The sequence below is a fragment of the Emys orbicularis genome, chromosome 8, assembly GCF_028017835.1.
Source record: "Emys orbicularis isolate rEmyOrb1 chromosome 8, rEmyOrb1.hap1, whole genome shotgun sequence".
NCBI classification, from domain to species: Eukaryota; Metazoa; Chordata; order Testudines; family Emydidae; genus Emys; species Emys orbicularis.
The window spans coordinates 56,576,972-56,685,766 of NC_088690.1; the positions used below are offsets into that span (position 1 = coordinate 56,576,972).

Consider the following 108,795-nt stretch of genomic DNA (forward strand, 5'->3'; position numbering starts at 1 on the left):
ACGGGGTGGGGCACGAGATAGGAAATCTGAGACGCAAAGAAGAGCCATTGAAGCCCCGCCCCGTCACGCGCATGAGGAACCTCGCTCGCGCGCGCGGTTAGTTTGGAGGGAAGAGCAGAGCACAAGAGGCGGAGTCATGCTAACGCTCGGTGGTCACGAGCCAGGTCCCCTATTGGCTGGGTGTCCCGCGCCGGCCGCCCATTGGCTGTAGTTCCGGCTCGGCGGGTAACGGCCCGGGGCCGCCAGGCGCGTGGCTGTCTGAAGCAATGGCCTCGAGTGGCCCCGAGGAAGGGGTGGCCGAGATAGAACCGGCCTCCGGTGAGAGCTCCCGCTCATGGCCTGCCGGGCCCTCGTCCGGCGCTGGGCCTTGCCGGCGGCCGCTTCTTTCCAGCCAGGGCGAAGAAGAGGGGGAGGCCGACCCATTGCCAGCCCAGTACCCGTCCCACCTGGGGGCCGTGCCAGGGCGGGACAAGGTGGCCTTGTACTGCGACAGGCTGCTGCGGGGCTGCAAGGTGAGCGGGGCCCGTACCCTTGAGCGCAGCACTGGCCGGGGCAGGTGGGGAGTTCCCTGGAGCCGCCTGCGAGGGGAGGGGTTCCTTTCTGGGGTGGGGCTGGGGGCTCTACAGGGCATCCGAAGAGGCGAGGCGCGCTCAGCCCCACGCGGGCCCGCCCTCTGACGGTAAACAGCTCCAGCCAACGAGAAGATCCACAGAAGGGACCGTGCGATCATGCCCTCCGGACGCTGCCCCCGGGAGGCGGAGTAAAGAATGTAATGGGAGGGGAGAGCAATCGGAACGAAGGGAAGGGAGGAGAAAATGGCAGATGGAAAGGGGAGGGGCTGGGAAGAAAAATAAAAATCCAAGAAGGGGCATCTGTAAGGTTAGAGAACACCCTTGCAGAGTGCCATGGTGTTTACTGGGCCTGTTAGTTCCAGGATCTGAGAGAGACAAGATGGGGGACCTTTTATTGAACCAGCTTCTGTTGGTGAGAGAGACACGCTTTCCAGCTTACACAGGTCCTGCAGAGGAGCTTGGTGTAGCTTGAGAGCTTGTATCTCTTGCCAACAGAATTTGGTCCAATAAAAGATAGTATGGCACCCACCTTCTCTCTTATGTTATTTAGTAGCTGTGTCAAGTCTACTTCACAATGGTGTTAGTGCAAGAAATTGGCATTTTTTTCTCTGTAAAATAAAATAAATTGCCAACCTCTGGGAAAAGTTGCACACCTCACAGATATGAAATAACCTCGCCACCCTAAACTATGTCATGTGTCACTCAACTGGCATTTATTAAATAAAAGGATGGTGGTTCATAGTATGTACAGAGTCTTAATCTTCCCATGTATTGTCATTTGATAAGCTTCAATATTCTAAAGCTTAACTTGACAGAATTAATTGAAAAGCTATTCAATGATTCCCCACTGTGCTGTTTTGAGATAGTGTTACCTCCTTTCTTAGGCTAGGTCCACACTACCCGCCTGATTCGGCAGGTAGAGATCGATCTTCTGGGATCGATTTATCGCGTCTCATCTGGACGCAATAAATCGATCCCAGAAGCGCTCCCCTGTCGCCTGCAGAACTCCTGCTCGCCAAGAGGAGGAAGCGCTGTCGACGGGGGAGCTTGCCTGTGCCGCGTGGACCTGCAGTAAATAAACTTAGTTCGATCTAGGAAACATTGACTTCAGCTACGCTATTCTCGTAGCTGAAGTTGCGTTTCCTAGATCGATCCCCCGCCCCAGTGTGGACCAAGCCTTAGTTATAATGGCTGTCTCTGATAAGCTGGAAAGCTATTTAAAATCCATCCTCTTTCCCTGAAGAGTAGCAGCGTAATAAAATTTAGGAATTTGGTTATTATTTGTCAGTACAGTCTCTCACAGCACTCTGATTTAAAGTAATTGTGTATTGTTAAATTTTAACATTGTCCATTAACTTTTTTTAAAGTATTTCCCCCCTCCCCTCTGGGGTTCACGCCTTTTTTTGCTTTTTTCTCTTTCCTGTAAGAGAGTGTACTCCCTCCCCCCCCCCATTATTTTCTTTCCTTCTCCCTCCTCCCCATTATATCCTTCTTCTCTGCTGCCCTTAGAGCAGTGGTTCCCAAACTTTAACAGCCCGCAAACCTGTTTCACTAAATTGTGAAATCTCATGAACCCCCTCCTAAAAAAGACTATTTCCAGGGATTTAAGTTTAAATTTCCTCAGTGTGATGGATGTGCTTGCTTTACTCTGCCTAGCTCTTGGAAGTCCGGAACCACTGCCGGCTCCCCCACTGATGGGGGCAGGGCTCGGGCTGCCAGCCCCAACTGCCCGGCCCCGCTCTTCCTGGGGCTTGGGCTGTCTGCCCTGCAATTGGGTCCCACCTGCTGCCTCCAATGCCCGGGGTCCTCTGCCCACCCTTAGGGAAATTTTTCTGGCAAACCCCCTCTAACATTCTGCAAACCCCACTTTGGGAACCACTGCCTTAGAGTGATGTATCATGTTTTATGGATTAATGTGAAGTTTTATATGAATTTATTTTTAATTAAAAGTGCAGTGCCTTTAAGATAGAAAAAATTCTCATCTCTTTGTTCATGTAATAGGCAGAAGATGCCAATAAAGCAATGAGTAAATATCTTCTGGAGAAATTGAAGGTGAAAGAAAAATGGCTTGGAGTCTGGAAGACCAATCCAGAGCTTTTCTTCATCAATTCTGAAGATGTCCTTATACCTTTTGTTGGAATACTTGTTGAAGTAATTTTCCTTTTTATTTTTTCATTCTAGTTACCGTACATACTCGTTCATAAGCCAAATTTTTTTTTTAGTAAAAAAGGGAAGCACCAGAGAAGGGGGTCGGCTTATGAACGGGTATAGAGAGGGAGAGGTGGGACACAGCCCTTCCCCCCAACAGAGGGAGCAAGGAGAGGCAGTACAGCCAGTAGAGACAGAAGGGAAGAGGTGGGGCCAGATTCTCTCTGCTTCTGGCCACGCTGCTCCCCCCGCAGCCTCCAAAGCAGCTGCAGCTCCAGGGCTGGCAGACTGCAGCCATGCCGCTCGGCCCCGCCCAGCCTGCCGAAGCAGGCTGTGGCTGTGCCGCCCGGCCCAGCCCACTGGAACATCATGTGGCCGCATTGCCCGGTCTGGCCCACTGGAGCAGGCTGGGGTCGCGCTCCCCAGCCTGCAGGAGCAGCTCTAGCCAGGTCAAAGACATCCTCCCCTGGCCCTCCCCAGATAAGGGATGGGATGGGGAGAGGGTGAGGGTCCCAGACTAGGGGTGGGGTCATGTGGGGTGGGGTCACAGGGGTTACTCCCCCGACTCCCAGCTTCTCCCCCCTCCCCAAAGAATTTCCCCACCAGTTGCTGTCCTGGCCCATCAGGGTAAGCAGCTGGCGTGCCGGGACACACTGTTTACCTCCGTGCCTGCGGACGCTCGAGGTAAACAAACCATTTCCGCCCCCCCAGCGACTTACCCTGATGGCCCGGGAGCCAAAGTTTGCTGACCCCTGAATTATAGGGTTGGCTTATGAACAGGTTATAATTTTTTTTCCATTTTTACTTATCAATCTTGGGAGGGTCGGCTTATAAACAAACTGGCTTATGATTGAGTATATACGGTAGTTGTCATTAAAATAAAGCATTTAGGTTTTTAAAGTTTAATGGAAAAATAAGCAAGGCTCACAGCATCTTGCACACTAATCATCATTGAGTTTTTTCAAATGTTTCTAGGAAGTTCTCAAACACCTGTGTTTTCAGATCTTCATACAGTGATGGGTATTTAACTATTCTTCTTTGAGTGCTTGTTCATGTCCATTCCAGTCAGGTGTGTGCGCATGCACAGAAGATTTTTCCCATAGCAGCATCTGTCGAGTCGGTCTGGGCACCCCCTGCAGTCACGCCTTCATCGCACTCAATATAGGGCCCTGCCAACCCTTCAGTTCCTTCTTACCGCCAGTGACGGTTGGCTAGAACTTCCTGTAGCCCTTGCTTAGCAAGCGCATTCTGCAGTTCTCTGTATATAGTTACCTTATTTATTATTAATTAGAGTTGTTGGGGGTCCCTCCCATTCTGACTCCCCAGAGCCGTAGTATGCTGCAGTCCCCGGGGTTTAAAAACTGTGTGGCCTGGGTGAAGCGTATGCCGAAGAGCGATCCACACTCCTCGTGTTTACGGTGCCTAGGGGAGGGTCACCAAAAGGATCGTTGTAAGATCTGCTGCGAGTTCGGCCCTAGAACTCTTAAAGAAAGGGAACAGCGGCTTAAGGTGATCCTCATGGAGGCAGCTGTACGCCCTCATTCCGACCCAGGATCAGGGGACCTGGCTCCTAACATGTCATCCTTGACGCAGAGCGCCCCAGCACAGTTGTCAAGCTTGGCTCCGAGAAAAGACTGGTCCTGGGACGCTCGGCCCCGGCATGGCACCTCATGAGGCCCGGCTGAGAGCAGGCACTGATCCCACTCAACGTTGCCTCAGAAGAAAAAGAAGCTGGACAGTTGGTCACCTCCGGCTAAGTCCAGAGAAGTGAGACTCCAGGTGGGCCACAGCTCCGATCCCCCACTGGGGCCGCGTCGACTCCTGCCCAGGCAAGGCAGTTGAGTCCCCCACGGGCACCGGTCCCTAGAGGCCAGCAGCTACAGCTCCCTTAGACGCCAGAAGCTTTCGAAGCTGCTCGGGACCTGTTGTACCTTACGGTGCCGTTCTCGCCCCCGATGAGGGAAGAACCTCCAGTGTTGGCGGCCCCACGCCCTGGCGCAGTCAAGAGGGAAGCCAGCTATGATGTCCAGGCGCTCCCCCTCTCCATGTCCCCCGGCACCGGCCCACTCGAACAGAGAGCCTACCTGCTCCCCGAGCTCTTGACGCTCGAGGCACCAAGGCTCAGCTCCTCCCTGGTCTTCAGTCTTAGAAACCTTGGAAGTCAGAGTCTGACCAATCCAGGAGAAGTAGGAGCCAAAGATCGAGGTCCGGGAGAGACAGGAGAGAGCCCCAGGTGTGGCCACTGCAGTGGCAGAATCCACCACCGTGGCCATTCTGGACCTCCTGGGCCTTTCACCAAGGCTCTGCTGCATCTTCTGTGGCCTCAGCCACCTTCATCCCGCCATAGTCTATGCAGCTTGCCTCAGCGCCAGCCCATATGCCAACACCTCCAGCCGCAGCATCGGCACCGCTGAGCCACCTGACTTCGGTGCCGATTATGGCGCAGGCACTGACAGCTCCAGCACAGATACCAGCGATGGGCCCGCCACCTTCGTCGGCGCAGACAGGGGGAATCAGCACTGGCTCCAACGATGGTTCCCTGGGTCTTACTGATGGCAGCGCCAACACCGGGTTCGAAGTCTACAGCCCCGGTGCCGGCGAGCGCCCCATCAGCACCGATGCTGCCCTGAGTGTCGCGGGATCTCCTGGGGCTGGATGGCAGGGAGCATCTGCTTCTTATAAGTGCTTTCTTCTCATCGTTGCCAGATGAGGCATTGGTGGGTACAGTCGTAGCCTAGTGCTTGAGGACAACAGGGTGCTGCAGAATTGCTGCAAAGGGCTGCTCAAGAGTCTGGGCATTAAGGCCGAGGAGGCTGATCCCATGGTGGACATCCTCACCCCCCTCAGGACCTTCTCGTATTGCCCTACCACTGATTAAGACTATTGTGGACACTACCAGGATCCTGTGGCAGACCCCAGCTTCCTTGCTGCCCACTGCCACGCGCAATGAGAGGCGTTATTTCGTGCCCTCCAGAGGGTACGAACATTTATACTCCCACTCACCCCGACTCTCTTGTTGTGGACGCTGCTAACCCATGTGAGACAGGATTTCCAAGGGCCCTCCCCAAAAAACAGGGAGGCTAAGCGACTAGACCTTGTCTGGAGAAAGGTCTATTCTACTGGGGGTCTGCAGCGCCGTATTTCGAACCAGCAGGCCATCGTCAGCAGGTACTAGTATAACACCTGTGCGGCGATGGCCAAATTTACGGAGCTCCTCCCTTCAGACTCCTAAGCCAAGTTCTCGGCCTTGGTGGAGGAGGGGAAGCTAGTCGCCTGGGCTTCCCTCCAGGCCGCATTGGACAGTGCAGATGCTGCCACTAGGGTCATGGCTACTGGGGTGGCCATGAGAAGGGGCTCCAAGTCTTGGGGCTGCCTTATGAGGTCCAGTAGACTATTCAGAACCTCCCATTTGAGGGTGTGACTTTTTTTCTGAAAAGACAGGCAAGAGGCTATACAGCCTGAAAGACTCACGAGCCACCCTCAAGTCTTTGGATCTGCACACTCCCGCCACACAGCGGAGACACTTCAGACCACAACCTCTGCCGAGATTCCATCACCAGAACTGCCGGGACGGTTCTCAGAGGAGGAACAGGAGGAGACAACAACCGTCTTCAGGCCAGGGCTCTGGCCAACCCAAACTGTCTTCTGGCACTTAACCAGCCTTTTGACGGTGCGGTTGAGGATGGCGCACCAGATCAGAGACTGGATCTACCCCACCATACCTCTCTCTCCTGACTGTCCCCTTTTTACCATGCATGGTCCTGCACTTCGGACCGCTGGGTGCTCCACATGGTAGAGAGGGGATACTCCATCCAATTCTGTACCCTCCCGCCCTTCCACCCTCCTTCCCAGTCCCTCTTCAGGGACCCTTCTCATGAGCAGCTCCTTATCCAGGAGGTGCAGTCGCTCCTATCGCTAGGGGCACTGGAAGAGGTTCCTCAGGAACACGCGGTGAGGGCTTTTATTCCCGGTATTTCCTAATACCGAAAGCCAAAGGCGGCCTCAGGCCTATCCTGGACCTGTGAGAACTCAACAAGTTCATAAAGAAACTCAGGTTCCGCATGGTCTCCTTGGCTTCCATCATTCCCTCACTAGATCCAGTAGACTAGTATGCTGCCCTCGACTTGAAGGACACACATTTTCATATCACAATTACTCAGCCCCACAGGAAGTACATCAGGTTTGTGGTCAACAGTACCCACCACCAATTTACTGTCCTCCTGTTCGGCCTGTCAGCAGCACCTCAAGTCTCCACCAAGTGCATGGCAGTCTTCGCCGCGTTCTTGCGAAGGCACCAAGTACAGGTATTTCTTTACCTCGACGACTGGCTGATCAAAGGCCACTCTAGGACCCAAGTGGAAGCTCAGGTCAGATTCATCGGAGCCACCTTAGACAGCCTGGTCTACTTCTAAACGAAGCAAAATTGACTCTGTCTCCCATCCAGAGGATAGAGTTCATAGGGGCAGCACTGGACTCAACCCAAGCTAGGGCATACCTGCCGGAGGCAAGGTTTCAGGCCCTCAACGATATAATTCGAGGCCTCAGACAGTTCCCCACCACTACAGCGAGGAACTGCCTGAAACTTCTCGAACACATGGCTGCCTGTACCTATGTGGTGCAGCATGCCAGATTCAGGCTTCGACCGCTTCAGTCGTGGCTTGCGTCAGTATATCGGCCAGCCCAGGGCAGTTTGCACAGGATTGTGATCCTGCCTCGCCCAGTCCTCGACTCCCTCTGGTGGTGGATTGATGTTCAGGAGGTGTGCTCGGGTTTCCTTTGCTGCCCCACAGCCGCCTCTGTCACTGGTGATGGATGCATCAGATGGGCTGTGGAGCTCATCTAGGAGACTGCAGAACTCAAGGCCTCTGGTCTCAAGCAGATCTGGGTCTCCACATCAATGTCAGAGAGCTGAGAGTGGTACGCCTAGCATGTCAGACCTTCCGTCCTTACCTAACTGGACAATGTGTATCAATCATGACGGACAATACAACAGCAGTGTTCTATATCAACAAACGGGGGGTGCATGCTCCTCTCCCCTGTGCAAGGAAGCCCTCATGCTTTGGGACTTCTGTGTAGAACATTCAGTACATCTGATGTCGTACCTCCCCGGGGTACAGAACGAGCTGGTAGACCACCTCAGCAGGTCATTTCACAGCCACGAGTGGGCCCTTCGCTCAGACGTCACAATTTCAATCTTCCAGAGGTGGGGTTTTGCCCAGGTAGACCTTTTCGCCACGTGACGCAACAGGAAGTGCCAGCGGTTCTGCTCCTTCCAGAATCACAGCCCAGGCTCCAGCGCGGATGTGTTCCTCCATTGGGGAGGTTCTCTCCTATACGCCTTTCCATCCATACCACTCATTCACAAGGTGCTTCTCAAGATCCTCAGAGATGGAGCTCAGGTCATACTGATAGCATCAGCCTGGCCCCATCAGCACTGGTACACAACTCTCCTAGACATGTCCGTGAGAGCCCCGATTACCTTGCTGCTCTTCCCGGACCTTCTCACGCAAGATCATGGGCGTCTCCAACACACGAACCTCCAGTCGCTTCATCTCATGGCGTGGAAGCTCCATGGTTAAGTCCGTTGGAGCTTTCCTGTTCAGACCAGGTTAGACAGGTCCTCCTGGGCAGTAGGAAACCCTCTATGAGAGCCATATACCCTGCCAAGTGGAAGAGATTTTCAATCTGGTCGGCGCAGCGCCATTCGCCCCCGACGTTCGCTTAAGTGCCACTCATTCTGGACTACCTCCTCCATCTGAAGCAGGAGGGATTCTGGTCTTCAATAAGGCTGCACTTAGCCGCCATCTCGGCCTTCCACCTGGGCGTGCAGGGCCGCTCTGTGTTTGTTAACCCCATGGTCAGCCGATTCCTAAAAGGGATCGACAGACTATACCCTAATGTCTGTCAGCCTGTCCCTGTCTGGGACCTCAACTTGGTCCTCTGTAGGCTCATGGGGCCCCCCTTTGAACCTTTAGCAACATGCTCCCTGCTCTACCTCTCTTACAAGGTGACATTCCTGGTATCGATAATCTTGGCCAGGAGGGTATCTGAGCTCAGGGCCCTAATATCAGACCCTCCCTACACCATGTTTTATAAGGACAAGGTTCAGCTCAAGCCCCATCCTGCTTTCTTCTCGAAGGCTGTGTTGCAGTTTCACATCAACCAGGACATCTTTCTCTTGGTCTTCTACCCTAAGCCTCATTCCAGCGGCAGGGAGCAGAGGCTCCACTCTCTGGATGTCCACAGGGCGCTGGCCTTTTACATCGAGAGAACAAAACCATTCAGGAAATCAGTCCAGTTATTCGTGGCAGTGGTGGACAGGATGAAAGGTCAGCCTGTGTCATCCCAACTCATCTTGTTATGGATAGCGTCTCCATATTCGTGAGTGCTACAACCTAGCAGGTGTTCCTGCACCTCTGATTACTGCACACTCTACCAGGGCACAGGCTTCATCTACAGCGTTCCTGGCCCAGGTCCCTACTCAGGAAATCTGCAGGGCGGCGATGTGGTCCTCCATACACACTTTCTCCATGCACTATGCAATTACCCAGCAGGCCAGAGATGATGCGGCTTTCGGATGAGCAGTACTCCAATCAGTGGACAACTCCGACCCCGCCTCCTGAATTTGGGCTTGGGAGTCACCTGATTAGAATGGACATGAACAAGCACTCGAAGAAGAAGAAAAAACGATTACTCACCTTCTTGTAACTGTTGTTCTTTGAGATGCATTGTTCATGTCCATTCCAGGACCCACCCTCTTTCCCCTCTAGCCAGCAAGAAGGAACTGAAGGGGTGGCGAGTCGGCAGGGCCCTATATTGAGCACCATGAAGGCGTGACTCCAGGGGGCACCCAGACTGACCTGACAGATGCTGCTATGGGAAAAATCATCCGGCCATTGTGCACGTGCGTGCGCACACACCTGATTGGAATGGACATGAACACTACCTCTTGAAGAACAACAGTTACAAGAGGTGAGTAACCGTTTTTTAGGTCCTCCATTTGTGCATGCTTTTGGAACTAGATGCATTCACTAACATTTTCAAGTGCAGAAAAGGACATACTTTGAGCTATTGTGTATGGTAGTCAGATTGTAGAAAATACCATCTTTGTATACTCTGCCATTCTGTATTCCTGAGATTTGTAGAGAAGCTAGTTGGAGTTTGATCAGTTCACATACCTATCATTATTCCATTGTGGCATCTTGGATAGGAATCCTACAGCCAGCTTTTTTGAGAGGTAACTGTTGGTCACTCACCTGCAGCGTGGGATCCTTATGGACAAGCATTGGAAAAGAGGTTATTTACCTTATGGAAAGTGGACTTAGAGATGCTTTGGTCCTCACAGATCTCATGACCTTACCCTTCATCCCCACTGATTTGGAATCCTTATGCCAGGGGAGTCCCACAAAGAAGCTAAAATCTTGGAATGAGATTTTGGTAAACAAGTGAATTAGAGGAAACAATTTTCCTCTTTCCCCAGTTTCATTCTGGAGATGTGTACAGCTCTTGCTGAAACTTAATGAGCTTCTCCTGACTGATGACTACACAAAACCTCATGGGAGTTGAGCTGCTATCTAGCTGTGGAGTAGTGTCTTTGTTCTTCACCCAACTTTATGGACATAATTACTCCACTGCTTGGGGATCCTGGTATGCAATACGATCTCTTAGTGCTTCTTCTGAGACTGGTTCAAGTGCTTGTTATTGCACATTGGTCCTTGAGAACTGGAAAAAAAGAATAACTATATCCTCCAACCTGCAAATTCAAGGAAACAGGATAATGGTAGGGACAGGATTAGACTATCAATTCTTTTTTTAACTAAATTTTTCCTTTCTGTGACATGTGATGTGTAGTCACACAAATTATTTTCTATTTTTTAATGTAGTTTTTTTTAAAAAAAAAAAATACTGAAGTTAAGGTTAAAAATTAAGTATTCCAGAGTCTGAAAATGCCAAAATGAAGGTCGCTTTCACAATCTTAACTTCTGCTCCTGTAAACATTACAGTAGTCTTTAATTATGAGATTACATGCTATATTTTCCCCCCACAGGATTCCTGTGACAGGTTCCTCCCCGGGGTGCCACCTAGAACTGGGGTATCACTGAGCTCTCTGACCCACCAGCTCCCTTTCACACTGTGTTGCCGTGACAAGTTGCAAAGCCCTCCAGGCTTGCACTTTCACCAGTATTCACACAGGTAGGGACACACCCAGCTGCAGTCACATGCAGGCTCTCTAATCACTAGCCTCCCAGCCTAAGACCCCAGAGCAGTACTGTTCGTTCTGCCCTGGTCGAATCTGGCCATTATATATGGGCTTAACCTCAATGTGAAGAGTACCATGCATAGTTGTGGTAATCAAGCTGAGATTTTCCCCAGACACCTTAGTCAAACGCACACTGGTTTGGATTAAAACATAAAATATGTTTATTAACTACAAAAAGATAGATTTTAAGTGATTAGAAGTGATAGCAAACAGATCAAAGAGATTACCTAGTAAATAAACAAAACCTCAAACTGAGCTTAACATACTAGATAAGTAGAATATGAAATTGCAAATTCTCACCCTGAGTGATAAACAGGCTTAAATACTGGCCTCTACAGCTGTCTGTAGTGTTTAGATTAAAAAAATAACTCATAATTTTCAGTTTACCTATTCTGTAGCAACTAATCTCTTAAAATCATACTACTGCTTTAAGGTAAAATTAAAGGAAGATGTCATTTTCACTAATTATTTTTAGTATGGATCAGTTCTACAGGTGGCACTCCCATGAAAGAACTGTGTGTGTGGCAGGATTGCAGGATCATACTAACAAAGAAATAGCCATTTTAAAAACATTTTGTAACTATATGTTTCTTATGTCTTAGGTTACTTGCAAACCATCTCAGAGCACCTCATCTCACTTGAAAGCTTCTATATCTGTTGCTGAACCATTTTCCTCTAATATTGCAAATATTCCAAGAGAGCTTGTTGATAATGTTTTGGAGGAACTGGACCATTGTGTACCTTTGCTGGAAATCTACCCTGTCGAGGGGCAGGATATGGTAGTATTTGATATTGCCCAGGCTTTGGACGTTGTGAGGTATTTAGCTTTTTCCCCTGTATTTTTGCCATTCAGAGATGCTAAAATGTTAACTGAGGAACTGTACCTAAAATAGAAAGATTAGAAAGATTTACTTTGCTTCATTAATAGTGTAAGAGTATTCACAAACAAAAGTCTCAGTTTAAAAAGTGGTAAGGATGAAAACGTATTTTGATGCAGTCCAGTTAATGGCCCCAAAAACCCTTGCAATGTGATTGGATTTACTTAGTCCAGGAGGGAACAGCTTTTGGACCTGAGGTTCAGCAGCTCTATCTGGATTCTGGTGCTTTGCCTTAATACTTTTGCTTTTTTTACTCTAAAAGGTGTTGACCCTTTTATCTTAATGCGCCAACCATATGGTGTTTTCAAGGTTTGCAGTACTGTATCTTGAGTAGAGCCAGTCAGGAATTTTCTGACAAAATGCTTGTTAATGTGTAGAAACAAACTGTTTGCAGAAAAGGATTTCTTTCAATGAGTCATTTTGCCATTTCTTTCTAGCTTCACAATGTAGGGCAGGGGTCAGCAACATTTCAGAAGTGGTGTGCCGAGTCTTCATTTATTCACTCTAATTTAAGGTTTCGCGTGCCAGTAATACATTTTAATGTTTTTAGAAGGTCTCTCTCTATAACTCTATATTATATAACTAAACTATTGTTGTATGTAAAGTAAACAAGGTTTTTAGATGTTTAAGAAGCTTCATTTAAAATTAAATTAAAATGCAGATCTTATCAGTTTAGTGCAGTGGTTCTTAACCTGGGGGTGTGAGACATGGGAGATTTTTTTAGAAGGTAAATCATCGAAAACACAAATTAAGCACGGGCACATAAATACAGGGGGCTGGGTGGCTGGAACCCCAGACCAGCAGCGAGGTGAGCGGGGCCGGCGGCTGGTATCCCAGGCCGCAGCAGGCTGAGCGGGGCCGATGGCCGGACTCTGGCTGGCAAGAGGCTGGCGTCAGGAACCCCAGACCCGCCGGCTCCTGCCTGCCGGCGTCCTAGCTGCTGGCCCCGCTCAGCCTGCTGCCAGCCAGGGTTCCGTTCACCCAGGCCGGCAGCGGGCTGAGCGGGGCTGGAAAAATTGGCTCGCGTGCCGCCTTTGGCATGCATGCTGTAGGTTGCCGACCCCTGGTGTAGTGATTGCCTCTCTAATGCCCCAGTGTTTTGCCTCTGCTCAAAGAACCTGGAGGTTCTCTTGGGACTCATCTCTAAGCAGGAGTTACTTCCATTGTGCATATTTCTTTTTTCTTCCTCTTCTTGGTGCCCCTAGTAGGTTAGGGCAGGTCTACACTTAAAAAGCTGCAGTGGCACAGCTACACCAGTGCAGCTGCACCATTGTAGCGCTTTAGTGAAGATATTATGCTGACGGGAGAAACTCTACTTCCATGAGAGGTGGAAGCTATGTAGACAGGAGAAGTACTCCCGTCAACCTAGCGCTATCTATAACAGGGGTTAGGTTGGTATAACTGCGTTGCTCTGGGGCATGGATTTTTCACACTCCTGAGCGATGTAGTTATACCAATGTAAGTTTGTAGTGTAGACCAGGCCTTAGAGGATTTTTGAGACGAGGAGTGTACGGGAAAGCTATTACTGAGGAGGAAACATGGCAGTGTAGCAGGCTGAGCTATGATCACCACCTACTCACTCCACTCTACAGACATCCGACAGGCAAGCCTTAAGCTGGTTGGAATGGAAATTCTGCAACAGGACCTGGCATTTTGGAAGCAACAAGCCAGAGGCCCCTAGCTTTTTATTTTTCTCATCTGACTGTGGTGAAGTATGGGTTCTAGGAATGTTCCCAAGAGGCGGGTAAGTCAGCAGGGTCAGGAACAACCTGGGAGCATGACTCGCCTACTGCTTTCAGTTTGCCAATGTACCTGGTGTTTTTGGCCCAACTGTCTAGGGTGTTAGACAATTTTTCTTGTGCTTAAGCTCTGACTTCTACAGGCTCTGAAAATGAAAACATCGTTTAAAAAAAAAAAAACCCCATCAACATAGCACTCAAATGTTTCAGATTCTCTGTATTTGGTATCAGTTACCATTATATTAGGGCAGCCTGAGGTTGTGCAGATATGGATTTGTGAAGCATATTCTATAGCCTGCATTTCCCTACACCCTATTACCACTCCTTCTGCTGTCTTTTCCTCAGCGAGTCAGTAGAGTGGCCTGGTCCAGCCTGCTGATGCCCACTAGCCCTTTGTTACCCTGGCTTTCTCAAGTGTGGTGACAGTATGGCCTAGTATAGTTCTTCGTATTACCACTGCATTCTCTTCCCCTGCCCCCAATTTGATTTGATTTTTGTATTTTGCAGGATGCAGAGTGATCTAGGCCATACTGGTAGCCTGTCAGTAGACCTGTTTTCTGTCTGGCCTCCCTTAGCTCAGCGTGGCCTAACTCAGCTTGCCTTTTTACCACTGTTGCTGACTTTTCTTATGAGTGCAGCAGAGCATCCTAGCCCCTACTGCAAGCAGCCTGCCTATACCAATAACAGACCATCAAAATAGCTGGAATCTATAGGGATGTGACTGAGCTTCTCTCTTCCAGTTTCCTTTCACGTGTTCCAAACTGGTCTAGCCTGCCACTTTACTGAGCCTGACAACAATTTTCATTCAAGTGATATTGCTGAGTGGCTAGTTGCTTACACCATTAGCTTGACAGCTTCAATGGACAATCCAAATGGCTGTAATCCTGTGCTAAAATGTTAGCATTAAGAAAGGAGAGTTTTGTTGCGCAGCTTTAAAACCACTTCAGTAAGGCTTTAAGGTCAGAGCATGTTCATCTCAGCTTTCCCTCCCCCTTTATAAACTCTTTCTGTCATTTCTTTTTTAAAGCATTCCTCTGTCTCTTCAAGGAGCAAGTCATAGACTGAGGCAGCAGCAAAAGCTATAGCTGCAGAAACAGCAATCTTTACAACAGTTAAGATGGATAGCCCAGTATATTGGGGGTTGCTGTGTCTTTTGAAAAGGTTAATTCAGGCCTTCAGTAAAATACCTTAGTGTACGTGACCAAAAAAGCACTTCAAACTTCCTGGTCAAGTGGAAACATATTTCAGGATCCTCTCAAACTTCTAGACCTCAGCACATGAAGTGTTTGGCCTGGAAATTGAAGTTTTTGCCTTCTAGAGCATGAATATTCAGGAGAGCTCATGGAACATCCTAGTCAAATCTAGAAATTGTCCACAAATCTGGCAACTTCAAAGGATTTTGAGAACTTGATTCTCATGGTGCTCTTGAAAGGACATATATTGGAGTTCCTTCTAGATAGGCACTTGCTCAAACTATGACACAATCTTCCTGAAGGTTCAGGTCTCAATGTTAGGCTACTTGTAGCATATTCCTTCCAATTCTAGCATTTTTTGCAACACCCTCACATTTCCCAATTCCTTAAAGCTGTCTCTCTGCAGAGATGCTGTTAGGAGACTAGTAGAATAGTTTAATGTTTCAGATAATCTAATTTTTCCTAAACAAATGGGGGAGTTTTCCCCATACTTATTAAAACATTTTACCTGTTCGCAATTACATTGGCCAGGAGAGAGTTAGTTGATAGAGCCATAGGGTTAGAGGGGACCGCAAGGGTAATCAAGTCTAAAGTTTGGGGGGCTTTATCCATCTGGAATCTTTCTGTGCAGTTTTTTTGCAGATGAAATGATTTTCAGGCCTGCAACAGAATTGTGTCCCCTGAAATTATAGTTTCCACTTGAACATTGTAATCTATTTGCTTTCCTTGTATTCTAAGGGCTAGTCTACACTTACCGGGTAGTTCGACGGCTGCGGATCGAAGTTCCGAGTTCGATTTATCGCGTCTGGTGTGGACGCGATAAATCGAACCAGGAAGTGATCCCCGTCGACTGCGGTACTCCAGCTAGACGAGAGGAGTACCGCGAAGTCGACGGGGGAGCCTGCCTGCCGCGTGTGGACCGCGTCTGAACCGCGGTAAGTTCGAAGTAAGGTATGTCGAATTCAGCTACGTTATTCACGTAGCTGAATTTGCGTACCTTACTTCGACTTGGGGGGTAAGTGTAGACCAAGCCTAAGTTCTTTCACCACTAAGAGAATCAGTTACTTGCTTTTAGATGTTGGGATATTCAAATTCTATTTACATAAAACTAATTCTTGAAGAAAATTGGATGCAATTTTAATATTAGATGGATGACCTAAGGAAGATTGCAACAAAAGCATTATAGACACTAGTCCTAGATGGATAAATTAAGGAGTTTGTCAGGCCTACAGTTTGTTCATAAAAGATCCCCCTCCTCCTGTAAAAGTTCAGGCATATGTCCATTTCCTGGACAGAACAGCATAGTGCTTTGAAGTAATTTTGTAGTATAGCTATGTGGACTTAAGTGCATTCCTTTATTGTTTTAAATAGATGTTTTGTCTTTGATATAACTTTTGGGCAGAAGGTCCTGCAGGCTCTCTCTTGGTTTTCTTTCAATAAACCACTTCACATGCTGAGGGAAGACAGAAGAAAAGTAAAACAAAATAAACCTATCCTCAAGCAGTTGTTTTTTCCTTGTGGTTCACTCTTGATGTTTCAAGTTTCCCTCCTGTTTATGTAGATACGTTTTACTGGCTACCTCCCAGTTGTAATGGATTACTGAGCACCAGGTACCCATGATGAAGACAGGTTAAATTTACCTATCTACATGTAACTTTTCCTTCTCTTAAGTGGGCATCTGGTGCTCTGAGAGATCTCTCCCAGGTTGTCACCTAATTTGCATTCATTTCCAGTTGGAGGGGAAATGTCTCAGTTCTTCCTATTTTCTCTTTATGGAATATTCCTGCAGGGAGAGATGGAGAAATCTTGTGATTCCCTCATATTAGGATCTTTCTTTGCTGTAAGCAGTTTCTTCCATTTCCCTGTGTTATAATCGGAATTCATAATTTATCATCTTAGCATGAGCAGTTGATTGGGGAGTTACAGAGAGGCAATCACTTCTCTTATCAGTTCTAATTGCCAGCACTACATTGTGAAGCTAGTGGAGTTTATTTTTTTTAGTCACAAGGCTTGGAAGATGAGGAAGAGTAACCTAGTTGTAACAGATTATGGAGCACCAGGTGCCCATTTCAGAGAAGGAAAAATGAAGGGTAGGTAACTACATTTTTTCTTTTGGACAGCCATAAACAACCATATAGATGAACTTATAGAAGTGCTGTTGAGATTTTACCTAAGGTTGCTGGTGAGGTGAAGAGAGAAATCAAACTGCAGAAATTAAGCAGATTTTTCTTGCGGGGAAATAAGATTTGCGGTGTTGCAGTTTTTTATGAAGTGAAAATGTTTTTCACAACTTGAGATCACCACAGTAAAAAGTTATGAGGTTGATTGCCAAAACATATGGAAGCTTTTTTTTTTTCTGCTTCTCACGCAAGAACAAATGTGGTGGCAGTATCATACAGGGGGGTCCCCGGTATAAGTCTCCCCCTTGTCCGTCATTTCTTGAATCTGTCGCTCACCAATAGGGGAACGTGTTCCGATCCACATAGCTGTTGCTTCACCTTTTGCAGGGCTTTTCTTTGGGTGCTTCCCATGGGGTTCAGGAGGGAGGGAGGAGGAGGAGCGGGAATGGGGTGCGCTCGGAGGAGGGGGCAGAACTGGGCGGGAAGAGGCAGGGCAGGAGTAGAGTGGGGCAGGCAATTTTTTCTTATGGGGAAAAATTAAATTCCCTGGTAACTGTCGTTTCAGTATCCATTGCCCTTTTCAAGAACGTAACCCTGACGTATACTGGGGACCCCCTGTAATGTCAATATCTCTTTTAGGTTTTTCTACGACTTCCTTTGGAGGGACTGGGATGAAGATGAAAGTTGTGAGACCTATGCGGCACTGGTAGAAGAGAGAATTAAACTGTAAGTATATTATCCCAAAAAAGAGATTGAGGGGTGTGTGTGTGTGTGTTTTTTTTTTTTATATATATATATAAATATATATATATATATATAAGAAGCTGTGAGGGATCTCCTCATGGTACATTGGAGCACTATTCACCTTGTCATAGGGTCTCCAACAGTCAGTTGCCACCTCTCACAGGGTCTACTGCATTGGTGCTTTAGCCCTCCAGCTAAGGCACACTTGAGTCCTACCCTTTCTGGGGTATTAAAGTCCAAAAATAAAGGAATGCTATGAACTCAAAAACAGAGTTATCCAAGGAATCTTCAGCAGGATCCTGCCCTTCTATTTAGGGCAGGAATCTCAAACTCAAATCACCACGAGGACCACATCACTGAAACCTTTTCATACAACGATACAAAAGTATAGTCAAAAATGAAAAAAAATGAAGAGTAATATAGTACGCTATTAAAAGTCAATGTATTAACTTTTTTAAAACTGTAATGCGAAGAGGGGTTTTAATAAAATATAAACACCTGTAACTATTCCTTATGTGGTCAGTAACACTGATGATGATCTACACCAGGAGTCTCAAACACGTGGCCTGCAGGCCGTTTCCTGTGGCCCGCCATAGGCGCCGACTCTCTCCTGCACTGTGTAACCCTTTCCACCCCCCCAGTCACAGCGCAAAGTCGAGAGGGAAACTGAGGCTCGCCTAGGAATTATAAAAATGTTACAGAAAATTTCCACTTCATCACAGACACTGTGCAGTGTCCCAACAGAGAGAACCCTGGGCAATGGGGAGGGGACCTCTGGGTGCCCAGCACTCCTAACAGAGAGACCTCATGGTGATGTGGGGGGGACCCCTTGGTGCCCAGCACCCCTAAAAGAGAGATCCCTGGGCGATGATGCCCGGTACCCCAACAGTTTATCACAGGGGTCTCAAGCAGCCCCGCCCCTACCCCACCTCTTCCCCGCCCTCATTCCAACTTCTTCCCCAAAGTCCCCGCCCCAACTTCGCCCCCTCCCTGCTCCTATTCCAACCCCTTCCCCAAATCCCTGCCCCGCCTCCTCCCCCGAGTGCACCGCGTCCCTGCTCCTCCCCCCTCCCTCCTGGAAAGTCCTAAGTGCCGCCAAGGAAGTGCTGGGAGGTAGGCGGAGGAGCAGGGACACAGCGTGCTGGGGGGGGGAGGGGAACGAGGTGGGAGAGGGGAGCTTGGCTGCTGGAGAAGTTGGCGCCTTTGGAGGGCTGCAGGAAATAACATGTGGCCCGCGTGTTTGAGACTCCTGATTTAGGGCATGTCTCCATGCAGCCAGGCCTTTTGGTCAGTCTTACTTGGCCTGGTCATCTCATCCTTTGGGAGGCTCATCCAGACAGCAAGCTGTATCTGACTCTTGGCTGAAACCAGGCTTTCCTTGGCAAAGAAGCAGAGCTCTGCTTTCTTTCCTGATCAGCCCCGCACTGAGCTGGGACTTCTTTTAACTCCCCTCTCCATACCTGACATCTGCTGCAGGTGTAATGACGCGGGGCCAGTTGGGTCCAGAGTCCTTCATTAACCCCCTCCTTGCCAGCATGGGGTCTGTACGCCCTATAACAGAAGTATAACTTTTATTTTATTTTCACAGTTGGTGTGATATTGATAATGGAACTATTCCTGCTCCAATTGGTCAACGTTTTAGAAAAAATCTGGAGAAGTATAAAAACATGCATTTGGAATTGATTCAGTACCAAAGTAATATTAAAGAAGAACCTACAGCAGAAGAAGCTGTTGAATGTTGGAAAAAATACTATGAACTAGTAATGCTATGTGGATTGCTGAAAATATGGGAGGACCTTCGCCTCAGGTAACTTCTATAGCAGTGGTTCTCAAACTTATTTGATTGAGTCCCCTTTCTTTGTGTCTGTAGTCATTTACGGCCCCTGCCACACAAGTACATATACCTCTGGCCAGGTGCCCAGCTCTGAAGGCAGCATTGTGCCAGCAGCAGCGCAGAAGTAAGGGTGGCAATGTTAAAAGTGCCTTTTGTCAATATCACTTTTCACAGCAGACTTAGCTCCCCATTGCCACCCTTACTTCTGTGCTGCTGCTGTTCCAGGGCTGATAGCCAGAGCCCTGCCGCTGCCTCCAGGTGAAGGACTGGTGGGGGGAGGAAAGCCCAGATTACATCCTGGTGAGGGATTGGGGGAGGGAGGTGAGGAGAGCCCTGGGATGGCGGGCCTCCGGCTGTCCTCTTTATCCCCTCCCCTGGCCTCCTGGTTGTGCATGGCCCTGCTGCCCAAGCCCCAGCCGCCTGGGGTTGACAGCTGGAACTCCCAAAAAAAAAAAAAAGTGCTCACCGTGCCTCCCGTGACACATTCCCAGGTGTGCCCCATAGTTTGAGAACCACTGTTCTATAGTTACTAGTTCATACTTGGGGCCCTACAACAAAATCCATTCTAAACATCATAATTTCTTGCTTGTCCTTTCTAAATGTTAATAGAAGTTAACTAGCACTGTAATTAATTATAAACTATGAATTTAAAAGCTTCCTGCCAGTAGTTGAGACGGATATCCTCTCTAGTGGAATTATTACATTAAGGTAAACAACTGATTGCTACTTACTCTCCAGTGGAACTATTAAATCACTAAAATTTAGAAAAATCCCTGTCCTTCCATTTTTCTTTAGTTTATCAGCATACTTCAGTCCTTATCCAGATGCTGTCTGAACTGCAGTATTTCACTGTATAAAAATATGTACTGTAAATCCATATTATATTAAAAACCCTACGTTAAAAGAAGGTTGCAAAGTCAAGCATTCAAAAATTGGTAAATGCCAGTTAGGGTTGCCCACAGGCAACCTTAATTCAGGCCCTGGTGTGCATATGTTCTCTGACAGTCTTTAATTATGTTATCACTTTTTCCCCCACATGGGACCCCTGCCTCATTCAGTGCACAGGATAGATGGTTCACTATTCACTATTTCTATCCTCATCATTATTTACTGCACACTACTCAGTGCAGAATTTGAACAGAATTATTAATTTGCTCATGGTGTTTTCTGTATTTTTCTCATTGAGGTATCTTAGTTCTTTATGAACATTAATTAATTAATCTTCAACATCCCCTGAGAGGCGAGGAGATGATATCCCGAGTTTCCAGATAGAGAACTGAGGTACAAAGCTTAAATTCAAAATTGTTAGAAGTGTCAGTTAATTTTGAGTGCTGAATTTGAGAAGCCTGAAGCTTGGTTTTTAGAGTACGTAGCATTTTATAGCACTTTATATGTTGAAAGTACAGTGCCCATTGACTTCAGTTGCAGTTGTGTGCGCTCAGCACTTAACGCAAATGAACCCACATGTGTCTCAAGCCAGGTACCTAGAAAATGAGGAATGCACAATTAGTGACCACCTGTGAAAAGTTTTCTTTAAGTGACATACGTAGCATCACATAGGAACTCTGTGGCAGTGTCAGGGATAGAATTCAGTTCCCATAATGTTATTCAGCTGCCCTAATGATAAGATCATCTTTTTCTTCCTGTAGTTCTCTGCCTCATTCACTACACATCTTCCAACTTCTGCAACAAATGAGGCAGCAGTCCTACAACAGTCTCACTCAGTACACAACCTTGATTCATTCCTACAGCACAGTTTGTCCTGTGAACTTAATGAGGCAGGAGTTCTGTAGGGAAAAAATATACATGAACACATAATTAAACTCTACCATAACATATGCACAAGGAAGCTGAATTAAGGCTGCACAGGAAAACTTAATTTTAACATTTTCTAACTTCTGAGTGCTTGACTTTCCTACATTACTGTTTATTTATTTATTTAGTCTTTTTTTTATTTTTAAACTTAAATTTCAAAAACAAATTCCATTATGTGGGAACAGATTTACCCCCCACATAGGTCAACAGCATATTTGGGATCTTTTGGTTCATGGCACAGCTCTCTACCACTTGAGCTAACACAGCTGATAGCAATAGAAGGCAGTTTATCTTCTGTGTGGGACTGCCAGTAGATGGGAATTGGAGAGACATACTTTCAGTGGGTTTCACAGCGATTTCCTAGATAGCAAAGTAATGTTGAGACTTGGGAATAATGGGTTTAGTTCCAGGTTCTGCTGGGGAGTGTGGTCTAGTGGCTCCAGCCACTTTTGCTCCTGCTTTTCTTCCCTTCCCCCAACAAGCCTATCCCTGTCTTCGGGTACGTCTACACTACGGGATTAATCCGAATTTATCTAATTCGAATTTAGGAAACCGATTTTATAAATTTGAATGTATTCGGCCACACTAGGCACCATTAATTCGGTGGTGTGCGTCCAAGCTACCGTAGTAGCATCGATTTCCAGAGCATTGCATTGTGGGTAGCCAATAACATTGAATTGCCAATAACATCGAATTGTGGCCACACTAACCTTAATTCGGATTAACAATACCGATTTTGACGCTACTCCTCTCGTCGAGGAGGAGTACAGAAATCGAATTAAAGGGCTCTTTAATTCGAATTAAATGGCTTCGTTGTGTGGACGGGTCAAGCGTTAATTCGAATTAAGGCAGCTAAATCCGAATTAAAGTCGTAGTGTAGACCAGGCCTTCTTCTGTTTCTGTCCTGCCTCCTCCCCCCCACCTCCAATCCCTTCTAATGCTCCTCCTTGCCCTGCATCTCTTGCAGATTTAAATTCTCTTTGTTTTGTAAAATGGAAGTGGTTTATTATACTGAGGGAGGAAAGAATATGAAGCATAGATAATTTGAAGAGTCCCCTTTCTAACCATAACCACACTTTAAGATGTGCCTACATTTTAAGAAATGTGTCGGGTTTTTTTGGTAGGTTTTTGTTTGGACACTCCATATGCACTTTTCATTGGGGATTGGTATAGTAAAGGAATTATGTTGTATCAAAAGATGGAGTCAAACTGTTGATCTAGGCTAGAAGATGCTTTTTGAAAATGGCCTTAAAATATTTTTTGGCCTACCTGTACTGGTCACTCAGACAATCTTTTTGAATGGATTATACTGGGAACAGTGTTTAAATAGAGTTCAATGTTTGTTTTCAAACATGGGTCAAAGCCCAGGACCCTAAAGCCAAATTCATGAAATATATTAATTTATAGGATTCTGGAGATGGCAGCAAAGTGGTGAGTGACTGGTCTAAACAAATTTGGAAATACCAAATGTGCTGCTTTTGCATATCTTGCATTTAACACTGAAAGTTTTGTGATGCTGGAGATGTCTGTTATGTTTGTCACGGATGAAGATGTTGTTTAAATGCATATATCTGTTAAAATCTAATAAATTCAGCATAAAACTTCTTAAAGTCAAACAATTTTACATACCGTCAGAAATGCTTTGTATAAAACTAATTGTAGTATATAGATTTTGGTCTAAATTACAGAGCTCATGGACCTCTGACCCCAAGGATACTGAGGCGTAGGAGAGGACACAGAGATGATGGGAAAGCTGTAACTCATATTGTAGCTAAAACAATTACAGCAGAAATGGTGAGGAAGACTTCCATTATGTTTTATCTGAGTCAGAAGGACTAAGTGTGCTAAACAAAACCAAGGCCAAATGACCTAGGCGATATTAGTACATAGCTGTCTTGAAGGAGATAGTTATTCAGAAGTGACCTCTAAACTTTTACTTCCTGATTTAACTGAAGTGGTCGCATAGAATCCTCTCAGTCCGTGGGATGAGAGAGAATATACATTTCTAATAGGCAATCCATTAGTCTGAAATGGACTAGTGGTTTGACCACACCCATTCAGAAAAGTAGCTCGCTGGTGAGAAGCTTTGTTGTCAAAACTCCCCATATGTAAGCCTAGTAACTGCACAACAAGCTCCGTTTATTTTACCTCTCTTTGCAGAAACAACTTGTTGTCATTCCACTGCAGAGCACTTGCGGAAAACCTTGGCTACTGTGGCTTGCTGGCATTCCTTCCCCCACACTTCCACATTTTCTCTCTCCTTCTCCTTCCAGCAGACATCTAACCATAGAGCTCATTAGACGAGCTGACAGAAGTAGATGTGCAGCAGGGTGTTCATGGGGATGTGTCTTTTCTGGCTTGGAGGGCAGTAGCTCCACTTTGCCATGGCCAGCAATAGTCCTAGAAAAGGGTATCTCACACCAGTTAGTGATAGGCTGTCACAGGCTCATACATTAAGAGACTGTTCTGTGTGTTTTGGAGATGAGGTGTCCATTATTACTTATTGCTCTAGGGACCAGTGGACACCACAGCCATGGAAAAAGGTCATGAAGCTAGACGCTCTGTCTCCACAAGAGGGAACGTCATGTGTGTTTGAATTAGCTAGAAGCCTTCTACCTGTGAAAGTGACTCTTGCTGCTTTATCCAGTCTTACCACCCCAAGTTCTTGCAGCCTGGCTTCATTTAATTCTGGTTCCTCTCAGATGGTTCTTTGTCCCACTCATTCCCCCCTGGGTTTTTGTTCATCCAGAAATTCTGCCATCATGAGATATTTGTCCCTTGAATCTGTCCGTCTTGGCCTTTCCATTGCCTCCTTTTGTTCCACCATAGCTAAGAGATATACTTGGCCTCACCTCCAGGTGTGGACACCACTCCAGAACTGAACTGAGCAAGATACCATTCAGTGGTCTAAAACTCTTTGAAGTTCTGGATAACAGCAGCAAAAGAAGTTGCATATCTGAGTAAGCTTCCTATGCCTCTGGAGAATTAGGAAAGAATTACAGGGGAAGTTATTTTAAAAAAAATACTTCTTGTTCATTCAGGGGGAAAGAATACTTCTCAGGATCTTCATGGGTTTCTGGAGGTAGGCACAGCTTCTCTAGCCTTGCCTTCAGTAAGTAAATGAAGACAGACCTGGTCAGACCCCTTTCCCTCTGGAATCTTCATAGGGTGAGCTTAACAGCATGGAGCCTCCAGGCGAATGATGCTTTGATTCCCTTCTGTGGAGTTCCAGGTGCCTTGTGCTGTTCTGTGTCCCAGGTATGCTCCCATCCCCTAAGTGGGCATCTATTAAGCACCTGTGGGTCTAGAAGGCATATGAAAAAGACCCTTGCAGACAATCTTTGGGATTACCTACTATCTGAGGGAATCCAATACCTGGCTTGGGACCAATACTTGATCCTGTATATTTTCCAGCAAATGGGTCATACTTTGAGGAGAAACACATGGAGACACATGAAATGGGGTGACTTATATACACAAAACTAAAAGACCCAGTAGTTGGAGACACTGAGCTACGGATGGCCTTATGTTCTTTAGCATAGATGTAAGGTTCTGGATTTTTTGGAATCTGTCCAGTGATGGGTAGATTTTTGCCTCAGTAATGTCTATGTCCACTCCCAGAGCTATCCTTGTGGAGGGGATCAGAGAGTTTTTCTTGGTGTTTATCACAAAACCATGTTCTTGAAGCAACTGCTGTATCCAAAGTGTGGCAGCGTAGTCTGCTGCTCTGGTTGGAGCTTTGATTAAAATGTTGTCCAGGAAGGGATACAGGTGAGTGCCCTGAGATTGAAGTCTGGCTATGACCATTACCAGTATAATGTAAAAGATCCTGAGGGCAGAAGAGAGGCTGAATGGTGGTAGAGTTTTGTACAGGGATGACCTGTGTCATAAGCAAATCTGAGTAGGCAGCGGTGGCACAGACATAAGGACATAGAGATGCATCTAGCTGCTAGGTCAGCTGAGGTGAGGAAGTCCCTTTGGGACAGGGATGTCACCATCACAGCAAGAGTTTGCATGCAGAAGCTCATTCTCTTCATCCATTTGAGTCATTTTAGGTCCAGGAATGCTCTGACCCTCCTGTAAGCTTTTGGATGATGAATAGCAAATAGCCTAAGAATCTTTTGAGGGCTACTTTTCTGTTGCTAGGGATGTCTAAGTGAGGTTTCATTTAGCATCAATTCACATTTGATGAGATTGCCTGAGCTGGGGGATTGGATGAAGAAGTGATGGAATGGGGCCCTTTGTTTCAGGGATTAACTGCACTACATCCGTTACCCACTTCTCTGTGGTCAATGGAGACTATTCTCCAGAGAAGTGGGAAACTGCCTCCAAGATTCAGATTTGGGGGGAGATACATTTGCTCATTGTCAAAGTGAGACCTCGGAGGTGTGTTGCTGCCTGATCAGCTGTTCCAGATATAGGATTTTTTGTTCCTTTTTGCCTGCTTTACAGGAGTTGCCACCTGGCTGTGGCCAAGATGGGGTCTCTTGCAGCTCTTTATCTAGTGCCCTTTGGGTATATCATCTTCTGTGTCCTGCTCCTTATGGTCTTCCCCACTTAGTTTTTCTGTGCTTCAGCTGCCCATCTGTAAAAATGGGGATGACAGTACTTCCCTACATCACAGGGTGTTGTGAGGGTAAATGCATTAAAAATGGTGAGGTGCTGATATACTACTAAAATGGGGGAGGGCATATAAGTACCTCAAATATTTGGAGAAAAAAAAGCATCAAAGGAAGTTCGCAGGGTTTCCAAGTTCCCTGCTGTTGACCTGGGAGCCTAGACCTGAGAGCCTCAGCTGGATAGAGCTTGAGCTTCCAGGCCCCAGGGTCAGCTTGCTCCCCATGCTAAGTGGGAGTCTGGAAGCCCTGGGATCTGTGGCCCTTAGGCAGTCCATATAACAGGGTTGCCATGAAGTTGTGGATCCTGACTCCAAAGCGGGCGTGTGAATTGGCAGAAAACCAGGCAAGTTTCCATTGAAACCATGCCTGTATTGTCTCAGAACATATGTTTATTTTGACATGTTTCTGCAAAATATTTGGCTTTTGATGAATTGGCATTTTTGGAAGGAAAAACATTTGGTTGGAAAATTTCCACCTAGCTGTAGTCATATTGGACATCCAGCAGACACTGCATGAACTTGATGGTCATGGTCCTGCAAGAAATCCTCACCTTGTTAAATTGGTGGAAAGACCTTCAGATGTACAACAGAATACCCTTTTTTTCCCCTTTAAGCAGTGTCCCTGTGGGTGCTCCACTTTAGGTGGCGGTGTGTCCCAGCGCCATCGATCAGAGATTTATGGTAGCAGTGTCCACGCAGGTCGCACGTGCTCAGTAGGCGTCTTGCGGTACTCTTGGTGCCGTGTGTAGAACGCACACAACCTGAGCCCTCCAGTTCTTTCTCAACCGTCCTCGGCGGAAGACGGAGCAAAGGGGCAGTGTTAGCACTTCTCCCTAAAACCGTTAAGAAATAGTTTTTAGATAAATATTTATATAAAGTTGTTATAGAGATAGTTAGAGTTAGTCAGTGTTAAATTTTTTTTTTTCTTGTTAATTAGTCAATCATCCCTAGTTAAAATGCCGGGGTCTCCAGGCTTCAGACGATGCGGCTCCTGCTGCGATGCCGTGCCCGTTTCAGACGTACACTCTTTATGCATATGCTGCCTGGGTGAGGGGCATATTCCCCAGTAATGCCCCACTGCAGCAACCCGAAAGCCAGAGCCTGACGGGACAGGGATGTCCGGCTTAAAATGATCTTGATGGAGAAGTCCTTCCAGCCTGAGGCGGACAAGCAGACATCCTCTCTGGGCCCTCCTTAAGATGGAAAAGGAGACCTACCCTCTGAAAAACCAAAAAAGAGGGCTCAAACGTCTCTGCAGAGGTGTCCATGAAAACAGAGGCGGTTTCCTGCAAGATTGCTATCCCCGATGCCATCTTACTCTCCAGTGAGCACCTATGACACTCCAGGCACCTCCGGCACCACCAAGGTCAGAGCAAAAGAAACAGAGTTGAGGCACCGATGAAAACATGCCTCCTCCACAGCACCGAGCTCACCGGTACGGGACTCAGCACTGAGTGGGTCAGGCACCATGCATCCACACCCAGCACCGACAACTCAGTCGGCACTGGTAGACACCACCAAATCGTCACTGATGGCACCGGCCAAACACCACCACCGAGCGGCAGTGACTTTTATCAACGAAAGGGAAAACACCCACGGCGACTTCTCAGAAATCAGCACCAACATAGTCTCCGCTGTACCAGAGAGACTTAGAAATCTCATTTGCACCACATTTACGGATAATCGGTGCCGAGGGCTCCCCCACAGGCTCCAGAGGAGATCACAGCCCACAAGACATAGCACGGTTCTCCAGTGATGAGGAGGAGGAGATGCAGGGACAGTACCTCCTATCTCTACGTCACTCCTCACCTAAGGTCCACTGACCAACGTGGAGCCACATGGGTCCAAGACACCAGATGAACCAACCTTGGTGTGGACCCCCATGGATGTACCCTCCTATGGCTTTCCCAATGCAATGGACGCTTTGGGAACCATGGAGCTCAAAAAGGGTTCAGCTTTCTAGACTGTCCACAGTGCACAGACGCAAACTGCGCTCTAACCCAACATCTCCCACACCACAACCCTTGGAGACACAGGAAGGGGGAGGACACAGAGATGGGCACAGATCATGACATCTTCTGTACACAATTCATCTTCTTCCCCAGATGAGGCGATTATGCCCCCACTGCCAGCCTCGGCAGATGACTTTAAACAGTTTCAAGAGCTGTTCAAGAGTCTTGCAAAGCCACGACATCCCACTAGTGGAGGTAAAGACAAACCAGCACAAGCTGGTACAAATACTGCAACCCGCATCTACCTCTAAAATTGCCAGTGCCATCAATGAGGCCATCTTGGATCCTGTGGAGACCGTCTGGCAGACACCTGCTTCTATCCTGCCCACCTGCAAAAGAGCAGATAGAAAATATTACGTACCATCCAAGGGGGCAGACTTTTCTATTTGCGCACCCACCTCCCAACTCCCTAGTTGTCGAGGCAGTAAATCACCGTAACGAACAGCCACAATTCAAGATTACACCCCATGACAAAACACAAAATACTTGACTTGTTCGGACGCAAAGTATATTCCTCCTGCACCCTTCAGTTTCAAGTGGCCAATTATTGAGCACTACTGGCCAAATACGACAACAACAACTATGGGAAACTTGCCCAGTTCACATCTGAACTCCCAGAGGAAAACCAGACACAATTGCAGGCCATTGTCACTGAGGGCCAGCTCATATCCAAAACAGTCCTTCAGGCAGCATTGGACACAGCTGTAGGAACTCACCAAGCCTCATGGTTTCAGGCTTCAGGGACATAAAAAGAACTCCAGACAAAAGTAGAGGACTTACCTTTCGACCGGGAATAACTCTTCTCTCAGAAGACAGACGAGGTGCTTCATTCAATGAGGGTCTCTTGGGCCACGGTCCGCACCTGGGGGATTTACACCCACCCTGCAAAGAGAAGGAGATACCAACCATATTAGAGCCTAGAGACTCCTTAAACAACAGGCAACAACAACAACAGCGACCATATGATAATGCCAGCCTCAACGATAGGACGAGAACACTTCCAATACAGAGTACTACCATTCGACCTATCCACCATCACACTATTCCGGGAGCTCATTCTACAAATAAACAAATGAAAATCATCCATAAACCTGGTACAACAACTAGACTTTATTGGGGCACACCTCGATGCCATAAAAACCAAGGCATCATTAACCCTTATCAGATTCACAAACATCATCTCAGAGGTAAAAGTCAGTCCTCAAGTTCGGGCTTGCACTGTCCTTCAATTACTAGGACACATGACGGCCATGATGTTCGTGGTATGACATGCAAGATTACATATGTGATGCCTACAAGGTTGGCTGCGCACGGTATACATACCAAGCAAACAACCTACAGAAACGTCTCAAAGTTCCACAAAGTGTCCAGAACTCATTACAATGGTGGACAAGTCCACAAAATGTCTGTATGGGTATTCCTTTCCAACAGGAACCCCCGACAACAGTGATCACCACAGATGCCTCACTGATATGCTGGGGTGCTCACATGTGGTCAACACACCATACAGGGCAAATGGTCTCTGGGAGAGACTTAACTGCACATCAATTTGCTAGAGCTACAAGCAGTCCGCAACGCCTGCAGACATTTCCTACCTCGTATATGGAACAAATCCATTCAAATTATGACCGACAATATCGCCTGCATGTTCTACATCAACAGGCAAGGAGGTGCTTGCTCACATTCTCTGTGCACAGAAGCCATGAGACTTATGTTGTATGCACCAATTCCAAACATCTCAGCGTGTTACCTGCCAGGCTGTCAGAATGCAACAACAGACATGTACTTCTCTCAGGATCACGAATGGGAGATGAATGGAGAAGTCTTGAGTTCAATCTTCAAACGGTGGGGCACTCCCACCATCGATCTGTTCGCATCCCTGATGAATCGCAAATGTGCGATGTTCTGCTCAAGATCAGGACTGGGACTACGGTCACTAGGGGATGCCTTCCTCATCAAATGGGAGGCACAACTCATGTATGCATTTTCACCGATACCAGTGATATACAAGATACAAGCAGACAGGGACAAGGTTATCCTTATAGTTCCGACATGGCCCAGGCGGGCATGGTATCCTTCCTTACCTGTTACACATGGCAATATACACCTCGCGAGTTCTCCCTCGCTGACTGGATATGGTGACTCAACACAACGGTCGCATTCTTCACCCGAACGTGGAGATATTCCACCTACAGGCATGGCTCCTGAATGGTTCCACCACGATGAAATAACCTGATCAGAACAAGTTAAACACATGTTATTAAACAGCAGGAAATTGACTATGAGAAATACCTACCTTCAAAAATGGAGGTTCTCCGCCTGTTGTCAAGGAAGACACCTGACAAGCAATTCAGCACCACTACCATCAATTTTATAATACCTATTGGAGCTGAAAAGCACTGGCTTAACAATGAGCTCCATCAGAGTCCATCTTGCGGCAATTTCAGCATTCCACCGAGAGATCGAACTTTGACGTTCGCACACCCAACTACAAAACGCTTCCTCAAGGGTTTCATAAATGTTTACCCAGATGTTCAGTGACTTACACCAACATGGGACCTCAACCTGGTACTGAAATGCCTCACCAGACCACCATTCGAATCATTAGCCACCAGCTCATTACTCCACTTATCAATGAAAGTAGCCTTCCTGGTCACCCTTACCTCGGCCAGAAGGATGAGCGAGATTGGAGGATCTGCCATGAGTGCCCCTACACAACATTCTTCAAGGACAAGATCACGCTAAGTCTACATCCTAAATTCTTACCGAAAGTAACTTCAGCATTTCACATGAACCAATCTATTCACCTACTGACATTGTACTCTAAGCCTCATGGTACTCCAACAGAAGCCGCCCTACACACTCTAGACATTAGAAGGGCGCTAGTGTTCTACCTTGAAAGAACCAAACCTTTCAGGAAATCCCCTAGACTTTTCATCTTTACTACTGAGTGCTTGAAAGGAGACTTTATATCCACTCAGAGATTATCCAAATGGATTTCCACATGCATTCAAACATGCTACCATATCTGGAATACAGAACTACCAGAGCACATTAGAGCACATTCTACTAGGTCCATTTCATCTTCAGTAGCATTCCTTAATAACGTTCCAATACTAGAGCTCTGTAAGGCGGCCACTTGGGCCTCCGTCCACACATTCGCAAAGCACTATGCAGTCACACAGGACTCCAGGGCTGATGCCATAGTGGGTCTCACAGTACTTACCTCAATGACTCGAACGAACCCAAAGTCCCTGCAGCCCTTAGAGGAGCACCCACAGGGACACTACTCAAAGGAGGAGGAAAGGTTACTCACCTTGTGCAGTAACTGGAGTTATTTGAGATGTGTGTCCCTATGGGTGCTCCACTACCCACACACCTCCCCTCTACTTCGGCGTTCACAGTGAGGACCCTGTGGTAGAGAAGGAACTGGGGGCTCAGGTCATGCGTGTGCTACACGCGGCACCAACAGCACCGCGAAACACCAACTGCGCATGCGTGAGACCATAAATCTCCGATCGGCGGCGCCGGGATGCACTGCCCCCTAAAGTGGAGCACCAACACGGACACACATCTCAAAGAACTGCAGTTTACTGCACAAGGTGAGTAACCTTTCCTTCTGCTCCTCTACATTTGAAGACTGTTCACCAGACTTCCTCACTTAGGGAGGCTCTCTTAGAGCACCTTTAAACTTGGGACCTATGGCCTGCTCAAGAAGCTTGTCTCTACATAAACATCCTAAAGCTCAAAGGCTTCTGTCTGGCATGAATGCACTAGAAACTAATGATATACCTGAGATACATCAATGATATTTTCATCATCTGGACAACAACTTAAACTCCCTCATAGATTTCCACCACAACTTCAACCACCACCACCCATCCCTTAAACTCTCTCTGAAACACTCCCACACTAGCATCAACTTCCTGGACACCCTGATCAGCTTCAACAATGGAACCCTACAGACAACTATATATGAGAAACTCACAGATCACCATACCTACCTTCATAGATCCAATAACCACCCCAAACACACCAAGAAATCTGTTATCTGCAGCCAGGCACTCAGATACCACAGAATATGCTCTGAGGAGAGAGTCTGGGTATACACCTCAATTCACGCAAAACTGCCTTCACCAAACAAGAACACTCCACCAGAGAAGTAGATTGCTTCATGGAACAGGTCATCCAAATACCCTGAGAGAACATGCTTCAATACAGAAATAAACCCTCCTCTAACCACACCCCCATAATTGTCACCTAACACCCAGCGTTGGAACCCACATGGAGGTACCATCAAAACAACCACAAACCATACTTGATGGGGACCCCATCCTGAAAGATATCTTTCCTGAAACTCCTCTTCTGGTCTTCAAACAATCCCCCAACCTCTCCAAGCTCATAATCAGAAGCAAACTCCCCATAGACCAAAACATACCAATTCAAAGTGGCACCAGACCCTGTCACAACAAGAGATGCAAAACCTGCAGACGTATCTCCACTGCTGCAGTGATCAACACCCCCCACACCTTTCAAGATCCATGGGTCCTACACATGCCAATCACATCATGTGGTGTACCTCATCCAATGCACTAAATGCCCCAATAACAAATATGTTGGTGAAGCCAGACAATCACTATGCTTTCAAATGAACTTACACAGGAAAATGATAAAAGACAAAAGACACCATATCACCTGTGGTTGAATGCTTTTCACAAAATGATCACTCTGTATCTGACCTATCAGTCTTCATCCTCAAAGGAAACCTTCACAACACTTTCAAAAGATGAGTTTGGGAGCTTAAATTCATAACTTTGCAAGGCACTAAAAATCATGGATTGAGTAGACACACTGGATTTATAGCTTATTACAACAATCTATAACCCACTAACAATTCCCCCAGCTGGCTTTCCCTCCTGCCTTTCCTTTCCCCTCTATCACTGCAGGGTTGTTCACCTTGCATGGTCCCTTGTATGAACTACTTATGCTAAATAATCTGTTCCACTTGTATTTAGCTGTGACACTGAGTACGTTTCCCAGACCTGAAGTAGAGCTCTAAGTAAGCTTGAAAGCTTGTCTCTCTCAGCAACAGAAGTTGATGCAATAAAAGATATAACCTCACCCGCCTTGTCTGGTATGAAAGGCATTTGTACTGTTACTCCAGGAATCTATGACCATGTGCTGATAGATGCAGAAATAAGGGTAGCAATACTGCAGCCTCCCCTACACTAACCTTGCAACTACTCCACAACTCCTTTTTTTGGGTCACGACCCTTACAATTATAACACCGTGAAATTTCAGATTTAAATCACTGAAATAATTAAATTTGCAATTTTTAAAATCCTATCATCATGAAATTGACCAAAATGGACTGTGAATTTGGTAGGGGCCCTAATTATGAATTGTTCCTTCTACTAATCCCTCCCCTTATCTTTCTCCTCCTCCCCCCTTCATCATTTACTTTTTCTTCCTTTATGCCAATAGTATATTGTAACAGGTAGATGCCATTAAGCATGCCCACTTGGGGTATGGTGTGGCCTTGCAGTCCTGCTGCGCTCTTATTCTGTTGAGGTCATGCAATGATTTACTCAGACTTGGGAACAGAACAAGATACACTCTTTGTGATGTTTTATTAACTTATTTTACAGAGTATAAAAAGCCACATCTCATTAAGCCCCTCAACTCCAACCCTTCTTCTGACCTGGGGGCTAATGCTGACAAGCACCCTCTTCCAAGTTCAGGAGTTCCTAGCACCCATCCCAGAGCTGGGTTATCATGCAAAACAAACTCATGCTTCTCAGATGAGGAGTACCATCCACAGCGCTCCTCTTGGAGCAGGATTATGCTTCAGGCCAGCTGGCCCCTTTTTTACTCCTTTCACGTGTCAGCTTGGAGGTGAACAGGCCATAGTTATCCTCCTGCTAGAGCAGTGGTGGGCAACCTGCAGGCCGTATACAGCCCGTCAGGGTAATCCGCTGACGGGGCGCCAGACACTTTGTTTACATTTGCATGGCCGCCCACAGCTCCTAGTGGCCGCAGTTCGCTGTTCCCCAGCTTATGGGAGCCGCGGGAAGCGGTGCAGGCTGCAGGGACGTGCTGTCCGCTGCTTCCTGCAGCTCCCATTGGCCGGGAATGGCGAACTTGGAGCTGCAGGCGGCCGTGCAAGTGTGAACAAACTGTCTCGCAGCCTGGCAGCGGATTACTCTGGTGGGCCGCGTGGGGCCCACGGGCTGCCCACCACTGTGCTAGAGTCTTTGGGAGCACTTCCCTCCAACTGAGCCTTTTATCAGGCCCAGGTATGTTTTAGCTAGTTAGCTGCCTAGATGGCTTTGCTCTCCTTAAAGAATCCTGTCACAGGTAGATAAGGGGAGGCAGGGTCAGCCACCCTATGACATATATACATCCATCATACACACTCGGGCACTGAGCCATATCACATTCACTTCCTAATATCTCTTTCCCCTCCTCTCGAGCTCTCAAAGACCATCTACCTGGTACCTTTCACATGAGGGTTGAGTTTCCTCTCCCCAGTACTCCATTCTGAGCACCTCCCAGTGAAGAGTTTTGGGTCAAGGGGGAGCAGCAATGGTGGGAGTCTCCTCCGGGACATGGGACCAGGTGCATTCTTCCTTGTTCTCCACATGGGGTGAAGATTTTCTTCTTGCAACAGAACATGGAAGGGGAGCTACTGGTGGGGATCAGCTGCCACAGTTTAGCCAAATGACTCCAAACATGCAGGCTACTCTGTTTTGAGCAACTAATCCCCAAGTCCAGGGGGAAAGAGCAGGAGGGGGCTGGAGATCAGACAGGGTCTCATGGAGGAAAAAGCTTAGCTATGGAAAAGAGGGCAGCTGGCAGGAAAGGAGCAGGTTCATTTTTGTCACTCCCTTCATGCTGCTCTCTGCAGCCAGGCAAGGTCGAGAATGTTCCACAGGGGATTGGGATGGGTAGGAACGTGGGACTCCACATCCAACATGCAATCCTGCTGTTTGAAATCAACTCTGCAAAGGTAAACGACACTGTAAGAAATAACAGTGCAGCAGATTTCAAAAGATTGTCTGTTAATTCAAAAGTTTCATGGCGTTTGTGTGTTTTGTCTTAATAGTTGTTGCTCCCTCTTTCCTGTACAGGTTAAGGATTTTTCTGTTGAGACACTGCTTCAACAACATGATAATTTAAACATGGCTTTGGATAGCTGTTACAGTGGCGATAGTGTGGTCATTTTCCCGGGAGAATATAAGGCTGTAAACCTCTCCATGTTAACTGAGGATATTATTATTCAAGGTCAGCAGTGCATTCTACTTACTTTTAACATTACAAATTGTAACTATATAAAGCAGTCCTTCAGATCAGCAATTACTACAAGTAAATAGGGAGGCAGGGGGGAACCCACTGTGAATTCTAATGGGATTAGTAACACTGAATCTGAAAACGGACAGAATAAAAGTTGTGCTAGTCACCCCGGTGTAAAAATACTGTGCAACTGAATGCAGTATATAAGGAATTTAGCGATATATTAATTCAGTAAGAATTGTTAGGGCTCCATGTTTGTCACAGAAGTCACGGATTCCATGACCTCTGACTTCTGTGGGGGCCAATGTGGCTGACCCCAGGGCCAGCTGCTCAGGTGGCCCCGGGGACAGCCACACTGCTCCCTCCTGGAGCAGCCCCGCAGCCAGCTGCTGCTGGAGTGGCCCTGGGGACAGCCTGAGCAGCAGGCCCCGGATGGCCAGTGCAGCTGCTGCTGGTGGCCCCCGGTGACGGTCCCCAAGTGGCTGGAGTAGCCGCTTCCCCGGGTGGCCCCCAGCAGCCGTCCCCGGTGCAGCCGGTGCTGGAGCTGGCCACTGGCCCCGGCCCCCCCAGCAGCAGCCCCCCCGGGATGACCTCTCCGCATCAGCCGTCCCTTTAAGATTTAGTCAGAGGTATTTATAGTAAAAGTCATGGACACGTCACAGGCCGTGAATTTTTGTGTATTGCCCATGACTAAATCTTAGCCTTATTCATTGTTAAGAAACCAGTAATGTAGTAGTCTTGTTGATGAATGGCAGCATTCCTAGTTAACAAGTGAATATGGAAGTAGTAAATGTGAGGACTAAAATCTTTTTATATCCTTTTTCGACAGGTTAGCAACTAGATTTTTTTTCTTCAGGTTACTCAACCAAGAAACTGAAAATTAAAACCAAAACTCAATAAGTAGCCCTAAAGTATATGTCCCTCTTCACTGAAGCCTTCTGAAAAATTTTCCTTAGCTTGGCCAACACCAATAGTATTGATGCATTTAGTATTGGTATAAGATGACGTCTTGGCCCTAATTTTTAATAGGGTCTAAACTGGCCTGCCAGTCATGCATATACAATTCAGTGCAAGTGCAAAATGTCAGGCACAAATTATTTAACTTCAGTTCTGTCATGTACACCTGCAACTGATTTCAGGTGCAAAATTGAAGCTCTAGATCCTTTTAATTGGAAAAAGAATGAATCTGTTTTTTACATTAACAGATTTTTCCACTCTTTGGTACCCTTAACAGTTTATTTTTAAAGTACTCTCCATCTCATCTTTCAGCACTTGCATGGCTTCCTCTTAAAGTGATGACATTGCATCTAGAAGTACTCTTTTTCATCTGGTAAGCCCTTAGATTAGAAGATATCTCTGAGATCCTAGTCAATCCACAACTTGATAGATTTGCACTAGTGTCACACTTGAATAAAGCAATAATTAATCAATAGCACTCTGTAAAGTTATTTGGCAACAATCCAGGTGCACTTAAACTTCCTCTTGCATCCCAGTTGAGGACAACTCAAGTTCTAAACTCCCATTCAACCTTCCAGATTATTCCCTAGACTGGTTTCTCTTAAATCTAGTCAGGCCTTCCCTTCAGGAGGGTTTATTTAAAATGGATGAGAAACAGAAGATATGCTAGTAAGTATTCCTCTTACGGCTTACCCAAGCTGGCTAGCTCTGTAACTTCGTGTCATGCTTCTGAGCGATTGTCTTCACTGGTCTCCGAAATGGCAGCCTCTGTCCCCAGCCTCTCTGCTTTGCTTGCTTTAGGTGAACAAATGTCTCTGTGATCCTAGGAGTCTTCAGAGCAGATAGGTGTAATGAATGCTCAAGAATGGTGTACGCTGGTAAACATGGGCCATCTTTGCAGTATGAACTCAGATGCTTGTTACCTTTGTCTTCATCAAACTAGCTGTATTGAAATTAAGTCTATTCCTAGATCCTATCTGTCTCATCCGCCAAGACTAAATATGTCCTGTGATATAGCACAGCCAGAGGGCAGCAGGAGAGTGATAGATGGGAGATATGTAAGCCCCAGGATGATGAGAGCCTTATTCCCTGTAGAGGGAAGAGGGGCTGCTACAGATTAATTAGAGCACCTGAAACCAATTAAGCCAATTAGAGTACCTGAAGCCAGTCACCTGATAAACCCCTGCTTCAGTCAGACAGTTGGAGGAGTTGAAGCAGAGTGGTTTGGAGCGAAGAACAGTTTGGAGGAGAGCAGTTTGAAGGAGTTGAAGCAGAGAGCAGTTTGGAGAAGTGCTGTGGTGGGCCAGAAGACCAAGACCCTAGGTAAAGGGAAACCCGGCTTGTACAGAGCAGAGGGACTCTACAGACACAAGGGGTTGGGAGAAACTTGGCCCAAGCGGGGAGAGGGCAGGAAGCCCCACAAGCTGAAGGGCTGGAGAGGGAAGTAGCCCAGGGGAAGGAATCACTAGTTCAAGTGGTTCACCGCTATCCCTAGGGCCCCTGGGCTGGGACCTGGAGTAGAGGGCGGGCCTGGGTCCCTCCCTCTCCACTCCCTTTTTTTGGGGACACTAGTTGGGCAGTTGATACCCCAGTTAAGCGGTGAGAAACAGCGCCCTGAACCCCCACAAGAGGAGAAAGTGCGGGACCCATCATAATAGTGCCGGCAATTTGCCACAGTCCATAATACACGTGTGCACAAACCCTTGGCTCCTGATATGTCTTCAACCATTGAGTCATTCATTCAAAACATCCATGAGAAAGGAAACTAAGGCTATGACTACACTACAGATTATGTTGGCAAAGCTTATGTTGCTTAGGGATGTGAATAAATCATCCCCTTGAGCAACATAAGTTACACTGACATAAGCGCTGGTGTGAACAGCACTATGTCAGCAGAAGAGCTTCTCCCACCGACATAGCTTCTGTCGCTCACGGGCTGGAGTAGTTAAGCCAACAGGAGAGCTCTCCCCCGTTGGCTTAGAGCAGGCTCCATTAGAGGGTTTACAGCAGTGCAGCTGCACCTCTGTAAACTCTTAGTGTAGCCGTGCTCTTAATGTTGGCTGCTTTATACCTGTTCCTGGGTTCCTAGTTTGGATTTTTGATTTTGCTGGATCAGAGCAAGTTCTCGATTACATCAGGCACTTTGCCTTAATGGGCTTGCCTGTTTTATGCCACAGTATAACCAGATTCCATCACCTTCTCTTTCAAGGTCTTTGAGGAGCTACTTATGAGTGTAAATAATGTAACCAACACTAACTAAAACACTTATACTACAGTATCATGTATTCTACCTAAATAGTGAACTCTCTGCTAAAGATCACTAACAGGCAACAGTATCAGACCACTTCAAAACATCCCTTCAACAAATCTTTGCTGATCCCTTAGATATTTTCTTAAGAAAGGCTTTACTGTATAAATAGAACTAATTTTAAATGCAAAATAGGTTAATGTAGCATTATGGTCAGTAAACTCAGAATAGAGAAATAAATTTAAGGTTCTTTGAGGTGGCCTCGGCCTATTCGAACTTGAAATCTATCAGTTAGTTTCTTTAAGGCTACATCAGTGTCCTCTCATAGCAGCAGATGTTCATAGCATGGACTGCAAAAGGCTATGCAGACCCAGCCCTCTCAATTGGCTTTGTTGTTTTCATCCCAAACTATAACTTAGTACATTTGGTAAAATGGTTGTTGCCTTGCACATTTTATTTTTATTTTGGACTTCGAGTTCTAGGATTTTTGATCCCAGCTGATCACACTTCCAAGGATTCTGATAAGAAAGGTGGATTTAAGCAGTGTATGTCATTTCCCTCCTGGTTCCTTGAGGCAGACACATGCATTTGCTGTTTGTTCTGCTTACAGTAAGCCTGTTCCCCAAACTGCTGCACTGTGTGCAGAACCTTCAAATCTCAAGTCTGCACCAGTAAGCAGCAGAGGTTTTATGCCATCCTCATCAAAGAGGCTTTAAAAGCTCAAACCGTGACTCTGATGTTGAATCAGCTGTCCTTTGACTGAATAGAGTAGACCTCTTTTAGTCTCAAAGCCAGGAAAATGAGGAATAAATTCCAAAATAAAGTCAGTTCAAAACAGATCAGGGTCCATGACTGTTATGCCTATGACTTCTACGAGTACTGAAGTCTCGGACGCCAATAACATCAGCTCTGACGTGAACCTTTTTCATATAGAGGCAGATCTTTTAAAGTCATTCATTGGTGCCAGGAGCTCGCAGATATCTAGTGGTGTTGGAAGCAAAATACACTCCAAATATGAATCATATAGGAGCTCTGCTGAATATTCTTTAAATCCTCAGGAATCTCCACTGGTGGAACTTCACAGAACAGGAAGAAGGAAGTTTCATTTCTTTGGGCACATTGCAGAAGTTGACCGTTTGTGTGATACATTTTCTAGAATGGAGCAGTAAGGTGGATTCTAAAAATCTCTTCTGCTGCTGCTTCATGGGTCACTTTCAATTGTTAACAGACAGCACTGCAGCTGCGTATTGCATTAACAAATAGAGTTCTCAGAATTTGTCTCCACAGTGATACTTATTTCTCCATGTCTTCAGAACTTCTGTGTTTTGAGCACCAGGCTTATAGAACTAAGATTGAGGAAAGCAAAATAATGTTTTGCTATTTTCACTTGGCATTTGACCAGCATGCTAAACGTGTATCGTTATTAGGTCCTGGTTCAGTGTAACATGGCACATGCAATGAAACAAGTAGATCTGGAGAGGGAACAAATTTGGATAACTTAAATTCTTCGAATGATTGCTCATGTTAATTCCAAGTAGGTGTGTGCGCGCCACGTGCACAATCGTTGGAAGGTTTTTCCCTATGGTACCCGTCATGTTGGCTGTGGAGCCCCCCGGAGTGGCGCGTTCATGGCGGTCCCTGCCAACCCGCCACCTCTTCAGTTCCTTCTTACCACCAGTGATGGTCATTGGAGCAGCTTTTCTCTTGCGTTCGCAAGTGATTCTCTAGAGTGGATTCTCTTCTCATCTCTATCTGTAAATAGTTTGTAAAGTTGTAGTTAGTTAAGTTTATGTTGGGGGTTACCCCTCCCTCGCAATCCCATCTCTGGGACTGGGGCATGCCTTGGTCTCAGGGCTTCAAGCAGTGCGGGTCTTGCCTCAGGCCCCTGCCCAAGGGACACCCACATGACTCCTGTCTCAAGTGCCTGGGAGAAGGACACCAGTCCAACAGTAAAATTTGCAGGGGCTTTAAGCCTAGGACCAAAAAGGAGCAGGACTTTCAGCTGAAACTCCTTTTGATGAAGTCAGCCCTTTGCCCTCAGCTAGCCCAGATAGTGTCGGACCCGGGGTTGGGCACTTTGGTGTGTAGTGCGCCGGCCTCAGTGCGGAAGGTCATGGCACCGAGAAAGGACTCATTTAAGGAGCCTCTGCACCGCCATTCCCGGCACCGAGAACCAGCTCCAGTATGAGACACCACTCGTAGTCTTCAGTGCCTCACAAAAAGAAGAGAGCGGACAGGGGGCACTCCCCTACTAAGACAGTGGACCAACCTTGGGTCTGTCTATGCTGGCACTATTGACTCTGGCCTCTTGGGGAGATCCGTCGAGTCTGGTCCTGGTGGACTCCCCAGTGCAGGAGGAGCTGGATCTTCCCTTCACGCCAGACACCTTTGAGGCACCAAGGGACCTGATCGCCATGATGGCACAGTCTCCTGCCCCGCCAGCTCGTGCTCCGGCACAGACAGTGGTACCGGCGCTCGTCCGTCATAGGGGCAAGCCTATGATGCAGCACCATTCCCCGGCACCGTCTAGGTCCACACCACCCTGGTCAGGCTCGGACTTCTCCTCAGAAGTGGACTCCTACACATCTCGGCATAGCCCGAGGCAGGACAAGGGGCAGCTGGTGCCTGTAGTGTCCTGGCAGTGGCAGGGGCTGACTCGGTGGCCCTTTTGGACTCCATGGGCCTACCACCAAGCCCAGGGGCCCAGTTCTAGGTCCCTGTCGATGGTATCAGAGGCTCGGATGCCTCCATCGACCTCCTCTGTCACCAGGGAGCCTCCCCGTGATCAGGATGCGGAAGCCCAGACGGAACAAACAGTCAAGACTGGGTACCAACACGGGCGCTGGCACCATAGCGGCTGTGGCACTCAGTACTGCAGCTGCCACCTGCTCCGCTCAATGGGCCTTCACGCAGGTGGATCCCTGTGAGCCGGAGGGTCAGGAAGACCCAATGCCACCAAGGGCATCGTCCTCGTCCTCCCCAGATGATGTGGTGGCAGGGACCTCCACCACATTGCCTGGTATGGACACCAGGGCCCATCAGGGCCTACTCAGGAGGATGGCCCAGAACCTGAACTTGCAGGCAGAGGAGGCCTCTGAGGACACGGACCCAATGATGGACATTCTGGCTCTTGAAGGGCCCTTGAGGGTGGCTTTGCCCCTCATTAAAACTATACAAAATACCACCAAGGTGCTGTGGCACACACCCGCCGCCATCCTGCCGAGGGGGTGGAGTGTAAATACTTTGTGCCATTTAAGGGGTACAAACACCTCTTTGCCCACTCCCAGCCTGGGACCTTAGTGGTAGAGGCGGCTATCCACAAGGAGCAACAGGAGCAACCGGGGCCTATGTCCAAGTCCAAGGATGTGAAGAAGCTGGACCTCTGTGGTCGGAAAGTCTACTCCACCGGGGGGCTCCAGCTTCACATAGTGAACCAGCAAGTGGTCCTGAGCCGCTATGCTTATAACTCCTGGAGTTCTCTGGCCAAATTCCAGGAATTGCTCCCAGCTGACTTCTGCTCCAAGTTTGGGGCGGTCCTGGAGGAGGGCAAGGTGGTTGCCAGGACCTCTCTTCAGGTTGCCCTGGACTCAGCAGACTCGGCCACCCACAATATGGCCATTGCCATAGCCATGAGGCGCAGCTCTTGGCTGCAAGTCTCCGGGCTCCCGCATGAAGTCCACAATACAATCTAGGACCTGCCCTTTGACTGCTCCGGCCTCTTTGCGGAACAGACAGACTCAAGGCTTCATACCCTTAAGGAGTCGCGGGTGACCCTCAAGTTTATGGGGCTGCACACACCGTTGCCTCATGCTTCTACTCTGCCCCTCCTAGCCAGGACTATAGCAGGAAGTGGGGCAGAAGTATCAGGAGATGCCCATCTCAGTCCTCCTCCGACAAGGGCCAGGCTAAGCAGCCTTTGAGCTCAAAGCCGAACTTTTGAAGGTGTGCCCGAGGACGGAGCACCAGTTCAATACCTGGATCCTTCCCTCTCCTTTTGTGAGCCATCTATCCCCTTTCTACAGTGTCTGGGCTCAAATAACCTCACACCACTGGGTCCTGAGCACTGTAGAATTGGGATATTCTCTCCAATTCTGTTCCCTCCCACCGACCTTCCCCGTCCCTCTTCAAGGACCCTTCTCACGAGCAACTTCTAGTACAGGAGGTACAAACGCTCCTACAGCTCGGGGCGGTAGAGGAGGTTCCTTTGGAGTTCAGATTACTTCTTAATCCCCAACACCAAGGGTGGGCTTAGGTCCATTTTAGACCTGCGAAACCTCAACAGATTCATAAAGAAATTGAAGTTCCGGATGATCTCCCTGGCTTCCATCATTCCCTCTCTGGATCCGGGGGATTGGTAGGCCACCCTTGATTTGAAGAACGCATACTTCCACATCTCCATAATCCTGTTCCACAGAAGGTTTCTGCAATTTGTGGTCAGCAACACGCACTACCAGTTCACGGTCCTCCCCTTCGGCCTATCAGCGGCCCCCTAGGTGTTGAAGTGCATGGCAGTCGTGGCAGCTTTTCTTCAAAAGCATCAGATGTACTTAGATGACTGGCTCACCTCAAGCCCAGGTGGAGGAACACGTGAACCTGGTGCGTGTGATGTTCCTCAGGCTCGGTCTCATTCTCAACGTGGCGAAGTTGACCTTAATTCCCACTCAGAGAATAGAATTCATCTGGGCCCTCTTGGACTCCACTCAGGCCAGGGCGTTCCTGCCCAAGTCTTGTTTTCTAGCCATGAGCACCATCATAGAAGGTCTCCACTGGTTCCCCACCATGATGGCCTAAAATTGCTCGGACATATGGCAGCTTGCCCTTACGTGGTGCAGCATGTAAGGTTGCAGCTCCGTCCCCTTCACGTGTGGCTGGCTCAAAGGAACAGGCCGAACCGGGACCATCTAGACAGACTGGTCACGCTCTCTCCTTGGGTTCTCGAATCCCTCCACTAGTGGCTCGATCCACAAGTAGTTTGTGCAGGAGAACCCTTCTCCAAACCTCAGCCATCGCTCTTACTAGTCTCAGATGCATTGGCGCTGGGGTGGGGTGTGTACATGGGCGACCTCAGGACTCAAGGTCTATGGTCCCAGGCGGAACTATCGCTGCACATCGTCAGGGAGCTGTGTGCAGCGTGTCTAGCTTGCCACACATTTCAGGCCCATCTCCAGGGCAAATGTGTATTGGTGTTGACAGACAATAGGGGACTGGACTCGATGACCTCTCGAGGTCCCTTCCAGTCCTAGAATCTAGGAATCTATGAACACCACAGTGATGTTGTATATAAACAAACACGGTGGTGCTCGCTCCTCTCCCCTGTGCCAGGACGCCCTCAGGTTGTGGATCTTTTGCATCGCCCACTCACTACAGTTGGAGGCATGATAGCTGCCGGGCTCACAAAATGAACTGGCCGATCGCCTCAGCAGATCCTTTCATGGCCACGAATGGTCTCTCTGCCCGGACGTCGTCAGCAATATCTTCTAGAGGTGGGGGTCTCCCCAGCTAGACCGGTTTGCAACATGGAACAGGAAGTGCCAGCAGTTCTGCTCCTTTCTGAACCACAGCCCCAGCTTGATCAGACGCCTCTCTCTTCTTGTGGACGGGGTGCCTGCGGTATGTGTTCCCGCCTTTCCCTCTCGTCCACAAGGTCCTCCTCAAGATCCAGCAGGACAAGGCATTGTTGATTCTCAGAGCCAGCATGACCCCAACACTGGTTCTCCACTCTGTTACACCTCTTGGTGGACATGCCCATGGCCTTGCCCACGATTCCGGACCTCATCACGCAGGACCACGGCCACCTCCAGCACCCCAACCTCCACCTCACAGCGTGGAAATTTCATGGCTAAACTCGTTAGAGCTCCAATGCTCCAATTCACTTAGGGAGATTCTCCTTGGCAGTAGAAAGCCCTCCACTCATGCCACTTATCTGGCCAAGCAGAAAAGGTTCTCTATTTGGTCCTCGCAGAAGGGCACCCCTCCGCCGCAGTCTTCAATCCCCTTTATACTGGGCTAGGTACTCTACTTAAAGCAGCAGGGGCTGGCAGTCTCATTGATCAAGGTGCATCTGGCTCTTACTTCCTCTTTCCACCCGGGTGCAGCGGGGCGGTCAGTATTTGCTAACCCCATGGTTAGATGCTTTCTCAAGGGACCAGAGAGGCAATCGTGCACGCAGCGCGCACACACCTACTTGGAATGGACATGAGCAACACATCTCTAAGAACATCAGTTATGAAAGGTAGGTAACCGTTTTTTATAGGCAAGTCATTCGTTGTAATTAATTTGGTACTTAAAAAAACCCCCGAAATACTCATTTTAACCCAAACCTTGTAACAGTTAATCAAACAGCAAAAAGGTATTCGCTGCTTTACGTATAATGTGGAAATAAATGTTTACAGTGCTTTTCTTCTTTCAACTAGGAGCTGGAAAGCCAGAAGAAATTGTGATCGTTTCAGAGCCTACTCATGAGAGTTTTGTGGTATCCAAAGCCCAAAATGTGAAACTAATGCACCTCACTTTAGTACAACAGGGGACTGTTGATGGTATTGTGGTGGTTGAATCTGGTCATATGACTTTTGTAAACTGTATATTGAAATGTGAAGGAACTGGAGTCTGTGTGCTTACTGGAGCTTCTCTGACTATTACAAACAGTGAGATTACTGGAGCTCAGGTGAGTGCATAAATATCAAAAAATAAATTTAATATACAAGCAAGTATAAAATGTTAACATGCATACAGAAGCTTTTTTTAGAAAAAAAAACAGGACAAATACTGTTGTTGAATTGCAAGTGGAAATACCTCAAGTTCAAATTCTGTTTTGAAAACTTACATGTAATTTTCAGTTAACTTCCAATTTTCTGTAGCAAATTTGTTTAAACTCTTCAGGGCAGCAGCCTTGTTTTTATTTGTGGTGTTACTAGGGTAGAGTGCTATCCTCACCTATGGAATTAAGTGTTAGCTGGGAGTTGCTTTCCTACTTATTAAAAACCAAACTGAGAATTATTAAGCAATATTTTCATGCTTGGTACTTTTTACATGTAAAACACTGATGTAGTGACTAAAATATATCCCTGAAGATGTAATTTTAAAGTAATAAATGCTAAGCAATGAATAGTGATTCCACTCCACCCTTCATTCCAGTGTGAGCAGGAGTTGCAAGGTCCCATAATTGCATAGTTTTATGGGTTTCCACTCCTCACTATAATAAATTGCAGTGGACCAATTTTGACATCTTATATTCATACGAAATTGCAGAACCACTTTTTACATACTTGACTGTACTCTGAATGCTTTTCCTGTGGCAATCCTTACTTTCAGGATTTAATTTTTTTGTTTTAACCTACAGGGTGCTGGTGTTGAGCTTCACCCAGGAAGCACAGCCATTTTGGAGGGTAACAAAATTCACCACTGCAATAACTTCAAAACCAGTGAGAGTTCACAGGGTGCCCTAGGTGGAATTAACATTAAGGTAACTAACTGTGCTGTGTTCTCCTAGCAATTGTAACTGACACTTCTATAAAGTAATAGCTGTACTGTTGCAAATGCAGAAGTTAGTGGAAACTAAAGAAATGAGGAACATCATGTTTATTGTAAAAATTGCATTTCTTTAGTTAAAATTTCTAATTCAAGAATCCAGTGGCTAAGTCCTTGGCTACCAACCATTAGTGTGGAATTTCATGAATCCTATCAGGTAACCTCTAGTGTCCCAGCACACTTCTCAACTTTTTAGACACCAAATGTACAGCAGTTACTGAAGTGCTATGCATCAGGGCGCTGAGAGCTAAACTCTGAGTAAGAGCATTTGGTACCTAGGAAAGTGAGAGGCTGGTATGCTGGGCGGCGGTGGTGGCGGTTGGAAGGGCTGTCTTGGAAGGGGTCCCTGTGCCCAGGCTTCTTGTGGGGATTGGTGGAGTGTCCCTGCTACATGGGCTTCTTTTGAGGCAGCACGGAAGGGGTGTTTTTTAAGGGGAAAGAGAGGCAGTCCCAAGATCCACTATAGTTTTTAACTCAATCTGCTACCTCATATGTAAGGCTAAGACTTTGTCATGAATATTTTTAGTAAAAGTCACGGACAGGTCACAGGCAATAAAGAAAAATTCACGGAAACCCTAAAAATATTCACGACAAAATTGGAAGTCACTGGGCAGTTGTGGGGACTGTTCAGAGCTCCAGGGTCCCTCTGCCGCCCACGAGGGTACCCTGCAGCTCCCAGCCGCTGCAGGCTGAAGTCACAGAGGTCTTGGGAAGTCATGGAATCAGTGACTTCCACGACCTCCATGACAAAATCATAGCCTTACTCATGTGAAAACTACACACTGCAGAATTAATTTGAGTTATCTACACTCAAGTTACTTCTTGAGTTAGCCTAGTTTGAGTGAGTGGCCACATTGCAAAACACTCAAGCTGCTGTGTTCACACTAGCACGGCACTCACTCGTGTGGCACTTAAGATTTCTGAGGTCATATTCTGTGGTTCTTTGTGCTGCAGTAACATGAGCTGCTCCATGACTTTCCCAGTGAATTGTGGGAGAACATGTCTTTCCTTTCTGGGTACACAAAGGAATTGTGGGAAATCAGTAGAGGTTGCCATTTGAGTGGAGTTTGCACTCTCCAGAAAGGTAGTGAGAGCAGCTAATGAGTTGAGCTCAATTGAGCTTATACCTCTTAATGGGCCAGACAACTCAACTTAAACACCATCACACTCAAGTTCACTGCAGTGCAGACAAGCCCTGCATTAGAATTGTACCTCAGGTTAGCTAAATTGAATTAGCAATATACCTTTTTTCCCACTGAAGCGAAGGCCTTGGTGTGAAGAAGTTTCTCTTTATTACTGCTTCGACTGGTTGTTACACATGATCTCACTTGCTCTACTCAACAGTTAAGAATTTACCCTGAGTTCATGATTTTTTTTTTTGTAGGTCCTCTTAGTCAACTTCTGTCACATTTTAGTTCCCATCTGTAAGACTTAACTATGTGCTAACAGGCTAATCTAACAAAACAAAACAAACAAAAAACTATAGATGATCTGCACAAGAAGGCAGTGCTCATCAATTGTACATGTAATAGCATTTTGCCCATGAGCCAATACAGCTTGTTTTCATAGTTTGATTTAGAAACTAATGGTCCCATCTACTCTGACTACTTGTAGATCACAGGCTGTTGAGTTTCACCAAGTTACTCGTGTGTGAAACCCTACAAATTTTTTGACTGAACTAAAGCATATCTTCCATAAAGGCCTCCAATCTTGATTTGAAGCCATCAAGAGATGGAGAAATCACCACTTCACATTGTAGTTTGTTCCAATGGTTAATCACTCACTTCAGGTACCAGGCTGAGCTTGTAGGACCTGGCATTTAAAAAAAATTGAGCAAGACTGATCTGGTAATCATTGAGACAATTACAATATGGGTTTTGCTGTAGGAGTAAAAATACACACACAAGGAATAAATGCATACATACATAAGGAATAAATCAATTTCCTGACATTTAAATTCTCAGCAAAACAGTTTTTCACAATGTTCTCTTGTCAGTATCTGTACTAAATAGTGAGTTGGACATGGAATAGGTCATGTGTCTTGTGTAGCTGTGCTATCAAACTGCTGAGCAGTACAGGTCTGTCGCATCAAAGATTTCAGCTTTACGCGGTCGGGGGGTGGGGGGGAGTGCGGGCGATTCCACCAGCATGAGACGTGAATCTGCTGTTCCCACTAAAATATTTTTTGCTTTGGGACTTGACAGCAACAGCATGTCTTTAGGCCTGTGATAAGATTCTCCCCTATAATAACCCTGGAGGGTTGGCCAAAAAAAAAGTTTAAATAGTGCGTATGCCCCGGAGTGAGTGTGAGATGGGAGAAGCAAATCTGCTGTTCCCACTGCAGTACTCAGTCCCCCTGTGCCTCTCATACTGTGCGCATCTTGCCGCGCTGAGTGAGATTCTACTGTACCTGTACTGTTTAAAGATACAGTATGTATTTTTCGTATAACATGGCCCCTAAACGCAAGCCACCTACTTCATCTGGTGCTCAACCGAAGAAACAGCGATCTGTTCCAACGCTGGAGGAAAAACTGGCTGTGTTGGACTTAGATGGTATGTCCATCGCTAACGTGGCGCGTAAATACGGCCGCAACGAATCTAGCATCTGTGCCATCAAGATTCGAGAGAGAGAAATTTGTCAAGCCGTGGCATCAAGTGCTCCAGTAACTGCTAAGGTGACGAGCCAAGTGCGTGATAAGACTTTAGAGAAGACTGAAAAGTCATTAAACTTATGGCTGGAAGACATGAACCGTAAACGTGTGCCTATCAATGGCAACATGTTGCGAGAAAAGGCTCTTAGCATCTATGCGCTGTTCAAACCTCCCACCGAAAAGGGACAGCCTTCTGATAAGAAGGAATTCAAAGCCAGCCACAGTTGGCGTAACGATTTTAGGAACCGCTTCAACCTCAAAAACGTGCAGACTACTGGTGAAGCTGCATCTGCCAAGGAGGAGGCTGCAAAAGCCTACCCCGAACAATTAAAGAAAATCATAGAGGAAAGGGGCTATCTTCCAGAACAAGTTTTTAATGCTGATGAGACTGGGCTTGTCTGGAAAAAAATGCCCACCCGCACTTACATTTCGAAATCAGAAAGACAAGCCCCTGGCTTCAAAGCAGCTAAAGACCGTGTTGCTTTGTGGCAATGCGACTGGGCATTTAATAAAGCCGGGCTTGCTCTACAGGGCTGCAAATGGGAGGGATAGCTCAGTGGTTTGAGCATTGGCCTGCTAAACCCAGGGTTGTGAGTTCAATCCTTGAGGGGGCCACTTAGGGATCTGGGGCAAAAATCAGTATTGGTCCTGCTAGTGAAGGCAGGGGGCTGGACTCTATGACCTTTCAGGGTCCCTTCCAGTTCTATGAGATAGGTATATCTCCATATAAAAATAAATAAATCCCCGTGCCCTAAAAGGCAAGAACAAAAATCTCCTGCCTGTGTTCTGGCAATCAAATAAAAAGGCTTGGGTGACGGCAGCATTATTTCTGGATTGGTTCTACAAGTATTTCATTCTGGAGGTCAAGCAGTATCTTGAAGAGAAAGGACTTGACTTTAAAGTGTTACTGATCGTAGACAATGCTCCTGGCCACCCTGCGGCACTCCGGTTTGCGCATACTGACATTGAAGTCGTCTTTCTCCCCCCCCCAATACCACCTCCATCCTCCAACCTCTCAACCAAGGCGTCATTAGCTGTTTCAAGGCCACGTACACGAGGCTTACATTCTCAGGGATCCTTACCGCTATGGATGATGATCCCAATGTTAATGTGATGGAGTGTTGGAAGTCCTTCAACATTGCGGATTGCATCACTTATATTGAACAGGCGATGGATGCAATCAAGCCTGAAACAGTCAATGCATGTTGGCGAAACCTATGGGACTGTGTGAATGATTTTAAGGGTTTCCCGACCATTGACAAAGAAGTGAAACTCATTTTTCAGGTGGCCAGGCAAGTGAGTGGTGATGGCTTCATCGACATCCTCGAGGAATTAATTGAGGGCCATAGAGAAACACTGACTAAGAGTTAGAGGAACTGATAAAATCGTCTACAGAAGACGAAGATGACGACGAACAGGAAGAGCCAGCAAGTTGGAATCTTCATAAATTTTCTGAAGTGTTCCAACCAGCGAAACACTTGAATGATTTAATTTCTGAATATGATCCTTCTATGGAACGAAGCCTCAAAATCACACGTAGTATTATGGATGATTTGAGACCGTACCAAGAAATGTTTGAGGAGCTCAAGAGACAACAGTGACAGTTGCCAATCACCATGTTTTTAAAGAAAAAACAACCAGCAGCAGAGCCTACACAATCAACCTCTCGAGCTGAACCAGAGCCAACCACTTCGTCTACGACTCGCTCTCCATCACCCAAGCCTGGCGATTCAATGATCGTGTTGTCAGGGGAAGAGGAAGACTAATCATTGGAGTGTGTACAGTACAAGACTAGCAAGAATATCCAGGATGACTGGTGACTGTTCAGGTTTACAGTACTGTACTGTTTTCATTTTTTATTCTTTCATTCTTCCATCTGTTATGTTATTAAAAATACTGTAAAATTATATTTTGCATATGTAGTCTTTATTATATACTGTACTGTACATTGCTGTATAGGATACATAGTACTGTACAGAGTGGTATACACAAAACTGTACTTTATGGGTGATTTAAGGGATTTTCAAGGGTCATTTTGACTATATGCGATTTTCGCTTCACGCGCTGACTGCAGAACGTAACCCCAGCATAAGATGCTACAGACCTGTATTAGGATTTCAGTCAGAAAATGGAAGATTGACAATTTCAGTCCCATTGTGAACTGCTGCTAGGGCAGCAGAGCTGGCTATGGTGAATGGATTGCAAGCTACTAGTTATACTATACTTTGTGAAAGATACTTGCTTAAATATAGTAACAGTAGAAAGTGGGAAGCTTCAAAGGATGTTAGATCAAATTTCAATAAATTGAAACTGTAGTCTTAGTACTAAAATCAGTAGTTTTAAAAGTTAAAATGTATTTGCTAAGTCTTTTCAGATTTGAATTAGGTTGCTCCTTTTAACAGTTATGAGAGAATCTAAAAATCTGAGATAAGGCATTGTCATTTTGAGAGGAATACTTAGAACTATAAAGGAAAGTGAGTTTCTTTTGAATGTGAACAGTGCAAGCATTCTTTTATGCCATGTTTAAGTGTGTAAGAGCACAATGCACCCTTCAAAACTAGTTTGTTTTGAATCCTTAACAGGTTGTTCCTGTCCCTAAACTGAAGATGAAAAATAATCACATTTATAGTAACAATGGTTATGGAGTGACCATCCTTCAGCCTATGGACCAACTCTCTAATACAGGAGGGATACTGGAATTTACTGCATCAGGAGATGCAGAGGAAGATCTGCTTTCCAAACTAATGCATGAATTGAGCCTAGAGATGAGTAGTAACACACTAGATGATATCAAGGGTCTCAGCATAGTTAATAGTTAAACATGCATTTGATGTATGTTTTGGTATATAAAAATTGTTTGATTAAAGCAACAGTACTCCAAGTTGAAGACTGTTAGTCTTAAATGCTTCTTTGAATTAATGTTATGGAAAATGACTAGAGTTGTCCTTACTGTGCTTTGTTAACTTTTAGAGCATCTAACTCTAACACACACCTTCAGTCCTGGGTTACAGTGTGTGTCCTTTGACTTAATAGTCTAAACTGGGAACAGATATTTTTCCTCTCAGCAGGCTAGGAAAGGTCATTTTATAACACTGAACAACAGCCTGTGTCTACAGTAGTCTGATCCTTAGTTTCTCCACTGTTACTACCACTGGTAGAACTGCACTGGCAATAACAGTTGAGCACTAATGTAGAACACCCTTACATAGTCATTATCCAGACCTACTCTGAGTAGGATTAGACAACTCTGGCTAAAATGCGAGTGCTAACTTATTCTCAGTGACCCTTCTATTGTGGTTACTATCAGTAGAGCTGCACGAGAAAGTGTAGATAATGGAAAATCTCTTACCTGGTAATTTTCTTTCTGCTAGCAGTCTCTTCCACAATTCTGCTACATATGGGCTATTTCTCTCCTGGCTGCAGTTTGCAGAGGCATTTCAAAGCTGTGCTAGCTACACCCCCTTCTCCAGTCTACTGCCAGATGATTCATTCAAAAGCTGTGTCAAAACTTGTAGAAAATAATCAGTAACAATAATTCCAATGCCAACCAAATAACTATGTACAGTAAGTCCTTGCTTGGAAGGTAACTATCCAAATAAGATGTTCACCCTCAGCTGACAAGCCATCCAGGGTGGGTAGAATCGTTGGAGATGCTGCTAGCAGACAAAATGATCAGGTAGGAAATTTTCCATTCTGCAGCCCAGCATCTCCCACAATTCTACTACCTATGGGAAAAAGCAAGCAGTGGACAGGAGTAAGGAGGGGTAAGAGAACAAATGAAGAAAAGGAAAAACATTTTCAGGATTGCTCAAAAAGCAAGGTTATTACTGGATTACAGTCTGTAGCACCCTCTTGCCAAAGGAAGCCTCTTCAGAAGATTCTCTATAGTGTCTAATAAATGTTAGCCCTTCTCCATGTCGCTATTCTGCAGACCCCTGTGGTGGAAGCACATGCTCTTTTGGCCCAAGAGGTTGCATAGGGTCTTGTGGAATAGGCCTCAATTCCTTCTGGACCTGCACACATATGCCTTGTATGTCTGCACAATACATAGTCTGATCTATCTGACCAGGGATAGCTTGGATACCCTAAGGCCCTGGCATACTGGGTGAAAAGAAGCCAACAGAGAGCCTGATCTCCTTATGGATTCTGTACACTTGATATAAATCTTTAGTGCTCATCTGACATACAAGGTGTGCCATAGCTTCCCAGTCAGTGGCTGTGGCTTTGGACAGGATGAAGGGAGGACAGTCTCCTATGAGACATGGAAAGGCAAATTCTCCTTATGCAAGAACATTTTTGAAATTCTTAGCACCACCCTTACCATCATGGAACACATAATAAGGTTCATGCATAGATGAGTTCCAGAACTAGCAGCCATATCTGGTGGTTTTGATGGCAACTAGAAAACAGGTTTTGATGGAGAGGTAACATGGTGATACAGCTATGTCCAAGGCTCAAAGGGATGGATGGTTAGGGCTTTCAATACCAGTGCTAGGCCCCACTTCAGGAAAATCAGTTTGACGGCTGATCTGGCCAGTGAAAATACTATGAGGAACCTGGATACCTGAGGCTTATTGGCCAGGGAGCCAGAGGATAGTGTAAACCAGTACACTATGAAGGGCTGACACCTAGCAAGCTGCGGTGCTTGGCATGAACTCTTATCCTCTCCTTTCTGAAGAAATTCCAAATTAACTGGAGTCCCACGATCTTTTACTCTGTGCTCTTGACACCAACTGCTGAATTTGGTCTAGCTGGAGAAATAGGATTTTAGTGTGGAACCCCTCATAGAAGACAGCAGAATCCCCATCACTTTGGAAGATATGCCATGTGTGGCTAACACATCCCTTTTAACAGCCAGGTTGTCACATAAAGATGAGCTGCATCCAGATGGAGAAATGGTCCTTGATAAAGGATGTCTGAGTTCACCAGTAGCTGCAATGGTGGTTTCAGCTTTAGATCTATCATGTCAGAGAACCAGGGTCTCTATGCCCAGTGTAGAGTTAACATCACCCTTGCTTTTTCTCGCCGCATCTTTTGGCTCATTTTCCCTATGAGAAAGAAGGGCGAGAACGTGCATAGTCAGCCTTGAGGCCATCCGTTTGACAGAGCATCTGTTCCCATAGACTTGAATCTGCTTCCCTCGTGAAGTATTTCGGCCACTTTGCATTCTTGTGATTGGCAAGCCGGTCAGCTGAAGGGAACCGATCATCTGTGTGATCAGATTGAAGATAATTCTGGGTTGTTGAGATTGTAATGGCTGAGCTAGTTTGCCTTTTGGTTCAGTTCCTCTTTTATGTGGATTATTTTTATGTAACAGAGAATCTTTTCTGCCCCCACTTTTATCTCCATCACTTCTACATGTAGAGCAACGCTGCTTCTCCCTCCTTAGTTGTTTATGTATGCAACCATTGTCATTCTGTCTGACTCACCATGATGTAGTTGCCTTCCACGTGGCTCTGGAATCTCAGAACAGCTGGTTTGACCCACTGAGCTCCAAGAAATTGATGCTAGGATTCCTTTCCCTGAGCTCCATATGTACTCCCCATCAGTCTAGGCTGGCATTGGTAAGAATCTGAGTGTCTGGAAGGCATATGGAGACTGCTCTGTGGAACTTGTCCGGGACTGCTCATCTCAGGGAGGAAATCTGGTTTCGGACTAGTACCTGATTTTGTATGCGCTCTGGGGATTGGTCTCATACTTTCAGAAGAAAGGCCATGGAGGCACCTGATGTGTGACCTTGCCCTGGGGAGATTCCGGTGCATGAGACCGGGAAGCTCAGTAGCTGAATCCGCACAGCTATGGTTGGGCTCATGCACTGGTCCATCATGGATATCAGATCCTGAATCTTCTGGAATCTGTTGAGTGATGGTTGACAGATCAGTGTCGCTAACGTGTTTCTCCACATCCAGATGAATAATCCTTGTCAACAGAATCCAGGAACTTTTCTTTGTGTTTATCACAAATCCGTGTGCTTGCAGAAGATTCAAAGTCTGGATCGTGGCACTACGTGCTGTGGGACAGGGCTCGTCCAGAAAGGGATACAGGTGAATACTCTGGGATCTGAGTCTGCCCATGATCACTGCCAGCATCTTCATAAATCCCTGGGGACCAAGAGACCAAATGGCAGTGTTCCGTACTGGTAGTGATCTGTGCCATTAAGCAAATCTTAAAAGCCTGTGGTGGAATGTGGAGGTTGAGTCTGCGAAATCCACTGAGGTTAGGAAGTAGCCTTGAGACAGGGATGTCACTATCAAAGCTAGGGACTCCATCCAGAATTTTCTTCATCTCTTTTTGAAGAGGTTGAGTATGGCCCTGACTCCTCCAGTGCACTTCTGAACAATGAAGGAGGAGGAGTAAAACCTTGAGAAGTGTTTTTCTGGGGGAATGTCCATCACTCCTATGTCCAGATGGGAAATCTCATTTCAGACCTGTTAACGCTTTGTGGGGTCACTGGTTATGGGAGACTGGATGAAGAAGTGAGGGGGCAGGGCCCTTAGCATGAGGAAGTATCCCTGGTGCACCCTCTCTCACATCTACTTGTGTGGTAAAAGCAAGAAATTCATCTGGAAATTGAGAATTTCTGCCTCTAAACTGAGGTCTAGGTGGAGGCACACTCATTCATTGTCATAATGAACTCATGGAGGTCATGGAAGCCACCCTTAGGTTTTCTGATCACTTCTCAGTTCCAAGGTTCTCTCTTAACATGTGTTATCATTCCTCTGGAACCTATGGGAGGAAGGTGGAAAAAAGGAGTGTGTCTGATAGTAGCTTTGTAGTCTGTTCTTTGAGCACTAATTGGAGAGGGCAGGGACTGACTTTTGTCTAATTTTTCTCCCAGGGGAGGTCCTGTGAATTCAGAGGAGCACAGGATTTGTTTGGAGTGAGTATCTACCTTACAGGGATGAAGCCATGCGTCTCTTGGCTGCTGAGCTGGATGCCATGGTACGGGCAGAAAAATCTTATAGCATCCATTGAAGCATCTGCTACCAATGCTGTTTGGGAGATTTTCTTGAGTATAAAGTCCAGTTGGTCTCTGCCCTTAAGGGCTTTAAAGTCCTTTAGCTATGACATTGTGACTCAAGCAAAGCCTGTGGCTGCCAGAGATGCTCTGAGGAGGCATCAGAATCCCTTCTAAGGATGGCCTTCCACCTTGCTGTCCACTGGATCCTTGGGGAAGAAGTCCCCTTCAGTTGGAATAATCATATCTTTTGGTAGAGGTGCTATAGCAGCATCAACCTTAAGTACATCAGAGAGCATTCTACAAGCGGAAAGCGCCAAAGAATCAGAACCTCCTGTTAGTGTGTTTACCCTTTTCAAGAGAGACCCATTCCTCCCCGATTATTTCTTCAAAAGGTGAGTGCGGTGGAATCACTGTCTAAGGAGAAAATTTGGAAGGGAGGTATTTACTCTGAGGCTTACCTTAGAGGGCCTGCTTAGGTTGGATCTGGACTGTGGATTCCACTTTTTTGAACGTGGTTTCAAAGTTCAGGACTTAGCCCCTGGGCCAGCTGAATGAAATCCGCAGCCTTAGGTCTCCCTGTTCAGCTCTTTCTGGCCAGTTGGGCATTTCTGGAATGAAATCACAGCTGCTTGAAAGGATAGGAGTCTCAACATGCCTGTCCAACTCCAAACTCTGTGCCTAGTCACACTACGGTCAGGTGGCTGAGAACAGGCAGGGCATAATTTGCTCTCTGTAGAGCCTTTTAGGCTTAGCCACCGCGGTGCTTGTGCAGCTGCTCTGCTATCCCTGAAAGGAGGAAGAAGAGCTCAGCAGAGAGGCACTGCAGTGGAGACTCTGTGTGGCTTCAGCCACCTGCTTCTAAATACTTGGTCCAAGAGGAGGAGAAAACAAAGGCTGCTACTTATTAATGCCCCAAAATGAAAAAAAAAATATAAAAGGCAACGTTAGGAGCAGAGAGAACCATGACTGATTGCTGGGTGGAGGCAATATCTTGCCCTCAGGTCAAGAAAGGGAATGTGTCTAGCACAGGCTATGATACAGCTTTTAATTGCCTCTGAAACCAGTAGATAGGAGTGGGAGAATAGCCTATAAGTAGCAGAATTGTGGGAGACACTGGGCTGCAGAAAGCTGTACTATATAGGATTTTCCCCATTATATACATTTATATTTTCTTAGTGTAAGACAACTAATTTAAATTTAGTTTTCATTGCCTGTAGTTTGAGTCCACAATAGGTTACAGCATCAATGGTGGTTCACAAGAGATCAGCCCACTGCCTTCTCCCACCTTGCTAAAACAGGAGTAAGAACTTCCCAATACTATTAATAAGAGAAACCTTGAGGGAATTCTTAGCAGTATTCATATATCACTTAACAAGCTCAGTAGCTGAGAGGATAGAAGTTGTGCAATATATCTGTTTTAGTTTAAAGTTGTTTTGTTTGTTTTATATACACATCTAATTACAAAATACAGTTTTCTGCATATTTGTTTCAGTGTACATGTGCAATAATTTAGTTCAATAGGCTATATTACACCTTATACTAAGATTAAGGAAATCAAAAATAGGGAGAAAAAGGAGCACCATACAGTAAACTAGAGGAAAAAATAGGAGTGGATAGCTCAGATAGTTGGTAATGGAATAAAGTCTTTAAGCAATACATTACCAGTTTACATCCAGCCCAGGTTGGTAATTACTGAACTATACTGCTGTCTAATGATTTCTGTGGCTTATGGGAGGGGCTGTTTCTTTTAGAATTAAACCCCTAAAATCAGGGGTGCTGGGGGCAAGGGGAAGGTTGTAACACTCAAGTTCTGTCCATAGCTCTTCATCTGAGACAGCACCTGATTACAAGCATGATGTATCACATTCTCTGGCCTTGGCTCTATTTATTAGCATCCAAAACACACCTAGGAGTTCTGCTGGATTCCCTGTGCTTGCCCCTCCGAGTTAGTTTGGCTCCCCCTTGCAGCAGGTCAGATACATACTGGACTCTCAGGTCCTTTGTCCTTACTCATGGTGCCAAAATGCTGCCACTCCTAGTAGAATGGGCAGATAACAGAAATCCTCTCTCATCATACAAGTTATTTCACTGCTTACCTGTCAACATTGTAAGTTAATATCTGTTTAGATGAATGGGGTTTTTCATACTTCCGAGTTAATTTCAGCGTCGGCAAACATCTCTACATCAACCTCAAACACTTCCCTTGGAGGTTCCTGTATCTGAGCCAGAGAAACCTAGCCCATGTTATTACCTCACTAGGCACAGTTCTCTATAGAGCAAGGCAGCACATACTAGTAGCCAACCAGTGGACAACCTAAATTGCTGTAAATCTGCAGTAAAAGGGGACAGTGTCATCTGGCACTGCAGCAGGGCCTATTTGCAGAGTGCATTCTAAAGCAAAGGAAGAGATTCCCCTCACATCAGCTGTTCAAGTTATCGACTAAAAGGTGTAGCCAATTGTTTGACTACACTCAAGGATCATTCTTAAAAGTGTTCAAGACCAAATAATCCAATTTAGCTAAATATATGGTCTAAAGACAAAGCAGTACAATAAAAGGAGACATGCATACCTTCCTGGGAAGCAAATGCTTGCAGCTATATGCTTCAAAGATATGCATTTCAGCTGGTAGTAATGATTTTACAAGTTACAACTCTTTACACATCACTTTAAAGTTTAACCCACTAGTTTGTGCCAGCTTTGTCCTTGGTATCTCCCTGTACTTTCCCATATTTTGTTTTGAATATTACACTCCATGTGTTGATGAGCCATGAAAGTAAATCCTAACTGAACTTGATACAAAGCATTCATGCATCTTTGCTTTGCCATGTTTCCTATTTTTCTAATTGTAAAGCCGATTTCAGCTTTGACAAATGTAGTAGGATATTTGACATGGGTGAACAGAATTGGGGGGAGAGCACAATACTTAATGTAGCTTCCCAACACATATATAATCGGGTTCATTATATTAATATTGTGCTCATAATATCTATTAATGTAGTGTATTCTACACCTCACTGCGTATTGGCTAACAAAGTCCTAGGATTTCAAACCTCTTCTTCTGTCCATTCAGTGCAATCATGGTCTGAAGCAGCAACGACTAGTAACCCTTGCAATTCTGAAGAATTGTTGCTATCTGTCCCACATGCTCTTTTACACCCTGGAGACAATAAAGACGTTTCTCCCAAATTTCTCATACCTCCTATAGACAAATGCTAAACCTAAAAGGAAACAGCCATGCTCAAGTCCAGAATCCAAACATCATACAGAGACAAAACATGTTACGTCTTGTGAACAGAACACTTTATTAAGAACAAAGTATACAGACTGTGGTACTCTGTAGTAAGGACTCTATTTTACATAATATCACCAGTAGTCCTAAACAATTTGTTTCAAGCTACTGTGAACAAGTAGAATGACAAACAGACTTCTGTATTAGTAACAAAGAAATTCCAGAAGGAAACATGCACATTTTTGTAGAGTACAAGAAAGACTTCAATGGATTTCAATAACCACCACGCCCCCTTCCTTGGCCCCCATACCCACCTCCATAATTACCTCTATTCCCACCACCTTGGTACCCTCTATATCCCCCACCCGAGCCTCGATACCCTCCCCCAGACCCTCTATATCCCCCCCCACCTCTATAACCTCCCCCAGAACCACCTTGGTATCCTCTTCCTCCAGAGCCACCTTGGTACGAGTTATAGCCTCCACCCCCATAGCCTCCACCTCTATAGCCAGAGCCACGCTGGTTAACTCCCCGTCCTCTGAATCCACCTCCATTGTCATATCGAGCCATTTTGGGTGGACGAGGACCATCTCCAAACCTAGGAAAGAAAAGTTTTAAGAAAAAATTAATTTAACACCCACAACTTTATAGGATTCAATATTTTCATCACCATCAGAGTGGAGAGTTCCAAAAACATAAAAACTCCCACTTCTTTTATGCAGCAGAGCAGTATGCTCAAATCCCACACCCAATTTAGACATTTGCTCCCTGTAAAGCTTCATTAAAGAGCAGCCCGGAGTGATCTCATCTGGTCCAGGACCACACCCATTCTGAAAAAATTCTAAAGCGGAGATAAAATTGTCCACTGATGTAGACTTTGTCAAAAATCACCACTCATAGGTAGGGGTGGCAGTTTTCAGCTTATGTGGGAAGTGCTGGGCTCTCTATTTTGCCCCTCATAGGTATGTTTAAGAAAAAATAGAAGTTGGTCCCTCATTTTGATCAGTTACCTATACTCCATACAGTTGAGTCTCCCCCACTTTTATTAAATTATTTACATCAGAAATAAGGAATGAAACAGGTTATTAGAGGCAGGGCTGCCTGACATGTCCTACTATAAGACTCTGTTTTCAATTGTTTTATAACTTTGCCAAAGTCCCATTATGGGGCTGAAGTTTTCCATGCCAGCCACTTGCCTCAGGCTGAATTTCAACCAAAGTGGTTCAGCCGTTTCCGTTTGAGGCTACTGCTAACAATGGTCCAATGATACACAGAAAGCACAGTTTCTGTTCTGCTTATATAACAGCAGAATAACGAACATTAAAGTCTCTGAAGTCATTAACATTTAGCCCTGTAAATTCACCCAGCATTTGAGAAAATAATGGGAAACAGCCTGCAGGAGAAGGAAGAGCGGACTGGAAATAGGATGTGCTTGACATAGTTAGGGAAGGGGTGGGGTGGAGGGGAAAGAGAGTCAGCCTGTTCCTTAAAGCAGAAAGGATACTGAAACAGGAACTCCCCCCCCATGCAGCCCTTCAGCAGCTGTACTAGGACTGATACTGAAGCAGAGAAAAGATTCTTTGTTAGAACTTTCATGTGTATACATCACAGAGCTCTACAGCTCCCTTTCCCCATACACAGCCATGTTTACCAGTGGTATGGAAAAGCACAAATAGGTATTGTATTATGAGAAGTGGTGAGACTCGTGTGGACTGAGACCAACTATTTTCAGATATTTTTGTAAAAACTGCAAAAGTGGTTCTTGCTGTCTAATGGTTTGCTGTGCTGAGCAACACAGGTACAGTTTATAGTGGTTTATGAGCCTGGAGAACTTTTGATTTCTATTATTCTTTATACAGACTGGATGAGGAGCTTCAGCACCCATACTCTACAAGAGAAATCCCAACCCTGATGTGTGCTTTGCCCACACTGAATCTGACTAATGTTAGAGTAGTGTTTTCTGCTCTTAGGCAGCCATTAGGACCAAGGGCGAATCCTAGCATCACACAGTACGATTAGACAAGCACTCAAGAAATGATGCACTGATCTCTTCAGGAAGAGTATTTGTGGTAGAATGGAGAAGTCAAACACTATCAACCAAATACATTTCTCTCCTTGCCTGCAGTTCAACCATTACTATATCTCCAGAGATTTGGGAAAAGTCATCTTTACATCTTAAATCTGTTTTGTATAATGAGCAACACAAATTGATGTGAAGGGTATGAAATTGCAGGCAATCTAAATATCCTTGAGTAGGTGGAAATCACACATGCTCAGAGTATGTAAAATTCAGTAGACAAGTTAATGCCCACCACTGCAAATCCAAATCAACTCTACAGCTGCCAGAATGTTCAAGCCATATGATGTACACACCAGGGTACCATGGCCTCTTGGATTACAACTACAGGTCTGTCACATATTACGCGCATTTAACATGCGCGATTTCAGCTTTACGCAGTCGGCAAAAACAAAAAAAAAAAGAAAAATAACAATTTTAATACTGTACCTGTAGTGCGGGCAATTCCGCCCGCCATTACACTCAATGTAATTTTGACGATATGCGATTTTCGCTTTACGCGTTGACTGCGGAACGTAACCCCAGTGTAAGATGCGACAGACCTGTACCATATTCTGAATTTGACAGTAGGGTTAAATTGAAATTAACTTGTTCAAACACTTCATACCAAGATCAGTCTTCTGGTGTGAAGTTTATTGCAGGCCAGTGAAACGGTTACTCTCTGCAGAGTAACCATCTGTGCGTACCAAGTTGCTATAGTTTAACCATACTCTCCCAGGTTTTTGAAAGATTTCTACTTCAGGGCCTAACGGTTATGTTATTTCAGTTTCCTGAAACTACTATGCATCATTTTTTATAATTCTGCTAGTAATGGGAGGGTGACATACGTGGCCTGGGGAAGGAATTACAGTCAGTATACTTTGTGTATGTGATGGTGTGCATTTCCCAAACAGTTCAAAAATCATGCATGAGTAGAGCAGCCCCCTCAATTCGTTTGTGAAATCCAGAAGATCCTTGGTACATGCTGTATCACAGGATAGCCAATCACACCAAACCTCATTAACTCTTAACTACAGGAGCCATCATTTTACTCTCCTTTTGTCATCCTCCATCAACCTGCAACTTCACTGCTTGCACAGTTTCTTAGGAAGATTTTCAGACATTATGATTCACTGAAAATATTAGTATATAAAAACTTCAACACTCATTATCCACATCAGGCAGCCTGCTTCCAAACTAAATCCCACAATAGGAGTTTTTGCTGGCATAGGAGTTCAGACACATTTTGGCCTTCGGAATGTTTAGGCTTTCCAAGTTACAAGGAATGTTTTCCTACTCCAAGGATCCAGCTGTATACGTGAACAGATTGGCGCTAACCTTGTGTTGCCCGCCATGAGGTTGATGCCAGCCGCTGAAGGCCTGGAGATTTGGCGGATCACATTCAGCATTCGCTCATTCACTGGGTCCAGCTGGCTAATGATTTCAGGATCTTTAGTTACTTCAACAACAAGAGCTTCCATTGCTGCACGTAGGGCAGTGACACAGGCAGCTGCATCATGAGACATCCGCAATTTAATCCTAGAGCAGGAAAAATGATTTCAAAATGAAGATCTCTCTAGATATAGAGCATCATAGCCTACAGGAGAGAGGCTGTAGAGAACAATGTTCCACAGAGCAGGTGTTCAGTGTGTCTAGTGGCAACCACCACAGAAAACACTTAGAACTTCAAAGTTAAGAGTATGGATAACACCCTAACAATGGGGAATGCCGCCATCTGGAACCGAAAAAGTATGATTGGCAACATGAGAGATTCCCCAGCACTGAGAGAAATCAGAAGCCAATTAGAACAGCTGCTACATTTTTGACTCCCTGCTCTTCGGACCTGGGGAACGCTTCAGGTACTACCAGTTACTACTCCATTACCCTCTGGGAATAAAAGATGCCAAAACGTAAAAGCAGGCTCAAAAATACAGGAGCTCTTCAAGGCTCTGTTACGGACACAAAGATATCATCAAAAACTACGCACTATCCCATAATCTCAAATTTGACAAATGTTAGTGAACTAAGCTTCAACTCTGAGAAGTGGGTAGGCATTAACCTCATTGTAAAGACTGTCTTTTTACCTCTGTTTCCCAATTACTTGCCAAAGGTCACAGGAAGTCAGTAGCAGAGCCAGCACTCCTGACCCAGTCCTGTGTCTTAACGATGAGGCTATCTTTCCTCCTGCTTGTCTATGAGGCGGTGACCCAAATTCTACACTGCCTCTAATTCAGATCTGATCTCAGGGAAAGCAGCTTTTGTGGAATCCAGCCAGTGCCTCATGTTTTCAATTTAGGAACATAATCTACAGAAAAAACAGGAGCTGCCAAAATAAACTGTTCCCCCATCCTTACACACACCAAGGATAATACTCTGATGAAATTCATCTGTTACTGCACGGCCTGACCTACATTTCCCATACTAAACATACTTATAGCTATGTCACCAGCTGTTTCTCCTCACAGTTATCCATGATCAACTAGGAAGTTCATACCAGTCATCCACCAGAATGATCTCTCCATCAGATAAGACTTTCTTTGAGGCAAACAGAAGCAGCTGCAGCGGGCTCACCAAAGTCATTCCTTTGGCAGAGATAGCTCGTGTTCGGATCTGCAGGTAGAAGAGGAACATGGTTTCCCATTTCAAGAACTAAGACGGCTCTTTCTTCCACTGGCCATGGAAACTAACAGAATTTTTTACAAACAGGATAATCCCTGGGAGATTGTATTTATTACTAATCCATTGAGAGACCGAGCTCGTCAGATCAGGACAGATGCTGTGAATCCAGTTTTGGTTGGTTGAAACAAATTCATTACCATTTAAAAGCTGTTCATTTGTCCATGTGAAATGAATTTTGTGGTCTCAATGCAGTTCCTAAGGAACAGGTGTCACTTTACAAAAAACACCTCAAGTTTTGTCAATCTCAGCACAATGCCCCAGCATCAGAAGGAACTCTCCTCTCACCCTAAAGATAGTCCATACAACAGATCTGGGATGCTGCACTTTGGTAGGGCACTCTAGGGGAAGCTTGCAATCTGTTCTTTGGATAGTCAGTGATCCATATATTCCTGGTGATTATACAACTGTCCCACAATTGCAGATTTTTAAATTCCTGCATAACTGTGCTAAAAACCTAGGCTTTTGTTTATATAAACAAAAACCTGAACTTGGTACTTGTTGAGAATACCTTCAAAATAGGATCTGGCATAAACCAATTCAGTGACATCTGCCCAACTCTGCAGACAGACAAACAATGGCTCTATGAACTGCCTCATTCATTTCAATGGTGTGTTAGCAAGCCCAGTTACGGTTAGAGATCAGTCACTGCTGGCTGTTGTGGCAGATATTGCACTCCACCCCAATGAGGCAGCCTGTTATCCAGGGTTGCTAGAGTGACGGGAGCAAGGAATTAATGCCTGCAGCCCCCCAAATTTATAATTCTCTCTCCCTCCCCTTTTTGCGCAGGAGTGAAGAGGAGATGGAATCCCCTCCCCAGCACCAAAAGACTCAAATGCATTCTGGGTAACAAAACACAAGCTACTTGCCCTCACCTTCATGGGTGCCACAAGCCATAGCTGTCCCCTGTTCAGCTCCTTAAACCTCCATCATGCCCCTTGACTCTATAAAGCAGTTACTTGTCAATACAAAGATATGCAGCACACTGAACACTTGGGGACTGTGCACAATATAAAATAAATGAACATGGAATTCTGAATCAGCTGACCTTGAGCAGGGAACAGCAAGAGGAGAGGGCTAATTCCAGTTTTTTTTGCCATACAACAGAAAAGCCTTGGAATACAGGATTCCAGGGCTGCAATCCACTCTGTTTCACCTAGCACTAACATTTTCATTAAAGAAATAGAACAGTGCCAGAGAGGCTCCTTTTGAAATGAAGAATGGGCATAAAGTTTCGTAACCTTATCAAAGAAGGTATTTCACGGTTCTCTTTACCTTTTCACCAAAAACAAAGAAAGGAGATGGATACTTCATGTCCTGGCTGCTGAAAGGACAGTTGACGGATGACTTGTGGATAAGTGCATTGCGCCCCTCAGTGGTAAGAATTTTCCTCTTCTCCTTATGATAGCAGACGTTAGGGTATACTCCAAAAGCAAGCAGGGAGATCACAACATCTAGATTGTTATCTGGTCCAGTGTTGTTAAATATCTGAGTCATCAAACACTCTGTTGACAGAACAGAAAACAGGCTACTTTCCAGATCTCGCATAGTGCAGTGCAACTAAGTTATTCAGGATCTTTGATCTGAACATTTACTGACTCAACTATTTATTTAGGCATTGGTTCTCAAGACATCTCTGCCCTTAGAAAAGGGCATTTTAATGCTGCATCACAACAACATTAAATAATTGTATTTGTAATGAGTAAACTGAACACACATTTTCTAGTATTCAATGAGGAAAGAGCTGAAAAATAAACTACAAATTAAAGCCATTCCCCTTCCCACACACTCAAGAACAAGGACATAAAAGCTTGTCCAGGAGTAGCTGTATCACATCTTTTTTTTCTTCATTTGTTTTGGAGACATAGGACCTCCCAAAGAGGTCAAGTTGGATGTTGTAATAGTGTCACTGTTTGTCACAACAAACCTGGAGTCCCAGGTTGGGGGTTGTTGGGTCATTTAGCCCAGAAAGAGAATTATTGTAGCATTTATCCTTGAGAGCAGAGGGAGAAAGACTATTGGATATTAAGAAAATGAAAGGGAGAGCAACACTTTGGATTCCCATCAACTTTTTAACATGGAACAAAACTTCCAGAGATTATCGAATCTAGAACCTGTCCCATCTTTAGGAAACTCTGCAAAACCTTCCTCTTCAAAAAAAGGGCTTTTCTTCCACCACAAGAATGGAAACTCTCTGCATTGACTCCTAACCCAAAGACCCCAACCCAAGCATACTCCTCAAACAAAGTCAACCTTACAAGAACAAAATAAATGTAAACCGCCCCAAACCCTACCCCAATCAAAGTTTTTACCTTGAAAATGGGTGAGAGGCAAGGACCCCATAAAGTCCACTAGGGACCTGGCCATTGCTATTAATTTTATGCAGAAGGCACTAAAATTTACTAGATTTCAAGTTGACAACGTCTCTATAAATTCAACCTAATTTGGATACTTATAGGTACCGTCCTTAAATTTGGTCTTCTCTCTGAATAGACTCCATTTGAAAATAAATCTGACTTCTTGCCATTTGCACATGGCTGTGTTAAGTCATGTCTTGCTCAATCCTATATTGGTGACTAGCTGAGAGATTTTGCTATGTATTGTAACATTCTCACTGCTTAATGGAAATGAAAACTCAAATACAAAGAATTCTAAGCTAACATGCTATGTAGTGAAGATCTGAGCACAAGCCCAGAAAACTACAGAGCAGGAAAGGCAGTGTTCAGATCCTGTGGGGAGGTAATGCCCTGAGTAATTCCCTTAGGATAATGCAACAGCTATGCCAAGTGATTTTGGAAGGGAAGTCTCTAGCTCTTCTCATCTAGAAGGAATATCACTGCAATATGGAGCATATATGGCAGAGGTAAGAGGCAGAGAAGTATGAGAAGCAAAACCATGGAGATGGATCTGAAAAGACAACTACCACTTAAAAGGTCAAATTCCTCATAACCTTGCCCTCCATAATTTACCACCACTGCAGTGCTAAATTCACAAGCAGTTGTAGGGCTTGTTTACACTGTGCATTAGTCCACACTAGAGGGGTGTAAGTTCTAGTATGCACTAGGGTGTTCCACACTGATTGGCCCGCATGGACCCTGCTGGCACACACTAAGTTCCCTAGTGCTCATTAACGTAGTCCCAATATGCGCACTAATGCACAGTGTAGACAAGTCCTTAAATTGCTCTTCCGCTAGGAGAGGCAGAATGCATGCAACAACACTCAGGTGGAAGCTGCTTTAACAGCACAACAGTGCTGGGGCAAATTCACCATGGGCCCACATGCCGTGTATTCACCATTATTGGGCTATTAGCCAGCCAACAGGTTGGAAACCTATCCCTCAGCTCTCAAAGATTGAAGAGGACAATACTGAAATGACTACTTCCATGGAATATTACCTTCCGGAAAGCCAGAATTGATAAGAATATCTTTAAGCTGGACTTTGGCTTCCCAAGTCATCCTGAGTGTAGCCATGTTGAGCCTTTTGTGTTCACAGAATCTTATTTCTGCATCTTCACCGCCCATTCTAAAAAGGAAACAGTCAAGACAGACTCACTTGGACTCAAGAAGATCTGTACAAGAGAAGGATGAGTGCCACAAACGGAAACTCTAACACAGCCATTTGGCTATCTAGTCAGGTCACATAGTTGCTCACCCATTACCCTTAATCTTCCATCAAGTTCTGTGCTAAGCCAACATACCTTGCATCATCCCAGGCCTGGAAGACTGAAAGCAAGGCTACATGATCTGAAAACCTGTTCCCCGCAAAATTCCTATGGACGTAACCCAGCCGTTTACCCTCACTGATGAAAGGCTCAGGGAAGCAGGTGGCAGCGGAGATGGTACACACAGCATCTCCTACACTGAAACAAAAACCATAGAAGTATTTATGACTGGGTTTGTTCCTAGACTTGTTGCCAACAGCTGTTACAGGCCCACTGACATGAGTAAAAACTTCCTGCTTAAGGACATGGGCCTCATTACCTCAGTACTTATTCTTAGAGAGACTTCTTTACAGCAGCTCTTCCCAGGGTAAAGACATTAATTAGATCAAATGACAGTGGCTGGAATTTCACAGCACATTCATGAATATTATGCCTCTTCCCCTCCCCCATCTGTTCTCACAATCCTGTTCACCACCCTCTTCCAGATAATGGGTTCTCCAACACCACCCCTCATGATTAAAACCAACGCCCGCATACCTCTATTGATGAATATTCAGTCCCGTGGTTCTTTTCACCTCGCCTCTCAAATGCTAACTGTTCACATCTCCCCAACCACAGTTCACTCCGATCTTACAAGTGTTCAGTGTCCCATTCCCCCACTTCATAAATATTCAGTCTCTACTGGTGCCATTTATTTCCTCCCTAGCTCATGAATATTTGGCTCCCTACACTCAGTGATGTTATTTGTCTCCTAATCTCATGAATATTCAGTTTCCTCCCCTTCCCCTCCACGCCACCACCCACAGTGCCATTCACGGCCCATCTGGGTGCATCTTTTTTTTGACATTATTGGATGCCTGAAGATTCAAGAACACAGGGCAAGACAGCCAAGAATCATCACTGATACTGAGGAACTTACTAGAAAATGCAGCCCATTATCATCATCTTGCCCAGACGAGGTTCAATGGGGAGTTTAGCAAGGATTCTCCCAAGAGGTGTCAACTCATCATTAGAGTCCAGGGCATCCAGCTCTGAAACAAGCGATTAACTGATCAGCAAAGATGGTTCTGGCAGTTGCCTAAGGCTAGTCTACACTGACAACGCTAAAGCGATGCCATGGCAGTGCTTTAACGTGGCTTGTGTGGTCATAGCAGAGTGCTGGGAGAGAGCTCCCAGCGCTCTAAAAAAACCCACCTCCACGAGGGGCGTAGCTACCAGCGCTGGGAGCGTGGCTACTAGTGCTGGTGCACTGGCTACACTGGTGCTTTACAGCACTGAAACTTGCTGCGCTCAGGGGGGTGTTTTTTGCAGCACTGTAAATTGCCAGTGTAGACAAGCCCAAAGTCAAACCAAAGATTTAATTAGCCCTTGGATGAGAGATTGAGAAGTTTAAGAACTTAAACAATGGAGTTCACCCAAGTGTTCTGAAGGAACTCATATGAAATTGCAGAACTACTAACTGTGATATACAACCTTTGCTTAAAGCAGCCTCTGTAACCAGACAACTGGAAAGTAACTACTGTAACACCAATTTTCAAAAAAGGGCTCCAGAGGCGATCTGGCAATTATAGGCCAGTAAGCCTAACTTCAGTAACAAGAAAATTAGTTGAAACTATAGGAAAGGACAGAACGACTGGACACAGATAAACACATTATGTTGGGGAAGAGTCAACACAGCTTTTGTAAAGGGAAATCATGCCTCAATAATCAGAATTCCTTGAGGGTATCAAAAAGCCTGAAGACAAGGGAGATCCAGTCAAAATAGCCTATTTGGACTTTCAGAAAGCCCTTGACAAGGTCCCTCACCAAAGGCTCTTAAGTAAACTAAGCAGTCATGGGATAAGAGGAAGGGTCCTCTCACGGATCAATAACTTGTTAAAAGATAGGAAACAAAGGGTAGAAATATATAGTCAGTTTTCACAATGGAGAGAGGTAAATAGTGGGGGCTACCTAAGGATCTGTATTGACCACCTGTGCTGTTCAACATATTCATAAGTGATCTGGAAAGGGGCGTGAACAGTCAGGTGGCAAAATTTGAGACTATGGTACTCAAGATAGTTAAATCCAAAGCTGCAATGAGTTACAAAGGGATCTCACAAAACTGGGTGACCAGGCAGTATAGAAGTGCAAAATAATTATAACACAATCCATCAGCCTAGATCAGACTTCTTTTGAACCAGTCTCCCAAATGCTTTAATGCAGTGGACTCAGTTGCATCTCATATATATGAGTCTCACAGCTGAAGATACAGTAGTAGCCAGCTTCACAAGATCCTCATAAAACGTAACAAAACAAGCCTGAAGCTAGGAAGTCAAATAGAGGAACATTTGTGTTCTTCTAAGTACTGCTCCAGTTTCAGAAACTCACTGCTACCCAGAAAATGCATTCCAGAGCCACAAAGGAGGTCTTCAGACATCAGGTTGTTCCAGCCAAAGAAAACCTAGAAATATAAATGTCTATCTAGCAATATAAATGTCAAAGCTACTTACAACTGACCTTGAGACCCTCAATCATTCAAAGCTGTAAATGTCACATCTCTGGGTTTGCTAACAAAGAACCTTGTGGCCCAACAGGAGTACCTCTGAGTGTGTGCTCTGCTTCAATCACTGCATCCAAAGGTGGTGGTTCTATCGCTTTGGCCAAGAATTGTCCAATCCCTCCCAGTCGCAGAAGTTTGATGCTCAAAGCAATTTCATGCAGTGGTGTTCTGAACATTTCAGGTGTCATGTGAGTTTCAAGCCTGAAAACAGTGAGGGGAGAACAAAACAAGTCAACCTTCTAGACATATGCATTCCCGATCCCCAATACAGATCATCCCATCAAGTGCAACCTAGCCTTCCTACATGAATACATTCACCAAGTTACCTCATCAATCCACCCTCAGTGACGTCCTGCAACCTGCACTGATTAACAGTACTTATCTTCAGAAATTCCCATTTTCCTTCCAACTGGAACCCTCTCTCTCATCTCCTTGCCTTTCCACAACCAAACCTGAATGCTAGAACAGATCTTCCATTCCTCAGGCAGGTCAATTACTTCCAGGCTGCCTATTACCACTACCCTGTTTCCAGTTTCCATGCTGGCTACTTTGTCACCTCCACTCCCAACACCATCTGCTGGTCCCTGGTTCAGTTGGGTTAACAACAAGGAGGAGTGCTCTTACTGGAAACAGGCCAAGTATTTATTTCTAGAAGCATGGAGGTGTGGTGGGGATGGAGCTCTTGGGCCCCTTTCTCCCTAACACAGTGCCTTCAGTCTCTTTGCCTTGAGGACCACAGTTCAAGTGTTAACCCCTAGAAATGATTGAGTTTTTGAACAGTTAGTATCCTATGTGATGTTTGGGATAAACATGCCTCCCAAGTGAACATGGTCCCATCCATTTCTACTTCTTACCCTTGCTTCCACAGTTCAAACTGTCTTTCTCCTTCTACGCTGCATGAAGCTAGGCTTTCAGAGATTCCAAGGCCAGAAGAGATCATTGTAATCATCTAGTCCTATCTCCTGTACAACACAGGCCATAGAATTTCCCAAAATAATTCCTCATGCATATAATTTAGAGAAACATCCAATCTTGATTTTAAAACTGCCAGTGATGGGAGGATCCATCACAACGTTTGGTAAATTGTTCCAAGGGTTAATTACTCCCATGGTAAAAAATTTATGTCTTATTTTCAACTGGCTCATGTTATACCTTTCTCTGCTAGAGTGAAGAGTCCATTCAATATTTGTTCCCCATGCAGGTACTTATACAATTAGGTCACCCCTTAAACTTTTTCTTTGTTAATCTCACATTGAGCGCCTTGAGTCTATCATGATAAAACATGTTTTCTAATCCTTTAATCATTCTTGTGGCTCTTCTCTAAACCCTCTCCAATTTATCAACTTTCTTCATAAAATGACATCAGAACCGTACAGAGTATTCCAGCAGCAGTTGCACCAGTGCCAAATAAAGAGCTAAAATAACCTCTGCTTCTAATAGAGATTCCAATTCAGGCAAGGATGGCATTAGCCTTTTCAGCCACAGCACTGCACTGGGAGCTCATGTTCTCCTCATTATCCTGGGAAGCAGGAGGTTTTGGGGTTTTTTGAGAGAGAGATCATGGTGGCTACAGTTCCCCAATCTGTAAGTATGGCCTACATTCTTTGTTCTCAGATGTCTACATTTAGCCTATTAAAACTGATTGCTTGCACCCTGTTTACCATGCAATCCTGTTCATTCTATCAATGGCCTGTTCTCTTCATTCTTTATCATTCCCTCAATCTGTGTCATCCACAGACTATCAGTTGTTATATTTTCTTCCAGATCACTGACACACAAAAAAATGTTAAATAGTGTAGGATCAAGAACCAAACCCTGTGGGACCCCATTGGAAATACACGACTCAATCTCCTGTTTACAATTTGTCTGTTTAAGCACAGTAATTCCTGGGGTTCCATGTTCTCTGTGGTAAGCTGAACTTAAATTCTGACAAGACCCCATGATTTCTTTAACAGCATGCAACTAGTTTGCTGTCAGAAGTTCATAATGAATTAAGATGATCACATTATACTATCATGTGTTTAAATGTTTAATTCAACAAAGATTTTAGGAATGTTTTTATTACATGCTGCTTCAGAAACTGAGATTTCTTAACATCAATCACTGTAAACATACAGCTATCCTGCAGCTGTTGTCCAGGGGAATGGGTGTACGGTGATGTTTTGCAGGGTAGTGGGTGAAATATAGTAGAATCTGACAGCTGTGTAAGCCCCTGCAGCTGGGCAGTGAGGGTTACATGGCTGTGTCTTTGGGGAAAGGTTTGGCAGATAGGAATGAGAAGGGGTCAGGTTTCAGCAGTTTGGGAATGTTAGAGCAGATGGAAGTGGGAGAAAAACAACATTTTGGCAGCAAAAAGAGGTGTTAGCAGCTTCTGGCCAGGGAGTTGGGAAAAAGGAAGAACATCTGTCTACCTGCCTCCTCTCCTCCGAGATCTTTCCCCCTCACCTGGTTCTCACCACCTTCCACACCTGCTGTCCTCTCTAGGAGAGGAGTAGGATCCCAGCATCTCTCTACACAAGCATGCACTTTTTGGTTGGTAGGATCCAGGTGTCTTTTGTGGCAGCTCATTCTAGAATCCCTTTTCTTTTCTTCTCAATACCTTGGGCCTCAACAGTGTCTCACTGGGTGAAGCATGGGGCTCCTTCTTCCCAGTTACTCCATCAGGCTGCTGGGCCATACTTGTCCAGTCAAGTGGGGACTGCTCCTGAAGTCACATCTCAAACAATTTCCCTGCTTTCCATGGCAGTTTTCTAAGGGGACCCACAGATTCTAGAGCGGGAACTAAATTCTGTGTCTGAGGAAATGCAACAGTTCACGGCAATCTTATCCCCATGATTTTGCATTAATCTGCTTCCTCTGCTTGGTTTGAAGTAGGTCACAACTGCATGCTCTGTAATTTATGGAGTGCTCCCAAATGTCCCTTTGTCCCAGAAGAAGAGGCACAGCCTCACCTTTCAAAGCGAGCTCTGCTGCACAGATGGAAACAGAATCCAGCCCGCACTCGGCCAGCTCGCCCTTTCCGTTGCTCAAGGTTAGTTTTTGATGCCCAGACTGTGGCATAGTTTGTCATATTGTTGTGAGCAGTGAACAGCTTCACCTTTTGTCTGTAAAAGTAGTAAAAACAATGAAGAGCAAATATTGCCAAAGCAGGTCTGCACTGTATCATTTAATGCAGCAAAACTGGAATAAAAAAAGTTAACTGTGCTAGTCTTTCTGCTTAAAGAATAGTGCCCCCACTCACTGCATCAGAACCCGTATTTCCTGGACTTCTCCCAAAAGTTTAAATCTCAGCTCAAAGCTCTAATGCAATTAGTGATTCATGACTATAACATGCTCAAAGTGCATACAGCAAGTCAGAGTGCATAACAGACTAATATAGGAAGGCTTAATATTCCCCCAGCAACCATACAATGAGAGTTTAAACATAAGAATGGCCATTCTGGGTCAGACCAAAGGTCCAACCAGCCTAGTATCCTGTCTACCGACAGTGACCAATGCCAGGTGTCACAGAGGGAGTGAACCTAACAGGTAATGATCAAGTGATCTCTCTCCTGCCATCCATCTCCACCCGCTGACAAACAGAGGCTAGGGACACCAAGGTCTGTAGTATGAAATCATCCATTTGGAAAACAGCATACAGGAATCCCACTGACACCCATATAAATACCATTAGCATGGTATTCAATTGACCAAGGACAATTTACAGATACGCCAATATGGTTAACTGTGTAGATTGCTTGGGGAAGCACACAACCACTGCAGATTAGGTCTCCAAACTCAGTCTTGGGGCTACAGCAATACAAGGAAGTACTGCATGTTCGCAAAAACTACTTGGCATTCCAACAAAGAATACATTGTGTAAAATAGAGATCTGGATCGGGAACTCACTTGCAAGAGTCTATAACGTAGACAACATCATTGATGGTAATGCTAGTCTCAGCAATGTTGGTGGATAAAATCACCTATGAAAACAGGAAAATTGTATTAGAATATATGTATTGTAACAAGGAGCCAAGGACGGTCTGTAAGGTAACATGTAGAATGCCAGCATTAAAAAACTCCTCTCAAAAGTACAGGAGAGAGCAACGATACTACACTCTGTCTCTGTGTAGGTGACATAGTTTCACACCTTGGTCACTCCAGAAGGCACTGGATCAAACACTCTGCGCTGTTCGTCTCGAGGAATTTGTGAATGCAGGGGCAGAATTCTATAGCGGTGGCTTCCTACAATATGAACACCGGGAGGTTAAACAACTATAACTGTTATATATCAGACATTAAAGTTCAACTCTCTCTTATCCATCCACTGCTTCATACCTAAACACCTTCCTTCCACTTTCTCTCATCCATCTACTCAAACCCAGCTCTCATCCTATATAGACACACACACAAGGACCAACTCCTTCAGTCAAGTCATCTTTACATTCATCCAGTAACTGTTCTGAGGGAAGGACACAGAGTAGAAAATAACCAAATGCTGTTTGTACCAAAATGTGGATTCATTTCCAGATGCTTTTGCATGGTGTATATCAGGTTCCAGCCAGGCAAGAAGACAAGCACAGCTCCTGGAACATTCAGGGTCTCGATGTACTTTAGCAAGGCCTCAATGAGCTCAAAGGGAGTTTCCTTCTCGTTCAACTGGGCCATACAACGTTTTGTTTCTGGACCATATTCATCACTACATATAAGATTACAGTTGGCCTGCAGATGTAGAGAACAAACAAAAACCCTTTAACCAGATGGCACTCTGATACTATGGGGATGAGGGCCACGCAAACCAGATAGATGAATGGGATGGATGGATGGATGGGAAACACTGTCCTAGGCTCAGTCCTGGCTCACAGGACAAGTTGGCCTGGCCTTGTTCCCCAGCTTTTTTCTATACATATTCTCTTTTCAGAATTACAAACCAGTAAAATTATAATTTAAGAGTAGGAAACTATCAAACCAATTAAGTCTCCATTAGAACAAATGGAGCCATAATTATAGCATCAAACTGCTTTTCTTTAAGGAAATACCAATATGTAGGTTTGAAAACAAAAATGGTTTCTTTTAAGGAGAAATGGTCAATTTGCAATCAAGTTAAAAAAGGAGTAAGAAGTACAGGTTCTACACCTGTGCGCAAACCCTCTAACGATTTTTTTTGTGATTTTACAACTAAGTTTTTCCTGCTGAGGTGTTGATCTCTCCTCTGTTGCTATAAGACAGACCTACAGTGCCAGCTGGGGAAAATTAGGAACTATATAGAGTACCCCCCCCCCCATAACCTTGCAACCCCTCCACAACTCCTTTGGGTCAGGACCCCTACAATTACAACAAAGTGAATTTTCAGATTTAAATAGCTGAAATCATGAAATTTATTTTTAAAATCCTATGACCGTGAAATTGACCAAAATGGACCGTGAATTTGGTAGGGCCCTAGTTAAATGATCTTAGTCATTACAAGATTCAGGACTGTATCTTTTTACAGAAGATACCATCACCTACAGCCATGTAAGGAATACAAATTCTTGGTAGGCATAGTTGCTGGCAATATCTACTGCAGTAAAAGAAGTAAGCTTGAATCCACAAATCAGTTCAATTTTTTAAAACACAGGTGACGTGACAAAATGGGACTGGAACTTTATAAGGTAAATAAATACAATAAAAGCTGTTTTATCCAGCATGTTGGAGGAATGGGGGGTGCCAGTAAATGAAAAAAGCCGGTTAACTAAGGGGGAGGGAGTTTGGGTGCAGGAGGGGGCCGGATGGGCCAGATCTGGGGGGTGCTCACCTCTGGCGGCTCCCCACAAGCAGTAATCTGTCCTGGCTATTTCTAGGCGGAGGTGTGGGAGGCAGCTCTGCGCGCTGCCCCCGCCCCAAGCGCTGGCTCCGCAGCTCCCATTGGCCAGGAACCAGGAGCAGCTGGGACAGGTCGCTGCTTCCAGGGAGCCACCCAAGGTGAGCGCCCCCCAGATCCGGCACCCTGCACCCCACCTGCACCCAAACTCCCTCTCAGAGTCTGCGCGCCGCACCCCAACCCCCTGCCAGCCACACACCAACTGGACTATAAACCGGACTTTCAATGAAGATCAGAAATGCCGGTTTATAGAGCTTTACAGTTGAAGTGCTGTATAAAACAGCTTTTACTGTACATCAATTAGAGGAGCATTCAGAAAATTCAGTTAAATATATCAACAGCAATCCCACATACTATTTCAATAGTTACAAGGTTTCTGAAAGCGTTTTAGTGCAACAATGTTGCAGTCATTAAAACACAGCCAGTGAATTATATAGGAATTCATTTTATACCATTGTTCTGCCGTCTGACCACTACCTCTGTCCCCTGATTAGTTACTCTTGCTCACCCATTAGTCTTTGTATAATAATGTAGGAACAATACTTTTCTGAAACACTGCAAATATTTAACCCTCAAAGAGAATCTGAAAAATTTTACTATACAGTACTATAATTTAACTTGGTTAAATTGTGTTCTGTCCCTAACAGGACAAATGCCTCATTGATGTCCAAGTAAGAAAGGAGTACAGCAATGCATGCATTACGTTGTTTAATTTACATATATAAACAAGCCCAACATACATCGTCATCTTCACCACCTTCTTCATCTTTGTCTTTCCTCTTCTTATCCTTTAATGGAGGAACAAACTGAGTCATCTGAATACAGTCTTCCAGAAAATACTCTGCAGGGACAGATCCATCAAGTTAGTATAGAGGATGCCCATCAACCAGTCACATAAGCTTCACTAGAGGGACATATTCTAACCATAGCTCTACACAGGCCCTTCCTAAAGATAGCCATAAAGTTTCGAAAGAGCAGGATGAGGACTCAGAGTTTGAAGCTAGTGCTGGAGATGAGTGCTTGACTGACAGCCTTGGAAACCAAACTCCTCAATTTATACAAAGAATAAGTACAGTATGGGCAATGGCACTACAAGCTTCCCCACACTCTCCCACCATTGTTCCTCACCTCTAACCAGCCAGCCTGTCCATTCAGGCTCTTCCTGTGTATTTTCCACAGCCGTTTTTATACTGGATCATTTAGGCTGGTTTATTCAAGACAATAGATGTATGCATTATGTAGAAGCAACTCATTGTTAAATCACTATCACTATTTAACCCTCTAAGAGAAACAGAAAAATTTCACTCTGTAGCAGTTAATGTTCTCTGACTTCTTTGCCGACATAGGGTATAGACCAGATCTCAGGATACGCTGTGATTCATGTGACCTGTTTAAGCTTTTGTCCCCTCTACTCTGTGCAAGACTGAAAAGAGAATGAATAAAAGCAACTACTCAAAATACATACTCAGCCAGTGTTTTACCTTCAACTGGGAAGGTTCTACCATAGACCTCAATGATGGGGCAATTGAAGAAGTATTCACAGAACATGCTGGTATCAATAGTGGCAGACATAAGGATAACTCTGATTTCAGGATATGCCTCAACTACGTCTCTCAGCACCACCATGAGGAAGTCAGTCTGTATATAGAGAAAACAGGAGTGTTAACCAACTAGCCAAGGCTGCCAGAAACATTTTCATTTCTCCAGGAACCCTAACAATAGATAAGCAACTATGTAATCGCCTATTCACATGAACAGCACTTCTACTAAGAACCTTTCAAACTAAACTAACTTCTGAAAAACAGCTAGCATATTGGAGAATTAAGCACCTAGTTATCAACTCCCTATGCTCATTTTCCCCCTACCAGATTAGACTAGTGTCTCAGTTGCTTCTAGAGTGCCTCCTTAACGCGGTTTTGACTTCCATGTCAACAAGTTAGCACCAAAGAACCCTTTGCGGTTCTAGTTTCCAGTCCACATTAAAAAAATACAACTGAACAATTGCTGTAGTTCTACACACAGGACGTTCTACAACTGTAAATGAGAAGGGAGGTAATTGATGAGGCACTATGAAGTGCTGATCTATACTATGAAAACATTTATCGGTTTAAGTCTGGCTTATCTGTTTAGCTTTCCCTGCATTCAGACCACCTCTTAGTTTAAAAAACACCAATTCTGTACAAAAATCTAACTACTCAATACAGTACATGCCCTTAATAGCATCTCTCCTATTAGAAGAGGGAAAGGTGCATCTCATCCAGTCTGGATGCCACAAACGCACGTACATTTCCTCATAGGAGGATTCATAGTACAAATGAGGAACCTAACTTTGACAAACTGAACTTTAATCATGTGATAAGATTCAGCTTTCTGGTATGGCAAGCTGAAAGATACCATTAATGACTGCTTCTTGGAGCACCTAGTCCTGGAACCCATAAGGGCAGAGCCAATCCTTGATTTAATCATAAGTGATGTGTGGGATCTGGTCCAAGAACGAATATAGATGAACAGCTCAGTAACAGAAACCATAATGTAATTAAATTTAACATCCCCTTTTTTTGGGGGGGGGGGGGGGAAGAGGGAGGGAGGAGAGAGAAAAAGAAATTCCAAAGAAAGGGGAATGACACAAAAATGAAGAGGCTAGTTAAATGGAAATTAAAAGGAACAGTCAAGACTGAAATGCCTGCAAGTTGCATGGAAACACCACAAAGGCTTAAACTGTATGTATACCCCAAATAAAAAAACAGCACGAGGACTAAAAAACACCACCATGGTTAAACAGAGTAATAGAGATGTTTAGAGACAAAAAGACATCCTTTAAAAATTGGAAATCAAATCTTACTGAGGAAAACAGAAAGGAACAAACATTAGGAACCATTAGGAAAGGGATAGATAATGAGAGAAAATAATCATGATGCTACTTTATAAATCCATGGTATACCCACTCCTTGAATAATGCATACAATTCTGGTTGCCCCATCTCAAAAGAAAAAAAAAAAAAAAAGCTATATTAGAATTGTAAAAAGTACAGAGAAGGGCAACAAAAATGATCAGGAATATGGAACAGCTTTCACACGAGGAGAGATGAAAAGGACTGGGACTACTCATCTTAGAAAAAGATAATTAAGGGTTGATATGATAAAATCATGACTGCTGTGGAGAATGAATAAGGAAGTGTTATTTACCCTTCACATAAGAACTAGGGTTCACCCTATGAAATTAATAGGCAGCAGGTTCAAAACAAACAAAAGGAAGACATGTTCACACAATGCAGAGTCAACCTGTAGAACTCATTGCCAGGGGATGTTGTGAAAGCCAAAATTATAACAGAGTTCAAAAAAAAAATAGATAAGTTCCTTGAGGGTGGCTAATAACTCACTGATAGACCTAAGATGGTAAGGGACCCTGGGACTGGATGACAGGGGATGGATCACTCGATAAACTGCCCTGTTCTGTTCACTCCTTCTGAAGCATCTGGCACCAGCCACTATCAGAAGATAGGATAAATAGGCTAGCTGGACCACTGGTCCAACCCAGTATGGCCATTCTTATGAAAACCAAGGTAGATTCAGGTAGATTAAAAAAAAGAGTTTTTAATTAATTGTGAATAAATTCAGCACAATATCCCCACTTTTATATTAAATGTTGCTCATTTTGCAGTGCTTTCAAGTTTTCAATTTGTTGCAGATTTTTGTACTAAAGATGAACTACTGCATTGTATTTGTCAACTTGATGATTGTGGCTTAAGTACTAGCATATTAAGTGGTATATTACTGTAGATAAGAAAATGGAAGGGAAGGACAACAACATTTCAGTCTATCCAATTTTCACTCTTATCTTCAGGACCAAACCACTTTGTACAAAGAGTACTTGCACTGTAGTGCTCTATTTGCTAGAGAAAGCCAAAAGTGTAGGAGAGAGTCCTACTAAGACCTATAAAGGGACGTAAGAAGCAGCTGTGAAGCCTTGATCTTCAGCTGGAAACATCTCAGAAGTATTTCAACCAGTACTACAACTGAGAACAATTACAGAAGACTCAGATCCATACAATTTAGTAAAATGCACAATTCCCTTTCACATAAGACAGGAACACATACACAGCATACAGAGTAAACAGTAAGCAAACACAAAAGACCTGGTAAACAGGTAAAGCAATCCAGACCTCCAACTCAGTAACTCACATTAATGTCTCTCTCATGGATCTCATCCACAATAACGTGACTAATTCCACGGATCCCAGCCTCCAGTTTTCTTAGGAGGACACCTTAAGAAAGGAATTCACATTAATGGGGATAGTAACAGCTGAATGTTGACATGGATCACAGCAGTTCAAACATTTATAACAAAGCCTCCGTTATGCTCTTATGAGAGTTGCCAACAACAGTTTACAACAAGAACTGTGCACATTTTGAAACCCTTTGTCTAAACCCCACATTTACACCTGTATGTAATGAGGGGAGGGGGCCCAAGTGTTGAGACTAGAGAGACCACCTCCCCATCCTAAGCTTCAGGTGGCTACTCCTCATCTCACTTAGAGGGAATATTGTGGATATGGTATCTGATCTGTATTCATTCTCAAACCTCTAATGAGCCCAATGACCAAACTAAACTGGCACATTTCCCTTTCCGTAATTAGAGAAAAGTTTGCTGAGCAGGTGAACAAAACTTGCGATTTTCATTCAGATTCTCCCTGAAAACAAGGGCTGTTTTCTCACTGTCATCAGTGCCACTAGTGCAGGGGTAGGCATCTTTCAGAAGTGGTGTGCCGAGTCTTCATTTATTCACTCTAATTTAAGGTTTCACATGCCAGTAATACATTTTAACGTTTTTAGAAGGTCTCTTTCTATAAGTCTATAATATATAACTAAACTATTGTTATATGTAAAGTAAATAAGGTTTTTAAAATATTTAAGAAGCTTCATTTAAAATTAAATTAAAATGCAGAGCCCCCTGGACTGGTGGCCAGGACCCGGGCAGTGTGAGTGCCACTGAAAATCAGCTCGCGTGCCGCCTTTGGCACACGTGCCATAGGTTGCCTACCCCTGCACTAGTGCCAGGCATCTAAGCTGTTACTCAGATATTAGGCTGGTTGGGTAACAAAGCAATACAGACCTACAGTGCAGAACATCACACTGGCATGGGGGCGGGGAAGTACAGATTCAAATCGTACACTGTATCCACAGCTTTGCCCAGGTTCTTCTCCTCTCTCATACGACACACGCTCTGCCACGGAAACTGCACTGATCCTCCTGGGCTGAGAGGTGAAACATTTTTTGCACATTGTAAAGATGAAACTGTGCAAACTTACCTATTTCACAGACCTACAAGTAGAGAGAGACTGGGGAAGTTAGCTGTGCCTCTCCCCAAACTTTAATGTTGAGGATAGTTATTTAAAGACAAATCTCATTGGTGAGCACCCAAAAAAGATGAGAACTACAATCCAAACTCTTAAAATACTCATGAAAGTACGTTACTAACAGCACTGGCTTGAGCCATGTATAGTTTGGGCAGGTAATATGAAAGTTCTACACAGCTCTGCCAGTGCACCTCAAAACATTTTTATCTTAAGCAGATCCTGCTGCACAATGTGAATAAATAGAAGCTAGGATGCAAGTCAGTAGCTGCTTCTAATGGACAGTATCACAATGCAGACACTGCAAGAAGCAAACTACTGAAGCTGGGAATGATGGAGGAAACCAGATCACCAGAAAGGTGCAAGCTCAGTGTTTTCCTTAAAAAATGGTTCATCTTGCATATGCCAGCTGATTTCCATAGGCCCCCATATCCCTTATCTGCTGGATCCCATTCCTTCAGATAACCAATAGGTCTGACCTGCCCCACCTATCAACTAGGACAGGGATCGGCAACCTTTGGCACACGGCTCACCAGGGTAAGCACCCTGACGGGCAGGGCTGGTTTGTTTACCTGCCGCGTCCGCAGGTTCGGCTGATCGCTGCTCCCAGTGGCTGCGGTTCGCCATCCTAGGCCAATGGGGGCGGCAGGAAGTGGTGGCCAGCACATCCCTGGGCCCGCACCGCTTCCCACAGCCCCCATTGGCCTGGAGCGATGAACCGCGGCCAGTGGAAGCAGCGATCGGCCGAATCTGCAGACGCGGCAGGTAAACAAACCAGCCCGGCCCGCCAGGGTACTTGCCCTGGCAAGCCGCGTGCCAAAGGTTGCCGATCCCTGAACTAGGATATTCCATTACTAAGTATCAGAAAGGACTGCACTGTATATGCAAGTGCAGAGTTTTCTGATGCTGTCCACAAAGATTATTTTATCAAGTCTTATCAGATGCCCACTGCAACATGAATCATCATTACACAGACACATGCATAGGGAGTAATGAATTTAGTGTAATCAGTATCGCAGATGTTTTCACAACTGTCTAGAATGTGATTTAGTTTCTCCAGCCTTCGTGAATGGTTTTAATTACATTCAGATTTAATAGCATGTCCAGAAGGATATTTTATCGTAATCCACCATGAAACCTAAATAATTTCGATTTATAACGCGTTCCTCACTTGTGTTACTACAATGTTGCATTCTGCAGCTTTGCCGTTTTTGATGTATTCATCCAGGATGTACTGTGGAACCTGTGTGGTTTTGCCACAACCAGTGGCACCACGAATGACGACAACAGGACTGTGATGGATTGCATCAAGAATTTCAGTCTCAAATTTCTTCACAGGCAGGGTCTCCCTCTCTTGTAGGATCTGAAAAGAGACCCAAATCTTTCCCGTAATATTCAGCAATTCAACCCATTCTGCTCTCTATCTACATCAAGAGTGTCCCACTCTTGCAAAACATGTACTCTACTCCACATTAGTGGGATCTGTGAACCTGAGAGATCTTTTCCTGCAAAACCCATAATGGTAGCATTCTTGAACTTGGGCAAAACATATTAAAGCAACCATTCCTGCAGCAGTAGTGCCCCATGCCCCTGAAAGCACTTGCCAGCAATCCCGAGTAAAACCCACAATCCCCAGCACAAAGAATTGTCTACTGCACTCAGAAACAGCAGCAACTCCAGGGCTAGGGTGAAGAAAATTACAGCAAGCATTGCTTCTGCAAACTTACCAGCATGCCAAAAATCACAGGCAGCAGACTTACCCTCTGTAACTCTTGATCCTGCTCCAGGCGGTACATGAGATCATTTTTCAAGTCCATGCTTATCTGTTCTGGGGTGGCCTGGAAAGTACACAAAGGGTTAAGAGACTTGTTAGGAAGACATCTATTTATATTTACAATAAAAATAACCACATTAATGCAATAAGAAGTTTAAGTGGTACTAATGCAATGTTACCACAATAACCTTAACTCTGACCCATTACCCATATACTTCATCATCCAAATATTCAGTGTTAAGTTATATGTGCAAATCTGTAGTTCTAAAAAGATGCAGTTTGAACAAATCAGGAGTACACCATCAATATTACTTTGACAGTCCATTATCAGAAGACATCAAATGCCTGCCACTTCCAAAGACAGGATATGGGAACCGATGGACCAGGAGTTTGGTTGAGTATTTATCACAAAGATCACATGCAGTAATCCTTCATGTTATGGCATTAGAATTCCATATGAAAGTTGACTCATGGAACAGGTTATTTCCTCTCATAACGAAGACCTAGCACCCTTTTTGCGGTGAGATCATCAGTAGAAATATTCTCTTTGAGACACTGTGCCAAATTGCAGCTTCCTACTCTACATAACTTTGGATGCGAGAATATATATATTAAAAAAAGATGAAAATGGACTTCTAATTTATAGTAAGAGGCCCTTTGGAAAGGTCTACTGCAAAGATGTGAGGTTTTATTTTTTTAAAACCACGATAGTGAGGATTTAAGCTTCACTTTCTAATCAGTAATGACTGAAGAACGCAGGCAATCCCAAAAGAAACAGGATCTTTTCATTAAGTTCCCTGAGCTATCCTACCATTTCTTTACCTATCCAGACCAGCATGCTAGAGTTTGGATGGACCATTTTTCTAAAAAAGTTAGTTTTCCCAAAAAGTTTTCAGTAACAGTCTAACTCTCGGTTTTAGGCCTAGATACAAATGCATTGTACTCTGACTGAATGGAAAAACTATACATCAAGGAACTGCTGAAGTGATCACTCTGATGGCAATCTTTCACATGCATCATCCACAGATTAGCCATTCTGCACAAAAGGGCAGGATGCAGTAAAAACCTTAGCTGAACTACCACCTCCAATACTTAATAAGTAGGGCTGTCGATTAATCGCAGTTAACTCACGCAATTAACTAAAAAAATTAATCGCAGTTTTAATTGCACTGTTAATAAATTTCAACTGGTATTTTATTGTTTGACTATTTTTGGATGTTTTTCTACATTCTCCAATATATTGATTTAAATGACAACACAAAATACAAAGTGTACAGTGCTCACTTTATATTATTTTTATTACAAATATTTGCACTGTAAAAATGATAAAAGAAATTGTATTTTTTAATTCCCCTCATACAAGTACCATAATGCAATCTCTTTATCGTAAAGTGCAACTTACAAATGTATATTTTTTTTGTTACATAACTGCACTCAAAACCAAAACAATGTAAAATTTTAGAGCCTACAAGTCCACTCAGTCCTACTTCTTATTCAGCCAATTGCTAAGACAAACAAGTTTGTTTACATTTACAGGAGATAATGCTGCCGGCTTCTTATTTACATCACCTGAAAGTGAGAACAGGAGTTCGCATAGCACTTTTGTAGCTGGCATTGCAAGGTATTTATGTGCCATTCGTATGCCCCTTCATGCTTCGGGTACCATTCCAGAAGACATGTTTCCATGCTGATCACACTCCTTACAAAAATCATGCATTAATTAAATTTTGACTGAACTCCTTGGGGAAGAATAGTATGTCTCCTGCTCTGTTTTACCAGCATTCTGCCATGTATTTCATATTACAGCAGTCTTAGATGATGACCCAGCATATGTTGTTCCTTTTAAGAACACTTTCACTGCAATCTTGTGAGTGATATGAAGTATATGTTCAATCTGCAGTATCATTCAAGATCTTAATTACAAACACATCTCAAGCTTGCATTTAATGGACTGTTGCTAGGGCCGTGTTTTGAAAAACAATGCATAATTGTTTCAGCCAAGCAAGCAAAGCTCAGGGAGGAGATAGGGACATAAACTGGATCAGAAAAATAGAAAACAAGACTCTTGCTATGGGTATTCTATTTTGACCAGGTTATGTTGGTACTCAAGTCAAGCCAGCTGCATCCGCCAAGCCAACATTTCCTTTTCTTTACTAGGCCACATCATTGTTCTCTATGTAGCTGGAAGCCATGGAAAAGCAGACTTGTAAGAAAGTGACACCTGCTTGAAGCAGTTTCTCCTTTCAAAAGCAGGATTCCTGGGGAGACAGGCTGAGAATAGTTATAAACTGAAATTTAAAGAAGCCTATATGCTTGCCTTATGAAGTTAATGGGAATTGTTTAAGGGCTGCAAAAATGACAGTGTGAAACAAAATGGCCAAATAGGACACGCAAGGGGCTGCTGTCAGACAGCCAAACCCAAAATCCATTAAGTCAATCCATGAAGTCCCATGGATTATTGGAACTTTCCCCAGAAACCTGGAAAAATGCATTTACAAGTTCCAGGAATATGAAAATAGGAACAGATCCATTCTAAGAAACTGCCTTAGACTTACATATGCCAGAGGACCCTCATCAATATTGCAGCTGGTCCAAGGGTTCCAGTTTGACTGAGGGGGTGACCATGGGACAACTCCCATTTGATTCTGTCTCACAGATGGTTCAAAATGGGCCAGCTTTCCAATGTTGAGCAAAACTGGACAGCTTGGATCTTCAGGCTACAAGTTCAGAAAAAAAAAGAAAAAAAAATGTTTAAACAAACTGTAAGACTGATGGGGAAAAACAGTGTAATGAAGTGTCTGAACTAGGGCTGTCGATTAATCAGTTAACTCATGCGATTAACAAAAAATTAATTGCAATTAAAAAAATTAATTGCGATTAATCGCAGTTTTAATTGCGCTGCTAAACAATAGAATACCAATTGAAATTACATATTTTTGGATGTTTTTCTACATTTTCAAATATATTTATTTCCATTACAACACAGAATACAAAGTGTACAGCGCTCACTTTATATTATTTTTGATTCCAAATATTTGCACTGCAAAAGTGATATACAAAAGAAATAGTATTTTTCAATTTACCTCATACAAGTACCATAATGCAATCTATCATGAAAGTGCAACTTACAAATGTAGATTTTTTTGTGTTACATAAGTGCACTCAAAAACAAAACAATGTAAAACTTCAGAGCCTACAAGTCCACTCAGTCCTACTTCAGCCAATCACTAAGACAAATAAGTTTGTTTACATTTACGGGAGATAATACTGCCCACTTATTTACATCACCTGAAAGTGAAAACAGGCGTTCGCATAGCACTTTTGTAGTGGGCATTGCAAGGTATTATGTGCCAGATAGTAGATAATGTTTTCACCCCTCAGCTCACAGAGAGCCGCACATGCCCCTTCATGCTTCCAAAAAAATCATGTGTTGTTGAAATTTGGGAATGAACTCCTTGGGGGAGAATTGTGTCTCCCCCGCTCTGTGTTACCTGCATATATTTCATGTTATAGCAGTCTCAGATGACCCAGCATATGTTCATTTCAAGAACACTTTCACTGCAGATTTGACAAAATGCAAAGAAGGTACCAATGTGAGATTTCTAAAAAGATAGCTACAGCACTTGCGCCAAGGTTTAAGAATCTGAAGTGCCTTCCAAAATCTGAGAGGGACGAAGTGTGGAGCATGTTTTCAGAAGTCTTAAAAGAGCAACACACTGAAGTGGAAACTACAGAAACCAAACCACAAAAAGGAAAATCAACCTGCTGTTGGCATTTGACTCAGATGATGAAAATGAACTTGTGTTAGTCCACACTGCTTTGGATCGTTATTGTGCAGAACCCATCATCAGCATGTTGGTTGAAGCATGAAGGAACATATGAATCTTTAGAGCATCTGGCACATAAGTATCTTGCGACACCAGCTACAACAATGCCATGTGAACGCCTGTTCTCACTTTCAGGTGACATTGTAAACAAGAAGCAGGTAGCATTATCTCCAGTAAATGTAAACAAACTTGTTTGTCTGAGCGATTGGCTGATAAGAAGGACTCAGTGGACTTGTAGGCTCTAAAGTTTTACGGTTTTATTTTTGAGTGCAGTTATTATTTGTACATAATTCTGCATTTGTATGTTCAACTTTCATGACAAAGATGGCACTACAGTACTTGTATTAGGTGAATTGAAATATACTATTTCTTATCTTTTTACAGTGCAAATATTTGTAATCAAAAATAAAGTGAGCACTGTACACTTTGTATTCTGTGTTGTAATTGAAATCAATATATTTGAAAATGTAGAAACCATCCAAAAATATTTAAATAAATTATATTCTATTATTGTTTAACATCGCGCGATTAATCTCACGATTAATTTTTTTTAATCACTTGACAGCCCAAGTCTGAACCATACACCCACCTGTGGCATGACCTCAAGAGAAAGCTCCTGTATGATGCTATTCAGCTGATTTTCCAAATCAGGAGAGATCACCACTTCATAAGGTTCTACCTGTGAAATTAAAAATACTATAATAAAAACCCAAGATATCCACAAGAACCTCACTGGAGAACATATTGAAACACCGAGAGGCTTCTAAGGGGAGAGAAGTGAAAAGGGATGCTGACAGCTCAGAACTCACATTTATTAAAGGTACTTTTTATACAAAATTTAAGTTCAATAAAAATCTATGTTTTAAAAAAAAAAAAAAAAACTTTTTGTTTGTTTGTTTGTTAAAATGAACACGTAGACATTCCTTTCAGTGTTTGCAATCAAAATACTGCAGTACTGCTAACACAAGAGAACCCGAAACTGACTGGTCTGCTGACAAGTTAAATCAAGTTTGCCAGAAGCTGGGAATGGGAGAGATGGGATGGATCACTTGACGATTACACCTGTTCTGTTCACTCCCTCTGGGGCACCTGGCATTGGCCACTGTCAGAGACAGGATATCAGGCTAGACGGACCTTTGGTCTGACCCAGTATGGCGGTTCTTATGTTCTTAAGTTGAAAAATAGATATTTTTTATTTTTAGTTTTACTATTGTAGAATGTGATGTAGTGAGTCGGTGTGGCTCCCCTCCTGTCCTGAAGAGGGAGCCCCGGCGCAAACACCCAAGTGGGAGGAGCCACCGCCGCCTGTCCCCGCCCCCTGGAAGTCAAGGGGCGGGACAGGAAGTATAAAGACCGGCAGCCAGAGCTCAGTCAGGCGCCGGCCACCGCAGGGAGCAGACGTGCGGTCGGGAGCGCCCCGCCAGGATACCTCGGAGGCCCGAGGTGGATGCCCTAGCTGGCCGGAGCTGCCCAGAGCTCATTACGAGGAGCCGCCGCCGGAGCCCGTCCGCTCCCGGCGCTGGGAGGCGCCCTTGGAACTCCCCCACAGCAACCCCGAAGGGGAAGCCCCGCCAGAACCCTTGCAGCCCTGCTGTTATCCGGAGGAGCCGCCCGAGGGCCAGTGGCCGGATTTCCCTACAGAGCTACCGGACCTGCCACCAAGCCCCGGCCGAGAGGAGGCTCCACTGATGGACTGGACCGCAGCCGGTGCCACAGATGAGGTAGGCCCTGAGGGGGATAATGGAAGTAGCCCAGGGGTAGCCGACCCCAGTCAGGCTACAGAGGCCTATGAGCCCATGGCAGTGTGTTTCGGCCAGGACACCCCACTGACCGGCAGCGACACTAACCGCTGCTAAGGGCCCCGGGCTGGGACACAGTGGAGCGGGTGGGCCTGTGTCCCCCCCTGCCACCCCTACACACGGGTGGCAGGCTTCCCCCTCACCCAATGCTCAGGTAGGAACCTGAGCCCCTTACCTGCCTAGGCCAATTGCCTGTTTGTGCTCTGCCCTGAACCAGGGCCAGAGCTCCTAAACTGCCTACCTGCTCAGCCCCTGCCCCAGAGGGCCTGAGGGACTAAACTGCTTGTCTGCTCAGCCCCTGCTCCAGAGGCCTGAGCTTATTGACTGCTTGTGCTCAGCCCCTGCTCCAGAGGCCTGAGCTTATTGACTGCTTGTGCTCAGCCCCTGCTACAGAGGGCCTGAGCTAAATTGACTGTTTGTGCTCCGCCCTGACCCAGGCCAGAGCTAAGAAACTACTTGTCTGCTCAGCCCCTGCATCCCAGGGCCTGAGCTTATTGACTGTTTGCGCTCAGCCCCTGCTCCAGAGGACCTGAGCTTATAGACTTGCTAGCCCAGCCCCAGCCACAAAGGGCCCGGGCTTATTGACTGTTTGTGCTCAGCCCCTGCATCAGAGGGCCTGAGCTAAGTGACCGTTTGCCTGCCCAGCCCCTGTTCCAGAGGGCCTGGGCCCCCAAACTACTTGCTCGCCCAGCCCTGCGCCAGAGGGCCTGGGTTCTTTGACTGTGGTTTCCTCAGCCCCCTGGACCAGAGGGGCTGAGTCCTGAGCTAACGGACTGTTTAATTCGTGAAGTAGGGAGTCGGTGTGGCTCCCCTCCTGTCCTGAAGGGTTGAGCCCCGGCGCAAACCCTTTTACAGTGACCACAAATAAAAAACCCTCCCCCCCCCCCCCCAATATTCAGGCATACCTCTCTGCTGCTCCAAGCACGCATGTGCACACATATACATACACACACAAATACACACGCAGTTACTTCTCTGTTCATCCCAGCCACTCATCTTTCCCCAGATCAAAATCAATCTCTGGTCCTGGAGATCAGAAAATTGCATTAGCTTCCCAAGCATTAAACATGGAGCATAAGCAAGCAGAGACAAATTTACACCAGTTCACTGCTCCTTCTGACTCAGAGGAATAGTATCTGCTTCTCCTATAGCAGACTCACTGTTTCTCCTTCCTTCTTCTTTGTCTGCCCAGTGTAGGGCTCGATGACCCCAAGATGGTAGAGCTGTCTGACCAGGGACAGAGCACAGGACTGTGCTGCCAGCTTTTTGTTTGATCCATGCTCACGAGCAAAGATTCCTGTAGCATACAAACATTAAGGTTATAGTAGCCAGTGATGCATGTTGTCTGTGTGGGTAAATAGCTTTAGCATAAGATAGCAATATGAGATGGGTTTAGTGGCTACTTAGAAGCAGGTTTCAGTAATGATCCCTACTGAGAAGAGGGACTCCCAGCTCCAGCCAGGCTGTAACCAACAAAAGTTAATTCACATTACAGTATTCACGCAAGCAGGTTTACCTTATAGCACTCAGCCTACCCATGCTTAACAGGGCTTTTTCCACAATATTTGTGAAAGCCAGGACTCCCTTACAGCACCCACCTGGACCAGGCTATGCTGCAGGCCCATTTTCAATTTCAAGGCACCAGTCCACAAATCCAGTAAAGACTTGACACTTGTTTTACTTGTGTCTTCAAATACCTAACAGTTTTAAGGCACCACACTACATCAATTTTACTGCATTATGGACATTATAAAAAGATCATTGACTGGTGAAGTTTCTAATTGTGTAGATATCTGCTATAAGTTCAAATCACAAGAGTAAGACTTGTGTGCTTGGTATCTTAAAAAAAAAAAAAAAAAAAAAACCCACCCAACCCACAGGTTTCTAACTAGCTGTTTGAAACTGCGTAATTTTTGTGATTCTCCAAGGTTCCCCACCCATCCTAGTCCTTTATATATCTCTATCCTGGATCACTGACTAGATACTTAACCTGAGCAAGGTGTCTTCTTGAATGGTCCTATTTCTAGCTCTTTGCTTGCTTTGGACTTTACTGAAATAGACTTCCATGAAGGCAGAGGCCAGCTCGTTAAAAATAATTTCTAAAAGCAATAATTCAAGTAGTGCAATACTAGATACCTGCATCTCTCAGGTGGTTCAAGGCCAAGAGTCTTAAGCTATTTCACTAACCAGACATACACTATGTAGCCAGTTATCACAGGCCATCCCTTTACAATGTACAAAGGAAAGGCCTATGTGTTTAATGAACAAGCAGCTGAAAGGTTTACTGGGGGAAAAGGTAAAAGAACATTTCCATAATAGCAGTCAATGGTGAGAAGACTTCACACAATTCAGCAAGCTGCTTACTGGGGCCCACTGGGACACTGGCAGCAGTGCATTATTGCATGAAACACCATCCAACTAGTGTTGCATGTACTCAGAATTATTCTCATGTTTCTCTGCTCTAAGACCCATAACTAGCCAGACAGGAGGAAAAGGAGGACACTTACTTCTGCCCAGCTGCTTGACATAAATGGTCATTTCTGCAATAAAGCTCCTGTAACACACAAAGAGAGACAGTTAAGGCTTTAATTCCTGAGAGTGGCTGAACCCCACATTTCCAAGATGGCCAGGCTTTCCAACTGTTTAGACAAAGCTCATCAAAACTCAATTATAAAACAATTATTTCCTCCTTAATTCTAGAATAAATGAAACATTTTAAGGTTAATGTTTCAAGGTTTTTCCTCTGTACAGTGACACCTTCTCAATCGTGAGATCTGCTCCCTGTGTATTTTGAGCAGCAGAGTCATACTTCAACAACTAATGACTAAAATAAGATTCTAGTGCTTTTAATCCCATAAAAACTAATTCAGCTGAGTAAACTGGATTCTAGTTTGACTGATGGATCAATTGTTCCAGGTGCAGATCCAGATTCTTCCCTATGCAACTTGACAGTTAATGGGCAACACCAAAAAAACCCACACACTCACTATTTGGACTGATATACTAGTAAAAATGCAGCTTAACTTTTGAACTGAAGAGTGACTTTGAAGGACTGGCAATTGGAAAAAAAAATCTGGTAATTTGAGTATGTCTGATCTGGATTCATGAACACACATACCCATGATGTCATTTTACAGTTATTTTTCAGAACAGAACCTTAAGAAACTGACAGCACCAGACAGAACTATCTGACAAGCCTGAAAGAGGATGGATGGATGGGGTGTGTGTGTGTTGGATATCTTCACTTGTTTACTCCAGCATCAAGGTATATATGTTTCAACACAAGAACAGGCTCCTACCCTGCCTGGAATCAAATGGTGAAGTGTGACCAAATAGGCAGATAACAGAGTTGCTTTTGCATTGTAGTCAATTGTTCTGTTAACAAGATTCCTATACGCAGTACTGCCTAACACTGAAATCTAGAGCAATCTGCTCAGATTGCCCTCATTTCCATGTGTTCTGGCTTTGCCTTCAGTCAGAACACAAACATTCAGACTGCTAACCATATAATAAACTTGTTAAAGAGACTACTGGTACATTGATTAAGGCTGTGATTTTCAGAGACGCTTAAGGGAGTAAGACACCCAACTTCCACTGAAATTCAATGGGCATTGGGCACCTACCTTACAAGTTTTGCCCCCCCCCTTTTTTTTTTTAAATCACAGCACAAATAAATGCTTGTTCGAAGATTAGAAATTAAAACCATGTTGTTATAACTCTGGGTTTAAACTTGCAAATCTGATCCAAGTTGTTTGGGCTCTAACAGATGCAGTTCCTCTCTGAAAACTATGTCTCTGGTGCTTCCACTGCTGCAGGCAGAACCTTGCAGCTAGGATACGGCCTTGATTTCTCGCTGTAAATAAAACAAAGGTTAGGTGAGGATTTAAGTTCAATGTTAGACTCCTTCCTGCACCACCAGTGAACTGACCTTCAGGCACAGCGGCTTCATGAGTCAAAGGCCACTGGCTCTCAGGGATACAACAGCCACCCTTTCATTAATGACACCGATGCCAGTATGTTTCTCAGCCAGGCTTATAGTCAGCACTCAATCTCATTCTCCTCCACCTAAGGGGGGAACAGCGACACCAGAAATCAGTTTACAATAGACTCCCATGTGATTGCTTAGTTCGGCCTAAGCAGAAGCACATGTGTGAATGAGCACAGATCTCTGGTGTCGCCGTCTGCTACCCCTTTCAGCATGAAACAAGCAGCAATGCTGTACCCAGACTGCCAGTGAAGTCCCCAAAAGGTAAAAGTCTTGTCCCATCATTTGCTAAAATATTCATTTTGTATTCTGTGCCCCAGACGTTCTACATTTACATTCCTGTCACTCAAAATAAACCCTCTTGGTTCCAAATGTATGCTATTATCAAGTACCCGTACCCACTCAGTTTTGAAGGGACAGTGACAAAATCCACTGAAGAGCCATATTTCTCCTTTAAAATTTCTCAGTTATGGAAGAGTAAAACTGACACTCAATATAAAGAATATTAAAAAGATCAGAACTGGCAAGTTATATGTAGACTTGGAAGGATTAGATTTTTATTGGTAAATGTCAGCAAGTTTAGATTTCATCATACACATACAAACGGACAAAAGACATTACCATCAATAATAATCTAAATTTACAGATAAGCAAAGTAAGAAAAATGCTGCTTGAGAACTTAGTTTGATTTAAGGTTATTTTCCTTGTATCTTTTGACATGTTATATTTACAATTTGTGTTTGGTTTCTAAATCTTTAACTTTCTGAATCTCAGTGTCTGTTATTATCAACTGTCTGACACACTCAGTTTTGGACACCTGAAAATTTAAAACATTGATATTATCTGTTAAAATTATTAAAAAAAAATAATCAAAAACTGAATTCTGCCAAGCCTAGATATGGGAGGACTGGTGCTTCCTGAAAATACTACTACCACCCTACTTCTTCAATCCAGAGATATAGTGCAACTATTCCTCTGCTTTTACTGGATATTCACCTAATATGCATTTTTTTTTTTTTTTTTTTTTTTTTTTTTAAATGGAGCTATCCCATCTCCTAGAACTGGAAGGGACCTTGAAAGGTCATCGAGTCCAGCCCCCTGCCTTCACTAGCAGGACCAAGTACTGATTTTGCCCCAGATCCCTAAGTGGCCTCCTCAAGGATTGAACTCACAACCCTGGGGAATTTACTCCTGGCCTCTAATATTAGAATAGGTCTGAAGAGTCAGATGCACTGCAACAGGTTTCTCTCACAATCCACTCTTTCCAACATGCTGATCCACATGAGAGTAATCCATACGAGCCTTCCTGGGAGTAATAAATACTACACCCTGGAATGCTCTTTGGAAGAACAGCAAGCAGGCTGAGAAACATACTAGTACCAACCACCACCCCCACTTTCCTCAAATACATGGATTTAAGGTCTCCACCCACAAGGAACCCATACCACCACATACACTAACAGCAACCTGCAGATTACAGAAGTAAACACTCTGCTGAACAACACTTAAAACTTGAATTTTATATGTACTCAGTAGTATACAGTTAATCCTCACCCCATTGATTTGAAAGAGGTTAAGTGCCCAACATTTGGAAACTGAAATGGAAGTGAACTGACTTGAAGCAATGGCAATACAAGGTTTACATGAGTACCAGGGTATCTTGATGTCAAACACATAATGTGTTCATATAGCTGAAAAAGATTTTTATGAAATTTCCCACCATTAATAGGAATTGACTGGAGAGGTACTTCAGAGTTCCTGGCAATCTTCTGTGAGTAGATCAAGGGATATTGGAATCAGAGAAAACAAAAATCCAGCTGTCTCTTTTGATAATAGCATAACCTTTGGATAACACATTTAGGATGGCAAAGGGCACAGCGGCTTTCCAAAAAGGCTTATGTATACAGAACTGATGTATTAAAAACAGTATGACAGCGTCTCTCACCACAAAAAGATTCTATTAAAATAGAAAACAGACTTTCCCTGCCACAAAAAGTTTCACATTTTCGGGGGGGGAAGAAGTGTCCCAAGTTTGGATGAAAACTCTAAATTGTGAATTTTTCCACAGCATGGAAAGAATTCCATTTCAGAAGAACTGAAATAGAATTTTTCAGCTTGCTGCCTCACTCACCAGGGAGCTGAGCAGCCTGGGACCCTGACCAGTTGGCAGGAAACCAGGTTGGCCAGACTTCCTGGTTTCTGCCAAAACTGTCAATGCTATCACAACACATTCCCACAGAATACTGATTCCATTGAATCAGCATATTCCAATGGAAATTTTCAACCAGCTCTAGCGGTAACAATTGTTAAGTCTCCATTAGATACATTCCCTGCTTAACCTAATTTAAGCATTACACGTTAAATTAATGTTTCCTTAATGCATTTTATAGTGAGTAGCACAAATGATTATTTACTGCTGGGATAATCGCCTTGCAATCAAACAGAGACCTCCCAGTTACCCAGATCATAGCAATATTACCACTATAAAATGCAAAACAAAAAGGCATTTCTTTAAGCAAGTGCCAAAACCATCAGGCAAAGATTTCTCCACAGTGTCATCCACATCCCAATGCCAAGGATCTCTTCCCCCTCCCTCCCAAGGTCCAGAAGCAGTCGCCATTCTTCTAACACACTGGATAGGACACTGCAAAGCCAAAGGCACTTTTTAAAATCAACTGAGAAAGTAAAAAAGGAACTGCTGAAGATTAACATGAGGCACAATCTCCTTTCCAGGGACTACTGCTCATTGCCTTTTTTTAAGAGCTACTGACCAAGAAACAAAGCTTTCCCGCATAGGACTGCAGAGTACTACAAACTAGATCAATAGGATGGGTCCCAGAAAGGATTCCTCTTGCCCACAAATGTTTCTACCCCTTGTTACAGAAGGATATGAGTGAAACTAGCAAACCTGTTGTGATCAGGCCCCACTTGAGTGTATTTATATTCTCCCTGGACTTTCTCCTTTTGGAAAAACTGGTTCAGACGCGCCTTAGCATTCTCCAAGGTCCAATTTCCATGAAGACCAGCATTTAAGTCCACTTCTTCTGACTCCAAGGTCTAATATTGAAAACAATTTAAAAGTTACTGGCTCTAACTGTAAAGTTTTGTTACAAGTATGTTTAAAACAAAATGTAAAAGTCAAGTTTCCTGAGTAATTGGTCAGCGTGCCACAGAATAGTCAGGAATTTTCACAAGAAATTTAAGTGTCTTTACGGCCTCAAGACTATTTCCGCAGACTGCCACAGCAAACAGTCTGTATAAACAATATAAATGTTGATATGAGGACAATCTGACCGTCAGTGTACTCAGAATTATTCTGTTACTAATTTAAGATAGTAAATTAGTTACAGTGGTTAGCAGTTTGTCGGATGTTAACAGTAACCAGCTAGTTTCTTCACTGATAAATCTTCTGCCAGTTAAAAAATTACAAAATACTGAACTCCTAAAAATTACAAGCCTGGCTGCAAACTCTAATCAATCATTAAAAGGGGTGGAAAACACTTGTTTCAGAGCTAAAATAGAATTAGATAGGTTAACTTACAGCCTGTGCCTCCTGCTCCTCCTTCCTTGAATAGTAATCCTTCAGATTGGCTCCACGGTCCCACTGAGCCCCACCATAGCCAGAGCTTCCAACTCCAGCAGCCGGTCCACCACCTAAGGGGGAGAGGGGGGGGGAAGAGAAGAAAGGTTAACCCCTCTCCTAACAATTGTGAGATGCATGCTGAGAAGTCAGGTGCTCTGAAGAGGAAAGAGAAAAATCTGAACTGTTCTCAGCCACGCCTCAGAAATACTCAATTACTTTTAGTTATTTTCTTTATGAAGAAACATACATAGGAGACATTGATATTATAAGGTAAAAAATGTATTCTAAGTGTGTGTGTGTGTGTGTGTATATATATATATATAAAATAAATATAATGTAAGTTACAGATATTCAAAGTCTTACCTGTTTCACTCTTCAGTGCCAAATGTGGAGGAAGAGGTCCGCCCAGAGTAGAAACACGTTCACCAGCATCTCCCCTTGCTTCAGGCACTATTCCATCCGGAGCATCAGCAGCTCCTGCCTGGGGAAGGGAAACAGCCCATGAATGGCAATGCCACCAACTTCATATAAAATGACAGAACTTTTCACTCAACACTCATGTCAGAAAAGTTGTCATACAATTTAAAGATATGTTCATTATATAACATTGCTGTCAGAAGCTTCCATTTAAAACATTTAAAAAGCTTGACTGCTGAGCATTTAAACTCTTTCAGGTGTCCTACTAAAACTCACAATTTAACATTCCTAGCTGCTTCAAGCGACAGGAAAAATGTGAGTTTATGGCCCATGGCTTATATCCATGATAAACAGGATACACTGAATGCACTGTATAATTACACACAAAAACCTATGTTAAAAGAACATTACTAATATTGCAAAAATCAAGCACTCAAAAGTTAAGCAGTTAGCTAGACAACCTTAATTCAGCCCCATTATACATATGCATTGTGATTGTGTAATTACACAATCACATATAGTTTTCCCACAGGACCTCAGCCCATTCAGCTAGCAGAAAGGATTTGCTCTAGGAATGAATCACAGTTGTGTAGTGAAGGAGATTTATCCGTAAAACACCATTCTTCATTTGCTGTAAAAGTTGGAAAATGAGTACCTATTGCGGGTTCCAGGACACAGCGGGCCTAGGGTGACCAGATGACAAAGATGAAATATCGGGACGCGGGGGGGGGGAGCCGGAGTGCCTCCCCCCCCCGCGGCACAGCCCCGTCTCCACCCAACTCTATGGTGGCCACAACAGCTGAGCAAGGCCCAGCCCGGAGCTGCCAAGCCCACGTGCTGTGCTAGATCCCCGGGGCAGCCTGGCTCGCTTCCCGGCCGCCCTCCATGAGCCATGTGCGTGGCGCAGGAAGCCCAGGCCTGCCTCGCCTTCTACCGGGGGCTTGGGCGGAGGGAGCCGCTGCGGGATCTCTGCCGGGCCGTGCTTGCCTTCCTGGAGAAGCTGGACTGGAGCAGTTCGCAGGGCGAGTGCTGGGGGCCACCCCCTCCCTCCAGGCTTGCGCCGCCATACAGGTGATCAGCGCAAGCCTGGGAGGGAGGAGGAATGCGGTGTGCTTGCGGAAGAGGCGGGGCCAGGGCGAGGATTTGGGAAGGGATCCAATGGGGCAGTGAGGGGGTTGGGGGGGGGAGAGAGAGCGAGAGCCCCTCCCGGCTCCGCCTGTGCGCCAGAGCGGAGGGCAAAATTGCTTGTTTGTCCCGACCGAACATCGGTCAGGACGCGGGACAAACAAGCAAATATTGGGATGTCTGGTCACCCTAAGCGGGCCTACGCACCGGTAGCTAAAGGCCCTTCCCCCGGCTAAGGGGGAGGGGGACAGTGAACCTAGGCCACAACTGAATACTGGGGACAACAAATGAAAAAAAACAGAGATGGGAGTGAAGGTCATAGTGTGAAAAATCAGGGAACTGGAAGGGGACACCGAGCAGAGAACCCCTGACAGCACCCATGACTGCTCAAAGACATCCAAGGAGTCAATGGACACTACCCAGAGGAAAACTGCTCAGAGAAATGACTGCACTAGGGATCAGAAGTAGGCCCCACAGTTGCAGAGCGCCCACCCCCTCCCCAGGTCAAATTCCTCTTCTGACCATCTTGGCCAGCACCATTACAAGGTGCATAGTGAATGAGGTAGGTGACTGAAGGAAGATAAAGTATAGTCTCATGGTTAGGGCAGGTGAACGGCGAAACAGATTCTAGCCTTGTCTCTACCACAGAGTACCTACATGATGCTAGGCAAGTTACTTAAACCAGACTTTTCACCGGTGGTTATTAACTGAATGTTCCTCAATTTCTGAGTGCCTGACTTGAGACCCAGGGTCTGATTTGTAGAAGTACTGAAGTCAATGGGAGCCTGTTTTATAATGCTAAATATTCTATAAAGACAGGTCCCAGGGGCCTCAAAATGGGCACTCAAGATTAGTGACTACTCTTGACCCTAATCTCTCTGTGCCACAATTCTCCACCTGTAAAATAGGGATAAAATGACCCTCCCATCTCACAGAGGTTTCTCAGGTGCTGCCAACCCTGCCTATAATAAATCAGGGCTTGAAAAATTCACTCACCAGTAGTGAGCAGGAAGCTTTTCCTGATGAATAGGATGATCAAAGCTACCAATTTCTTCTGATCATAAACTTCCATTAAAAATAATCTTCACAACTATGGGGTCAAGACTCTAACCAGGCAGAAATGATACAGTACTGTTTGCCTGGGTCTACAAACTGCTCCAATGCCTCAGCAAAGCTATGAGCAACAGACCAAAAGACAAGATTACCATCAATTTACAGCTGATATTCAGTGTTCTGTGGCAGACACATACAGTACTTGACACTCTTACATCACAATTGCTTGACCAAACTATGACCAGTGCCAGAAGTATCCAAAAGGAAAGACAACCCAAAAGCAGCAGAAAGCCACTGCTTCACAGGAAAAGGGCAATATGGCAGAGGACCTTAAACCCATTACTGGTTTCATTACACAGCGATGAAAAATAGCTTATAAAACTATTAGAGCAGTCATAAGAGACTAGCTCCCGCAATCTCCTCCAGTATATACTCCCAGGGGAATTCTGCACAAAAAATTAAAAATTCTGCATATTGTATTTGTCAAAACAACAATATAATCACACCAGTTTCAATTATTTTTGGTCATTTATTTCAAAATACCTGTCAGCAAGAATGTCTGTAACAATACAGACAACAAAGAAGATTCAGGAAATGTTTTTTGACAAATAGATTCCTTACTAGGCATATTAATACAGAACTCCGAGTAATAATTCATTTAGACTACAATACAGAACCGAATTTTCCCGCACCCCTCAGAAGCAATGCAAAGACTTTGGGGAGTCAGGGGTAACGGAGGAGCTGAGGGAGAGAGAAGTAAATTGCTGGGAAGGAGCCTGGGTGTGAACTTGGAGGGTTGTTGGGTATGGGTGGGAAAAGTATGGAACAGTTTTGTTTTGTTTTTTTTTGGGGGGGGGGAAAGAATTGTTAGGGAGCTTCCCCCGTGCAGACCCTGGCTGACCCCTAACCTTTCCCATTCAGACACATCTGCCCCTCTCCCCATGTATTCCTGCAATCCCATGTGTCCTTGCACCCCCTGTCCACGTGTCCCTCCACCCCCACTCAGACACCCATTCCCCCCATCCCCATGTGGCTCTGCACCCCTCCCTCTGTCCCCATGTGTCTCTGTGCCCCCACCTAGCCACTCCCATCCCTATACCACCTCCCTGTGTCTCTGTGCCCCCAACCAGCCACCCCCACCACCATGTGGCCCTGCGCCTCCACTCCCATTCAGCCCCTGCCCCAGTCTGTCCTCCCCTACTAGCCCTTATGAGCCCCCGTCTGACCACCCCCAGCAGCCCCATGCTATCTGTCTCTCCATAGCCCCTGTTCCTGGGTCTTCTACCTCACCTTAGGCTTTCCCCTTCCAGGAGAAGTGGCTCCGACATTTAGATCCAGAGGTCCCAGGTTCAATCTCTGCTGCTAACAACCTACCTAGCGGCACAACACTACAAGTTACCGCCTGAGAGAATCAAACCTGCTCTCCTACGTGACAGATAGGGACAAAGACACTTACCCCTAAAGCTGGAATTTCTTCACTCTTGATTTCATTCAACCGAACTAAGTAATTAAGGAAGTCCCTAGCAGCATTGCTCTGTGCATCTTTCTTGTTCGTGGAATTGCCCATTCCAATGTAGTTAAAACCTTCCACCCGAACCTGCAACAGACAAAAAACTGACCCTCAGGTAAGTGTTTACAACATCAAAACCTCACCATGTGAATACCCAACCAATTCCAATGGACTCTCAGCTGTTTCTATTCACTCCTGGCTCCACTGCTAACTAAGCATCTTCCCCAAAGCAGATATGTGGGGTCTTAACTTTTTAAGTGCTAGCAGCTTTTAGCCATGCCAAAGGCTGTGCACATACCCCACAACCCTTCACCATTATTTCTTTTCTGCCTCTGTGGGCAGTAGGTAATTCAGGATGTCAACATTTTTATTGGGACAACAGCTAGGGCTGAAATGGGGTTTGTTATGTTGGGACGTGGTGCTAGTTGCCTCAACCAGTTCTTTGCTCTATAGATAAGTTGAGCCTAGGGTCTGGTTTTGCTCAGCCAACAAATGTGAAGTGGCAGAAGCTGGCTAATTACACTAATAAGGTCACTCGTAAATTAGTAACAGATGCATCTGAAGAAGTGAGGTTCTTACCCACGAAAGCTTATGCTCCCAATACTTCTGTTTGTCTTAAAGGTGCCACAGGACCCTCTGTTGCTTTTTACAGATTCAGACTAACACGGCTACCCCTCTGATACTCGTAAATTAGTGAATATTCCAAGGTGGTGACAATACATGAAAGGGCTGGGCCTATAAGCAGAGCCACCCAGGCACCGCTCCTACTTTTAGGTTGAGAAGAGGGAAAGGATGAGGTAGCAAAATGGCCCTAGAGCCAATGCTCCTTTCCTTGGCGTGGGGAAGCCAGGCGGGAGCCCTGAGCGGGTGCTGCAGGGAGCGGGAGCCCATGGCCGGGCGGTGCTGGCGGCATCCTTGACTGGCCCCTTAACTTCGACGTGTGCAGCTACACTCCAGGCCCGGCCCTGGGCGGTTACACCCCGCGCCTGCGGCTGCCGGCCCAGTGCGTGGAGACGAGCCACGCAGAACAGGCGCCAGCCGCGGCGCTGCGGTACGTGCCGCCGGGACCGCTCCGACGCCGCGGTGAGGGGCCCGAGCCGCCGCGCCCTGGTCCGCACCTCACACATGAACTTCTGCCGGTTCTTGTTGCCCACGGCGCGGATCTCGTAGGTCGGCGTCACCTTCCTCTTGCCGCACCAGGCGTACAGGAAGTTCTTCACATCCCCCATAGCGCGGGCTCTGCGGGGACAGCGCGACCGTTAGCGCCGCTGGGTCACAGCAGGGGAACGGGTAAGAGCCGCGCGCCTCTCCAGCAATGGGGGGTAATGGCAGGGGGAGAGCGCAGCCCCGGCCCAACGACAGCGCATGCGCACAAACAACACGCACGCAACGGCACCACGTGCTCTTTCAGGCCCCTCTTCTTGACCGAGCCCCGCCCCTCCCCCTGTAGCGCATGCGCACGTACCTCTCCTCTAGACTCAACCTCTACCCGGCTTCGGCTGGGCAGGTGCGGTGGGGGGGGCGAAGCACCTCGCTCGCTGAGCGCCACAAAATGGTGGTTGTGGGGCGCATGCGTATAAGGAGTATCAACAAAGGCCCACCACCGCTGAATGCAGGGAGCCGCGCCCACAGCGTAGGGGGTGGTGACAGAGCGGCCGTAGGGCTGCCAGTTCCGGGGCCCGTCCCCCAGGCCGGTTCGAGCGGCGAGCTTGCGGGGGAGCCTAGCCTCCCGCTGCTGCAGCGCACGCCCCGGTGCGGCTCCTGCCCGGAAGGGAGCGGAGCCTGAGGCCCCCCCGCTGCTGCTGTACTGGGGCGGGGGCTCCTGGCGGCTCACACGGATCGCTCTGTTTTTTGCATTGGACACGAGCCCGACCCTGCGGGCAGCCCCGGGCTGGCGGGAGCGCTCGGGTCCTGCTGCTCCCGGGACAGTGGGAGTTCCACAGCGGCTGGGAGCTTCAGTCGGCCTGCTTAAAACTCGTGGGTTGGGTTTTTTGGCGCTTATTTCACTTCCATGAGCAGGTCACACTTTGAATAAAAGCCGCCTTTGTCGCTGTCCCTGCACGCAGCGGGATTGGAGTTTACAGGCAATGTGCTGAGATCTCCCCATAGTCTTCCTGCAAAGCCTAGGAAAACGAGATTGTTTTGGGGGAGGGAGTAGAAGTTTCCATATAAAATAAAAGCTATATTAAAAATAAACTTTAAAAAACAAAGCAACTTTCAGACTTCCTTTATACATTAAAAAGGGGGGGGGGGGCACAGTTATTAAAAAAAAAAAAGCAAAGGTCACTGAAATGCATGAGATGAAAAACGAAGTGTTAAAGCTTTCTGCAGTTACAGGGCCAGGACTGCCAAACTGAGACAATAGGGAGAAGGGGAGGCATTTTAGAAGCAGGAGGGAAATTATAAGTGTCCTAGTGAAACACAGAACAACAAATTTTTCATCACATATGGGGGTTGATGATTCTGCTGCTGGGGGAGTGGTGTAGGCTGGAATGGTGTAAAGCAGTGGCTCTCAAACTTTGGTACTGGTGACCCCTTTCACATAGCCAGCCTCTGAGTGTGACCCCTCCCCCCTCATAAATTAGAAACACTTTTTAATATATTTAACACCATTATAAATGCTGGATACAAAGTGGGATTTGGGGTGGAGGTTGACAGCTCGCGACCCCCCATGTAATAACCTCATGACCCTGAGGGGTCCCAACCCCCAGTTTGAGAACCCCTGGTGTAAAGGTTCTGCTGCAAATAGGGTGACCAGATGTCCCGATTTGGGGCTTTTTCTTACATAGGTGCCTATTACCCCCACCCTCTGCCCCAATTTTTCACACTTGCTATCTGGTCAGCCTAGCTGCAACTGAGTTTCAGTATAGAATCTCGGCCAAAGCTAGGTTTGAGTATAACCAGGGCACCTTACAAACCTGGGCTTGCTTAAACTAAGATTTCTGGTAACCTTTCACAGGGGGAGAAAGTCCTACACTGAGGTGCAGTAAGAACTCAATCCTGCAAGTTGAGCAATCTAGCCCTGATCCATCAAAGCACTGATGCACATACTTAACTTTAAGCAAGTGAGTAGGACCATTGAAGTCACTAAGATATTCACTCCCTTAAAGTTAAGTATATGCTTAAGTGCTTTGCTGGATTGGGACCAGAGTGTTCAGTCCCTCTGGGGGGGAGCAGAAGGAAAACCAAAGTTGGTAGAACAGTGCTTTATTGGAATATATAAAACTTGTAACCTCATCCTGTAGAACAGGGGTTCTCAAACTGGGGGTCAGGATCCCTCATGCGGTTGTGAGGTTATTACAGGGGGGGTGTCATGAGCTGTCAGCCTCCACCCGAAACCCTGCTTTGCCTCCAGCATTTATAATGGTGTTAAATATATAAAAAAGTGTTTTTAATTTATGGGGGGGGGTAGCACACAGAGGCTTGCTATGTGAAAGGGGTCACCAGTACAAAAGTTAGAGAACCACTGCTGTAGAATGTCCTTTCAAATCAATGGACCGCATGTAACCATGCTGGTTAAGCATATTAGCTGGAAGTTTCAGCCTTTCTAAGCAAGAAAAATGCAGTACTTTAGCTATATGCGTCGTTATTATAGCAGTGTTGGTCCCAGGCTATTAGAGAGAGAAGGTGAGGGAGGTGATATCGTTTATTGGACCAACTTGTGCTGTTGAGAGAGACAAGCTTTCAAGCTTACACAGAGCTTTTCTTCAGGTCTGGGAAACATACTCAGTGTCACAGATTTGTTCCACCTTGTATTTAGCTGTGACACTCAGGGTATGTCTACACTACGGGATTACTCCTAATTTACAGAATTCGATTTTTGGCAACCGATTGTATAAAGTCGAGTGCATGCGGCCACACTAAGCACATTAATTCGGCGGTGTGCGTCCATGTACCGAGGCTAGCGTCGACTTCCGGAGCGTTGCACTGTGGGTAGCTATCCCATAGCTATCCCATAGTTCCCGCAGTCTCCACCGCCCATCGGAATTCTGGGTTGAGATCCCAATGCCTGATGGGGCAAAAAACATTGTTGCTGGTGGTTCTGGGTACAGCGTCACCTCTCCTTCCATGAAAGCAACGGCAGACAACCGTTTCGCGCCTTTTTTCCTAGGTGAACAGTGCAGACGCCATATCATGGCAAGCATAGAGCCCGCTTAGCTCAGACAGCAGTCATGAACTTTGTAAACACCTCACACATTATCGTGCAGTTTATGCTGAACCAGGACCTGAAAAACCAGACAAGGAGGAGGCGGCGACGGCAGCGCGGAGAAGAGAGTGATGAGGACATGGACACAGAATTCTCTCAAACCGCGGGCCCCGGCGCTTTGGAGATCATGCTGTTAATGGGGCAGGTTATAGCCGTGGAACGCCGATTCTGGGCCCGGGAAACAAGCACAGACTGGTGGGACCGCATAGTGTTGCAGGTCTGGGATGATTCCCAGTGGCTGCGAAACTTTCGCATGCGTAAGGGCACTTTCATGGAACTTTGTGACTTGCTTACCCCTGCCCTGAAGCGCCAGAATACCAAGATGAGAGCAGCCCTCACAGTTGAGAAGCGAGTGGCAATAGCCCTGTGGAAGCTTGCAATGCCAGACAGCTACCGGTCAGTCGGGAATCAATTTGGAGTGGGCAAATCTACTGTGGGGGCTGCTGTGATGCAAGTAGCCAAAGCAATCACTGAGCTGCTGCTACCAAAGGTAGTGACTCTGGGAAATGTGCAGCTCATAGTGGATGGCTTTGCTGCAATGGAATTCCCTAACTGTGGTGGGGCAATAGATGGAACCCATATCCCTATCTTGGCACTGGAGCCAGGGCCGGCTCCAGGCACCAGCCTGGCAAGCAGGTGCTTGGGGCGGCCACTCCGGAGAGGGGCGGCACATCCAGCTATTCAGCGGCAATTCGGCGGACGGCCCCTCACTCCTGCTTGGAGCGAAGGACCTTCCGCCGAATTGCTGCCGCAGATCGCGATCGCGGCTTTTTTTTTTTTTTTTTTTGGCTGCTTGGGGTGGCCAAAACCCTGGAGCCGGCCCTGACTGGAGCACCAGGGCAGCCAGTACATAAACCACAAGGGGTACTTTTCAATGGTGCTGCAAGCACTGGTGGATCACAAGGGACGTTTCACCAACATCAACGTGGGATGGCCGGGAAGGGTTCATGACGCTCGCGTCTTCAGGAACACTAATCTGTTTAAATGGCTGCAGCAAGGGATTTACTTCCCAGACCAGAAAATAACCATTGGGGATGTTGAAATGCCTATAGTTATCCTTGGGGACCCAGCCTACCCCTTAATGCCAGTGCTCGTGAAGCCATACACAGGCAGCCTGGACTGTAGTCAGGAGCTGTTCAACTACAGGCTGAGCAAGTGCAGAATGGTGGTAGAATGTGCATTTGGACGTTTAAAGGGTCGCTGGTGCACGTTATTGACTCTCTCAGACCTCAGCCAAACCAATATTCCCATTGTTATTGCTACTTGCTGTGTCCTCCACAATCTCTGTGAGAGTAAGGGGGAGACTTTATGGCGGGGTGGGAGGCTGAGGCAAATCGCCTGGCTGCTGATTACGTGCAGCTAGACACCAGGGCGATTAGAAGAGCACACCAGGAAGCGCTGCGCATCAGAGAAGCTTTGAAAACCAGTTTCATGACTGGCCAGGCTATGGTGTGAAAGTTCTGTTTGTTTCTCCTTGATGAAAACCTGCCCCTTTGATTGACTCATTCTCTGTAAGCAACCCACCCTCCCCCTTCGATCACAGCTTGCTTTCAAAGGAAATAAAGTCACTATCGTTTAAAAATCATGTATTCTTTATTAATTGATTATAAAAAGAGGAAGAGAACTGACAAAGGTAGCCCAGGTAGGGTTTGGGAGGAGGATAGGAGGGAAGGAAAAGGCCACTAAAAAAGTTCAAAATAATGACAGCCTTTTGCTTGGGCTGTCCACTGGGGTGGACTGGGAGGGTGCACGGAGCCTCCCCCCCCCCCCGGGTTCTTACACGTCTGGGTGAGGAGGCTATGGAACATGGTGAGGGGGGAGGGCGGTTATACAGGGGCTGCAGCGGCACTCTGTGATCCTGCTGCCGTTCCTGAAGCTCCACCAGACGCCGGAGCATGTCCATTTGCTCACGCAGCAGCCCCAGCGTTGCATCCTGTCTCCTCTGATCTTCCTGCCGCCACCTCTCATCTCGAGCGTCTCTCCTCTCCTCACGTTGATCCCTCCTGTCCTCACGTTCACTGGCATCTTTCCTGTACTTTGATACCGTGTCCTTCCACTCATTCAACATGAGCTCTTTTATTGCGAGTCGATTCCATGATTTCAGAGAACATTTCGTCTCGTGTCCGTTTTTTTCGCCGCCTTATCTGAGATAGCCTTCGGGACGGAGGAGGGAGGCTTGAAAAATTTGCAGCTGCGGGAGGGAGGGAAAAAGGGGAGAGAAGTATTTAAAAAGATACATTTTACAGAACAATGCTTATACTCTTTCACGGTGAACAACACTATTCACATTACATAGCACATGTGATTTTGGTACAAGGTTGCATTTTGCATCTTAATATTGAGTGCCTGCGGCTTAGGTGTTAGAGATCACAGACGCAGGTCCGGGCAACAGAATTCAGCTTGCATGCGGCCATGGTAAGCCATTGTCTTTCGGTTTCTGCAGCCTTCATAAAAGCAGCGCCCTCCTTTCCCACATACCAAGCAAAGCCCGTTGAGTGCTGCGGTTTTCCTGTTAACGTGCAGCAGCAGAAACCAAACTACCCCCCCCCCCATCCAATTCTCTGGGATGATCGCTTTATCCTTCCCCCCACCATGTGGCTGGTATCAGGGAAGATCCCTGCAGAAACCAAACTAACTCCCCACCCATCCAATTCTCTGGGATGATCGCTTTACCCCTCCCCCCACCATGTGGCTGGTATCAGGGAAGATCCCTGCTAGCCAAACGCGAAAAGCTCAGCGCCAACACCCTCCTCCCCCCCTACCCCCCCCCCGCTTGGCTAACTGCAGGGAAGGATTTCTTTTCAGCCACAGGCAAACAGCCCAGTAGGAACGGCCACCTCTGTCCCCTTAATTAAATTCACGTATTTCAACCAGGTTACCATGAACGATATCACTCTCCTGAAGATAACGTGAGATAAAGAACGGATGTTGCTTGAATGCCAGCAAACACCAGGACCATACGCTTCCAGGCTTTGTCATGCAATGATATCAGATTACTTGCTACTAGCATGGCATGGTCAAGTGTCCTACCATGGAGGACGGAATAAGGCTGCACTGCCCAGAAACCTTCTGCAAAGGCTTTTGGAGTACCTCCAGGAGAGCTTCATGGAGATGTCCCTGGAGGATTTCCGCTCCATCCCCAGACACGTTAACAGACTTTTCCAGTAGCTGTACTGGCCGCGAATGCATCCCAAGTCCTCAGGGCAAATTAATCATTAAAAAACGCTTGCTTTTAAACCATGTTTTATATTTACAAAGGTACACTCACCAGAAGTCCCTTCCATGGCTTCATGGTCTGGGATATTGCCTTGGGAGGGTACTTCAGTAAGGCTGAGAAAAAGATCCTGGCTGTTGGGGAGAACGGAGTGCTGTGTGCTCTCCGCAAGCTCGTCCTCATCCTCCTCCTCCTCCTCTTCCCCGTCCGCAAAATCCTCAGGCATGGCTGAGATTACCCCCTCCTCAGAATCCACGGTCAGAGGTGGGGTAGTGGTGGCGCCCCCCCCTAGAATTGCATGCAGCTCAGCCTAGAAGCGGCATGTCTGTGGCTCTGACCCGGACCTTCCGTTTGCTTCTTTGGTTTTCTGGTAGGCTTGTCTGAGCTCCTTAACTTTCACGTGGCACTGATATGAGTCCCTATTGTGGACTCTCTCCATCATGCCCTTGGAAATTTTTTCAAATGTTTTGGCATTTCGTCTTTTGGAACGTAGTTCTGCTAGCACAGAATCCTCTCCCCATACAGCAATCAGATCCAGTACCTCCCGTACGGTCCATGCTGGTGCTCTTTTTCGATTCTCGGACTGCATGGTTACCTGTGCTGATGAGCTCTGCGTGGTCACCTGTGCTCTCCACGCTGGGCAAACAGGAAATGAAATTCAAAAGTTCGTGGGGCTTTTCCTGTCTACCTGGCCAGTGCATCCGAGTTCAGATTAATGTCCAGAGCGGTCACAATGGTGCACTGTGGGATAGCTCCCGGAGGCCAATACCGTCGAATTGCGGCCACACTAACCCTAATTCGAAATGACAATGTCAATTTCGGCACTACTCCCCTCGTCGGGGAGGAGTACAGAAATCGATTTTAAGAGCCCTTTATGTCGAAGTAAATGGCTTTGTTGTGTGAACAGGTGCAGAGTTAATTCGATTTAACGCTGCTAAATTCGACCTAAACTCATAGTGTAGACCAGGCCTCAGAGTAAGTTTGTCTCTCCTTGCTTAATGAGGCTGAAACTTCCAGCTAATGTAGTTAACCAGCATGGTTACATGTTCCATTGAGTTGAAAAGACATTCCACGGTATGAGGTTACACGTTTTAAATACCTCACCCACCTTGTCTTTAGCTAGACATTTTAGAAAACCAAACAAAAGCAAGAACATCCAAATCCTTGGGATTAAAGAGAGGGCAGGAAGCCAGTGTTGATCAGGGGGCAAACTATGCTAAAGTGAACAATTGATGGAAACTACTTTTGACCCCTTGCTAGCTGAGAGGAAAAAATACAGTCCTAGCTATACAATTTCTGGCTCTGCTTCAGATACTGTAAGAGAGACAAGGTGGGTAAGGCAATATCTTTTATTGGGCCAACTTTTGTTGGTGA

The 108,795-nt window shown here is 45.3% G+C and overlaps 2 protein-coding genes across 2 annotated transcripts; one reads left to right on the forward strand and one right to left on the reverse strand.

Annotated features, from left to right (window-relative positions):
* Positions 1–266: 266 nt before the first annotated feature.
* Positions 267–51,429, forward strand: SHCBP1L (SHC binding and spindle associated 1 like). The gene is given in 12 exon segments (XM_065410059.1): positions 267–512; positions 2,574–2,723; positions 10,768–10,894; positions 10,897–10,913; positions 11,583–11,797; positions 17,550–17,636; positions 19,243–19,461; positions 22,992–23,097; positions 35,065–35,218; positions 44,846–45,096; positions 45,772–45,894; positions 51,193–51,429. Coding segments are annotated over 12 exon segments (1,932 nt in total).
* A 7,431-nt stretch (positions 51,430–58,860) lies between these two features.
* On the reverse strand, positions 58,861–101,522 carry DHX9 (DExH-box helicase 9). The gene is made up of 28 exons (XM_065409092.1): positions 101,466–101,522; positions 101,119–101,239; positions 99,947–100,087; positions 96,259–96,376; positions 95,854–95,945; positions 95,221–95,369; positions 90,835–90,881; positions 89,488–89,624; positions 87,118–87,207; positions 85,257–85,418; positions 82,688–82,765; positions 82,099–82,290; positions 80,687–80,828; positions 79,756–79,838; positions 77,056–77,212; positions 76,315–76,415; positions 74,223–74,436; positions 73,865–73,959; positions 73,624–73,697; positions 72,687–72,839; positions 69,776–69,936; positions 68,116–68,227; positions 67,233–67,394; positions 66,930–67,057; positions 64,809–65,038; positions 63,352–63,467; positions 62,196–62,396; positions 58,861–59,399 (listed from the first exon to the last, which is right to left on the reverse strand). Exons 2-28 carry the CDS (start codon positions 101,227–101,229, stop codon positions 59,075–59,077), a joined length of 3,771 nt encoding a protein of 1,256 aa, XP_065265164.1. The 5' UTR covers positions 101,230–101,239; positions 101,466–101,522; the 3' UTR covers positions 58,861–59,074.
* Between the last annotated feature and the right edge of the window lie 7,273 nt (positions 101,523–108,795).

Coding starts and splice junctions, on each gene's coding strand:
- DHX9 (XM_065409092.1), bottom strand. CDS start 101,229: ATGGGGGATGTGAAGAACTTCCTGTACGCCTGGTGCGGCAAGAGGAAG. Junction 82,766..85,256: donor ATGAGGGTCCTCTGGCATAT/GTAAGTCTAAGG, acceptor TGTACTTTCCAG/GCCACCCCAGAACAGATAAG. Junction 68,228..69,775: donor AGCAGAGCACACACTCAGAG/GTACTCCTGTTG, acceptor CGCTTGTTTCAG/AGCTGGATGCCCTGGACTCT.